The sequence below is a fragment of the Delphinapterus leucas genome, chromosome 14, assembly GCF_059928025.1.
Source record: "Delphinapterus leucas isolate spDelLeu-1000000601 "Yukka" chromosome 14, BTC_Dleu_Yukka2, whole genome shotgun sequence".
Taxonomy (NCBI): Eukaryota; Metazoa; Chordata; class Mammalia; order Artiodactyla; family Monodontidae; genus Delphinapterus; species Delphinapterus leucas.
This window is the reverse complement of record NC_143142.1, coordinates 48,735-170,630: the sequence shown is the minus strand read 5'-3', so window position 1 is coordinate 170,630 and position 121,896 is coordinate 48,735. Positions and strand designations below refer to the sequence as shown.

General features: G+C 46.4%; 3 protein-coding genes and 1 pseudogene across 7 annotated transcripts; 3 read left to right on the top strand and 1 right to left on the bottom strand.

Annotated features, from left to right (window-relative positions):
• Positions 1-2,129: 2,129 nt before the first annotated feature.
• On the top strand, positions 2,130-49,595 carry ZNF268 (zinc finger protein 268). Of its 5 annotated transcripts, XM_089894288.1 has the most exons (7): positions 2,360-2,464; positions 2,619-2,700; positions 16,554-16,754; positions 28,841-28,967; positions 29,262-29,348; positions 35,761-35,823; positions 48,911-49,595. In XM_089894288.1, the coding sequence occupies exons 2-7, from the start codon at positions 2,668-2,670 to the stop codon at positions 49,003-49,005; spliced, it is 606 nt and encodes a 201-aa protein (XP_089750414.1). In that variant the 5' UTR covers positions 2,360-2,464; positions 2,619-2,667; the 3' UTR covers positions 49,006-49,595. The 5 variants fall into 5 exon arrangements, with proteins under 5 accessions (XP_022453920.2, XP_022453918.2, XP_022453919.2 ...); XM_022598212.2 differs by lacking the exon at positions 48,911-49,595 and having other exon boundaries at positions 2,130-2,464; positions 35,761-40,042; XM_022598210.2 differs by lacking the exons at positions 2,360-2,464; positions 48,911-49,595 and adding an exon at positions 2,221-2,317 and having other exon boundaries at positions 35,761-40,042.
• Positions 49,596-53,655: 4,060 nt separating this feature from the next.
• ANHX (anomalous homeobox) lies at positions 53,656-67,898 on the top strand. Its single transcript, XM_022598244.2, has 9 exons — positions 53,656-53,943; positions 56,107-56,234; positions 58,812-58,935; positions 59,721-59,934; positions 60,355-60,475; positions 61,629-61,921; positions 65,472-65,619; positions 67,262-67,346; positions 67,607-67,898. The coding sequence occupies exons 1-9, from the start codon at positions 53,695-53,697 to the stop codon at positions 67,691-67,693; spliced, it is 1,449 nt and encodes a 482-aa protein (XP_022453952.2). The 5' UTR covers positions 53,656-53,694; the 3' UTR covers positions 67,694-67,898.
• An 8,702-nt stretch (positions 67,899-76,600) lies between these two features.
• Positions 76,601-78,018, top strand: LOC115804093 (uncharacterized; annotated as a pseudogene).
• Positions 78,019-88,059: 10,041 nt separating this feature from the next.
• LOC149747530 (uncharacterized) lies at positions 88,060-90,609 on the bottom strand. The gene is given in 1 exon segment (XM_089894270.1): positions 88,060-90,609. A coding segment is annotated over 1 exon segment (1,107 nt). The 5' UTR covers positions 89,697-90,609; the 3' UTR covers positions 88,060-88,589.
• Between the last annotated feature and the right edge of the window lie 31,287 nt (positions 90,610-121,896).

The window sequence follows — 121,896 nt, the reverse complement described above, 5'->3', positions numbered from 1 at the left end:
TGTGTGTGGTTTTAAGCCACCAAGTTTGTTTTGTTACAGCAGCACAGAAAACTAACACGACATGAGAACTTAGCCGATAACACGGATTGGTTAACAAATCAGTGGGCAAAGGGTGCTAACTCTACATTTCAACCTAAAACCTGTAGAGCCTTCCTTTCCACGTTTAATATTTAAACTATTTTTTAAAAATAAATTTATTTTTATTTTTGGCTGCGTTGGGTCTTTGTTGGTGTATGCGGGCTTTCTGTAGCTGCGGGGAGCTGGGGCTATTCTCTGTTGTGGTGTGCAGACTTCTCATTGCGGTGGCTTCTCTTGTGGAGCATGGGCTCTAGGTGCTCAGGCTTCAGTAGTTGTGGCACACGGGTTCAGTAGTTGTGGCTCACGGGCTTAGTTGCTCCACCGTGTGTGGGATCTTCCTAGACCAGGGCTCGAACCCATGTCCCCTGCATTGGCAGGAGGATTCTTAACCACTGCGCCACCAGGGAAGTCCCATATTTAATCTATTTAGAATTTATTTTAAATATATTGTGAGACAGCAGTTTTTTTTCTATTCTTGTATAGCTATCTCATTGTTCCTGCACAATTTTTATTTATTTATTTATTTATTTTTGGCTTGCACAATTTATTGAAAAGTTTGTCTCTTCCACAATATTTTCCTCCAATATTTTATTATGAAAATTTTCAAACATACAGAAAAGTTGAAAGAGTTTTACAGCGAGTACCGATATTCCAAACTCAAGATGTTGCCTACTGTGTTGAACTTGCTCTGATGGTGCAAAAGCCATAGGGGTACCACTATGGGCACTCCCCATGCATCCAGGAATTGGCATCAAAGACATTTATTAGTCGTCATTATGTTCTTCATCATCACATGCACAGTTAAAAAAAGAAGAGAAAAGGACCAATTTTGCTTCTGGATGTCCTTGATGGAGCAGTGAAAACTAATTTTATTAAATCTTAACTCTTGAGTCCATATCTTTTTAGTATGTATGCAACAAATATTCTGTGCTGCATCCTGAAGTTCCATATCTGTCTCCAGAAAATGCACTTCTGTGATTATGTGAGTTGGGAGCTGAACTTTGTGTGAAAGTAGGACTGAAATGTGAGGCAGACGTGGGTGAGGCAGACACATTCTCAACTGCCAACCAAGTAAGCTGTCACACAAGGGGAACTAGTGCCAGCCAGCATTGTCTGCCAATACAAAGCTAGAGTTTTCAAGTGCAAACAGAATTCTGGAAATCTTGTATCTGCCACTGTGAACTTCACAGATTCCCAGTACTTAAGATCAATAATGATATTGATGAATACGAGCTTTCATGTTGTATAAGGAGAGGTGTCAGTGTTTGGAAGATCTGCATTAGTCCGTGAACCAATATTTTCCAAATGACCAATGCATGTTGTTACAAAATCATGCTTGATAAAACTATGCATTCAAAGTGCAAGACAGACCAATGGGTTTTAATATAATAGAGTAGAAAAAGCTCACCTCTCTGGTTTCAGATCATACACTGAAACTGACCTATTCCTTGTTCAGCTTTTACTACAAAGAATATGCAGTTATCTAAGTATATTAAAATACCCTGTCCTTTTCCAACTATTGATACATACCTATGTGAGGCCAGATTTTTTTATATATTGATACTTACGCATAAGAAACACATGCAACAGAGTGAATGCAGAAGCACATATGAGACTGCAGCCGTTTTATATTAAGCCAGACATTTAAAGGATTCCCCCACCCCCATCCCCAAAGGAAGACAATGCCACTCCTAATTTTCCTGGAAAATAAATGTCACTTATACAACGGAACGAATCTTTGCGTTATTAAGGTATAAATTATGACTTTTACCATTTGGAACAGCAGGAACCTTAGAACACTTTTAACTGAATTTATACGCCTCCAGCCTTTGCGCTATTGCTGTCAATTATTTTAATCCTCTGTATCACTGAAAGTCTGCGCGCCCGCGCCCAGAGGTGGGGCGGGAAGGGCCTGCGCTTCGCGGCCGCAGCGCCCCCTCCCGGCGGCCCTCGGCTGGAGCCGCCCCGAGCAGGAGGAACGCCCGCAGAGGCTTCCGGGAGTTGTAGTTCGTCCTGCCCTCGGGCTGCCCTGACGCATTTCCTGTGCGTCCCTAGCGGCCGCCGTCGGCTCGGCACCAGCCGGGAGAGTCGTGGTGGGTGGTTTATGCCCTACCCGTCGTGGGGACCTGAGCTGGAGCGTGCCGACCTCGTCTGCCCGAGGGCCGTCGCCGAAGCACCCGGAGCGGGCGCCGCACAGTCGAGAGCGAGGACCAAGCGGCTCTGGCTGCGGATCCGGGAGGTCGGCTGCGGAGCCGGTCTCCCCCGCATCTCCCGCAGGGCTTGGGGGAGCCGCGCGCGCCGAGTCCCTCCCGTGTCAGGGCGGCGGGACCGTGCGGACTAGTCTGGCCTCCCCCGCGCCTGCCCTGAGCCGATCGCGTGTGTGTAGGTGGGGGCGGAGCTGGGGAACCCCGCCGCTGCGTGAGGGAAGGAGGCCTGGCCGTGGGAAGGGAGGGGCGGGTCCTCGGGGGGGGCAGGAGGGTCCCGCGTGGGCGTGGGAGTGGCGGGGAGACTGGTTCCCTCACGGTTCTCTTCTCGCGCAGCCGTCGGGTCCTGCCACCCCCCGCAGGGCGCACAAAACTGGCCGTGAGGATGGCCACCAGGGTCCGGACGGCTGCCGTCTGGGTGAGTCGGGGGGGTTTTCTCTCGTTTATGAAAAGCCCTGAACACCGACGTGTTCTCATCCATCTTTTCCAGGGTCGGAGCTTGCGTGGGGCTTCCAAGCCACTGCGCCTCCTTTAAGATGACGTTGAGCCGTCCAGAAGTGCTTCTTGTCGTCAGACTGTTACTTTACTCCTTCTTTCAGTCTCTTTTCTGCCAATTCTGTACCTTGAGCCTTGAGTTAAACGAGGGGTCATCGTGCATTTTCCAATTTCTTCGACACATTTTCTTAGTTTTTTCTTTCCGTGTCTAAGATTTTGGGGCCTCACTTGGGAAGTTATACATTTGTCCCTTCGGTTATTCAACAGTTTTGTTTATTGTCTTTTGTTGAGCACCCTGGGGCAGGTGCTAAAAGTGCGAAGGTAGGTCGTTCCTGCTTTGGAAGAGCCATGGTCTGGTGGGAATTGTGGGCAAGAAAATGTATGAGCACAATGGCACGTTAGGGGTCCTCCGAGAGTCGGCCGTGGAAGTGTATGGAGACACACAGCACAGGGCCAGTTTTGGAAGTAAGGACACCCCAAGAAATGCTTCAGGGATTAATAAGGGAGTCTTAAACTGAGATTTGAGAGGTGAATGAGGTGAACAAGGGACTGAAGGTCAGCCTAGGAAAAGGAAGCAACGTGCAAATTTGAGAGGCTTAAAGTGATGTAGTATATTGGTGACCTTGGAACACTTTACAGTTGCTGAAATGTAGAGTTTATGGTTTTGTAGGTGACGGTGGTGGTGGAGTGTGTATTAAGAAATGAGGCCAGAGCCATAGGCAGAGATTGGATCGTAGAGGGCTTTAAGGATCACATGAAAAACTTGGATTTGGGGACTTCCCTGGTGGTCCAGTGGTTAGGACTCGGTGCTTTCACTGCCATGGCCCCGGGTTCAATCCCTGGTCGGGGAACTAAAATCCCGCAAGCTGCACGGCACGGCCAAAAAAAAAAAAACACTTGGATTTTATCCTCTAGGGAGAATAAAGGGTCAGAAGCAACTGGACTTGGTAACTAGTTGGGTGCTGGTGGTGAGCAAGCCAGCAGAGCCAGGCATAAGTGCTGGAGGTCTGCCCTGTGGGCCTGGGTTGGGAGTGGTACCATTCCCTGAGTTAGGGAAGACCGTCAGAGTTGTTACGGAGGGCTGGGTGGACATTTCCTTTAGATACGGTGGGACCCTGCGGGTGCTGGTGGGCACGTGGGTAGGCATCTGTCTCGAGAGAATGGTCTGGACAGGTATCACTGAGTGGGTATAGCCAGATTAGCTCAAGGAGCACATGTGCCCTGGGAAGAGCACCGAGGGCAGTGCTCGGGGGTGGGCAAGGGAAGGTGGCAGAGGAGGGGCTGGAGGTTGGGCAGCCCCATAGGAATGAGAGAAATGGAGAGACTTGTGTGTCAGAGTCAAAGAGAAAGGAACCTCAAAAATGGTTGCCATGTGAGATGCCCCAGGGAGGTCAAGTACTGTTGCGTCACAGAAGTCCAAATCAGGCTTGGTGGTGATGGTAGTGGTGGGTTTCGCTGTGATGTTTCCAGAGCAGAGTGTGAGTGGGTGTTTGCTGGGCAGGAGAGGAAGGAGTGGGGTGGAGGTAGCAGCAGTCCGTCGGAGAGATGGGAGTGAGGCAGGAAGACAGCCATGTGGGCTGAGTCAGTGTGCCCTGTGGTTGCGGGAAGAGAGTGGTAGCCTGAGGAGAATCCAGGAAGATTCCTTGGTACAAAATCAGTCTAAAAGTCAGTGTGTTTCCTGTTTATAAATTGTATCTGTTTAGAAGTTATAATGAGGGAAATTAGCCTATTTACAAATGGCAGTAAAACAGGTGAAAGTACTAAAAACCTGGGTAATGCAGAGGACTTGTATAAGGAAAACTTTACACCTTCAGTAATACTAGTTAACATTTCTACAGTGTCTCCTCTTCCTAGCCATGGGTCTCAGCACTTTACAGATACAAACTGATCCTCACAGCAGCCTCATAGGAAGGTAGGACTCTTAGCCCTATTTAAAGACAAGGAAAGGTGACAAAGAGAGGCAGGCAGTCTGCCAGGATCATTCAGCAGAAGACAGAATTCAAACCCAGGGGCTCACGCTCCCTGCTCTGCGTTCTTTTATTTATTTATTTATAATTTATTTTTGGCTGCGTTGGGTCTTTGTTGCTGCACATGGGCTTTCTCTAGTTGTGGTGGGGGGGGCTACTCTTCGTGGCGGTGCACGGGCTCTAGGCGTGTGGGCTTCAATAGTTGTGGCACGTGGGCTCAGTACTTGTGGCACACGGGCTCAGTAGTTGTGGATTGAGGGCTCTAGAGCGCAGGCTCAGTAGTTGTGGCACACGGGCTTAGTTGCTCCGCGGCACGTGGGATCTTCCTGGCCCAGGGCTGGAACCCGTGTCCCCTGCATTGGGAGGCAGATTCTTAACCACTGCGCCACCAGGGAAGCCCTCCCTGCTCTGAGTTCTTAACAGGACAACATGTACCGTCCCGGGCGGAAGAGTGAACTGATAGATACAAATCCCAGGCTTTGGTCTTTGAAGTGTTCATCATGTTTCCAGTCTCCAGGTATTTATTGAGCACCCACTCTGTGCCAGGCCCCCTTCCAGGTCCAGGCATGTGGTGGTGAATGAGACTGACAGGATCCATGCTTTGGGGAGTTTGCGCTCTGGTGGAGGAAGGCAGATGCCATGTAAATGATGGAGAAACTACTTACAAGTGAACAGGAAACGTCGTTGTCGTGTTGTACATGGAATTAACATTGGTTGATGTGAAAGGTTGGGTGTTTGGGGAAGGTCCCATGGAGGAGGTGACACTTGCAGGTGTGAGTTACCAGAGTAGCCAGCCTTGGGAAGAGCAGGTGCATGAACATGCAGGGTGGGAACAGCCATCGCCAAGGCCCCGAGGTGGGGGAGGGTCCGTGCCTTTGTAGCAGGGAAGGAAGGCCTGTGTGGCCCGGGTTGGCGGGGAGGGGAGGGGAGCAGACAGACATGGAGGGGGCCAGAGGCCCGATCAGGCTGGGAAGCTGTTGTGTTAGGAAAGGACGTTGGGCTTTTCAGAGTCCCTCTGGCTGCTCAGTGGAGAATGGTCGACTGCAGGGGTGCAGACGAGAGGCGGAGGAGGTGTTGCCTGGAGCAGTGGAAATGGAGAGACTAGACAGAATTGGGGGTGTTTGAAACGTGAGTCCTCTTTTCTGACAACAAGCTTATGCTTTTCACCTAGTCCATTGTCACTTTTTAGAGTGGTTTATCTTGTGTAAGTAGTCCTGTATTTCTTACCATTCCAGCCCAGTGTGAATGCTCAGCGCTCACTGTGCATGGGGTTCTGTGCTGCATCTGGTGCAGGCATTCATCAGTACCTCTTCTTGGGACCAGGTTACACTGCTGGTTTGTGTAGAGCCAGGATTTGAACCTGGGTGGGATGGCCCTACACCCATTTCCCTGGCCAGTGTACTCTACTGCCTCAGGGTATAGCCTGAGAATTTCTCAAGAGACAGAGATTCTAGCCTCCTGCGCCCTAAGAGTAGTTATTGTTTACCCACAACGGGTCACTGAACAGCTGCTCCTTGGACTCAGGAGTAGTTAAGTCCCTTGCCGTGCCCTGGTCGCAGTGGGTGTGTGTAGCCCAGTCCCTGGGGAATGAGAGATGTGGATGACCCCACTCAGGAATGCGCTGAAAGCGGAAAGGATATCATATGCAAGACATTTTAAAACTGTGCAACACAGGGGTCTCTTTCCTGTGGCCGGTGACATCCTCGACCCATGTTCTGGGTGTCCCCTCCTGGGTATCCAGGGAGATACCTAGTAATTAGAAGGCTGTAGACGAGTGTGAATTCAGAGCAGAGGGAGGTGGTCCTCGGCGGTGACGTACGTTGCACTGAGGCCTGTGAGCCCCTAAGTCTCTGTTTCTTTCCTCGGAGGATGCTGGGCACTTACTGGCAGGTTTTCTTTTTTCAGTTTGGCTACTTTCTGCTGTTGACACTTCCCTACCTTAAATGTGTCATTACAAATTCACTTCAGGGAGTCTCCATTCCTAGGGGCTTGGAAAGATTTTCTGTGTCCTCCTCTCCTGTAGGAGTTGACTTGTTTTATTTATTTATTTATAATTAATTAATTTATTTATGGCTGTGTTGGGTCTTCGTTTCTGTGTGTGGGCTTTCTAGTTGTGGCAAGCGGGGGCCACTCTTCATCGCGGTGCGCGGGCCTCTCACTGTCGCGGCCTCTCTTGTTGCGGAGCACAGATGCGCAGGCTCAGTAGTTGTGGCTCACGGGCCCAGTTGCTCCGCAGCATGTGGGATCTTCCCAGACCAGGGCTCGAACCCGTGTCCCCTGCATTGGCAGGCAGATTCTCAACCACTGCGCCACCAGGGAAGCCCTAGTTGACTTATTTTAAACCAGGGAACCTTGTTTCCCTTTTTCTCCAGCGTTGGGCAGGGCCTCTGCTCCCATGGACCACTGCCAAACACCGTCACCACGGTCACCACCACGACATGCTAATAACATAGTTTGCAGTGCAGTGAGTTGGGGCTTCAAGACTGATGCAAGGGGGTGTGGGAGAGAGAAGGGAATTCTGCCTGACGGGGCCTTTCTGAGGAAGGTTGGCCCCTGCTCACGTGCATACCAGGCTGGGTGTCTTCAGCTGCGCCCAGACTGACCCTCTTGGCGAATTAAAGGTTAAAATGATAATTCCCGGTTTTTTTTTAAATATAAATTTTTATTTATTTTATTTATTTATTTTTGGCTGTGTTGGGTCTTCGTTGCTGTGCGCGGGCTTTCTCTAGTTGTGGCGAGCGGGGGCTACTCTTCGTTGAGGTGGGCGGGCTTCTCACTGCGGTGGCTTCTCGTTGCAGAGCATGGGCTCTAGGCATGCGGGCTTCAGTAGTTGTGGCTCGTGGGCTCAGTAGTTGTGGCGCACGGGCTTAGTTGCTCCGCGGCATGTGGGATACTCCCAGACCAGGGATTGAACCCGTGTCCCCTGCACTGGCAGGCAGATTCTTAACCACGGCACTACCAAGGAAGCCTCGATAATTTCCTGTTAAAATGTGGCAGTGTTCATGAATTAGTCTTTCAAAACTAACAACCCTCACGCACCCTTGTTTATATATTCCAGGTACCGGTTAGGCACGGAGGATACACGGGTCAAAGGCAGCCCTGGGAATTGAGAGAGGGGACAGAGGGCAGGCCAGGTGGCCACGGGATTCGCGCTGGGGCAGAGGGAAGCCCAGGAAGTGACCTTGGCAGCTGCTCTCAAAGGACCTGTGGAATTAGCCGTGTGAAGGCGAGGGAGAAGGAGGCTGCGGGCAGAGGGAGCCCCTGTGTGCTGCCAGCAGTGGGCCGGGAGTGGCCGGCCGCCATCAGGCCTCTGGAGCTGGCTCAGCACTCAGCTGTAGGGTCTGGGTGGGGGGGGGGGTGTCAGGTAACGTGGCGGCCTGTCACCCGCTTGGCTGACTTGGAGCAGGCTGCTCACCCCTTCCAGACAAGCTGAAAACTACATTGTCCTTGTGACTCGAGCCTTTGATGATTGTGGAGTCACCTTATGTCCAGGAATCCTTTTTTTGTCTTAAAGTCTGTTTTGTATTCTTATAGCTGTAGGAGCCTCCTTTTGGTTAATTGCTTGTCGTATATTTTTCTTTAGCTTTTGACTTTTTTGTATCTTTATCTTTTAGATGTGTCTTTTTTAAATAGCATCATTTTTTTAAATCAGTCTGTCAATCTTTGTACTTAACTCAGACACTTGGTCTGTTATGACTGACGTAATTACTGTTATATTTGAGTTTAAATCTACCATCTTACTGTGTTTTTCTATACTGTGTTTGCTGTACCTGATCTGTTTTTTTTCTCCTCTCTTGGCTTTTTTTGGACTGATAATTTTTATTCTTTTTCTTTCTGTAAAAGATGTTTGGGCATTATACACATTATTTATGCTGTAAAGTTTTTTTAATTTCACTTATTTTGACATAATTTTAGATCTTAAAAAAGTTGCAGGAATAATACAAAAGTTCTTCTATACCTTCATCCAGATTCCTCAAATAGTAATATTTTGCTGCACTTGCTTTATCATTTTCTCTCTCACTCTCTGTTCCCAGCTCCTCTCCTCTTTCTCTCTCCTCGTACATACACATTTTTTTTTCTTAACTGAAACCAATTTGCAGACATGATGTTCCTTTACCCCTAAATACTGCAGTACATCTCACAAACAAGAACAGTTTTTTACATAACCACTGAATCAGGAAATTGACATCAATACAATGCTGTTATTTCATTTACAGGTCTTATTGTGATTTTGCCAATTGTTCGTTTATAGAAAGTTTGGAAATACCGTCCTTTATGGGAGAAGAGTAACTTGAATCATGTGTTGCGATGGGCTGTGCTGGCTCTTTCATCTAACCCGGAACAGTTCCTCAGTCTTCTTTGTCATGACGTGGTGTTTTTGGAGCCCAGGGCGTTCTGTGGAATATTCCTCAGTTTCGGGTTGTTTGCTCCTCCTCCTGATTCATTTCAGAAGTGCTGCATTCTTCCCTGCGTCACATCCGGGGCACTCGTGACTGCTGATGTGAACTTGCCTCACTTGGTGAAGGTGGTATCTGTGTTCTCTCCCCTGTAGTCACTCTCTCTTCCCTTTGTAAGTCAGTATCTGTTGGGAGATACTGAGATGAAATAAATACCTTTTAGTCCTCAAACTTTCACCCACTCATTTAGCCTGCATGGGTGATTCTTGTGTGCGTTTTTATTATGCTAGTTGACAAATGAGTTTTATCTAATTTCATTATTCTTTCTACGTTCATTAGATACCTGCCTGCTGTTGGAAAGCTGTGCCCCACCCCCATTTTTAAATGCGCTCTGTTGTTTCCTTTTAGACTCTAGTGCAGCTTATGATAGACCTTCTCACTCTGTGTGTCACTGCTCTCCTCTCTTGCCCATCTGTCTCTCCATACTACTTTCTAGATAATTTCTTCCGGTTTGTCCTTTCGTTTACTAATTCTTCCTAACCTGCTGTTAAAGAGACTTCAGTTGATGTGTTTTTATCATTCCTATAAATTCTTTCTAGTTCTTTTTCAAATATGCTTGCTAAGTTATTTGTCCAACTCCTTGCCAAGTCATAAGGCTTGTCTTTCTCTCCTTGAATATAATATTTGATTTATAATGAGTGTCCATCAATTGCACTGTCTGTTGGCTACAAGGTTTTCTTTCTGTTGTTTGTTGATTTTCATTGGTTCTTATTCATGTTGTCTTGTTTTCTGAAAGCTTTATTTTCTTGTGTGGTGGTCACTGTTCTTGAAAAATTCTTCAAAGGAAAAATTTAAGACGTAGGATAAAGGTAACTTACTCCAAAATACTCTGAAGTATTTTGAAGCAGATTCAGTTCTCATGTTATTTCATCCGTACTTCACTAGGCATTAAAAACATACATTTTCTAATATAATTATAATACCACTATTACACCTAACAGAATAATTCCTTGGTATCATGGAATTATTCCATGTTCAGATTTCATTTTCCTTTTTAACATTGGCAAGTTAAAATCAAAATCCAAACAAGGTACACACTTCTTACTGTTACATACTTTAAGTCTCTTTTAATCCAGAGTAACCCATCCTTCTTTCTTTTTTTCCCCCATTGACTTTTTAAAGATGTGGAGCCATTTGTCCTTTAGAATGTCCTTCATTTTAGATTTATCTCTGTTTCCTTGTGATCACATTTAACATGTTACCTGTCACCAGTATTTCTGGTAAACTGAAATTTATCTTTAGAGACTTTAGATTCATTTATTAATGTTTTTGGCAAGAATACTTGATAGTGCTTTGTCTTGTCACCTCAGGAGGCACGTATGTCTCATTGACTCACTCTAGGTGATGCAAAGATCGATTGGTGGGGTCAGGGGTGGCAGTGTGGTATTGTTGTGAAGTTTCCCATGAGTCCTTCTAATGGTTTCATCAGTTATGACCTTCCCCTCGGCCAGTTATTTCACAGCATCTACAAAGTGGTGACTTTCTAACTCTATCATTCTTTCCATTTTTGTAGCAGGAATTCTCTGAAAGAATTTACAGAATCCTTCTCTAAAAAAGAACATTTCTTCATCAACAGAACCATTTGGTTACCCAGAGACACAGTTTGTTTAGGGATGGCAGGTCCATGCTTAACTCTTTCCCTTTAATTGCCAGTTTTCACTAAGGAGATGATGCCCTAGTTACATCCATTGGTGACAGCAGTGAGTTTTTCATTTGATTTTTTTTCTTTTTGCTAATTTGAGTATGATTAAAAAACTCGTAAATCTTAATACTGTTTACAGTTAGTTTCAATCAGTTGCAGTCAGTATTCTTTTAGAGGGTTTCATTGTCTCAGCCTTAGCCAAAGGGAGTCTTTCAGCTTGGCTCTGAGGCTTTTTGGAAAGACTCTGTTAGTCTTAGCTGGTTTCCTGGCTTCCTTGCTTTGGGGTCCAAGAAGATAGTCTCTGCTCATTTGAGTATTTCCCATCCCAGATCTGGAATCAACCTTTTCTCCAGGAGCCTGTATCTTTTCGTAGGGAGTGTGCTCAGGGACCACAGTTGATACTGGAATGTCATTACTTCTGGGCTGTTTCAGCAGGCAGACCTAGGGATCTTTGGAAAGGAAAAAAATTATGATTCATGTTGATATTTCCAATTCAAATTACAGAGTTTAAAAGATTTATTTTTTTGAAATTACTCTTTTTTGGGTGGAAGTAACCCAGTTGTTCACTAAGAGATGAATGGATAAACAAAATGGGGTGTGGGTGTGTATGTGTATATTCAGTCTTAAAAAGAAATGAATTCTGACACATGCTACAACATGGGTGAACCTTGAGGACATTATTTTCAGTGAAATAAGCCAGTCACAAAAGGACAAATACTGTAAGATTCTACTTACGTGAGGTTCTGTTACTGAACCAGGTTTGTTCACCCAACACGCAGCAAGCCAAATGCTGAGACGCTGCAGTTTGTAGCAGAGAAAGAGTTTATTCACGAGACAGCCAAGTGAGGAGATGGGAGAACAAATGTCAGATCTGTCTCCTCGCAGGTGAGTGACTTGAGATATTCATGGGATAAAGAAGCAGGGAGGTCTTAGGTGTGGGGAAGTGATTGGAAGTAGGGAAAAGGTGAGGTAATCAGTGTTCTGTGCAGGTGTATCGGGGTACATGCTTTTTCGTGGGATATGTGTTCAAAAATGGAGACACTTAGCCTGATCCGAGGGTGGAGGTTTTGGCCCTCTGACATCAGGCGGTCATTCATCAGACGTGTGCAGGCCCGGTTTTTGGGGTCAGCGGTCCCAACCGGCCTTGGCTGCCTTGAACTGGACAAGAGCTGACTCTAGGTTTCTGGAAAACAGCTTAAGTGCCCATTGATATAGTGACCCATACGTCCGAGGTGTAACCTATAGGGGACAATTAGTAACTCAGGCAAAGCTTGGTCACTGAGGGCGGTTTCAGGCGGGGGTTTACCAGGCTGTCCCTGGGCTGCTGCTCTGTAAGACGAGCTCGAGAATTCCTGTTAGTCACCACTGTCTGCTAACCCTGTGGAACATGGTTTCTGTTCCTAAAGTAGTCAAGATCATAGAAAGTGTGGTCCATGCTGGTTGTCAGGGAGCCGTGGTAGGAGGAGAATGGGAAGTTACTGCTCAGAGGATATAGAGTTTTGGTTTTGCAAGATGAAGAGTTCTGGAGATGAATGTGACTGCTGGGAATGGTTACACAGCACTGCGAAGGTACTGAATTCCAATGAACTGTACACTTTAAAATGGTTAAGATACTAAGTTTATGTTACGTATTTTATGTTATCACAAGGAAAAATTTTCTAAGAAGATGAGCTGTGACTCTTACCTCACCCAATACCAAAAGATTACCTCAAAATGGAACATAGACTTTAAGAGCAAAAGCCATAAAATTTCTGGAAGAAATCATAGAGGAAAATATTCATGACCTTCTCTTAGGCTAAAGTTCTTAGAAAGCTCTTTCATAGGTTGTGCTTTTTGAGATAGAAATTGGGCCACATCAAGATTAAAACTTTTGAACTTCAAAGTCACCATTCAGAAAATGAAAACACAAGTCCCAGACCGGGACTTCAAGTATTTAAAGTCCGGGAGATAGTATTTGCAAATCATGTACCTGATAACAGGGATATATCCAGAATATATGAAGAATGCTTACAACTCAGTAAGAAGACAGACAACCCAATTTAAAACATGGGCAAAGGATTTGAACAGACACTTCACCAAAGAAGATGTATAGATGACAAGTAAGCACCGGAAAAGATGTTTAACATCATGAGTCACTAGGGAAATAAAATTCATATCATAATGAAGTCCCACTTTATGCCCAATGGCTACAACCAAAAAGGCAGACAGTAAGTGTTGACAAGGATGTAGAGAAATTGGAACCACTGTAGACTGCTGGTGGGAATATAAAGCACAGTCGCTTTGTAAAGGTTTTGGCAGTTTCTTTAAAAGGTTAAATGTAAACTTACTGTACAGAGCAGCAGTTTTACTTCTAGGAATTTACCCAAGATAAAGGAAGACATGTTCACACAAAGACTTGTATAGTAGCTCAAAACTAAAAAGAATCTAAATGTGGATTAAGTGGTGAACGTATAGACGAAATGGAGCACTATTCAGCAATTAAGGGGCAAACCGCTGGTGTGTGCTGTAACAAGAATAAACCTCCAAAGTGTGCTGAGCGGAAGAAGCCGACGCAGTACCTAGTGTGGTCCCAGTCGTGTGAAATGTCTGGAACAGGCAGATCTGTGCACAGGAGCAGAGCAGTGGTTGTCTGGGGGTCGGGGGTGAGCGTGGGCCTCGGCTCCAGAGGAATCTCTCTGAGGCAGTAGGAACGCTGTAAACCTGGATGTGTGGACTGTTGCAGAACTTTCAATTTATTAAAAATCATTGAAGTTAAAAAAAATTACTCTATATAGAAGCATTATTGAGGTATAATTTATATACCATAAAATTTACCCTTTTAAGGTGTACCTTCAGTCATTTTTAGTATTCACAGAGTTGCCTAAATATCACCGTATCCAATTTCGGAACATTATCATTACTTCCAGAAGAAACCCTGTCCCCATTCACAAGCCACTCTCCATCCCCTCCTTCCGCTCTCCCCTGACAGCCATTTAATCTACTTGGTGTGTTCAAGAATTTCCCTATCCTAGACATTTATATAAACAGAATCATGTCAGAGGTGGCCCTGTGTATCTGGCTTCTTTCATTTAGCGTAGTGTCTTCAAGGTAGATTTGTGTTGGTCTCAGCCTGGCAGGAATGATGCTGTGACGCAGAGCGCCCGGGGTCGGGCTCGCGGGGACCCGTGCTGCTTGTGGCAGCCCCACAGACATTTCCCTGACTGGAGCCAGCGTCATGGCTGGACCAGCCCTTGTGGTTCTTACTGTGCCTGCAACGCGCCTCTCATCAGCAACCATCGGGGAACTCTGAAAACATAAGGTTTACTACTCACAGACCCTGCGGGGTACGTGGCACACCGGGGGCCACACAGCAGAGAGGACGAGAGGACGAGAATGCGGAACTGGGGTTCTGCCTTTACTGGGGTCAAGGGGGGGTGAGGTTCTGCCTTTATTATTGGGGTCAAGGGGGGATTGCAGGTTCATTATTTATTGGTGAATTTAAAATAAGGCTGAGAATTCAGGCACTGGAAGGGAAGAGCGGGGTCACTTAAGTGAGCAGTTATCTAGGTCACCCAGGGCTTTCTGGGAGGAGAACGTCAGGTGGGGCGGCCTGTCTCCTTATCTAGCTGTGTGGCTGGCCGTGCGTTTATCTAAGATGGATGTCTTTGAAGTGGTGCCTCGGAAATCAGAAGCTTTCAGTACGATCAGGCACTTGCATTACAGTCAACAGAAGCTAATTGTCAGGTACCTATAGTACAAAAGTTCATCATGTAGCATTTTTCGGTGCTTCATTCTTTCTTATGGCTAAATAACGTGCCTTTGTATATATAGATCACATATGATTTATCCCTTCATCCATTGATGGGTATTTGGCTATTAGGAATCAGGCTGTTGGAGCCATTTGTGTGCAAGCGTTTCTGTGGATGTAGGCTTTTAATTCTGTTGAGCAGATAAGAATGGGATCGCCGGCTAATACAGTAATTCTGGGTTTAACACTGAGGAGCTGCCAAGCTGGGTCCAAGGTGGCTGCTCCATTTTACATTCCCACCAGCTCTGCGTGAGGGTTAAAAGCTTTACTCTTGCAACTTTTTTCATGTGTTAGATATCTTGGTTCTTAAAAAGAGTGATATAAGTGTCATGTCCTATAACATACATAAGACTGTTTTAAAATAACAATTTGTTACCATTAACAAGGGTGCTAAATGAGGTTCAGTCTGTCTTTGTAGCCCATTTTATCCAAAGAATGCACAGTTAAATACCGCATGTTAAGTCAGTTGGTAAAATGATTGTCTGTTGTAGTTTTGTTTCCAATTGTATAAATAAATGTATCTGTTGACATTTATTTTCGATGTTAGGGATTGCCCTCCCTCCTCTTTTAGATCATGTGAAATATTTACGTGATTCAAAGTAGAAAGTATGTAGCGTCATTCAGACAAGCGTCCATCCCTCCTGCTCTGTCCCTTCCCGCCCCCGGAGGGAACCTTTTTACAGTTCCTAGTTCATCCTCTCAGTGATTCTTTTGGAAATACAAGCAAACACACACACACACATACCTGACCCGACTCAACGCTAAGCCTTGTCAGGAAGCCTTTCTTCTGCCTCTAGCCCTGTGTTTCCTAGAGTTCAGCATGCCTTGTATCCTAACATGTTTCTCTCAGTTTTACCCCTTGTATTTTGTTGTTATAATAGCTTCTGGAATGAGCATCCTCTGGACCCTTCCCCCTGACTGCCGAGTGCCTTTCTCTCTTCCCTTTTCTCTCCTTCCCCTCTCATTCTCAGAATCTCTTTTCTCTCGTCCCTCTCTTTGCCTGAATCTTTGTTTTCTCACTTCTTGGGCTGATCAATTTGGGCTCCATTTCCAGCAGCTTCCCCTCGCAGTGAAGACCCGTCCTTGTAGAAGGGGTGGTTTGCCCATTATTTCTCAGACCCTCGTGTTCCTAGGTGACCACAGTGCTGTTAGGTCACTTAGCGACTTTGGGAATGTCTTTTTTAGTCACCTGCAACTCTGAGCCTGAGAGGCTCAGATTCCCCTCGGGAGGTGCTCTCCTGTTGGGGGTGACTTTGGAGATCGGCAGCATGTGGCCCCCGGTCCCCCGTCCCAGTTCTGCAGTTAGGTCACATCTGCCTGGATCCTAGGTTTGTGAGGAACCCAGTCACCTGGGTCCATTTGTCTGTCTGTGGACATCTCTGGGCTTCTTCTTTTGCTATTCTGGTAGGCCTCTTCTGTTTTTATTGGGAGATTAAAAGACTACACTGTTCCCCTGAACTCATCCTACTCTCAATGTTTAACAACAAAAGTAAGACTCAGCGAGAGAGATGAAGTGAATTGTTCACAGACATCCAGATATTGAGAGAAGCTCTACTGAGACAGACTGTTTTGTCCACAGCCCATCTCTCGTGTACGTCGCCTCCAGCAGGGTCGTTCCCTCCTTACCATCTGGCGTCATGTTCTTCTTGAGTGTCTGCCCGGAGTTGTTTAAATCTCTGGGTGGTTACCGCACTTTCGGGGATCCTGGGGGCCTGTGCAGAGTCTGGGCGGGGCGGGGGGCTGTGGTTGTGTGCTGGGTTCCCCACTTCCGTTTCCTCTCACTTGTGCCCCCCAAGCCGCACTGACCACAGTCCGCAGAGCCCCCAGTCCAGCCTGGGTGAGTGCGTTCACCAGCAAAGGAGACCGAGGTCGGGGCCCAGAGGAAAAGTGCTCGCAAAAGTGAGCTTGCTCTTGGGTCTGCAGGTCCCACCTCTCCAGGAGCAAGAGAGCACATGTGATGGCATCAGAAAGCTCCAGGGGGAGGAATCCATCCTGGGTCAAGAGACCCCTGACCAGAGGCCTCTCCCTGGAGGACCCCGGCAGAGGCACAAGAGTCCCGGGACAGAGCAGGTCCTAGAGTGGCTGTTTATTTCCCAGGAGCAGCCGAAAGCGAAGAAGACCTGGGTGAGTTACTGGTTTGTTCATTTCCACTTCTTTTCTTTATTTCTTTTTCATTTTTTTGGTGGGGAGAGGGATGGAGGTCCTCAGGTGGGAGGTCGTGTAAGGTCCCTGAGGTCCCTGTTTCCTGGTTTCCCCAGACTCAATTTTCAGCTCCTTTTCCACGCCCCTCCCCAATTTTTTTTAATGGATATTGTTCTGTTTAAATGTGTTTACAAACTGTGTATTGTTTCTGGTGTGAATGCATTTTTAATTTATGTTGGTGGCGTGTACGCATGTGTATCCTGCTGTATTGCTTATATTTTTCGTTAAGCACCGTCCTCTTGTATGGCCGTCAGCAGTGTCTTGGTGTCCACTTGCCTCACGTTCTCTGCCAGCTCTTAATTACTGTTGTTCTTTTTATTTGAGCCATTCAGGTATGGTGGTGTCTCTGTATGGGCTTACTTTGCATTTCCTGCTAGCATGCTTTTTGGACATTTTGTTACCTTTTGTGGGTGTTTTCTGTCTGTTTCTTATTGACTGAAAGGAGTTATTTATTTTCTGGAAGCTTACCAGAAATGCTGTTTCAGGCCGCACCTCAGTCCTGTTATATCAAGACTTTTCATCTTAACAAGATTCAGTGATTCATGCACATTGAAGTTTAAAGCAACCTTGATACCAAATCCATATTTACCTGGGGTGCTTCTCTCACCTCCAATATTTTGTTATGACAGTTTTCAAACGCAGGGCAAAATCGAAAGGATTTTGCAGTGAACATCTGTATACTCATCACCTTGAATTTACCTTTAACATTTTACTGTACTTGCTTTATCACATTATCCATCTTTCCATCCCTCTGCATCTCTTACCCCATCTTATTTTTGCTGTATTTCTTAATATATTTTAGACATCAGCATGCGTCTCTCTAAATACTTCAGTATGCACAGCATTAACTGTTGTTCAGTGTTTGTTTACAAGCTGGGTTTTTTCCCCCTGTCTTGCCTTTTCATTCTGTTAATTAATGCTGCCTTTTGATGAACAGCTACTTCTAATTTTTACTTAATTTAGTTTCTAAATTTTTTCTTTTATTATTGGTGTTTTTTGTGTCCAATCTAAGAACTTTTTTTGTTATCCAGAGCTCATGAAGACAGTTTTCTTTGTTCACATTTACCTTTCACATGTAGATTCACAATACATCTAGAATTAATATTTATGTTTAGTGTTAGTAGGAGTCAAGCTTTATTTTTTTCATCAAGTTGCCTAATTGCCCCAGTGCCACTGAAGTGATTGACCTCTACCTATGGCTCTGCGGTGCCACCTTGTCATATATCAGGCGTCCATAAATATAGTTTGGTTTCACAACTCTTTATTCTGTTCCATTGGCCTACTTTTCCATCCTTATGCCAGTTTCACACTGTCTTGATTTATAATAAGTCTTGATATCTGGATGCTTCCAGTTTTTGGTGATTATGAATGCTGTCAACACTCACATGTGGGTTTTTGTGTGGACATGAGTTTTCATATCAGTTGGGTAAATACCTAGGAGCATGATTGCTGGATTGTGTGGCGATTCTATGTTTAGCTTTGTAAGAGACTGTCTTCCAGAGTGCCTTGCAGTTTTGCATTCCCACTTGCAGTGAATGAGCGTCCCTGTTCCTCATCCTGACCAGTTGTTGGTATTGTCAAGTTATTAAAAATTTTGCCATTCTAATAGATGTGAGGTGATATTTCACTGTAGTTTTAAGTTGCATTTCCCTAATGGCTAGCTAGTGGTATTGAGTATATTTCTATATGTGTTTTATTCTTTCTATATCTTTGGTGAAGTATCTGTTTTCTTGTCATTGATTTTTTTTAAATTTAATATTAAACAAAAATTTTATTGGCGTATAGTTGATTTACAATGTTGTGTTAGTTTCAGGTGTACAGCAAAGTGAATCAGTTATACACATATCTGCTCTTTTTAATTTAATTTTTTTTTAAGATTTTTTTTTTTGATGTGGACCATTTTTTTTTTTAAGTCTGTTGAATTTGTTACAATATTGCTTCTGTTTTATGTTTTGGTTTTTTTTTTTTTTTTGGCCCTAGGCATGTGGGATCTTAGCTCCCCAACCGGGGATTGAATCCGCACCCCCTGCATTAGAAGGTGAAGTCTTAACCACTGGACCCCCAGGGAAGTCCCTCCATTCTTTTTTAGATTCTTTTCACATATGGGCCACTACAGAGTATTAAGTAGAGTTCCCTGTGCAGTAGGTTCTTATTAGTTATCTATTTTATATATACTAGTGTGTATATGTCAATCCCAATCTCCCAGTTTATCCTTCCTCCCATCCCCTGGTACCATAACTTTGTTTTCTACATCTGTGACTCTGTCTCTGTTTTGTAGGTAAGTTCATTAGTACCATTTTTTTAGATTCCACATATAAGCAATATCATATGATATTTGTCTTTCTTACTTAACTGAGTATGACAACCTCTGGGTCCATCCATGTTGCTTCAAATGGCATTATTTTGTTCTTCTTTATGGCTGAGTAATATTCCATTGTATATATGTACCGTATCATTAAAAAAATTTTTTTTTTAATTCTTTATCTTATTTATTTTGTCTTGAGAGGGCAGAAGCCAAACTTACTGAGTTTGATGGGCATGACATTAAGATATTACATATGGCTCTTCAGGATTTGGGGCTACAAAATCATGCTTTCTTATTCTTTTTTTTAAAAATATCATTATTGAAGTATAATTGCTTTACAATGTGGTGTTAGTTTCTGCTGTATAACAAAGTGAATCAGCTATATGTTTACATATATCCCCATATCCCCTCCCTCTTGAGCCTCCCTCCCACCCTCCCTATCCCACCCATCTAGGTCGTCACAAAACATAGAGCTGATCTCCTTGTGCTATGTAGCAGCTTCCCACTAGCCATCCATTTTACATTTGGTAGTGTATATATATCAGTGCTACTCTCTCACTTCATCCGAGCTTCCCCTTACCCCCGCTGTGTCCTCAAGTCCATTCTCTGTCTGCGTCTTTATTCCTGCCCTGCCACTAGGTTCATCGATACCATTTTTTGAGATTCCATATATGTGCGTTAGCATGCGGTGTTTGTTTTTCTCTTTCTGACTTACTTCACTCTGTATAACAGTCTCTAGGTCCATCCACCTCACTGCAAATAACTCAATTTGTTCCTTTTTATGGCCAAGTAATAGTCCATTGTATATATGTGCCACATCTTCTTTATCCATTCATCTGTCAGTAGACATTTAGGTTGCTTCCATGTCCTGGCTCTTGTAAGTAGTGCTGTAGTGAACATTGTGGTACATATATCTTTTTGAATTATGGTTTTCTCAGGGTATATGCCCAGGAGTGGGATTGCTGGGTCATATGGTAGTTCTGTTTTCAGTTTTTTAAGGAACCTCCATACTGTTCTCCATAGTGGCTGTATCAATTTACATTCCCACCAACAGTGCAGGAGGGTTCCCTTTTCTCCACACCCTCTCGAGAATTTATTGTTTGTAGATTTTTTGATGATGGCCATTCTGACCAGTGTGAGGTGATACATCATTGTGGTTTTGATTTGCATTTCTCTAATGATTAGTGATGTTGAGAATCTTTTCATGTGTTTGATGGCAATCTGTATGTCTTCTTTGGAGAGATGTCTATTTAGGTCTTCTGCCCATTTTTGGATTGGGTTGTTTGTTTTTTTGATATTGAGCTGCATGAGCTGCTTGTATATTTTGGAGATTAATCCTTTGTCAGTTGCTTTGTTTGCAGATATTTTCTCCCACTCTGAGGGTTGTCTTTTCGTCTTGTTTATGGTTTCCTTTGCTGTGCAAAAGCTTTTAAGTTTCATTAGGTCCCATTTGTTTATTTTCGTTCTTATTTCCATTACTCTAGGAGGTGGGTCAAAAAGGATATTGCTGTGATTTATGTCATAGAGATACCACATCTTCTTTATCCATTCCTCTGTTGATGGACACATAGGTTGCTTCCACGTCCTGGCTATTGTAAATAGTGCTGCAGTGAACATTAGGGTGCATGTATCTTTTCAAATTGTGGTTTTCTGTGGGTATATGCCTAGGAGTGGGATTGCTGGGTCATATGGTAGTTCTAATTTTAGTTTTTTAAGGAATCTCCATACTGTTCTCCATAGTGGTTGTACCAACTTCCATTCCCACCAACAGTGTAGGAGGGTTGCCTTTTCTCCACATCTTCAGCATTTATTGTTTATAGATTTTTTGATGATGGCCATTCTGTGACTGGTGGGAGGTGATACCTCATTGCAGTTTTGATTTGTATTCTCTAGTAATTAGTGATGTTGAGCATCTTTTCATGTGCTTTTTGGCCATCTGTTGTCATGGATTTTTAAGAATTCTTTGTTATTCTAGATTTAAATCCTTTATAAGAAAAGTGATTTGAAAATATTTTCTCCCAGTCTCTGGTTTGTGTTTTCATTTCCATGACACCAACTTTCACAGAGCAAAATGTTTTAATTTTGATAAAGTTTATTTTCTGAATTTTAATTTTTTAAAATGGGTTTTGCTTTTGGTGTCATATCTAAAATTTCATTGCCCAAACAAAGGTGCACAAATTAAAAAATTTTTTTCTCTGGAATTTGTAAAGTTTTAGCTTTCACATTTAAGTCTGTGATCCATTTTTAGTTAATTTTTGTATAGAGTGTGGGGTATGTGTTGAGGTTCATTTTTTATGTGTATGGATGTGCAAGGGTTCCAGCACCCTTTGTTGAAAAAGGTGATCCTTTCTCCATTGAATTGCTTTTGTGTCTTTATGAAAAAAAAAATTTTTTTTTTCAAGAGACAGTGTTTATATGGGTCTATTTCTAGGCTCTCTTTTCTGTTCCATTGATTTTTATGTCTAATCTTTTACCAGTATCATGCTTTCTTGCTTTTATAGGAAGTCTTAAAGTGGGCTAGTGGGAGTGCTGCACCTTTGTTCTTCAGAATTGTTTTGGCTGTTCTGGTTTTTTGCCTTTCTGTATTAATTATAGAAGAGCTTGTGGATAGCTACAACAAAGCTTGTTAGGACTTTGATTGGAATTACAGTGAATCTATGAGTCAAATTAGGGAAAACTTACATCTTAACAATACTGAGTTTTCCAATCCATGAACACACTATAGCTTTCCATGTTTTAGATCTTTGATTTTTTAAACCACTGTTGGTATTTTGGAGCATACGTATTTCTGCACACATATTTTCTTTTATCATCTTAACCATTTTAAGTGACAATTCAGTGGTATTAAATACATTCATAACATTGGCAGTCATAACCACCATATCCGTCTCCACAGCACTCTTCCTCTTGAAAAACTGAAGCTCTATACCATTAAACAATAACTCCCAATTCCCCCCTCCCCATAACCCCCGGCAAGTGCCACTCTACTTTCTGTCTCTGATTTTGGCTACGCTAGTTACCTCATATAAGTGGAATCATACAGTAATTGTCTTTTTGTGACTGGCTTATCTCCCTTGACATAATGTTCACAAGGTTCATCCTTGTTATAGCATACTGCAGAACTTTCTTCCTTTTTAAAGCTGAATAATAATTTGTTGTACGTATATACCTCATTTTGCTTATCCATTCATCCATCCATGGACACTTGGATTGCTTTCATGTTTTAGCTACTGTGAATATTAACGTTGCTATGAACATGGATGTAGAAATATCTCTTTAAGACCCTGCTTTCACTTCCTTTGGGGATATACCCAGAGATGAAATTGCTGGACCATATGGTAATAATAATTTTTAATTTTTTGAGGAGCCACCAAACTGTTTTCCACAGCAGCTACACCATGTTGTATCCCCAACCAGCAGTGTTCCCATTTTTCCACATCCTCGCCAACCTTTGTTATTTTTATGTTTTTTTGATAGCCATCCTAATGAGTGTGAGCAGAAACTCATTATAGTTTTTTTTTTAATTAATTAATTTATTTGGCTGTGTTGGGTCTTCGCTGCTGCATGGGCTTTCTCTAGTTGTGATGAGCGGGGCCACTCCTCGTTGCCGTGCACGGGCTTCTCACTGCAGTGGCCTCTCTCGTTCAGAGCGTGGGCTCTAGGTGCGCGGGCTTCAGTAATTGTGGCACATGGGCTCAGTAGTTGTGGTTCCTGGGCTCTAGAGCACAGGCTCAGTAGTTGTGGTGCACAGACTTAGTTGCTCCGTGCCATGTGGGATCTTCCTGGCCCAGGGCTTGAACCTGTGTCCCCTGCATTGGCAGGCAGATTCTTAACCACTGCGCTGCCAGGGAAGTCCCTCGTTGTAGTTTTGATTTGCATTTTTGTTATGATTAGTGATGTTCAGCATCTTCATGTGCTTATTGGCCATTTGTATATCTTCTTTGGGGAAATGTCTATTCAAGTCCTTTGATTACTTTTGAATAGGTTGTTTTTTGTTGAGTTTTATTTCTTTATATATTCTAGATATTAATCCCTTATAAGATATATGACTTGCAGATATTTTCTCCCATTTTGGGAGTTGCCTTTTTACTATGTTGATGTTGTGTTTCGATGCAAAAAATTTTTTAATTTTCATGAAGTTCAATTGGTTGGCTTTTCTTTTGTTGCTTGTACCTTTTGTGTCATTTTCAAGAAATCATTGCCAAATCTAACATTGTGAAGCTTTTGCCTTATGTTTTCTTCTTATATAGTTTTAGGTCTTACATTTAGGTCTTTGATCCATTCTGAGTTAATTTTTATATAGTGTTAGATGAGGGTCCAACTTCATTTTTTTTTCATGTGGATATCCAGTTTTCCCAGTAGTATTTGTCGGAAAGACTTTCCCCATAAATGGTCTTGGAACCATTGCCAAAAATCATTTGACCATATATGCAGGGGGTTATTTCTGGGCTCTGTTCTATTCCATTGTCACCTTTATGTCAGTACCACATTGTTTTGATTACTGTAGCTTTGTAGTAAGTTTTAAAAAAATGTTTATTTATTTATTTGGCTGCATTGGATCTTAGTTGCAGCATGCAAGATCTTCATTGTGACTTGCAGGATCTTTTTGTTGTGGCATGCAGTCTTCTCCAGTTGCGGTGTACAGGCTTCTCTCTAGTTGTGGTGCACAGGCTCCAGAGTGTGCGGGCTCAGTAGTTGTGGTGTGCTGGCCTTGTTGCCCCACAGCATGTTGGATCTTAGTTCCCTGACCAGGGATCGAACCCTCATCCCCTGCATTGGAAGAAGGATTCTTAACCACTGCACCACCAGGGAAGTCCTGTGTAGTAAGTTTTAAAATCAGGAAGTATGAGTCCTCCAGCTTTGTTCTTTTTTAAGATTGTTTTGGCTATTCAGGGTCCCTTGAGCTTCCATATGCATTTTAGGGTGGGTTTTTCTATTTTTGCAAAAAACATCGTCGGAATTTTATTAGGGATTGCATTGAATATGTAGATCACTTTGGGTAGTGTTAACATTTTAATATTAAGGAACATAGGGTATGTTTCTGTTTATTTATGTGTTCTTTAATTTCTTTCAGTAAGGTTTTCAGTTTTCATTCTGCAAGTCATTTACCTCCTAGGTTCAGTTATTACTTTTTGATGATGCTATAAATGGAATAATTTTCATAATTTGCTTTTCAGATTGGTCATTGTTAGTGTATAGAAATGCACCTGATTTTGGTGTGTGACTTTGTATCCTGTTATTTGCTGAATTCATTTGTTCTAACTAGGTTGTGGGTGTGTGTGTTTGTGTAATCTTTAAGATTTTCTATATATAGGAAGACATTGTCCATGAACAGAGATAATTTTACTCCTTTTCTAATTTAGATGCCTTTTATTTCTTTTTCTTGCCCAATGGCTCTGGCAAGAACTTGAAGCACTATGTTGAATAGAAGTGGAGAAAGAAGGCATTCCTTTTTAAAAAAAAAATTATTTATTTATTTGGCTGCATCGGGTCTTAGTTGCAGCGTGCGGGATCTTTCATTGTGGCGTGCAGCCTTCTCTCTAGTTGTGGTGCGTGGACTCTAGAGTGTGTGGGCTTAGTTACCCTGCGGCATGCAGGATCTTAGTTCCCTGAACAGGGATTGAACCCACGTCCCCTTCATTGGAAGGCAGATTCTTAACCACTGGACCATGAGGGAAGTCTTGAAAGCAGGCATTCTTGCCTCATTCCTGATCTTAGAAGAAAAGCTTTTAATCTTTCATCATTGAGTATGATGTTCACTGTGTGTTTTTAAGATGTGGGTTTTATTATGTTGAAGTACTTTCCTTCTATTTCTACTTTGTTGAGTGTTTTTATCATGAAAGAGTGTTGAATTTTGTCAGATCCTTCAATTGAGGTAATCTGCATTGAGATAATCATTTTTTTAACTTCATTCTGTTAGTGTGATGTATTGCATTGAGCAATTTTCAAATGTTGAACCATCCTTGCATTCCGAAAATAAATCCCATTGGTCATGGTGTACGATCTTTTTAATAAGCTGTTGAATTTGATTTGCTATTATTTTGAAGATTTTTGCATCTATGTTCATGAGGAATATTAGTTTGTAGTTTTCTTACAGTGGCTTTGTCTGGATTTGGTATCAGAGCCTTAGGAAGTGTTCCCTCCTCTAGGTTTTTGGAAAAGCTTGAGAAAGATTGATGTTACTACTTCTTTAAATATTTGTTAAAATTCACCAGTGAAGCCTGGGCTTTTCTTCTTTGGGGGAAGATTTTTGATTACAGACCCAATTTCCTTACTAGTTATAGATCTGTTCAGATTTCCTATTTCTTTGTGATTTGATCTTGATAGAAACACAAATGGAATTCATTCCTTTCAACTAAGTTATCCAATTTGTTGGCATACAGTTGTTCATAGTACTTTCCAATAATCATTTTTATTTTTGTAGAATCAGTACTAATTTCCCCACTTTCATTCTTGATTTTAGTAATTCTAATCTTCTCTCTTTTTTCTTTTTCCTCAGTCTAGCTACCTGAAGGTTTATCAAAATTTGTTTATCTTTTCAAAGAACTAAGCTCTGGTTTCATTGATTTTTTTTCCTATTGTTTTTCTAGTTTCTATTTTGTTTGTATTCTAATCTTATTTCCTTCTTTTTGCTACCTTTGTGTTTAATTTGTTCTTTTTCTGTTTCCTTAAGTTGTAAAGTTAGATTATTGATTTGAGATGTTTCTTGTTTTAAATGTGTTTGGTTTTTTTTTTTTTTTGAAGATGTTGGGGGTAGGAGTTTATTAATTAATTTATTTTTGCTGTGTTGGGTCTTCATTTCTGTGCGAGGGCTTTCTCTAGTTGTGGCAAGCAGGGGCCACTCTTCATCGCAGTGCACGGGCCTCTCACTATCGCGGTCTCTCTTGTTGCAGAGCACAGGCTCCAGACGCGCAGGCTCAGTAGTTGTGGCTCACAGGCCTAGTTGCTCCACGGCATGTGGGATCCTCCTAGATCAGGGCTCGAGCCCGTGTTCCCTGCATTAGCAGGCAGATTCTCAACCACTGCACCACCAGGGAAGCCCCTAAATATGTGTTTTTAACTGTAAAATTTTCCCTTAACACTGCTTTTGCTGCATCCCAACAACTTTATGTTGTGTTTTGTTTTCATTCATGTCTAAGTATTTACTAATTTCCCTTTTGATTTGTTTGATCCATTGGTTGTTTAAGACCATGTTGTTTAATTCCCACAAATTTGTGAATTTTCCCTTTTTTTCTGCTGCTTTTAGTGATTTTCAACTTCATCCTATGTGGTCAGAGAAGATACTTTGTATGATATTTATCTTTTAAATCTATTGAGATTTAATTTGTGGCCTAACATATGGTCTGTCCTGGAAAATGTCTCATGTGTACTTGAGAAGAATGTATATTTTGTTCTTGGGTAGAATATTCTGTATATGTCTGTTAGAGGTAGTTTATTTAAATTCTGTTTCCTTACTTATTTTCTTTCTGTTTGTTCTATGCATTATTGGGAGTGGGATATTGAAGTTTCCAATTATTATTATAAAACTATTTCTCCCTTCAATTATGTCAGTTTTTGTTTCATGTATTTTGATGATTTGTTATTAGGTGTAACTCTTTATAATTGTCTATCTTCTAGCTGTACTGAAACTTTAATAATATGTAATTTCCTTCTTTGTCTCTTACAACCTTTTTGATTTGTCTGATGTTAGTATAGCCACCCCTGCTCTACTTCGGTTACTACTTGCATGGAATATCTTTATCCATCTTTTCACTTTTGATCTGTTTGTGTCTTTGGATCTAAACTGAGTTTCTTATAGACAGCATATTTGAGTCATGTTTCTTAATCCATTTTGCCAAACTCTGTCTTTTCACTGGAGAGTTTTATTGATTTACACTTATAGTAATTACTCATAAGGAGGGATTTATTTCTGTCATTTTGCTGTTTTCTTTATACCTTATAGCTTTTTGGTCCTTCAGTTCCTGCAATCACTGTCTTTTGTGATTAGTTGAATTTTTATAGTGAAATGTCTAAATTCCTTTCTCATTTGCTTTTTGTGTAAGTTTTATAACTATTTTCTTTGTGGTTGCCATGGGATTACATTTAACTTCCTAAAGTTATAGCATTCTGATTTGAATTTATACCAGCTTAACTTCAATAACATACAAACACTATGCTCTTTTACAGCTCTGTCCCACCCCTTTTGATTGCTGATGTCTCAGAGTTACATCTTTATACATTGTGTGCCCCGAAATGTAAACTAATAATTATTTCAAGTGCATTTGTCTCTTATAATTATGTAGAGCATGAAATGTAGAGGCACAAATATACTACCATTATAATTACCCAGATATTTACCTTTATTCAGATCTTTATTTCTTTAAACAGCTTCAAAATATTGTCTAGTGTTCTTTTATTTCACATACATGACTCCCTTGAGCATCTCTTGACAAGCAGGTCTAGTGGTAGCAAACTACCTTTTGTTCTTCTGGGAATGTCTTCATTTCTACCTCACTTTTTACTTACTTAATTTATTTTTGGCTGCGTTGGATCTTCATTGATACATGTGGTCTTTCTCTAGTTCTGGCGAGTGGGGTCTACTCTTCATTGCAGTGCACATGCTTCTCATTACTGTGGCTTCTCTTGTTGCAGAGCATGGGTTCTAGAGTGCAGGCTCAGTAGTTGGGGCCCACGGGCTTAGTTGCTCCATGGCATGTGGGATTGTGGGATCTTCCTGGGCCAGGGCTCGATCCCGTGCCCCCTGCATTGGCAGGTGGATTCTTAACCACTGTGCCACCAGGGAAGCCCTCTACCTCACTTTTGAAGCACAGTTTTGTCAGATACAGGATTCTTGGCTGGTAGTTTATTTTTCTTTTAGCTCTTTGAATATATGGGTTTATTGCCTTTTGGTCTCCAAAGGTTCTGATGAGAAATCTGTTTATAATCTTACTGAGGAGTCCTTGTAGGAAACAAGTCATTGCTTTCTTGATGCTTTCAGGGTTCTCTCTTTGTCTATTGAAAATTTGAGCATATGCGTTTCTTTGAGTTCATTGTTTTTGGAGTTTGTTTAGATTCTTGGATGTTTATATTCATGTCTTCATCAAATTTGGAATTTCATTTTCAAATTTGGTGTCCATTTTTGAAAATCTTAGCCATTCTAGATGTGTAATGGTGTCTCACTGTTTTAATTTGCAATTCCCTAATGATATATGATGTTGAGCATCTTCTCATATGCTGATTTACCATTGGTGTATCTTCATGTTCAGATCTGTCGCCCCACACCGTGGTTGCTACTTACAGCTGTTGCCTTTTTTATTTCACGAAATTTTAACGTCTTCTCTTTAGTGGTAGCTCCTGGTGCATTCAAGCAGCATTGCTTGCTTCCCCCTTTGTGCCCATGTTCTCTGCATGTTCTTTTGTCATAGCATCTTTGACTGCCTGTTACATTTTTATGGGTTTAATCTTTGCTGTTCTCTGCGATGCTGAACACTTCTGTCTTTCATCCATTTTATATTACCTGCTCCTAGTTGAATACCTGGCACATGGTATTCTTATATGCTGAAAGACAGGTTAACTGATTTAATGCATATTGATGGGATATTTTCAGTAAACGTTTGCTTTTCTCCCAAAGTAGAATGTAAATAATGGACACCCTTAGCAGCCTTTTGTTTACTACAAACTAAGTAAAATGATTTGCAATTGAATGGGGATATTGTTGTTTCAGGGACCATTGTCATTCATGGATGTGTTTGTGGACTTCACCTGGGAGGAGTGGCAGCTGCTGGACCCAGCTCAGAAGCACCTGTACAGGAGTGTGATGTTGGAGAACTATAGCAACCTGGTGTCCCTGGGTAAGTACCACTTCCCTGAAAGGAGTGTGTGTCATCTCCAGGCTTCCCCTTCTTGGATGCTGAAAGCTGGGGCACTTTCGTAAAATGCTTGGTGATTTGGGGCTTATATTTAGAGGCCACATTTTCTTATTCCCCCTTTGCCATCAGAATGTGCTGGTTGAATGATGTTCACTTTGCCAAAGTGCAAAAGGGCAGCTTGATCACGCCGCCTCTAAACCGAGTCTTCCCCATTCTGCTGAATCCCATGGTCCTAGGCAGTTTTGGGCCAGGTTGTCTGTAATTTTCTATTCACAGGGTATCAACACACCAAACCGAATATCATTTTCCAGTTGGAACAAGAAGAGCTGTGGATGATGCAAATCCCAACTCAGGGCCATCTGGGTGAGTCGTCAGGACATTTAGCTCTTTTCCTCCTTAGAATTGGTGTGAGTTCTGACGTGATGTTCCCTTTGTGTTTGTACTTTTGGGTCATTTGTAACCATTGCCTCTTAGTTAATCTCCTCTGTGGCATTCTCAGCTTCCTTCTTACTTTCCCGTGGTGATAGATGCATTTCATTACGCATTTAAGCAAGCTTTTCCTCTTTACCTCTTTTCATGTGACTTTCACACCCCTTCTGCTTTTTTTCTATTTTTCTAAAATTACTTACATTCATATTCAACACAGTTCCAATTTCCTTCCCCTTGAAACCTATGTGTTAGGAGATTCTACCCTTTCTGCTTCTCCTTCCTAATGGCTTTGTCATCATTGTTCTTTCTGAGTGTATTCCTGCATCATTTGATAATATCATTTCTCTTGCCTGAAGCCTTTCCCCCACGCCTTACTCAAGTGAACCCCGTGGAACCCACTCTCACACTGCACGACACAGTGCTTATTCTCCTCATGCTTTACTGCCCTCGCATGCTCTTTCCTGAGTCCAAAGGGGTCTTTCTTATATTCCCCACTTTCCTCGTATATTGTAAATTTTAAAAGACTTCCACTCTGAAGATTTACGCTTTTTCTTTCTGTATTGGTGACTGACAGCTCCATCCCTCTTTCATCTGCCCTTTGGTACTGGGTTTGATTGTTCCACAGGGCATCTTCCCTGCATGGGCCACTCCCTTGTCTCATTTTTCAGAAACTGGAATTGGAATGTCCCTTCTGCTGCCCCATAGCTGTATGATAACTTCTTCTCACCTTCCTGTTTGTTAGTTCTGCTATGCTCCTGGTTCTTCTTCCTGGCACTGGGGCGTGAGCCTAAATATCCTTTTTATGCAGTTCTCTTCACTAGTCTTGCTATAATCTGTTAGTATCTTGGTCCTTCAAAAGTAAGTCTTTTAAGGCCTCCATCTTCTCAATTCCCACCTCCTTCTCATTGGGAATGAGATAATTCCCAATATTATCTTTTTCTTTTCTTTTTTTTTGGCTACACCACACGGCTTATGGAATCTTAGTTCCTGACCAGAGATTGAACCCGGGCCCTTGGCAGTAAAAGCATGGAGTCCTAACTACTGAACCGCCAGGGAATTCCATTATTTCATTTCTTGCTTATTCTACTTATTAGCCAAATTTATACCTTTTACTCTTTTTATATTGTGAGTTCATCCTGATGTTACTGTCAGATATATTTCCCTAAGCAACTACATATTCTGTCATAAGTGTGTCAGGATAAATCAACAGTTAATCTTTGTATTATTAGGATTGTTTCAGCTGCAATTTTTGATTAGTCCTAAATCAAACTATTTAGGCAGAAGTGATTTATTACCACACATCACAAAATGTCCTGATGTGGGACTGCTTGACTTACTAAATCCCCAAACGTCTATCTCTGCCTCGCCATTCTAACTATGTCAGTATTTCTCAGATTTCCTCCCCTCATGGTCACCAGATGCCTCTTACAGTTCCAGCCAACACCTGCAGATATACCAGTGGGCGGTGGAATAAGAAAGACTGTTTCTTCCCACATGGCCCTTTTAATCAGGCATTAAAATCTATTTCAGGAAGCCCCAGCAGACTTACCATGTTGAGCAGGCTAGATTTTTTATCACATATCCGTGTGTAAAGAAGACTCTGGTGAGGAAAACGGGGCCATCACTGTCGGCTCAGCTATATCATGCTTCACTCTTGGCAGGGGTATGGAAGTGGGTCCCATTTTCCTAACTGCAGCACATGGCCTTACAAATGAAAGTAGGAAATAAGATCAGGTTTCTGCCAGCCAGGAAAAGGGCAGCAGAACGGCTGGGTAGGCAGCACTGTCCACCTCCATCTACCTCTCTGGTTAGGCATCATCCAGTCACACCCTCCTTTCCATCCATTCATCTTCAAAAATATTCTATCACCCCTCTTGTCATTCTTCTAGTATATTAATGCAAGTCTAGGATCCTTGTTTCTAATCAGACGTGGTGGTTCTTCATGGTCTGGTGATCTATAATTAAAGATAAGTTATCCACGTACAACCAGCCAGACAGGTAGAGTGGCAGAGAGAAGTACAGGGTGGGTACAACAGGAACCTCGTTCTGGGAGAGCAGCAGGAGTGGCACAACAGAGAAGCATTGGAACCCGGGCTGGGCAGGCTGTGCCGGGGCTTCCTGCTGTGGCCGTGGCCTGGTGAGCCCGGGTTCTGCTGCCTTAGCATGATTTCCTCTTCCATTGTCTTCTGTGGCTAAACTCAAGATGGGCCACAGCCAGTAATCATGTTTAATACAGTCTTAAATCATGTTTAAATAATCTTTAATCTTGTGAATTCCTGTCTTCTACTCACTGGCTCTGGTATTCTGTCCTTATTTCTTGAATTCTTTGTGCTCTTCCTTGAGATACCATCAATGATTAATTTCCCGCAATTATTGTTGTAAAGAAAATGCTCAACAGCAAATACATTAGATTTCCTGGGAAATCAAATGAAGGAAGCCAGAGATGTGGGAACCAAGGGAAAATAAGCAGGAGTGTGGTGCCAGCAACAGAAGGATTGGAAGGGTGAAGTACAGAAACTGACAGATTCAGTATCCATGAACTTTCAGAGTCTACAGGGACAACACTGACAGCCAAACATGAGCAAATATGATTTGAGGGCAAAGGTTAATTACTCACTGGCCTGTTTTCTTCTTGATGGAAACACTTCTGACTTTAAGACCATGTATTGGGTTGGCCAAAAGGTTCATTCGGTTTTTTCCATAAGATGGCTCTAGTAGCACTTAGTTGTCTTTAACTTCATTCAAAACAGTTTTGTTAGATTGTATTGTGACAGCTGTTGTATCGGTGTGCATTAAAAAAAAAAATTATCAAAATTGGTGAATATTTGTGTAGCCATTTTAATATTGAAGATGGAAGAAAACAACATTTTTGGCCTATTATACTGTATTATTTCAGGAAAGGCAAAACTGCAACTGAAATGCAGAAAGGGATTTGTGCAGTATATGGAGAAGGGACTGTGACTGATCTAACATGTCAAAAGTGGTTTGTGAAGTTTCATGCTGAAGATTTCTCTCTGGATGATGCTCCACAGTCAGGTAGACCAGTTGAAATTGATAGCAATCGAATTGAGACCTTAATTGAGGACAATTAACGTTATATCACAAGGGAGATAGCCGATATATGCAAAATCCAGATCCAAATCAAGGGTTGAAAATCATTTGCACAAGCTTGGTTATGTTAATTGCTTTGATGTTTGGGTTCCATGTAAGTTAAGCGAAGAAAACCTTCTTGATCACATTTTCAAATGCGATTCTCTACTTAAATGTAATGAAAACGTTCAGTTTTTAAGACGAATTGTGATGGGCGAATGAAAAGTGGATACTGTACAATAATGTGGAACGGAAGAGATCGTGGGGCAAGTGAAATGAACCACCACCAACCACACCAAAGGCTGGTCTTCATCCAAAGAAGATGATGTTGTATATAAGGTGGGATTGGAAGGGAGTCCTCTATTACGAGCTTCTTCTGGAAAACCAAATGATTACTTCCAACAAGTACTGCTCCCAATTAGACCAACTCTAAGCAGCACTCGAGAAAAAACATCCAGAATTACTCAACGGAAAACACATAATCTTCCATCAGGATAATGCAAGACCGCATGTTTTTTTGATGACCAGGCAAAAACCGTTACAGCTTGGCTGGGAAGTTCTGATTCATCTGCCATATTCACGAGACAATGCACCTTTGGCTTTCCATTTATTTCAGTCTTTACAAAATTCTCTTAATGGAAAAAATTTTAATTCCCTGGAAGACTGTAAAAGGCACCTGGAACAGTTCTTTGCTCAAAAAGATAAAGCCTTTTGGTAAGATGGAATTATGAAGTTGCCTGAAATATGACAGAGGGTAGTGGAACAAAATGGCGAGGGCTTCCCTGGTGTTGCAGTGGTTGCGAGTTCGCCTGCTGATGCAGGGGACATGGGTTCGTGCCCCGGTCCGGGAGGGTCCCACATGCCACGGAGTGGCTGGGCCCATGAGCCATGGCTGCTGGGCCTGCACATCTGAGCCTGTGCTCCATAACGGGAGAGGCCACAACAATGAGAGGCCCGCGTACTGCAAACAAAAAAGCCCAAAATGGCTAATATGTTGTTCAGTAAAGTTCTTGGTGAAAATGGAAAATGTATCTTTTATGTTTACTTAGAAACCAAAGGAACTTTTTGGCCAACCCAGTAATAGCCAGTAATGTTCCCTCCAAAGCCACTGTAATAGTCAAACATGCTCCTGTTCATTTCTCACTGCATGGGGGTGGGTACTGTCCCAGTTGGGAATTGATGATTGGGAAAATATAATTTGGAGGTTGTGTACAAAATGAATAAGAGGGTTCAGATTTAAGATGTAGGGAAACCTGAAATGGGGTGTTAAGATCCTGTGATATTGCTGTCTTCAAACCTGACCTGCTTCTGTGTTCTCTTAATACACTTTTTTGTCCATTGCCTTGGTCAGCAATAACTTGGGGACATCTAGGTCAACTCTACCCATTCTCTCTTCTGTTCAACCTCCAGATATTTCTGATTATGACTGAGGCCTTAGTCTTGTGTCTAGTTCCCTATCCACTTTGTAGTTTTGGAATTTGGTTGGGGGGTGGGAGTTGGGTTGGGTTTATGTTTAAAAGCATTCTGGCCACCCTGCCCCGTCTGTTTTGCATTCCCCTCAGAGAAAACCAATTTCATCTCTTTAGCTCTTTCTTATGGTATTTACGTCCATGTTTTTCTAAATAACCAACTTATTCTCTTGCACCTTGATTTCCTCCTAATTACTTAGTGTGAAGGGTAAAGATTTAATTCTCTTTCATCCTCCTTCCCTCATACTCCCCATGATATGCACACTGTCTCTTTCCATACCTCCATCATCCTAATCAAGGTGTTTCATACTTAGATCAGTCTTCAGTTTTTATATCTTTACGACCATGTAATTTCTGTTCACAGGTAAATCATGTAAGTGTACAATGGCTAGTTTTCGTTCATAAATCATTTTTTCTCTTGAGTTGTTTTACTTCCGTGCCCAGTTTTCTGTGTTATCATTAATGTATTTATAATTAATTTAACCCCAGACTCTTCTTCACATGTCTAAATATTCTTTTGGTACATTCAGCTAAATTAGTGATTCTGTCAATTTCATCTTCCTGGTGACATCACTCCCATGTCTTTTGACTTGCTCCAGTGTAAGCTGATATATCTCAAGACCTGGTTGTACAGTTTTTAACCTGGAATCTCCTTTCAGATTTTCTTTTCTATTTTTTTGTGTCATCTTTTTTCTTGGTTTGTTTTCATAGTAGTTTCCTGTGAAAGGAACACCTTTCATAGTAGCTTCCTGTGAAAGGGTGCATTTGATATAAAATTTGAGACATGTGCCACTGAAAATGTTTATACTTTACTCCTGAATGCTCTGTTTTTTCTCTCCTAGCGATGCTAATGAGTAGTCAGATCCATTCTAAATTTTGACCCATTATATGAAACTTTTTTGGTTTTTTTGGAAGCTTTATTAGCTGCTGCTTGTCAGCGTTCTGAAACATCTTGATGATGTTTCTTGTGAGTTTATTTTCATCTATTTGGGTATTCAGTGGAACTTTATTCCCAAGAAGACTGTAAACCAATCTGCAGTGGTTCTGCTCTTTCTCCTGAGCTTGGCACAGTGTTTGGCACATAATAGATATTTAACGATTATTCGTCGAATGAAGCTAATGCTCAGAGATCCTTTCCCACCTCTTTATATATATATTTTTTAAATAAATAAATAAATTTATTTATTTTTGGCTGCATTGCATCTTCATTTCTGCACACAGGCTTTCTCTAGTTGTGGCGAGCGGGGGCTACTCTTCCTTATGGTGCGCAGGCTTCTCATTGCAGTAGCTTCTCCTTTTGTGGAGCATGGGCTCTAGGTGCACAGGCTTCAGTGGTTGTGGCTCGCGGGCTCTAGAGCGCAGGCTCAGTAGTTGTGGCACGTGGGCTTAGTTGCTCTGCAGCATGTGGGATCTTCTTGGACCAGGGCTTGAACCCATGTCCCCTGCATTGGCAGGCGGATTCTTATCCACTGTGCCACCAGGGAAGGCCCCACCTCTTTCTGTTTTGCTCATTTCTCTTTTGTTTCTAAAGAAGGCATTTTGCAAAATTTTGTAACTCAAGACTACCTTTATTTATTGTCAGTTCCCTTTGCCTCATACATGTTTTGATTTGCTTTGTTTTCCTGAGTGCCCAGGAGTTTGGGTACATTTACACTTGAGATTTTATTTACATTCAGAACTGATATCTGAAACTAAGAAAAACCTCATGATATGGCATTTTTAAGGCAATTTTATGCTATACTAGGATCATGTTACTATTTATAACATATGAGTATTTTCATTTCTAGACGAAGTCTGGGAAATTGATGGTCATATGGAATGGCATAAGGAAAATCAAGGCAAGCTAAGAAGTATGTCAAAAGGCTATCAGTGTACTGCATTTGGAAAACTATGTCTTCTTAGTACAGATTATGTTTCTTCAAGACAAAAACTTCATAAATGTGTCACAAATGGAAAGAGTTTGAAATATAGTACAGATTTCGGTAATAATTATTCCAGAAAGAATCCTAATGGGTTTCATGCACATAGGGAATCGTCCTTCCATTCTAAACATGAGCAAGCTGTTACTGGGATAAAATACTGTGAAAGTAATAAATCTGGAAAAACTGCCAACAGAAAGTCACAGCTCATATGCAAGCAAATACGTATGGGAGGAAAGCCCTTTGAATGCAGTTACTGTGGGAAGGCCTTCAGCAGCAAGTCATACCTTGTGGTGCATCAGCAAACTCATGCAAAAGAAAAACCCTACAAATGTAATGGATGTGGGAAAGACTTCAGCAGCAAGTCCTACCTCATTGTTCATCAGAGAACTCACACAGGAGAGAAACTACATGAATGCAGTGTTTGTCAGAAAACTTTCAGTTTCAATTCACAACTTGTTATACATCAGAGAATTCACACGCGGGAGAATCCCTATGAATGCTGTGAATGTGGGAAAGTCTTCAGTAGGAAAGACCAGCTTGTTTCACACCAGAGAACTCATTCAGGACAGAAACCCTATGGGTGTCATGACTGTGGGAAAGCTTTTGGTTTGAAATCACAACTCATTATACATCAAAGAATTCACACAGGGGAGAAACCCTATGAATGCAGTGATTGTCGGAAAGCTTTTAATACAAAGTCTAACCTCATGGTACATCAGAGAACCCACACAGGGGAGAAACCCTATGGTTGTAGTGAATGTGGGAAAGCCTTTACTTTCAAGTCACAGCTCATTGTACATCAGGGAGCACACACTGGGGTAAAACCCTATGCATGTAATCAGTGTGGAAAAGCGTTCAGTTTGAAGTCACAACTCATTGTACATCAGAGAAGTCACACAGGAGTGAAACCCTATGGATGCATTGAATGTGGGAAAGCTTTTAGGAGCAAGTCCTACCTCATCATACATATGAGGACTCACACAGGAGAGAAACCACATGAGTGCAGTGAATGCGGGAAATCCTTCAGTTTCAATTCGCAACTTATTGTACATCAGAGAATTCACACAGGGGAGAATCCGTATGAATGCAGTGAATGTGGGAAAGCCTTCAGTCGGAAATACCAGCTCATTTCACACCAGAGAACTCATGCAGGGGAGAAGCCCTATGAATGCAGTGACTGTGGGAAAACTTTTGGTTTGAAGTCACAGCTCGTGATACATCAGAGAACTCATACAGGAGAGAAACCCTTTGAATGCAGTGAATGTCAGAAAGCCTTTAACACAAAGTCGAATCTTATTGTTCATCAGAGAACCCACACAGGAGAGAAACCCTATGGTTGTAGTGAATGTGGGAAATCCTTTACTTTCAAGTCACAGCTTATTGTACATCAGGGAGCACACACTGGGGTGAAACCCTATGGGTGTAATCAGTGTGGAAAAGCCTTCAGTTTGAAGTCACAGCTCATTGTACATCAGAGAAGTCACACAGGGTTGAAACCCTATGGATGCATTGAATGTGGGAAAGCTTTTAGGAGCAAGTCCTACCTCATCATACATATGAGGACTCACACAGGAGAGAAACCACATGAATGCAGTGAATGCGGGAAATCCTTCAGTTTCAATTCACAACTTATTGTACATCAGAGAATTCACACAGGGGAGAATCCGTATGAATGCAGTGAATGTGGGAAAGCCTTTAATAGAAAAGATCAGCTCATCTCACATCAGCGAACTCATGCTGGGGAAAAACCTTATGGGTGCAGTGAGTGTGGGAAAGCCTTTAGTAGCAAGTCATACCTCATTATACACATGAGAACTCATTCTGGAGAGAAACCATATGAATGCCACAAATGCGGGAAAGCCTTCATTTGGAAGTCACTACTCATTGTACACGAGCGCACTCATGCAGGGGAAAACCCTTATAAATGCAGTCAATGTGAGAAGTCCTTCAGTGGAAAATTACGGCTCATTGTACATCAGAGAATGCACACAAGAGAGAAGCCCTATGAATGCAACGAATGTGAAAAAGCTTTCATTAGGAAGTCTCAGCTCATTGTACATCAGAGGACTCATTCAGGGGAGAAACCCTATGGATGCAGTGAATGTGGAAAAACCTTCTCTCAGAAATCAATTCTCAGTGCACATCAGAGGACTCATACAGGAGAGAAACCCTGTAAGTGCAGTGAATGTGGGAAGGCCTTTTGTTGGAAGTCACAGCTCATTATGCATCAGAGAACTCACACAGATGAGAAACATATTGGTGAAGTAAATGTAAGAAACTTTCTCTCTAAAGTCAAGTCACAGGAATTCCCAGAAAATTTGTACAGAAGAGAAACTCTGTAAATGAAATCATCTCATTGTACACCATGTATATGTGGCATGTGGAACGCTGTTTTTTATACACACAAAAAATATCAGTACATGTGCACAAGGGACTCTATGAATTCAGTGAACCCTATGAAAGTTCTTAGCAGGAAGTCTTGTAAGTTTGTGCAGGTGAGGAACATTATGAATGAAATGAATGTCAGAAAGCCATTTTTTGATATGCTAACATCCACAAAGAGGAAATTCCATAATGCAAATGAATACAGAATACAGTCCTTTAAAATTCATAGTTTATTAAGAATTAGGATTTTAATGAGAGAAAACATAAATGAATGAATTGCAGGTATCATAAGCTCATACCTTGGAGAAACCATGCTATAAGGGAAATTCTTCATCTAGAAGGACAAACTTCTAGTAAAAAAAAAAAAAGAAAAAAAATTTGAATGAATGAAGATCTATGAATATTTCAGATGGGGTAAAGCCTCAGCAGGAAGGTTTATTTACTATTATTTTGATTCATTTGGAAAAAAATAATTTCCTTTACAAATTAAGGGAAATTATGTTCCAAATGTTCCAAACTTTTAGGAAACGATTGAAGAAAGTATTCAACTATCAATGAAAGGTATGTTCATAGTAGAACATAAAGATTTTTTAATCTGTGTAAATAAATGTAACAATCAGGATAACAATAAGGATGACATCATAAGACCTGCAGGGATATTTAGGTGTTATCTTCGTTTCTGTACTATAAAATATGTTTTGTGTAGTTTTGCATATTCTTGTGAATGCCACATTTGATAGATAAATTAGCTAGATAACAATACCATTTTCCAGGGGTTTCTATTCTGCATAGAGACATTCTTATTTAAAAATACAACTTCTTACTAGAATAATATGGCATTAAAATGCATTTCCATACTTTAAACCTTTTATTTTGTACCCTTTGTAAATGGTCCTGAAAGCTACCTCTTTAGTTATATAATCAATATAGTGCAATATAGTTTCATGTGATTGTGTATCTGCAATCTGTTCTACCTTCTCTGGTTAGAACACCTTGATTTCCTTTAAGAGAATTCACAGTGTATGCAGTCATGATGGGATCATCATTCAAGGTGCCCTGCCAGGATTTGGCTGAGATAGTTCAGAATGTAAATTTTTAATGGACTCCTTAGTACAGAAAATCAAACTTAGCTTTTGTTCTCAGGTAGCATCTTACTGCTAGTATTAATTAGTTCCTTCTATATAGATTACACAGAATAGCTTTAGTTATTGTCCCTTTTTAATCCTAGTTCACTTCTCTGTTAATTTGAACTATCTTGTATCCTCTCAGTACATTTAAGTGATACCTTTAAGTGATGCTGCTGAAATGTGTATGTATAGCTATAGATTCAGGATGGTGAAAAGTCATTCTACCAGTTGCTTACTTACAAAGTCAGTTTTTTTCACAGCCTCACCAATTACCTTATGTGAATGAGCATTAATCTGAAAATTAGGTTAGGCTATCTTGGAGGAATATGAGGATTCAAAACTGCAAATATTTCTGAAACACCCACTACTTTGTGCTCTTTACTTCAGTGGGGAATCCCATCTCTTACCCAAAGAAACTGCATCTTCCTTGAAGGACGTAGTCAATGATTTCTGAATCCCAAGTCCTTATGTGTTCAGCTCATTATTATTATCCAATGTCAATAGACCTGGGGTGAAGAATGATGATTTACAGAAGGGAAGAGAAGGCTTGCATAAGGAAAGAATTTCAGATATCTGCTACAGTCTGTCCCTTAAACCTGGAAAATATGAATATGTATTTTGTCATTGATGTTCCAAGGAAGATATATGCACAAAATAAAGAATAAACACATATTCTGTTTCCTACTATCCAGGGTCAATTAGATTTTAAAGGTTCTGTATTGTGTGATGCAAATCCACATTCAGCCTCTCCCAGTAGAAGCCAGAGATGTCAGCATAATGTTGAAGGCATAAATCAAATACTGTGTGAAAGGATAATGATGGATTGGGTCTGATTTTAAATGAAATGGAAAATTTTCCAGATAAATGGAACTTAACAAAAATCAGTAGATCAGCAACCAGTAAAAAAACAATAGGAAAGTTAAAAATTGAATTTCTGGCTTGAAAATCTACCTAGTTCCTCTAACTCTGCCCCAGCCCCAGAAAAGAAAGAGGTTCCAGAGACTTTCAGTAATAGTTGATAATTTTCAGGAAAGTTAAAGGAAAGATAATTCTAACATTTTACAATATTTCACAGGAAGTAGACTTTTGGGGGGAAATGACAAAGTCATTTGTGAACATAGATTTAAAAATTCTAAATGGAATTATAGCAAAAATGCATCTAGTAATGTAGTTTTTATTTTTTTAAGTCATGACATTATTAAGTGTAGCAGACTGTTAGTAGTGAATCCAATATTTCTTCATTACCAGCAGTATCATTGTATTTTTCATAATGGTGATGTGCTCAGCTAAAAAGCTGCATTTCTCCATTCTTTTTGTAGCTAAGTGTGATCCTGCTGCTAATTCTGAGTAATGAAATGGACATAGAAGTTACCAAGAGGGATAATGGGAAGGTTTTTCAAAAGGAAAACAAGTGGGGAAAGCCCCCTAGTGTGCTTTCATCTTTTCTTTTTAATATGCAACATGCTGGATGTTTGGAGACTCAGCAGCCATCTTAGAACCTGAATTCCTCTTGAGGGTGGAAGCTGTCTGCTTGAGTGCAGTAGAGAGATAAGAGTGATGTGGCTCTCTGGTAATGATGGAGCTGCTGTGCCAGCCCTTAGACCACCAAGTCTGGGCATATTTTTACACAAAAGAGAGATGAACTGTCTTGTTCATGGCATCTTTTCTTTTTTCGTTGGGAGGAGAGTTGGTTCTGTTATGTGCACCTGAACCTGATCCTAATTAAAACTCATTAGGGTGTTTGGAAGATTTAATATTAGAAATTCTTTTTGTAAAATTAACCACACTACCAGAAAGAAGCCATATGAGTATCTCAGTATGTGTAGATAAATCATTTGATGGGCTATAATACCCATAGATTATTTTAAAATGTTATTAAATTAGAGATAGAAATTAACTCCTTTAACTTTGCAAGGAGTATGTTCCAAAAACTGACAAATGTCATATTTAATGATAAAACAGTAAATGTATACCTTTAAATTAAGAAAAAGAATGCCCATCAATTTTATTGAGCAATATAATGACAGTTTTAGCCAATATGTGAGAACAGAAAGTTGTAAGGAATTGGGGTTTGGGGCAGAAACAAAAATCGTATTGTTTGCACATGTGATTGTCTATTTAGAAAAACCAAAATAAACTACAGGCAAATATTTAAACTACAGGCTGTAAGACAAGGAGATGTTTTGCACAGCTCTGAGAGCTGGCAGCTTGGCTGTGAGCACAAGCAAATCTCTACAATGTCTCCATGCTCAGATTCCAGGCCCTGCTGAGGGAAACATTCTGATTTGCCCTCAAAATATCTGAAGGCAGTTTTGCACTAACTCAACCAAAAGCTTCAACCAAACTCAGTCAGTTGAAATACAGATCAGATTGATTCAGCCCCGCCTTATCTCCCAGCCTAAGAGCTGTCATTAACAAATATGTACCCTTTTCTGGAAGTAAATATATATTCAAAGAGCAAACAAAATTATCAGGAATATATAGGTACCTTATATAATGAAAAGCATCATTTTGCCAAAAAGACAATCCTAAATGTGCATGCGCTTAACAAGAAAGCTTCAAAATCATGCAAAAACAGAGGTGAAATGAGAAATATACTCTACCATTTTAGTTGGACACTTCAACAGTTATTTCTCAGTAACATAAGTTGGAGACCAAGGCTATAGAAGCACTGAATAATGCCATCAATAAACTAGACCTGGTAGACATGTCTAGAATATCCAACAGCAGAGTATGTATTCTTTTCAATTACATGTGAAGCATTCATCAATACAGGTCATGTCCTAAGTCATTAATCTTAACATTTTTAAAATAATTGAAACCTTTCAAAATGTCTTCCATCTATAGTACAGTTTAACAAGAAACCAATTGCAACAAGAACAGAAAAATCGACAAACACTTGGAAATTAAGCAGCACAATTCTAAGTAATTCATGGCTCCAAGAAATTTCAAGAAAAATATGGGAAATATTTTGAATTATTATATACAACATGTACAAATTAAAATACAACATATCAAATTTTTTGAGATGCAGAAAAAGCAGTGTGTAGAGGGAAATTAATGGCACTAAATACCTACATTAGAAAAGAATAAAGGTCTCACATCAATAATCTAAAGTCCTACCTTAAGGAACTAGGAAAAGAAGAGTAAAGCCCAGTGTAAATAGGAATGAAATAGTAAGGATAAGACCAGAAACCAGTGAAACTAAAACAGTGGAAGGGGTAAGCAACACAAAACAAATTTGACAACTTTGATGGACTAAATTCTTGAAAGGCACAAACCACCAAAGCTCAATATGAAATGGGTAACCTGAATAGTGCTACATTTATTAAAGAAATTAAATTCATAGTTAAAATTCTCCGAAGAAAGAAAAATCCAGGCTCAGATCATTTCACTGGTGATTTCTATCAAACATTTAAGAAAAAAGTAATAGCCATTCTATACTAACTCTTCAAGAAAATAGATGACAAATACTTCTTAACCGATTTTATGAAATCAGTGTCACACTGATTAAAAGAAAAAACTACAATTTCTTAAAAAAACTACAAATGTTCTTCATGAACATAGATGTAAAAAGCCTCAATATTAGTTAATTAAATCCAGTAATATATAAAAGGATAATACATGAAGGCAAATTTGAGTTTATCTTGGGAATACAAAGCTGAGGCTGACTCAGTATTCAAAATCCAATCACTAATTCATACCTGACCAACTAAAAAATAAAAATCATATGGTCACATCAACAGGTGTAGTAAAAGCATTTGTTCAAATTCCACAGCACTCATGATAAAAAAAACCTGAGAAAACTGGGAATAGGAAGTAGCTTCCTCAAACTAATAAAGCACATCTGAAACGTGTCTACAGCAGGGATCCCCAACCCCCAGGGGGCACCACAGTACTAGTACTGGTCTGCGGCATGTTAGGAACTGGGCCACACAACAAGAGGTGAGTAGCAGGCGAGTGAGCGTGGCTTCATCTGCTGCTCCCCATCACTCCCCATCAATCGCATTACCTCCTGAAGCATCCCCCTCGCCCCCTGGTCCATGGAAAAATTGTCATCCGTGGAACTGGTCCCTGTTGCCAAAAAGGTTGGGGACCGCTGGTCTACAATTAATGTCATAATGGTGAAAGAGTGAATAGCTTCCCTTAAGATTGAGGACAAGTCAGTTATATCCACTCTCACCACTCTATTTCAGCATTGTACTGGAAGACTTAGCTGACTGCATAAGGCAAGAAAAAGAAATTTAAAAGATACAGATTGGAAAGGAAGAACGACAACTATTCAGAGACAGCATGACTGCCTTCACTCAAACTCCATTTAAAACTTTACACACACACTAAAAAAGCCACCATAACAAGTCAATTTAGCAAGACAGCAAAATGTAAAACCAATATTCAAAAATCAGTTCTATTTTTACATACTTGCAATATAAAATGGAAAATTAGGGTTAAAATGCACAGCTATTTATGATAGCACCAAAAACCATGGAATAGTTAAATGTGAGTGACATGAAATGTATGCTGAGGACAACAATGAAGAAGGGAATAATAATGACCTGGACAATGGGAGGAGGTGCCCTGTTAATGGATTGGAAGATTCAATGTCGTTAAAGTGTCAGTGTTCTCCACACGGATTTTTAGACTCAATCCCATTCCAATAAAATTCCCAGGAAGATTTTCTGTTAAAACTGACAAACTGATTCTAAAATTTATGTGGAATAGCAAAGGAACTAGAATACTCACAATTTTGAAAAGGAAAAACAAAGTTGCAAGACATATACTCTTTGATTTCCAGGCCTGTCATTAAGCTACAACAGCTATGACAGTGTGGTATTGTGAAAGGACAGACATACAGATTAGTGAAACAGAAGAGACTCCTGAATAAAACTACACACTACATAGTGAACCGATTTTTGTCAAAATTACAAAATCAATTCATTGGAAAGAGAATAGTCTTTACAAAGAAAATGGTGCTGAAACACTTGCACATCTGTTTGAGAAAAATATGTGTATTGGTCTATACTTACACCATATACAAAAATTAATTTTTTGAGGAATATACTAGAGGTTGAGCTTCCAGCTAAAGGGCTGATGGTGAGCATTTAATATATTTAATTTTACATCTAAGACTAAAATGAGGGTTGAGCAAAGATGGAAGAATACTATATAAAGATATTTTCTGGTAAAGTAAGAATATGAAGTGAGCATAAGAAGAAAGAGGGTTGGGGGAAGTAAGATACTGCCATTGATATTAGGAGGAAAGCAAAGGATACCACTTTAACTCTTAGGCTGATAATAACAGATGGACAAAAGTGGGATTCAGGGCACTATAAGAAGATATAAAAGTAACAACTGGAACAATATGAAGCCTAAATTACAAAAGAAATTATTTGAAAGAACAAAGAACCACACAGAAGAAAAAAGTAAATATAAATAGGTTACACTGAAATGACGGAGGGGGCCAGAGAAAAACCATTTATGGTGGGTGAGTTCCAACTGATAAATGTAGAAGAAATGATGAAATTAGAAAATTGTCATTAGGCAGCCACTATAGTAAAGATTGTTTCAGGCAGGAATTAATACTAAAACTTGTAAGCAAAAGTATTATGAGGAACGAATATTAGTCTCAAAGTATTTTCCTCTCAGATACTTCTTAATTACAAAAATAGTAATGTTAGATTGAGAAATTTCAGAAATTAGGAAATATTTTTACATAAATGATGGTAAAATACAATGGTAAAAAGTGAAGGAAAATGTATAGCTTTAATGTAATAAGAAAAAGGTTGAAAACCAATTATCTAGTCTTCTATTTCAGGAAGCCACAAAAGAAAAGCAAATTAAACTCAGAGAAAGTAGCAGGAAGGCAATAATGAAGAGCAGAAATTGATTAAATAGGAACCAAATGTACAAAAGAGAAATTCCCACTGAAAGTTGATTCTTTGATTAATAAAATTCACTTCTGATCAAGACAAAGCAAGACAGGGAAGCAGCCGCATAGCACAGGGAGATCAGCTCGGTGCTTTGTGACCACCTAGAGGGATGGGGTAGGGAGGATGGGAGGGAGATGCAAGAGGGCGATATGGGGATATATGTATATGTATAGCTGATGCACTTTGATATAAAGCAGAAACTAACACACCATTGTAAAGCAATTTTCCTCCAATAAAGATGTTAAAATAAAATACTGGAAAGAAAAAGCAAGAAAGAGGAAAAAAAATACATTGCCAGTATCCAATATGAAATGGGATATCACAACAGATTTTACATGAAAGTAAATAAAGTAAACGTAAAAGAAGGTTATGCAATAGGCAAACACATTTGACAGTTTAGATAGTAAGGACAAATTCCTTAGAAATCACAACTTAAATTCGATATAAGAAGAAATAAAAAACAAATCAGTCCTGAATCTATTGAAGAAATTGAATCCAAAATTAAAAACCTTTCCACAAAGAAAGCTTGAAGTCTAGATGCCTTCCCTAGTGAATTCTTCCGAAATTTACAGAAGAAATAATTCCAATTCTATAAAATTTTCCAGGGAATAGAAAAAGTGAGAGAATGCTTCCCAATACTTTTTTTGAGACCTGCATAACTTTGGTGCCAAAATTCAACAAACACACTAGAAAAAAAGAAAATGTAGACATTTATTTCTCATGAACAGAGATGCAAAAATCCTAAACAATGAATTAACAGATGGAATCTAGTGATATATAAAAATTATATCATGATCAAGTATGGTTTATTGTATCCATGCAAGGATGGTTTAATGTTACAAAAACAAACAAACCCAAAAAACAGGGGATTTCCCTGGTGGTCCAGTGGTTAAGACTCCACGCTTCCAGCGCAGGGGGCACGGGTTTGATCCCTGGTCAGGGAACTAAGATCCCACATGCCGCGTGGTGCAGCTAAAACAAACAAACAAACAACCCCCACACACTGAGATCCATCACAGTTACAGAATAAGGGAGAACAACCAACCCGAGACGCAGAATAAAAGTAAGTGATGAAATTAAACAGGTATTTATAGCAAAAGCTCTTAAATCTAGTAATAGAGAGGAACTTCCTTAATCTGATAAAGCATATTTACAAAAGAAATCTATCACAGACACTTCATGTTGCAGACACATCATGATTTTATTTCAGGTGAAATAATGCTCTCTCCTTGCATATAAGAATAGAAAAAATTACACTATTACCTCTTTAATTCACCATTGGAAAGAAAGAAAGAAAACTTATCCATTCCTATACAATATGTTTATGTACTTAGAAAACCAAAAAAAAAACCCCTGAAGATAAACTGTTAGAGTTTAGCAGAGTTGCTAGGTAGAATGTCAGTATACAAAACTCAACTGTATTTCTGTATATTACAAAACAATTAGATAATTGAACTAAAAGTACCATTGACAATAGCATCAAAAATATTGAATGATTAGAAAGAAGTCTAAAGAAAGGTGTGAAAAGCCTCTATACAGAAAACTGCAAAATAGTGCTTGAAATTTCATAAATGAGATCTATTTTGTATTTGTGGATTGGGAGACTCAATATTGTTCTCAAACATTTCCCAGGGACTTCCCAGTGCAGTGGTTGAGAATCTGCCTGCCAATGCAGGGGACACGGGTTCGAGCCCTGATCTGGGGAGATCCCACATGCTGCAGAGCAACTAAGCCCATGCACCACAATTACTGAGCCTGTGCTCTACAGCCCACGAGCCACAACTACTGAGCACGTGTGCCACAACTACTGAAGCCCACGTGCCTAGAACCCATGCTCCACAAGAGAAACACCACAATGAGAAGCCTGCAGAGCACAATGAAGAGTAGCTCACACTCGCTGCAACTAGAGAAAGCCCGCGCACAACAACGAAGAACCAAGGCAGCCAAAACTAACTAACTAAATTTATATTTAAAAAAAATCCCAAATTGATCTATAAATTCAGTGCAATCTCAAAGTCCTAGTATATGCATTTTTGTCAAAATTAATGAGCCAATTCTGAAATTCCTGTGAAGATGCAAAGGGTGAAGCATAGCAAAGACAAAGAGGAGGAAAATTGAAGGATACACACTGAATATCGACTTATCCCATGATTAAAATAGTATGGTTTTATGTAAAGCTAGACAAACAGAACAATGGAACAACAGATCAGAGAGCCCAGAAGCAGACCCACACATGTACCATCATCTGATTTAAGACAAAAAGTGCCACTGCAATGCAATGGTGAAGATTCTTCAATAAATCAGGTGAATTGGATGTCCTACAGGGTGTGTGGGGGGTTGACACACCCATACCTCGTACCATAAGTTAAAATTATTTCCAGATTAATTGTACACCTAAATGTAAAGGAAAAAATAGACCTTCTAAAAGGTTACATGGGGGAAATTTGGTAGCATTTGAGAAGGCAGATCAAGTGCAAAAAAGGCAAAGCTAACATTTGGTGACTTAAGTCCAGGGTGGTCACCGTGGGGGGAGAGTGACTGGAAACCAGCATGAGAGAGCCTTGAAGCATGCTGGAAATGGTGAGGACACAGTATCTGCATGTATGGGAAAATCAGAGGTAAACCCTAAAGATCTGTGCACTTTATGTAACTTACAAGGACAGAAAATCAAATTCATCAAGAACTTACACAACATGCTTTCATTTTCTTGGACTTGTATGTTTGTTCAAGTTTTCACATGTAATATTATGTTAATTTAAAATGCTTTTGGTTAAGTATCTATTTAGGCTTGTTTCAACGACAAAATAGATTGATTTTTTCCAGCTCTTCACTGAGTAGGCAATCAACAGGTCCTGAGAGGATGGATTCCTCAAACGGAGGGACACTCACTCATCTGTGATGTCAGTGTGCAGCCTGGGCCTGGAGTGTAAAAAGCATGGTTACTGAGTAACGATAATGTAGTGCGCAGGGAGACCTCCCTCCTCTCCCACCCTCCGAGTCAGTGTGCTGCTGGGTGATGTGAAAACCAACACTTGGGGGCCAGATGGGAGCGGGCTAACCTCAAACCCACCCTCTACCAGTTCTGTGACTAGACCAGTGACTTAACCTCTCTGATGGGCATCTTGTCATATGGGAATGATGGCAAAATACCCACCTCACAGAGTGCCGCATGCTCAGTAAATAGACCCTGGACTCTGAGTCCCTGTCCCCCTCCCTGCACCTGACCTACTACCAGAGGGAACGAAGGTTTGTAGCAGGTGAAGTGGGTCTTGTTTGGGCACAGCACCACTGCCCAGCCACCTCTGAGCCTGAAGCAGAAGGAAAAATCGGTAATACTCATCTTTAAAAAAATTTTTTTTAATATTTTCTCTAGAAAAAAAAAAAAAAAGCATTCCTAGTGCCTCTGGGTCAGTATGTTGGGAGGGTTTTCCTGTTCCCTGCCCCACCTGCATCTGCCATCTTCCAAGAAAGGAAGGACAGCTGAGTCACTCTTTCAAGCTCTTGTTTACGTTCCCTCTGTCCTTCTCACCACTCTACCCAAGACGTCACACATCCCCTCTCTTTTTCTGTCAGGCATCGGTTTCCCAAGGGTGTGCCCCAGACGGCCTGCTCCCCGTAGTTCTGTGAACCCACGAACGGCCCAAAGGACTGGTCTCCCATGGCTATAAGCACCCCAATATACAGACAGATTGGGCTTCGAGAAGGCTTCCTGGGGCAGTGCAGGTGAGCGAGCAACTCCCCCAGGGGGACCTCTGGGAACGAAGGTAATTCCCTGGAGGGAAGAGGGGTTCAGGGTGAAGTAGAGGTTCTTAGGAGGCTGTATCTAGATGGGCTTGCAGCCTTCCGTGGATCAGGGATTTTTAAAAATGTGTTCAGCTACTCATTATGGGGGAAAGTACATGAGTGGCCAGGACATTTCTGAAAAGGAGAAGTCCTAAGGGGGAAGTTCCCTTAGGACTAAGGGGGAAGTTCCCAGATTTTCAATGTGTTAAAAGTGAACAACGCCGGTAAGAAACAAAATGGTAAAGAAGATAGCGCGTGCAGAGTACTGACTCATTTAATGGTCTCAAACCAAAGAGGAAAGAGGGCCTGTTATTATTACAAATCATAAACTTTACCAAGAGGAGAGAAGGTACAGGATCAGTACCTTGTCCAAAGTCACACAGCTATTAAGCAATTAAACTGGGAGTCCGCCCCAGGTAGCCTGGGTCCAGAGAGAATAGAAAATCCGGAAGCAGCAGGTAGGTATGCCTTAGGGTGCTTTATGTGGTAATGACTGCACTTCAGACCAGTGAGCACGGACGAGAGAGGCAGCCTCTATTTACAGTGGGTGCTGGATAATCACCTTTTGTTGGAAGATCAGACCTCTATTAAAAATGAAGCTTATGGGGCTTACCTGGTGGCGCAGTGGTTGAGAGTCTGCCTGCCGATTCAGGGGACACGAGTTCGTGCCCAGGTCTGGGAAGATCCCACATGCCGCGGAGCTTCTGGGCCCGTGGGCCATGGCTGCTGGGCCTGCGTGTTCGGAGCCTGTGCTCCACAACGGGAGGGGCTGTGGCGGTGAGAGGCCCGCATACTGCAAAAAAAAAAAAAAAGAAATGAAGCTTATGAAGAGTTTCCCCTGATTTAGAATATTTGGAATTATTATGTGCTTACGTTAAGAATGTATGCTTTTGAGTCTGACAGTTAAAGGAGGCCACTTATTGGTTGGAAGTGTTTTAAATGCACTTGGACCTATTTCCTTTTTAGTAACAAGGGAACATAACTCGCTCAGAGGTGGCTTGGGAGGCTCAAGTAAGACAATGTGTGTAAACAGTAACTTCTCACCTGGCAGCCAAAAAAAGTAACTGATTTTATAACAATGCACTAGAATCATAAAATTTGTTGAATTACATTTAAATTTAATAACGTAGGTGCTTGGACATTTTGGTTTCCATTGAGGTTTTAACTTCATTGATGCTTCATGGGTGGAGTGCAACCAGGAATATTCTCACTGAGCACCAGCCGGTCCCGGAGAAAGGGCCTGTGATCACATTCCCACAACAGGAGGGTTTCCTGCAGCAAATCTCCAATTTCCTCTCTGTTCACCCATATCCGCCTTAGTATACTTGGACGGTGGGGATTGCTTCCCCCAACCCTGTTGTCAATGTTTTTTCTCTCACTTCTTGAAAAGAACCTTAAAACGAGAAAAACAGAAGATTATCTTTTTATAAAAATTGGGAAACATGGATAAGCAAACGAAGAAAATCTAAAAGCCAAATAAAAGTAATAAAACAATAATTTTGTCACCCGGTGGCAACCAGGGTTTAACGATGTGGCATACATCATTTTGTGTCTGTACTTTTCAAATGGGCTCGTCTCACCCACATTGCTTTGTAACAGCCGTTTTTATTGTACAATGTATCACTAGTCCGGTCAGGAAGCATTCTTTCTCCCGGCAACTACTAATTACCCTCCAGGAGCCCATCCTGTTTCTGAAGTGTGATGTGTTTAGCAATATTCCACCAGACTCTTGGGTCGTTTCCAGAATTTCAAGTGAACAAACGCTGAAATGTTTCTCTTTCTGCCTAAGTCTTTTGCATACGTTCAGGCATGAGCTTTGACGTCAGAGAATTTTTGCCCTGACCACCCTTCCAAAAGCAACTCGAAACCCTCCTGGTCTCCTCTCTAGAGCGCCTTCCGGCTCGCTGTGTGCAACATCTCTCCAAACTAAACTGCACAGGGGAGAGGCCAGACCGTGTCCGAGCCAGGACGGCGGCACTTCAGAGGCTTCCCCTGCGTGGCTGACCAGGGTCACCGAGAACTCGGGTCCCCAGGCCTCCACCGTCGCGAAGGCCTCTCCGCCGCGCGCAGCTGCGCCCCAGGGTCAGGCGGGGGTGGGATCACCGGGGGCCTCCGGCTGGAGCTGCGGGGGCACGGGAAGGGCGGGGGTGTCTGCCCCCTGGGCTACGACCCCAGCCGGGCTTTGTCTCCGCAGAGCTCCAGGGCGGTGGCGTGGGGTTAATCCAGGGTCACAGCTTCCTCCTGCTTCAGGGGCGGGGGTCGTGGCGCCCTCTCCTCCACCCCAGCCCAGGACCCCCAGGACCCCGGCTCTGCTCCTTCTGGGGCCTGAGGACGCGCAGAACCAGGCTGGATGGCGCCTCCGACGCCCCGCCCTCGCCCCCCAACCTGTCGGCTCCCGTGCAGCCCCCCGAATGCCATGGACCCCCGAGAACCTCTCGGCTCCCCAAGAACCACCGGAATGCCCCGAACCCAGGTGGGCGGAACCGCAGGCCCCGGGACTTAGGGGGCGCAGGGCACGGGCGGGGGTCATCGGGCGGAGCCCTTGCAGGGATTGGCGGAGGCCTGGATACTCTGTATCAACCGCGCCTTCCCGCCGCCTCCCCGGACGTGCGGGCGGAGCACGTGCGCGCCGAACGTGGAAGCGGCCCCGGGCGCCTGGCTGGGGTGTGTTGGTGGCGTGCGGATGAAGGTGAGTGAACGAGGGGCTCGTCCGGGCGACGGTGACTGAGTCCGGCGTCCGGGGCCGGCCGCCGGGGAGGCTTCTCGGGCCCCGCGGGGAGAAGGGCGCCGGGAGAGGTCCGGCGGCGCAGGGCCACGGCCAGACGGAGGTGTACGGGCAGGACGCAGGGCATAGCCGCCTGCCCCCCGCCCCCTCTGTCCCCGCCGGGCCGGGTCCCCTCAGTGTTCGGGGTGCCCCCCGAACCCACTTCCTTCCCGAACTCCGGGACCCTCTCCATGAGCTCGGCCCTTGGCCTCCTTCCCGCCCTTCCTGGAGCAGCGTGGGGCGGGGCTGTCGGCGCTGGGGACACCCGGGTCGCTCGAAGGGTGCGGGGTCGCGGGCCTCCTGCCAGTCGCGACGGGAAGAAACGTGGGGCCCCGAGGCAGGAGCCCGTGACAAGGCGCTGAGGCTCGGAAGCGGCGGCGAGAGCGCGTCCCCTGGTGGGCGCCCTGGAAGCCCTGCCGGGAGGAAAGAGCTAGAAGCAGGCCAGACCCTCCGCCGGGAGCGTGGCAGTTCTCCGCAGGTTGTCTCAACCTTTGCGGACAGCGGTTTGGCAGCATCGACTGAAAACGCGCCCTTACCCTCGCCTCCAGGAGCCTGTTCCACAGAAGTGAGGTAGTTGTGGACACAGGTCTGCACGTGCTGTTTGAAAAAGCGATCGCCAGCCGCCTCAGCGGCCGCGGCTGGCAAGCTGCCGGCGCCCGTTATGGCCGCGCCTCGCACGGGTGCTTTGCAGGACCCGGCGCAGACCGGGAGTCATGCCTGCGGTGCTGGCCCGACTGAGTATCGCCATAAAAAAGACTCCCTCTGCTGTTAAAACTTGGTGTCTGTTTGCATAGTTAGACGGTAATTTTCTAGAACACTGCAAAGCCTTCGGTCCAGCTTGCCGTGGCTCACCTGTTTGTGTCGGGGTGGGAGGGCGGCAGAGCGGGCTTTTGGGGTGCAACGGGCCGCACGGAAGCCAGTCTGGCCAGGCCCCCGCCCTCGGGCCTTTGCAGGTTACCTCAGCTCTCAGCCTGTGCCCTCACCGGGCAGAGCGGGAAGCTTGGTGCCCGAGGCGATGTGAGGGCAGGGAGCCCAAACTCCAGCAGGACTGTGCCGGCGGCACGTGTTCATTTCTTTGTCTCGGTGCCTTCCCTCCCTCCCTCCTTTTCTCTTTCTCTGTTTCCTTGTCTTCGTCCCTCCTTCTTTCCTTCTTCCCTTCCCTTTCTAATTTTATTAATTTTTCGGACTAGAGCAACCCTTAAATGTTTGTGGTTATCAAATATAAGGGTTTTTTTCCCCCAAAATTAAAATAGTTAAAAGCAAATTTTGCTGGTCCCGCCTCAGCGGGCCTCTGACTCCCCTCCGAAGGAGCGCCTAGGGCGCCTGCGCAACCCCTGGCCCGCGGCTCTGCCCACCCGCTCCGAGAGGCCTTGCTCTCTGTCTGGCAGATGCTGGGGGGATCTGATGACCCCAGCGCAGGTGGGCCTGTCCCCCATAGACCCCGGAGAAGGAAGGAGGAAATGCAGTGACAAGCGGTGTGAGAAGTGGGGGAAACAGAGAGGTGGCGCGGCGGGTGAGGGGCACGAGGGCACCAGATAGAGGTTCCAGGCGTGCAGAGTGAGAAGTCTGGCAGCGAGAGCAGCGAGCTGGGCCTTGGTGCACCGCCAGGGTCTACGCTGTTGTGGCGACTACAAGGAAAGTCTGGCGGGCCCTGACGCGCCGCCCTCTCTCACTGCTGCCGCGATACAAGTACCTGTGGCGGGAGAGGCCTCGCATTGTTGGTCTGAGGATTGACGTGCAGTCAGCCCATCAGTGCTGGTGGTGGTCCTGACTTTCGTCTTGTTTGCAGAGGAGTCCAACCCGACTCGGGATGCAGAGCTTCCTGCAGCTGCTGAGGGGAAGCGGAGGTGCTGGCCTGCCCTTGGCGGACCTGGTGACCCTCGCAGGCAGGCTGTGCCGGGAGGTCCAGGACGACCCCGCCCAGGTGCAGACCTTGGTCACGGCCGTGCTGGACAGCCAGCTCCGCCTGTACCTCTTGGACAACGCGGACGTGGCCCTGGTGTGCGCCAGCGTGCTGGCCCAGCAGGAGCAGAACCGGGCTGCCTGCCAGCTGCTAGAGGTAGGACCGGGGTGGGGCGGGGAGAGGGGCAGCAGCCCACAGCAGCCTGAAGACGACAGAAGTGCCCAGGAGTCAGCAGGAGCCTGGGGAGAGCTGCTAGAAGCCGAGCCAGGGCCGTCCACTCTCACTGTACTAGGTTCTAACTTGCCTGCTAACCCGAGACAGAACTGACCATCTGTCGGATCCCTCTGGTCCTGGACCAGTGGTCCTGGCTTGGAAAGTTGGCGCTCCGGTTAGTGAGGCAAGCAAACAGACCCAGGACCGCAGTCCCTTAGCTGCGGGTCTGCATCCGGGAACTCTGAGACCACAAGTATCTTTGTCACTCCTCCGGTGGTACTTTGAACCTCAACTCAGTTGGCATCAAACCTGAGCTGCATTGATGGGAAACTATTTTTGTCTTTATTTATCCACTTAATGTTACTGCCGTACGTTTTGCTACCCAAATCCTGGTGTGTTTGCTTGCAGGATGCTTCCTGCCCTAGATGGTACTGGGATAGTGCAAATTATGTAGTATATACCTGTGTTACTTCCTAAAGTGTGAGGAATTCTGAATTCCAAAATACATCTGGATCAAAAAGTTTTAATAAGAGATTTGGGGGCCTGTGTTTCCCTTTTTCACTCCATAATACGGTCCATGCATAACTCATGCTGAGTTTACCTTCAAGATACTAAACTCTGCCCCGTTCTTTGTTTTTGCTCCCTCTCCCCCAAGCCCTGCGGCACCCTCCTGGCGCTCACGCCCCACCACCGTGTCCTCCCCTGCCCCCTCTATTAGTCTTCACGTAGCAGCCAGAGGCAGTTTTAAAACTGCAGATGGGACCACGGTACGCACCGAGGCGCGGGTCCAGAGCCTGCCATCCCGTCCTGGCTCCTGCACGGTGGCGGTGCTGGCTGCTTGCCGTTCTCCTGGAACTCCCGAGATCTTTGTCTTTTGACCTTTGTGCGTGCCGTTCCCTCTGCCAGAGGCTGGACACCACTCTGTGTGGCTGGTGCCTTCCTACCTGTCTGGTTTCTGCTTTAAACGTCACCCCGTCGAGCTAGGACTTAAGGGAGCCCTCATCCCCCTCTGTGGCTCCTTCCTCAGCTCACGGTTAGAAACCTGTCTATTTCTCGATCTGTGATCCGCCTCCCCTCCTGCACTGCAGGCCCCAGGAGCAGGGGCGTGTTAGTTCTGCCCATTAAAGTATCCCCAACACCCAGCATAACACCTGGAACATAAGAGGGCTCAGCCTTCCAAATGTCAGAATAAATGGGTGAACACACAGAGTTGAAGTAGCTGCCGTGAAGGCAATCAGTGATGGAATGTGAGCGTGACATCAGTGATGGAAGACTCCCAGGATGGGAATAACTCAGGATGGTCCAGAAATGTCTCTGAGGAAGTGATGTGTTCTGAGACCTGAGAGAAAGGATGGGGCTACCACATCAAGAAAGGGCATTTCCTGCCAAGGGCCACTCCTGCAGGTGGGGAGGCTCCAAGTGGGTTCCCTGTCTGACAGTTGTGCTGACGTCTGCATCCTAGCAGGAGACTGCAGGCCTCAGCCCAGCAAAATGCGCTTTTTCTGATGCTGTTGAGAGGAAGCTAAATGATTCTCAGCACCTCCCTCACCAAGATGGGCCTGAGAACACTGGGGTTAGAGGCAAGAACCACATACTGACCACAGGGGCTGTGTCCAGGGTAGGCCCACACTCAGCGTCCTTGGCCATCTCTAAAGTCTGGTTACATGACCAAGCCACACTGGGTTGGGGAGCTGTCACTGGCACAGACCGGGACCCCTTCGTCCCCCTCAGCTCAGATTGAACTCACTGAGCCCTAGGGACCTGCCCTGCTGGTGGGAGATAAAGGCCTTTCACGCAGGACGGGGATCAAGCCTCAGGCCCCTCAGACCTGACCATGTGGTTCTCAGCACGGCTCGGCCTCTTGGGTGCTATGGCCACAGCCCGGAGTTGGCCTTCCCCTTGCCTGGCCCTCACCTGGGGGGCGAGGGAGAGCTGTGCCCGCCTCCCATTCGTGGGAGGGCCTGCTGGGGACAGGAGCCCGGCCATGGAGCTCATGCCCTCGCCGCGGGGCACCAGCAAGCGGATGTTCTTAGCGGTCAGTCTGGGTCTACGGCGGGGCTCCGGGGCAGGCAAGCGTGCCGGGTCTCAGCAGGCTCTTGTCCACAGGGATGCCGGGTGCCGGGTGGCAGCCTGAAGCTGGTGCAGCTCTGGAATGACATCCACTACCGTCTGGTCATGAAGAGGCTCGGCGTGGCCACGCTGACCCCGGTGCAGAAGTTCCGGTGCAGGAAGAGGTATGCACCAGCCTTCATTGGCGCTTATTCCCCGGGGCTCCCAAGGGATTTGCCCTCCAAGACCACAGAAGGACTTAGGTGAAGTAGAGGCAGGGAGATAAGAGGAAGCAGTGATAGACAGAGGGTAATAAGCTCCACAGCAGCAGTTGCCCTCCTCTCCACTGCTCGGCTGGCTGTGGGGACGCTTTCCGACCTGTGCCCGCAGGGCGAGGACGGTGAACTGTTCCCAGGACCCAGGCCGAAAGTTGTAGCTGCAGCAGGAGCCACTGCCTGTCAGTGAGGGCCCTGCAGTGAGGGAGGCGGCAGGTGGGCACCCTGACCTCGCTCGCTTCCTGCAGGATGGGTGCCCCTCAGCTCAGCTAATGCCCGTGGTCAGGCTCTGCAGGTGCCTGGCCCGGATCCCAGCACGGCCCCTCAGGGCTGCAGGACCTTTAAGAGAGAGAGAAAGGTGAGGGTCTGCAAGCACCACATGAGATACACGTAGTGCTTAGAAGGCCGTCTGGTACACGGTGGCTGCTGGATGGATGTTGATAATAATTACCACCATGACCATTATCAGCACTAAGTACACGTTATGACTACTAGTTATCGTCATTACCATCATCACCGTTCGTGGATGAGGACACCAAAGCACAGAAAAGTTAGTCACTTGCCTGGTTACACACTACAGAGATGCAAAGGCAGGATTCCAGCCTAGACATCGAGACTGGAGAGCCTTTGTTCTTGACCTTGGGTGTCCCCCACTGGCCAGGAGGAGCTGCAGGTCTTGCTCTGAGCTCCTGAAAGCCCAAGTGACAGGAGTTTCTGAGCCATGGGCCTGGTTGATGGAAGAAGAGATGGATTCCTTTTGGATCAGACGGAATTTTTCTCATGGTGCGCACCAGATATGCCCTCAAAGCCCAGCAGTTAGTCAGCCTTGAGGTCTTCAGGGATGCAGTCAGGTCCCTCCATATAGGCTCTGACAGCCTGCCAGAGGGTGGCTCAGCAAAGTAAATGCCTTGGGGACCAGCATGCAGTGTTTGTGAAGAGGCCCCTGGTTGCTGCGCGTTACTAGAGGTGCTGGGGCCCTGCTGTCCTGGAGCTGCCTGCGGGTGTGGATGATGGACAGTAGACCAGGAAACAAAGCAGATCCCATAATTTAGAGCAAGGAATGCTGGACGGAGCTCGTTCAGTAGAGGGCTGTGACTCGCTGGCCCTCTGCTTGTGCTCGGGCTGCAGCACGGGGCTGAGCCTGGGGGAGGCCTGAGCACGGGGCAGCCATGCTCTGGGCGTAGGGAGGGGGAGGCCTGAGCACGGGGCAGGCGTGCTCTGGGCGTAGGGAGGGGGAGGCCTGAGCACGGGGCAGGCGTGCTCTGGGCGTAGGGAGGGGTGACACTGGAGCACGGGGAAGGCGTGCTCTGGGCGTAGGGAGGGGTGACACTGGAGCACGGGGAAGGCGTGCTCTGGGCGTAGGGAGGGGTGACACTGGAGCACGGGGAAGGCGTGCTCTGGGCGTAGGGAGGGGGAGGCCTGAGCACGGGGCAGGCGTGCTCTGGGCGTAGGGAGGGGTGACACTGGAGCACGGGACAGGCGTGCTCTGGGCGTAGGGAGGGGTGACACTGGAGCACGGGGAAGGCGTGCTCTGGGCGTAAGGAGGGGTGACACTGGAGCACGGGGAAGGCGTGCTCTGGGCGTAGGGAGGGGGAGGCCTGAGCACGGAGAAGGCGTGCTCTGGGCGTAGGGAGGGGGAGGCCTGAGCACGGGGCAGGCGTGCTCTGGGCGTAGGGAGGGGGAGGCCTGAGCACGGGGCAGGCGTGCTCTGGGCGTAGGGAGGGGTGATGCTGGAGCACGGGGAAGGCGTGCTCTGGGCGTAGGGAGGGGTGACGCTGGAGCACGGGGCAGGCGTGCTCTGGGCGTAGGGAGGGGTGGCGCTGGCGCCACAGCAGACGGTTAGTGCAGGGGCAGAGGCGGGAGGTTCTTGGAGTGTCTGGGAGTGGCCATGGCTGGGGAAAGGGTTGTGTCAGGATTGACTCTAGAGGATTTAACGATAGGTTGAATGTACTGGAGAAGGTAAAGAGAATAAACCTGGCTGCAGGGCTCTTGGCCTGATTGGCAGGGACGTGGTGCTCTCTCACTGGGATGCGCAGGATGGGCTGGGGGACGGTGTGGGGAGCGGGAGATTGAGCTCCACTGGGATGTGTGGGGTGTGTTTTCGATGTTCATGGGGGTTTGTTCAATTGGCATTTGGCTAGCAAATCTTGTATAGACCGGTGCTGTTTGCTTATATGTCACTTTTTTTCTTTTGGAAAAATTCCAGTATAGACTCAGTAAAGAGGGTAGCATAACCAATCTCACTACCCTCATCCCCCAGCTTTAACAGTCATGGCCACTGGTCAGTGAGTGGTACTGGAAACCCTGGTGAAAGTGTGGGGTGTGGGCCCAGGCAACACGAGACCCCACCCTTGTTCAGGGGGTGGACCCGGGGACTGCAGCACACAGTCCTGCAGGGGAGGGGGGTGGCCAGTGAAAGGACAGGAAGTCCAGGGGAGCACAGCAGGTACAACAGAAGAAGCCGGGGGTCTCACTGTTCTCATCCAGGAACCCACCGCCTGCCTCCCTCTGCCCTGATGGCCTCAAGAGCCGGAACTTCCCCAGAGAAGTTCGCCAGAAGCTGCAGGAGTTTGCTTCGGGTGTGAGCACCAACCCCAGCAAGGCCGAGCGGGTAAGAGCAGATGAGAGCGAGGCCCGGCAACCCTCCCCTTAGCCTACCCTCCCCGGTCCTTAGGGGACTCCCACCCTTAGGTGACATCACCACCCTTAGGGGATTGACCCGCATCCTCAGCCGCACCTCCCCGCCTCCCCAGTGGCATATCTGCCAGGGCGCTGGCGCTCTCCGCCTGCCCTGAACTGCCCTGGGGACGGCACTCTTTGGCTGGCAGCCGCCTGCACACGTGGCGGGGTTAGTTTCATCACGGGAGTCTTAATACCCCGTCATCCAGTGTGGCTTCAGCAGGTGCTCACTGAGCACTCACCGCGGCCGGGACTCCAGCAGGAGGGATGCATGGGTGAGCTCTCGGGAGCAGGTAGTGGGGGCAGCAGTAAGAGCCTTGCCGCTCATAAAGCTGGCGTGCTCCCTTCTCTCCGGGTCCAATCAGCGGGGCCCTCCTGGAGCTCCGTGCTGTGGCCCGTGGTGGTTCGGATCTGGCTCCTGAGGAAGGACAGGTGCTTGATCACAGGGTCGGTCGAGGCCGACGCGCTCTCGCACCGGCCCGGCGGGCGGGCGGTCAGTGGTTTGGTGGCGCCTCGGGAGGGTCCGGTTTGCAAGCCCTGCCGAGCCCTCCCGGCTGCGAGTGGCCGTCGGCCGGGCGGCGGCTTGAGGAGGAACAAGGCCAGAGGCCACAGCGCCGGCCTGCATGATGCCCCGGCCGCCCTGTGTCCCGGCCCGCTGGTGTCCCGGCCCCACGTCTCAGGAGCGGGCTGGGCAAGCGGCGTGTTGTTTCGGCGCAGGAGGACCTGGCCTCGGAGACGCGCTTGACCACGGAGCAGATCTACAACTGGTTCGCCAATTACCGGCGGCGCCAGAGGGCCCTTGTGCAGCGCGCGGCGCCAGCCCGCGACTCGGCGGAGGACCACACCGCGAGGGAGGCCGGCCCGATCCCCCCGCAGCCCATAGGCCAGCCCCGCCTTGGCTCTGGGTGCGTGGACAGGCCTCAGTGGTTGGGTGAGTGGCCCCTCTCCCAAAACCTGTGTCTAGGGCCAGGCCGAGGTAGGGTCACTGGTTACAGGACAGGGTCCTCTCCGCCAGCCCCCGCCTGCACGTTCGGTACTTCACCCTGTGGGAAGCAAGATCGCTGAAGCTGAGGGTCAGGTTGGACTCAGGATGGGCCCAGGTGGGGCTGCAGCAGCGTTTTGCGTTGAGAGGTTACTTTGCGGCCAGGGCCAGGAGTCAGTGGGAAGGGAGCCAAGCACTAGAATTTAGGGTGTTCCGGGTTCCTAATTATGGGTGTTGGTTCAGACCAAAGACAGATCAGGGGACAAACAAAGAATACTGGGCAGCCAGCATGGCTGTTCTTAACCTGCTGGGAAGGAAGCTGGGACCCTGAGCATCACCCAGCTTCCCCTCTGTCTGATCGGCTTTTAGCAGGACCTGAGGAAAGTGGGTCTGTACAGACCCAGGAGACCACCCAAGGGCCGTGGGAGCCACTGGTCCTGGCCCCAGACTTCTCTGGAGACGAGACCATGCCAAAGTCACTGGCTCCCAGGTACTGCCATCCACGTGGGCCATGGGACCGTTCCCTGTTCAATTCCCCATCTTCAGTGGGAGACCAGGCCTGGAGTGGGCGTAGGAATGCCTGCCGGGCACTGGGACCAGCTCAGTGATGGCGGAGGGCAGATTCAGCTGAGACCCCAGGTACAGGGGAGCCACTGGCAAGGAGCCCACGTCATGGACTCCAAACCTGTTCCCTGGAGCCGGACTCACAGCCTGACTTCCCGTACATTTTGGTGAATGGGGAAAACAGAAAGAAAAACATGCAGACCTATCTCCTAAAGGCAAACCGGCTGTCCTCGTGGTCTGTTTCTCTCTAGCATTTGGTATGGTTGGTATATCATTAGGTTAGTAACAGCCAACATTTCTTGAGTTCCTGCTACAGACCAGGCTCTGCCTAACCGCTTTCCCTCACCCTGTTGCCCCTGTGGTGCCACACAAGCTGCTGTGAGGAAAGTGCCGGCCGCAGCGGGACCGAGTCTGAGTGTGGGACCAGGTCCACGTCTGCGTAAACATCACGCTGTGCCCACTTTTTCCATTTACGCTTGTGTTTTAAGCATCTCTCATGACACTGCCTGGGCTGGCACCTCACGTCCAGGCTGGCACTACCCAGGTGTGTGGCCTTAGGCAGGTTCCCGTGACCTCTCAGTGCCTGCTTTTTCTCACCTGTGAAATGGGGATAGTGATGGACCCTGCCACGCATGTCATTACACAGATTACAGGGGCGGGGGGTTGTTAACAGAAGCCCAGGAGCACCATCTGAGACACAGGGAGCATTTGGGGAATATTTTCATTCTTTAAATTGTTAACTGCTGCCTAGCACTCCTTTAAGATCCACCTTCATTTAATCTTTCACCTATTAGGTTCTTGCTAATCATTTTCAGTCCTCAATATTGTGGAGCAATGTTTCATTGAAGGCCCTTGTAAATAAACTGCTAACGTATCTTAGGTTTCCAGGGCTAGTATTTTTTGTGTCTCTGGAACCCTTGCAGCCCCAGGGAGAACTGTGGAGGCAGCGTGATTGGGGTGGACCCCACAGCCATCTGTGGCTGCGTTGAGTCCGCCGCCCAGATTCCCAAACTGGGCTGGAATCTCCTCCCAGGCCCCACTACCCCAGCCTGAGGGATGGTGTTCACTTTGCTCCCCAGGTCTCTGCAGGGTGGTGAGATGTACCAGGAGGGGCCTAGCCACGATCCTGCCACTCTTCCTCCCGTCTTCCCTGGCTCTGGTTTCTGCCCTCTGGCTGCTGGCAGCGACATGCTGGATCCCTCTCTGGGTGCCCCCGAGTCGTGGCTGACGTCTCTTGCACTGGAATCCTCCAAGGAAGTTTCCTTCCAGACTAGGCCACTGATCCACAGTCACGGGCTGGACCTCACGATGCGCCCTGCAGATGCTCCTCTGGCTGTGTCCATCACCGCCCTTGGTGAGGCCAGCCCCACAGGTGGGTCTACGCTAGACAGACCATGTGTTTCTACATCAGATGCTTCAACTGCTTGTATGTTATTTGACGGGGAAGAATTTTGAGGGGCCAGGACTTTCTGCTTGAATCTCTTATACTTGATTAGACCCCAAACCAGTGCAGTTGGAACAGGCTCTTCCCACCAACAGCCTGGATAGTTTTCATTTTATTTTTGTTTTCAAAATAAAATGTGCATGTGACTAAAAAAATAAGCTGGTGAGGAAAGAGTTAAAATGAAATGAAATGACTGCCGGCCCGGGCTCCAGTCCCTGTGCCTAACCAGTCAGCATCTGCTACGGCGGGGCTGAGCTGCTCAGACCTCCAGCTCCCTCCTGGCTTCTTCCTTAGTCGTAGCTGTCGCTATAGATACCTTTAAAGGATACGTATTCAGGTATACATTTCGTGCACCAAACGATAGCATCTTGTGACATCCCAGCTTCTAAGGAGGATGTTGGCACTGAACTCAGCCTGTCACCTGAATTTCTTAGTCTTCTGTGGTTCCATACAGGTCGTCTTGTAGTTTGTCATTGCCTCCCTTTTTTCTTACATTGTCTGCTCTATCACATCCCTAACTTCTTGCAGTGTCTTAAGCATCCCCTTTGAAGACTTGTTGCCAGGGCCTCCTTCCTGCTCCCAGTCTGGTGTGGAGCCGTCATCCCAGGAGCACCTTTAACTGCTTCCCTGGGTTTGCTTCAGCGTTTCCTTAATTGCAAGTCTTGTTCTTTCTTTCTTGACTCTTGTTATGTTAGAGAATGTCTTTAATTAACTCTATAAGAAAGGGTGCCTTCAAGGTAGTGTCTGTTTCCTTGCATCTTCTGAAATTGTCTTTAATCCGCCCTCAAGTTTGATTAACGACTTGTCAGGGACAGAATTCTGAGTTTAAAATACTTTTTTTTTTTTTTTTTTGCTTTACGCGGGCCTCTCACTGTTGTGGCCTCTCCCGTTGCAGAGCACAGGCTCCGGACGCGCAGGCTCAGCGGCCATGGCTCACGGGCCCAGCCGCTCCGCGGCATGTAGGATCTTCCCGGACCGGGGCACGAACACGTGTCCCCTGTATCGGCAGGCGGACTCTCAACCACTGCGCCACCGGGGAAGCCCTAAAATACTTTTTACCTTAGAAATTTGAAAGCAACATAGCATCCAATTATAGTATCCAATGTTGTCATTTTAAGTTAGATGTCATTCTGATGTTCACGTATTTTTCCTTTATTGGAGCTTTTTATTTTTGAAGTCTTGGTGTTCTGAAATTTCACAGTGATGGTCCCAGGTGTGAGTCTTTTGAATTCACTTTGTTGTTCAATTTAAAGAACCAGAGAACAAGGTATTCTTTAAGCTCTGGGCACTTTTTGTGATTTTCTTTGATAGTTTCCTCCTTCCAGTTCTCTCTTTAGAGCACAAATGTTATTTGGATGTTGGAAATCCTGGACCAATCTCCCAAAATGCTTACCTTTTTTAAAAAATTTCTTTTTTATTGTATGTGCTTTTGTCTTAAACTTTGTCTTCTGATATTTTGACAATTATACATTTTAAGAGAACTCCAACCTCTCTTTTCTTTTTTTTAAAATTTTATTTATTTATTTATTTGGCTGTGCCGTGTCTTAGTTGCGGCACGTGGGGTCTCTAGTTGTCGCGTACAGGCTCTTAGTTGAGGCATGAGGGATCTAGTTCCCTGACCAGGGATTGAACCTGGGCCCCCTGTATTGGGAGCATGGAGTCTTAATCACTGGACCACCAGGGAAATTCCCCAAGCTCTCTTTTCTTATTTCTGATTTTCCTTTCTTCATAGATCATGTTACTTGTTTTTGTTTTTTAATAAGTTTTTAAAAATAAATTTATTTATTTAGTTTTGGCTGTGTTGGGTCTTCGTTGCTGCACACGGGCTTTATCTAGTTGTGGCAAGCGGGGGCTACTCTTCGTTGTGGTGTGCAGGCTTCTCATTGAGGTTGCAGAGCATCGGCTCTCGGTGCATGGGCTTCAGTAGTTGTGGCTCGCAGGCTCTAGAGCACAGGCTCAGTAGTTGTGGCACACGGGCTTAGTTGCTCTGCGGCATGTGGGATCTTCCGGGACCAGGGCTCGAACCTGTGTCCCCTGCATTGGCAGGTGGATTCTTAACCACTGCACCACCAGGGAAGCCCCGATTGTATTACTTTTTATAGATGCAGTATCTTATATTTCTCTGAGTATCCTAGTTAGTAGTTTCAGAAAATGTGCTTTCTTGCCTGAAGGGGGGAATGTTGGGGTTGTGGATTCAGGCCCTTCCTTGAACAGAGGAGGAAGAGGTGCCCCAAAGAGGAAGAGCCTGGAGACTCATTTCTCCGAGGCAGCTTTTCCATCTGATCGAATTGGTCTTTGATTTCAGAGACCTTTTCCTGTCCATGTTTACTAACAAGGCTGGAGTTGGAATGGGCAGTGGCCAGCCTCATACTGGGAGGAGGGAAGCTGGTCTTTACACCGTGTCCAGCCTATGTGAGGGGTGTGTTCTCTGGGAATTGGAGAGCTCCCTGCCGGTTGCCTGAGCACCTTGCTTTCCCTCCCTCCCTGCAAACCTCTCAGGGTCCTTGGCCCCTGCTTATGCCCCAGCTTCCCTTCAGACAGCCCCCACCATGGGATCAGACCTGTGCCCTGCATCTGCAGAACATGGACATCTCCCACCTGCCAATTACCCTTCCCATGACACTCCCTTTGTTCTAGGCTTCGGGCTTTTTATTTCTGTTTTTCTTGGAGGAAGAAGATAAAACCCACTGATCTATTCTGTGTAAACTGGAAATGTTCAAATTAGCAGTTAACCATATTTCCTGGACCTCAGACTATCTGTAAAGTTCTGCAGGAAAGGGGAAACAGCAGAAGGCGGAGGTAGAGTCATGCACCAAATGGTTAGGAAGGTCTCGGCTCTGGCAGACAGGAGGGAGGACTGTTGTTTGGGGTCTGAGATCGGGGATGCATGCTAGTTTTACCACCTGGATAGACTTAGGGCAGCAATGGACCTTCCTTCTTAGCTCACTTTGCTCCTAAACGTCTGTCGACCCAGAATTGATCACGTCCACAGGGGCTTGCCTTTTAGGGTGAAAGACAGACACGCTGAGAGATTTTCTACAATATTTTAAGTAGAGAGAAAAGGCAAGGTAAGGTAGTAACACCTGGCACTGCAGTGAAATCATGGTGAAACCCAAGGTGAAAGGGGAGGGCAATGGCCGTGGGCTGGGCCAGCCTGTGGTGAACGGGGGACACCGCGGGGTCTCTCCTCAGACAGCCGTGGTGGGTGTAGGGCGGACTGGGGTGCTGAGTCTTTGTTTGGCACTGGGGCTGGCATGAGATCTAGAATGACAAAGAGAAATTTGAGGTCAGCAAAACTTGACCTTGTTTTGGTCTTTGGGAGCCTGCAGAGGCCACTGAGATCAGCAGTGGTGGCTGTTCTTCCCTCAGCGCGGGAGCCGAGGCTGGGGGCTGCCTCTCCACGGAGGCCTGTGTTGTGCTGCACGTAGACTGTGCTCCCTTCCCCCAGCACTGGGTTGTGGGATTGCTTCCCGTGCAGGATTCGCTGACCCTCCCAGCAGCAACGCCCGGAGCACATACCTGGAGGAGGGTCCAGGTACCAGCGGTGGCCAAGCGGAGCCACAGGCGAGCGGCTTCCTGGTGCCCCGGCTTCCACTGCAGGCTCCTGAGTTCACCCTCACCCAGAGGTAAGCTGCAGAGCCACAGGGCTCAGGTGACACTTCCTATGGGCCGTGGGCAGGGTGCCTCGTGCACAGACTCACCATCTCCAACGGTGCAGAGTGCGTCCTTTCCTTGTGGATTTCTGGAAACCTCAACAGTCCCCCATCCTACATCTACCGAAAGAAGGCGGTAGTCTCTCCCTCAGACAAGCATTGGAGCAGATACGGGCGTCCGTTCTGTGGGTGGTGCTTAGGCCTTCACGCGTCCCAGAGCTCTCCCTGGGCCCCAGCAGCCTCTTTCAGGCATTTTCTTTTCCCCAAAGACTTTTAGCTTCTGGACAGCATCAAGATCCTGATTGTATATTCCAAATTGGAGTTTTAAAGGGGCTTGGGACAGCCGTGGCAGCGTCCAGAGGCTTCACAGGAGGCGATGTCGGGCCAGGGGTCCTCCGGTGGAGAGGGAATCTACGATGGGGACCGCAGGACAGGGTCCCCAGGGTTCGGGGTCTCCCAAGTCTGGGAGCAGAAGGCCAGGTGCCCAGTGAGGGAAGAATTACTGGGGGACATGGGAGAGAAGGGGAGGAGCCTCCCAAGTCAGAGGCTCTGCTTGTGGAAACAGCCAGATGGTGGGAAAATCCAGACCATGCTGATGGACTCACTTTTCCATTTATGACCGGGAGCCACACAGAGCAGCCACAGGGCCCCTCATGGCCTGCTGGGCCTCTCCACTGGCTGTATCACCCTTGGACTCCAGTGCCCCAGCTCATCCTTGCTCTGATCTGGTGACCTTGATTCCTTGTTTAAAAACTGCTTCATTGGAGTAAACCAACATGTTTAGACGGTGCACAGGACAGTTTTCCGAGCGTGACTTACGTATCTCCTACAAACCATAGCTGTGCTGCTAGTCATGGGTCACAGGGCTGTTCCCACCCCTGCCACCCCAGGACCGAGGGCCTGCTTTTAGCTGCGTTTTCTAGAGTTCCATATAAGTGAACTCATACAGCGTAGACTCTTTTTTGGGGTATGGCTTCTTCCACTCAGCCTGACTCCTTTGAGACCTGCCCCTGCTGCCGTGTGTGTCCGCACCCCTTCCTCTTCATGGCTGAGGCCGAGCCCTTGGTGTGGATTGTCGTCATCTGTTGGCGGGCATCTGGGAGCTCCTGGTTTGGGGCTGCTGTGCACATTCCCGACGCGTGGTGGCCTGCGTGTTTGCCCTCGTGTCTCTGGGGGGGTGTGCACGTGGCGGTGGGATGAGTAGATCACAGGGTGAGTGTGGTCTGACTTTGAGGGACCGCATGATATTGTCCCGAGCGGCTGCATCTGCGTCCCCTGCCGCCACCCTGGATTTGGTCCTAAGGACCTCTGGGCTCCGTCACACCTCAGGCCTGTTCCTTTTCTTCACATCTCTGCTTACCATCCCGTCCTCTGTGAGCCTGTGCTGATGTGCTCTCTGACTACCTGGCCACCTGCTCAAGGTGTCACACAGGCCCCTCCAGCACCCTGCACACCTGAGGGCCCTGCAGGAGGAGGCCGTTCCCAAAAGAGAGTCCGGCACCAGGAAGGGCTTCTGATGGGCAGAAAGCTCTCAGGGTGTGGCGCTCACAGTAAACAGCGTGAGCCTCAAACAGGGCCTGGAAAAGGGCCTGTCCTGATACTGTCCCTTTTCCAGCCCCCCGGAGCTGGCCCCGGCCCCGCCTGCCTTCCCTGGCCCCGTGCCGGCCATGGACCTGGGCCAGCCTATGCCCTCCAGCCAGGTGAGGCCTTCCTATGAGGTACCGTGGGTTTCCCTCCTAACTCCTGGGTCCTCAGCTTGGGACTTTGGAGTGAATAAAATGGACAGAGTTGAACATGGGGCAGGGATTCCTCGAGGCTGGACTTCGGTGGAATGAGAACTGGAGGCAGGTGTCATGGGGTGGAGTCCAGAGGGGGCGGGTCCCAGGGTCAGGGTGACCCGGATGGGAAGGCAGAGCCCACAGAGGGCACCTCCATGTGTGATGCTGTGTTGGCATTCCAGGTGCAGTGGCCCGATGGCCAGACCTCCAGCGACGCCTTCTGGGGAGCCAGGATGCTCCTTGAGCTTTCAGGGGGCAGCCTGGGCTGAGCTGCCCCTCGGGAGCCTGGCCAGCGCTCCAGGGGAGCAAGTGTGGACAGCTGGTAACACAAGTTGCAGAGCTCTGTCCCTACAGAAGAAGGAGGTCCCCAGAGTTCCCTGGGGGTTCTGCTGAGAAGCACTGAGGGCTGCCATGTTTGAATAGTTTGGTTGGCAACTCCCTATACTGCAAGAAGCATCTGAGAAACATTTGTGAAGTCAGAAGTCCAAGGTGGGTCTGTTCTACTCAGGCAGCAGCAGCTTGCAGTCAAGCTCCTGGGCAGGCAGGCCCCTCTCCAGAGAGGAGGGTGTGGCACTGCAGCCACCCTCCCGCCCAGCCCCGTGGTGAGTGCGGCCCACAGGCAGGAGAGTGCTGGCTGGGGCGCGGCGCCTTCCCCTTGCGTTGTGATCCGTTGTGTTTGCCGACCAAGTGTTCTGTTCAATTAAAGTTTAATGTTCTGATGCGCCCCTCCCCCATTCACTTAACTGTCCCGGACACCTGCCCCTGCCAGGCCTGGCCCCCATTGCACAGCGCGAGGGCACTACTCCACGCATCAGGACCTGGTGAGGGATATTCGGATCCTTTCCACCAGCTCCGTGTTATAAGCAGCGTCCCGTGGGCATCTCTGCGCTCTGCCCCTTGCCTGGTCATTTTGCCCCGGGAACGAGGAATTGCCCCCAAGGTGGAAGCAGTGTGCTGAGCGCGCAGGCCAGGGGCTGAGCTTTGGCACCCGGGACTGTCCTCCCCGGGGATGGGCCCTTGACCCTCACCTCCCCATCCTGTTGGTCAACAGAAGTGGTACAGTGGGGAGCAAAGTCAGGTTTGTGCCCTCGGGGCTCACAGGAGAGTGGGGAGGGCAGAGGACCACGGGGGCACTTCCAGGTGCTTGCTGGGGGGTGGGATGAAGTGGGAGCAGCTGAGAGCCTGGGACGCCTGAGCGGACACTGGGAGCTCCCGGGAGCGGTGTCTCAGCTGAGAGCACCAGCACTCCTGCATCCGTCACGTCCCACCTTCCTTGCTGGAACCACAAGCAGGGCCGAGCATCACGAGCGACAGGGGTGCCACGTGGACGGCCACTCACATTCCAGGTTCCCGGAAACTCGGGCCTTTCAGTTTGAGAACATTTTCTTATTTTGAAACAATTGAAAACTGGCCAAAAGTTGAAAATGGGGTACAAAGATCTTTTTTCCCTTGAGCCATTTGAGAACAAGTTACTGACCTGCTGCCCCATCATATTCCCCTAATACTTTTATGTGTTTCCTTCAGATAAGGAATTCTACACGTGCACAGCACCTCCATGGAAATCAGGGAATCAGTCCTGGTACTTTACTGCCACCTAATTTGCCAGACCCCGTGAGAGTTCAGGTCGTCGTCCCAGTAATGCCCTGGATGTGAGAGAATCCAAATCTGCCCCATAGCGCTGGCTGCCTCTACTCAACAGGGCTTTCAGTGCCCTTCAGCCTGGCACAGCCCCTGGGTTTTCCTGGCCTTCCATGACCTCGGCTTGAGTATTGCAAGCTGGTTACTCTGCAGAACGTCCCCCAAAGTGGCCATGTCTGACGTTTCCTTGTGATTTGGGGTTGCATTTGGACGGAAGATCCCAGAAGTGACGCTTGGTCCTTACTGCGTCTTCTGGGCGGCGTGTGTCCTTGTCACTCACCCCACCGCTGATGGTGCACATCTCCATCACCTGGTTAGGGTGTTGCCGACCAAGCTTCTCCACTGTAAAGTTCCTCTTTTTCTCTTTGTGTAAGTATTTTAGGGGGTGGTTCTTTGAAGCTATGTAAATAGCCTGTTTCTCATCAAATTTTCTATTAACTAATTCATTAGTTTCCCTAATGTGCTTACCTAATTCTCAGAATTCGTGAACACTTTACTCTCCCTTTGACCCCAGGTCTGGGATCTCAGACGTCACCGACGTTCCCCGCACATGCACACAGTGTACACCTCGCCACCAAGAGTCACTCTTCAACTTTATGACTTACCCTTCACCCAAACGGTGATTGATGTAAATAACTGAGTTCCACAATGCATTTTACCCACACAACCTGTCCCCGCATGAAGCACGCTCTTCAAACTCACTCACCCTCATTCAAATTCTGCACATGTCAGCATATTAGTGAACGTGCTTTAGGGTTAGGGGTTAGGGGTTATAACGCCCTGGGCTGCTATAGGGTGTGCCACCCCTCGACCTTCCCAGGAAACATGTAGAGCTCTGGGCCTGTCCTGATGTCCTGTGGCCAGCAGACCCTGGTTTCCCTGGGTGGGGACTGGTCACAGTCAGAGGCGGGACTCTGGTGAACGGGTCTCATGAGGACCCCCAGGGCATTTTCCTCCCTCCTACCCTTGGCAGACAGTGGGCTCCATCCTGAAAGTCCCAGAGCCCTGACTCAGCCAGCTGCATCAGGTCTGCTTTGGAGGAAATGGACTAAAGTCTCTGGAGCTGACCCTTGACAGAGCGGACCTCCTGCGGAGGGCCACCCATGCCGCATCAGATGTAGGGAAGGAGGCAAGAGGCTCGCCCCTCCTCCACAGAGCACCTGGAGGGAGGGGGCTCTGCCCTCCGCATCCTGCCAATCAGGCCTCCTGCCCACCGCTTCCCTCCCTGCTTCCTGGCTTGACCCCAGGCCCTTCTGAGAAGAGGGTGTTGGCCCAGTCTGTCCTGCTTGCCCTTACTGAAAGGGCCAGCCTAAGCCAGGGGACATTGGTGAGATGCAGTGACCAGGCAAGAGTGCCTCTTTCTGTGTCTCCCCTACTGAGATGAAGACGCAGATAGCGGCCATTCCAACCTGCTGATGGCTGGGGGAAGGGCCCAGAGGACGGTGAGGGGTGGGGTCTGGCTACTCCTGGGCTTTCTGGGCTCCAGGAACGGGGTGGGGGGGCGCGACCAGCTCCAGGGAGCCCCCTTATCCTCCCATGGCCCCCGGAGGCCGAGAGCTGTGTCCGGAGCTCCCAGACAGGGCAAGCGTGACCAGCCAGCGGTGGCCTTGGTCTGTCTGTGAAGGGCCCTGCCTCTACCCTCACCCACCATGGTCTGGAGAGAAGGGGACAGAGCAGAGGGTGCCTGTATCCGTCCCTTAGGGCTGCTGTAACAAAGTACCACAAGGGACTTCCTCACGGTCCAGTGCTTAGGACTCCACACTCTGACTGCTAAGGGTGCGTGTTCAATCCCTGGTCGGGGAACTAAGATCCCACAAGCCGTGCGGTGCAGCCACAAAACAAAACAATGAGGTGCCACAAACCAGGTGGCTCAGAACAACAGAAATCTGTTGTCTCATGGTCCTGGAGACTGGAAGTGTGACATCTAGGTGTTGGCGAGGCCTTGAGGGCACCAGGGGAAGGATCTGATTCAGGGCTCCCTCCAGCTTCTGGTAGCTCTTGTCTTGGGACAGCATAGCTGCAGTCCTCACTCACAGGGCATTTTCTGTGTGTGTGTGTTTGTGTGCGTGAGTGTAGTGTGGATACGCTTCTGGAGCCGACCCCTGGGGAGCCCGGGCCTGTGTGTCTGTAACAGCATCCGCGGGGCTCGTGCGGCTTGACCTGGGCCCCTGCGGGATTACACACCTGGGAGCCCTTCTGTGTGGCCGGACCGTGTTCATCTGAGTCACGCACTTGGTGCTGGCGGCGCCTGAGCGCCACGCCACTCCAAGGCTGTGTCGTTGTGGGTAAGCTATGCCTGCCCTCACTCGTGGTCCCGACGACACCGCAGTGTCCTTCCCCTGAGCAAGATGCCACCCTCTGGTGACCTGCGGAGCCCGTGCTGTCCCCAGCCGGGACTCGGGGGACAGGGGGCGGGAATGCAGAGTGCGGGCGTTGGTCTTGGACACGGGCACGGAATCTCGTCCTCGGGGTTTTGCCCCAGGGTTTCTCTTTATTTTCTCACTAGAATTTCATCAGGGCTCCAGTCGACCCTTGAGCCAGCGGGGCTGGGGTGCCGACCCTCTGCCGTCAGAATGGAGTATGACTGACGGTCGCCCTCCATCACCCTGGTTTCGCGTTGGTGGATCCGGTCTGCAGCATTTTCTATTTAAAAAAATCCACACGTGAGTAGATCCGAGTGGTTCAAACCCGAGTTGTTCAAGGTTCAACGGTATTTTACGAAAGCATCCCCGCATTAAGGCACTGTCACTCAGGGCACACAGCATTTTTCGTACAGAAGAGGGTCATAGTGGTACTTCCGAAGGGCGGCGCGTGCTCCAGGGACCGGCCGGCCCCACCAGCCACCCTAGGGCCAGCGCCCCTGTGTTCTTGCCCTCGTGAGTGTTCTGATGGCCCTTTCTTGTTACAGTGTTGATGCCGTTGAACACGTTAATCGACACGTTGAAAAGGAGGTGTGTTAAAACTCACAACATTAAGTTTAAATACAGTCTTTACACCAAAACGAGAATATATGAAAATTTTTCCTTTCTGGCTTTAATGGAAGTAAGCTCATTGACAACTTTTTCCTTTTGTTGAGAAAGTCAGTTTAATCGGCAGCATATTTGTGATATTACATAAAGTATGTCTGTTCTGTAAACAGTGACATCATACACTAAATGAAATACGTAAGCATATCAGACTTTGTTATTAAAATCAGAATTTGTTAAAGGTCACTTAACACTCAGCTATTAACTGTGAACCCAAATGGTCCAGCGTCTTTTCTAGTGGGAGATTTCTAAGCACCATTCCTAGCTTTTCTATGCTAATTGGTCTGTTTACATTGTTCTTATTTTTGGGTCCATTTTGTTACTGTGTATTTTTACTAGGAAATCACCAATTTCTTTTAGGTTTCCAATCTGAAGCAACATTTCTTTTATTTGACTTTAATTTTCCCTCTCTTTCTAGTTTTCTACAGAATTGTCACAATTAATGAGCACTACTGAAACATTATTATTAACTGCAATCCATATTTTATTCTATTCAAGTTCCCTTCCTTCTACCTTTTTCTGTTCCAGAATCCCATCCAGGCACCACATGACATGTGATCATCATGTCTGTTTAGGCTCTTCTGGGCTTGCACAGGTTCTGAGACCCTCCTTGTTTCGATGACTATGACAGGGTGGAGGAGGGCTGGGCAGGTACTCTGTAGGCTGTCCCGCACTGGGATTTACTTAGTGTTTTTTTCATGGTTAGACAGGGGTTATGGGTTTTGTGGAAGCAGATCACAGAGGTCAGGGGCTTTCCCATCACTTTATATCAAGGCAGTAGGCTCTCGAGACACTTATCACTGTTACTGTTAACCTTGGTCACCTGGCTGAGGTAGTTTGTCAGGTTCCCGCTGCGTTTTGGAGCCTTTCCTGACAGCTCCAGCCAATCCTGACCACTCCCCTCTCTGAGTTTCTGTAGCTCTGATCTTCAAGTCACATGTTGCTGGTCTGCTTCCTTCCTGTAGTATCTGTTCTCTAGGAATCCCATGGCTGGGAGTCTCCAGAAAGTTGACAGTTTTCAGGAGGAGAGAATGTTCTGCTGTACCCTCCTGTCCCTAGCTCGGTACTGGACTCATGGTAGGAAGGTGATGTATTTAAATCAAGCTTCTGATACCAAGTTCCCCTGCTGAGTTTATGATTAACCTTTCTTTACAAAAGTGTATCCCTTTTCTTGTCCTGCCCCTGTTCCCCTCAGGATTGAGGAGTATCAAAGAAAAGGGGCGGGGGGCGGGAACTGGTCAGGACCCTGCAGAGCCCTTCTGGGTTCAAAAGACCCTCCATGTCCCCCGTTTCTTGTTTGCAGAGAAAGGCTTTAGTCTCCTAGGCCTTTCCTGAGTTCTGAAGAGCGGACACATGTAGTTACTAATTAGGGAAGATAGGGAATGCAGAAACGAAGGAAAAGCAGGCCCAGATGGTGTCAGAGGAAACACCAGGGGCCAACCAGGAATTAAAATTGTTAACCCATCACATAGGCTCTAAGTAAATAATAAAATGCCTCAACCGTGGCCTTTATTCTCTCCTAGAAACAGGTTAAAGGATGACAAGACCATGATTTTCTAGTTTGCTTTTCAGGGACATGAAGATCAATCACAATCACCAATGACACATCGAGTCATAGGATGGCGCCGGGAAGCCTGCAACTGAGGTCTCATCAGGAAGCTGAAATCACCAAGACCCCCTCTCATTTACCCTTTTTGCCTTTAAAGACCTTGCACCTGGCTAGCCAGCAAGATGGACCTGAGACAAACCTGCATCCCCCATCTTCTGGACTGGTGCACAGCCCAGGTCTGGCAGCTTGTCAATATTCCAGAGGCAAGTGCTGGTCGGAACAGAAAAGTTGCTTTAATAAGAAAGCCGGCAGTCTAGGGAGAAGGCAAACTCACATCCAAAACCAACTCCAAAGAGTTTGCTCAGCCACAAAAAAGGTGAAGTGATCTCAGTTAATCACTGAGGTAGGGGGTCCGAGTCATCCCACGCCCCACTGTGTGCAGGCGTGTGGACTCCTTGTGACCTTTCTTTAGATGCTATCCTGCTCAGTTTGCTCGTGAGGTTACTGAAGGCCAAGCTGGGGAAAAGGTCCAGTCATCTGTTAATTATTTATTTATATTTCTTTAATCTAAGGAAAGAACCAACAGGTTAGGCAAAGTATTATGTGATCAAAACATTTGGAAGATGTGCTTGGCTTCATTGAAATATAGCTTTGCTGTGGTGGTAGGACAGGGGGGCCGCTGTAGAGAGCTCTTTCCTGACAGAAGCTGCTTAAGGTTAATAGAACTCTCTCTGCTCCAAACGCGGGTGTTTCCGTTTGTTTGGCCTCATTGTGCGTCAGGCACACGAAGTTGGGTTCAACACTTCTGGGTCAGTGGCTTTTGACTAGGAGATGGCACGCTTTTCTCATGTCATAATCCGAGGGCATGGAGCACGTCTGATAGGCCAGAGACCAAGAGGACAGACTGGGCAGTTCCCTTTGGCAGATGTCGTGCTTTGCTTTCTTTTAAGCAGAGTCTCTTCCTGACCCTTAGCACCTTTACCCCACTTCGCTCACTCTGCCCGCAAAGGATCTGCCCGGTGAAATCTTTGATCAATTGTTTGGGGACAGAAGGGCGAGAACCTTCTCTTGGTGCACACGACCCCCCAAACGCTGATAATCCCAGAGCAGCTGTCTTTGAAGCAAGGGCATGAGGAAGGCCAGCCACAGAGGGCTTTGTTTTGTTGAGTGGAGTTGACGTGACCCAGCAGTGGGCTCGTATGTCTGTGGCACAGAAAGCCCAACTCCTGCAGCGGGAGTTTGCAGCAAAGTAAGGGCTTATGGCACCAAGCAAGAGAGTGGGCGACAAGCCTCGGATCCACTCCAACTTGACCGTTTTTAAAGGGGAAGAACAAAGATGTTGGGGTTAATTATCATCTTGTGACACATTTTTTAAAAAATATTTTTTATTTAGCTGCACTGGATCTTAGTTGCAGCACACGGGATCTTCGTTGCGGCCTGTGGGATCCTTAGTTGCGGCCTGCGGGCTCTAGTTCCCTAACCAAGGATCGAACCTGAGCCCCCTGCACTGGGAGTGTGGAGTCTTAACCACTGGACTACCAAGGAAATCCCCTTGTGACAGTTCTTAGTCGTAGCTTCGGGGCTCAGGATGTCTCTGGTTTGCCATTCTCTGGAGATCCATGGCTTAGCCGTCCGTGAGCTCATCTTGCCCTGGAGAAAAACAACCACGACTTTGTATGTTGATGATGAGACCTCATCTGACTCTGGGGGGTGAGTGCTCAGTGAGCAAAGGATTAGGTCAGAGGGAACAAGAAAGGGAGTAAAGTTTTGGACAGAGAGGCTTGTCATCAACATGGCAGGGGAGCTCGGTTTTAGGGGGACTTGGTTTCACGGAGAGCTGCTTGTGAGAAAAGAGATGAAGGGGAACTGCAGGGGAAGACAGAGGGAGACCCAGGGTTCTGGTAGTGGGAGAAGAACTTTTGCAGGTAAGACCTTGGAGAACTAAGGAGGAGAATCTGAAAGCTTCGCTGATGTTGTGGAGGGAGGAATTTCCCTCTATGCCTCTAGGTTCTTCTGGCTGGTCTAAGATTTAAACTGACATGAGACAGATTAACAGGAGAAAGTCACACAAAAGTTTAATAAAACGTATGCTTGGGAGAGACCCAAGAAAACTGAGTAACTCTCCAAAATGCTGGAAACCATCACCTTTTTTTCTCCCCAGAAATAATGTATTTATAAACACAGAAATGGTTACAACAAAGATGGCCGTGACGAGTGGGTATGTACATATTTATATATATTTATATATAAATCCTTGTCCAGCAACTGACTGTGGCACCTAAGGAGGTAAGTCCAGTCCTTGCATTTGCCCCGAACCCTCCCTTCTCTGCAGCCCCCCCGGTTGTGGGGTTTCACAAAGAACCCGCAGCTCCTCAGGCTGGGGACGGGGACACTTAGCACAGGGCCTCGGCTGCCAGAGAAGGGGAGGAGCTCCAAGGAGAACCGTCACCCACACTTCTAAGCCACCTTTGACCAATTTGGGGATCTCCAGCCCTTGGGGACCACATCTCAGCCCTTGCCCCTTTAAGAATAAAGGAGGTCTAACTGCCCCCATGTCCTTCCAGCATTAGGTAGGAAGTGACTGGAGATCATGAGGGGAAGAAAGCGGCTCCCAGGGACGGGCACAGCAAGAACAGAACAGGAGGCTGCTTGCATTTAGGGCTCCCTCCTCTCTGACGTCTGGGAGTGCCAGCCTCTAGTCCTCCATCAGCCCGAGCTTGGAGGATTACGAGGGTGAGGAGGGAGAAAATGCCCACGCTGGAAAAGTCTCTATGAGGTCACAGCAAACCCCTCCCCTGAGCACCAACCCCAATGTTAAAAGCTATGCTTGGGCGGGGAGGCTGCCGGATTTCCCTACCAGCTCAGTACTCCACAGCCATTCAGGAGGGCTGACGTTCCTTCTGAGAGAGGCTGAGAATAAGGATGGATTCCTGTGGGGGAAGGCCGTGCCTGAGGCCAAGGAGATGGAGCCGTGGCCTGTCAAGGAAGAAGAGGACTTTTCCCACCGAGAGGAGCTGCAGAAAGAGGGGACCAGAACGGCTTTCCCCTCTACCTGGCGGACGCAGCACAGGTCTCCACGAGCTGGCCAGGTGCTCCAGCTGGACGGTGCTGCTGGTGACAGTGAGGCAGAGGTCCTCGTGATGCTCCGCCGTCTTCAGGGGGTTGGGTCAAAGGAACACTGGGGGGAGGGCTGGGGGGCTGCCCCCGGGGACCGGAAGTGTGGTGGCTGCGGCCCTGCGAAGCCTGGGGGGCCTGGGCCTCAGAGCAGGGCGAGAACGCATGTGCATCAACAAGGGCGGGGTCAGCTGTCCCCGGAAAAGGTTATGAGGGCTGGCTCCGCCCCCTGCCCCACCTCGCTGGCTGTGCGGCCTCGGCGCGCCTGACCTCGCGCATCAGCGTGGACAGAGTCCAAGTCAGAGCAGCTGACCCCACAGAGCCAGGCGTCCGTTACCCAGAATATCACGGTGGTACCCGTGCCGTGGACAGGACTGCGGACTGCTGGAGTCTTCTGTTCTCAGAGGTGGAGGAGAGAAGGGGGTCAATCAAGGGCTCCCGGTTTGGTCATCACGTCCCTCTCAGGATCCCTGCGACAAAAGCCTCGTCAGCTCAGACCTCCCGAGCTTCAGCTCCTGTGAGTGTCTCAGCTCTTGCCCCGCTCACAAGCCCTGCAGGTGGTCCCTGACCTCTCTGAGAAGACAGCATTGACCCTCACAGAGGAAGGAGGTGGTGGTGGGTATTGAGGTGGCACCGTGGCCACTAAGAACCCCTGGGGCCGAGAAAAGAAGCGGATGCTGGAACCAGGGCTCCCTCTGTTCTCTCCCCTGACGATGACGACGACCGTCAGAGACAGCCGGATGTGCTCCCCGACGTTCTACTCGAAGGCAGAGATGCGGGTGCACTCCAAGTCACACACCGAGACCAAGCCCCACAAGTGCCCATGCTGTTGCAGCCCTTCGTCAGGAGCTGCTACCTGGCCCAGCACACGTGTATCCACTCAGGGACCAAGCCCAGGGGTGTAAATTCCGTGAGAAGTCCTTCCCGCAGCCCTCTCACTCCAGCCGCACGCCTGCATCCACACCGGGACACCCAGGTGTGCACTGTCAGGATGTGAGAACACCTCCACACAGCTCGAACCTGCAGTCCCACGGGCCGTGGCGCAACAAAGGTAAACCCTGCCAGGGCCGCAGCTGTCACCGGGCGCGCTCGGACACAGCCTCGCTGGAGACGCCCCCGTCCACGCACACCGTGAAGCAAGGTGTACACCTGCGCAGTCTGCAGCCGGGCCTACACGCTGGAACCACACCTGACGCAACACATGATGCGCAAACACATCCCTCCTGATTTCCTCCAGCGGTGGCCCAGGCCCAGGCCCTCACCCTAAATACCATCCTCGTCTAAAGACCAGAGAGCCCGTGGGAGAGGGTAATTCGCGACCTCAAAAGGGAGGAAGGCAATTCACACGGAGATAGAAAAGCAAACGCTTTGTAAACAAACCGCTGGGCTGCACTCCGCAGGCCTGCAAGCCCTGGGCCTGCCCAGCCTCAAGACCAAAGAGCGAGCCTGGAGTCAGCGACCGCCGCGGAGACCTCAGTGGTTTACTGGCTGGGGGATCTCACACGTGCAAAGCGAAGTCCGGGAGCGACACCCCTCCGTGTGCAGCAGGCGGCGGGCGGGACAGGCACCAAGCTTCCCGCTCTTCCCGGTGAGGGCACAGGCTGAGAGCTGAGGTAACCTGCAAAGGCCCGAGGGCGGGGGCCTGGCCAGACTGGCTTCCGTGCGGCCCGTTGCACCCCAAAAGCCCGCTCTGCCGCCCTCCCACCCCGACACAAACAGGTGAGCCACGGCAAGCTGGACCGAAGGCTTTGCAGTGTTCTAGAAAATTACCGTCTAACTATGCAAACAGACACCAAGTTTTAACAGCAGAGGGAGTCTTTTTTATGGCGATACTCAGTCGGGCCAGCACCGCAGGCATGACTCCCGGTCTGCGCCGGGTCCTGCAAAGCACCCGTGCGAGGCGCGGCCATAACGGGCGCCGGCAGCTTGCCAGCCGCGGCCGCTGAGGCGGCTGGCGATCGCTTTTTCAAACAGCACGTGCAGACCTGTGTCCACAACTACCTCACTTCTGTGGAACAGGCTCCTGGAGGCGAGGGTAAGGGCGCGTTTTCAGTCGATGCTGCCAAACCGCTGTCCGCAAAGGTTGAGACAACCTGCGGAGAACTGCCACGCTCCCGGCGGAGGGTCTGGCCTGCTTCTAGCTCTTTCCTCCCGGCAGGGCTTCCAGGGCGCCCACCAGGGGACGCGCTCTCGCCGCCGCTTCCGAGCCTCAGCGCCTTGTCACGGGCTCCTGCCTCGGGGCCCCACGTTTCTTCCCGTCGCGACTGGCAGGAGGCCCGCGACCCCGCACCCTTCGAGCGACCCGGGTGTCCCCAGCGCCGACAGCCCCGCCCCACGCTGCTCCAGGAAGGGCGGGAAGGAGGCCAAGGGCCGAGCTCATGGAGAGGGTCCCGGAGTTCGGGAAGGAAGTGGGTTCGGGGGGCACCCCGAACACTGAGGGGACCCGGCCCGGCGGGGACAGAGGGGGCGGGGGGCAGGCGGCTATGCCCTGCGTCCTGCCCGTACACCTCCGTCTGGCCGTGGCCCTGCGCCGCCGGACCTCTCCCGGCGCCCTTCTCCCCGCGGGGCCCGAGAAGCCTCCCCGGCGGCCGGCCCCGGACGCCGGACTCAGTCACCGTCGCCCGGACGAGCCCCTCGTTCACTCACCTTCATCCGCACGCCACCAACACACCCCAGCCAGGCGCCCGGGGCCGCTTCCACGTTCGGCGCGCACGTGCTCCGCCCGCACGTCCGGGGAGGCGGCGGGAAGGCGCGGTTGATACAGAGTATCCAGGCCTCCGCCAATCCCTGCAAGGGCTCCGCCCGATGACCCCCGCCCGTGCCCTGCGCCCCCTAAGTCCCGGGGCCTGCGGTTCCGCCCACCTGGGTTCGGGGCATTCCGGTGGTTCTTGGGGAGCCGAGAGGTTCTCGGGGGTCCATGGCATTCGGGGGGCTGCACGGGAGCCGACAGGTTGGGGGGCGAGGGCGGGGCGTCGGAGGCGCCATCCAGCCTGGTTCTGCGCGTCCTCAGGCCCCAGAAGGAGCAGAGCCGGGGTCCTGGGGGTCCTGGGCTGGGGTGGAGGAGAGGGCGCCACGACCCCCGCCCCTGAAGCAGGAGGAAGCTGTGACCCTGGATTAACCCCACGCCACCGCCCTGGAGCTCTGCGGAGACAAAGCCCGGCTGGGGTCGTAGCCCAGGGGGCAGACACCCCCGCCCTTCCCGTGCCCCCGCAGCTCCAGCCGGAGGCCCCCGGTGATCCCACCCCCGCCTGACCCTGGGGCGCAGCTGCGCGCGGCGGAGAGGCCTTCGCGACGGTGGAGGCCTGGGGACCCGAGTTCTCGGTGACCCTGGTCAGCCACGCAGGGGAAGCCTCTGAAGTGCCGCCGTCCTGGCTCGGACACGGTCTGGCCTCTCCCCTGTGCAGTTTAGTTTGGAGAGATGTTGCACACAGCGAGCCGGAAGGCGCTCTAGAGAGGAGACCAGGAGGGTTTCGAGTTGCTTTTGGAAGGGTGGTCAGGGCAAAAATTCTCTGACGTCAAAGCTCATGCCTGAACGTATGCAAAAGACTTAGGCAGAAAGAGAAACATTTCAGCGTTTGTTCACTTGAAATTCTGGAAACGACCCAAGAGTCTGGTGGAATATTGCTAAACACATCACACTTCAGAAACAGGATGGGCTCCTGGAGGGTAATTAGTAGTTGCCGGGAGAAAGAATGCTTCCTGACCGGACTAGTGATACATTGTACAATAAAAACGGCTGTTACAAAGCAATGTGGGTGAGACGAGCCCATTTGAAAAGTACAGACACAAAATGATGTATGCCACATCGTTAAACCCTGGTTGCCACCGGGTGACAAAATTATTGTTTTATTACTTTTATTTGGCTTTTAGATTTTCTTCGTTTGCTTATCCATGTTTCCCAATTTTTATAAAAAGATAATCTTCTGTTTTTCTCGTTTTAAGGTTCTTTTCAAGAAGTGAGAGAAAAAACATTGACAACAGGGTTGGGGGAAGCAATCCCCACCGTCCAAGTATACTAAGGCGGATATGGGTGAACAGAGAGGAAATTGGAGATTTGCTGCAGGAAACCCTCCTGTTGTGGGAATGTGATCACAGGCCCTTTCTCCGGGACCGGCTGGTGCTCAGTGAGAATATTCCTGGTTGCACTCCACCCATGAAGCATCAATGAAGTTAAAACCTCAATGGAAACCAAAATGTCCAAGCACCTACGTTATTAAATTTAAATGTAATTCAACAAATTTTATGATTCTAGTGCATTGTTATAAAATCAGTTACTTTTTTTGGCTGCCAGGTGAGAAGTTACTGTTTACACACATTGTCTTATTTGAGCCTCCCAAGCCACCTCTGAGCGAGTTATGTTCCCTTGTTACTAAAAAGGAAATAGGTCCAAGTGCATTTAAAACACTTCCAACCAATAAGTGGCCTCCTTTAACTGTCAGACTCAAAAGCATACATTCTTAACGTAAGCACATAATAATTCCAAATATTCTAAATCAGGGGAAACTCTTCATAAGCTTCATTTTTTTTTTTTTTTTGCAGTATGCGGGCCTCTCACCGCCACAGCCCCTCCCGTTGTGGAGCACAGGCTCCGAACACGCAGGCCCAGCAGCCATGGCCCACGGGCCCAGAAGCTCCGCGGCATGTGGGATCTTCCCAGACCTGGGCACGAACTCGTGTCCCCTGAATCGGCAGGCAGACTCTCAACCACTGCGCCACCAGGTAAGCCCCATAAGCTTCATTTTTAATAGAGGTCTGATCTTCCAACAAAAGGTGATTATCCAGCACCCACTGTAAATAGAGGCTGCCTCTCTCGTCCGTGCTCACTGGTCTGAAATGCAGTCATTACCACATAAAGCACCCTAAGGCATACCTACCTGCTGCTTCCGGATTTTCTATTCTCTCTGGACCCAGGCTACCTGGGGCGGACTCCCAGTTTAATTGCTTAATAGCTGTGTGACTTTGGACAAGGTACTGATCCTGTACCTTCTCTCCTCTTGGTAAAGTTTATGATTTGTAATAATAACAGGCCCTCTTTCCTCTTTGGTTTGAGACCATTAAATGAGTCAGTACTCTGCACGCGCTATCTTCTTTACCATTTTGTTTCTTACCGGCGTTGTTCACTTTTAACACATTGAAAATCTGGGAACTTCCCCCTTAGTCCTAAGGGAACTTCCCCCTTAGGACTTCTCCTTTTCAGAAATGTCCTGGCCACTCATGTACTTTCCCCCATAATGAGTAGCTGAACACATTTTTAAAAATCCCTGATCCACGGAAGGCTGCAAGCCCATCTAGATACAGCCTCCTAAGAACCTCTACTTCACCCTGAACCCCTCTTCCCTCCAGGGAATTACCTTCGTTCCCAGAGGTCCCCCTGGGGGAGTTGCTCGCTCACCTGCACTGCCCCAGGAAGCCTTCTCGAAGCCCAATCTGTCTGTATATTGGGGTGCTTGTAGCCATGGGAGACCAGTCCTTTGGGCCGTTCGTGGGTTCACAGAACTACGGGGAGCAGGCCGTCTGGGGAACACCCTTGGGAAACCGATGCCTGACAGAAAAAGAGAGGGGATGTGTGACGTCTTGGGTAGAGTGATGAGAAGGACAGAGGGAATGTAAACAAGAGCTTGAAAGAGTGACTCAGCTGTCCTTCCTTTCTTGGAAGATGGCAGATGCAGGTGGGGCAGGGAACAGGAAAACCCTCCCAACATACTGACCCAGAGGCACTAGGAATGCTTCTTTTTTTTTTTTTTCTAGAGAAAAATATTAAAAAAAATTTTTTTAAAGATGAGATGAGTATTACCGATTTTTCCTTCTGCTTCAGGCTCAAAGGTGGCTGGGCAGTGGTGCTGTGCCCAAACAAGACCCACTTCACCTGCTACAAACCTTCGTTCCCTCTGGTAGTAGGTCAGGTGCAGGGAGGGGGACAGGGACTCAGAGTCCAGGGTCTATTTACTGAGCATGCGGCACTCTGTGAGGTGGGTATTTTGCCATCATTCCCATATGACAAGATGCCCATCAGAGAGGTTAAGTCACTGGTCTAGTCACAGAACTGGTAGAGGGTGGGTTTGAGGTTAGCCCGCTCCCATCTGGCCCCCAAGTGTTGGTTTTCACGTCACCCAGCAGCACACTGACTCGGAGGGTGGGAGAGAAGGAGGGAGGTCTCGCTGCGCACTACATTATCGTTACTCAGTAACCATGCTTGTTACACTCCAGGCCCAGGCTGGACGCTGACATCACAGATGAGTGAGTGTCCCTCCGTTTGAGGGATCCATCCTCTCAGGACCTGTTGATTGCCTACTCTGTGCAGAGCAGGAAAAAACTCAATCTATTTATCTATTTTTGTCTTTGAAAAAAACCTAAATAGATATTTAACCAAAAGCATTTTAAATTAACATAATATTACATGTGAAAACTTGAACAGACATACAAGTCCAAGAAAATGAAAGCACATTGTGAAAGTTCTTGATGAATTTGATTTTCTATCCTTGTAAGTTACATAAAGTGCACAGATCTTTAGGGTTTACCTCTTATTTTCCCATACATGCATACTGTGTCCTCACCATTTCCAGCACGCTTCAAGGCTCTCTCATGCTGGTTTCCAGTCACTATCCCCCCACGGTGACCACCCTGGACTTGTCACCAAATGTTAGCTTTGCCTGTTTTGGCACTTGATCTGCCTTCTCAAATGCTACAGAATTTCCCCCATGTAACCCTAGAAGGTCTATTTTTTCCCCCTTTACATTTAGGTGTACAATTAATCTGGAAATAATTTTAACTTATGGTACGAGGTATGGGCGTGTCAAACCCCGCCCCCCGTAGGACATCCAATTTACCTGATTTATTGAAGAATCTTCAGCATTGCATTGCAGTGGCACTTTTTGTCTTAAATCAGATGATGGTACATGTGTGGGTCTGCTTCTGGGCTCTCTGATCCGTTGTTCCATTGGTCTGTTTGTCCAACTTTACACAAAACCATACTATTTTAATCATGGGATAAGTTGATATTCAGTGTGTATCCTTCAGTTTTCCTCCTCTTTGTCTTTGGTATGCTTCACGCTTTGCACTTTTATATGAATTTCAGAATCAGCTGGTTAATTTTGACAAAAGTGCATCTACTAGGACTCTGAGATGGCACTGAATTTATACATCAACTTGGGAAACGTTTGAGAACAATATTGAGTCTCCCAATTCTCAAATATAAAATAGATCTCATTTATTTAATATCAAGCAGTATTTTGTAGTTTTCTGTATAGAGACTTTTCTTTAGTCTTATTTCTGATGCTATTGTCAATAATACTTTAATTCCATTATCTAATTTTTTTGTAATATATGGAAATACCATTGACTTTTGTATATTGACATTTTATCAATATCTAGCAACTCTGCTAAATTCACATAATTCTAACAGGTTCTGTAGATTTTTTTGGGTTTTCTAGGTACATAAACATATTGTGTAGGAATGACAAGTTTTCTTTCATTCTTTCTAATCTTCACACTTTAAAAAAAACTTATTGCACTGGTTAGGACCACCAATATTCAGTGTTGAATTAAAGAGGTAATAGTTGGGACTTCCCTGGTGGTCCAGTGGTTAAGACTCCACGCTCCCAATGCAAGGGGCCCAGGTTTGATCCCTGGTCAGGGAACTAGATCCTGTATGCTGCAACTAAGACCTAGTGCAGCCAAATAAATAAATTTTTTAAAAAAAGTAACACTATTAGTTAAAAATTGTATTTTGCTATCTTGCTAAATTGACTTGTTAAGTGGCTTTAAAAATTCTTTTTATTGGAGCACAGTTGATTTACAGTGTTGTGTTAGTTTCTGCTGTATAGCAAAGTGAATCAGTTATACATATATCCACTCTTTTTTAGAGTCTTTTGCCATATAGGTCATTACACAGTATTGAGTAGAGTTCCCTGTGCTATACAGTAGGTCCTTATTAGTTACCTATTTTATACATAGTATGGTATATATGTCAATCCCAATCTCCCAATTTTTCCTCCACCCGCCCTCCCCAAGGGCCTTTTTTTGGGGTAAAGTTTTAAAAGGAGTTTCAGTGAAGGCAATCATGCTGTCTCTGAATAAAGTTGTCATTCTTCCTTTCCAATCTGTATCCTTTTTTATTTTGGTCATGCCACGTGGCTTGCAGGATCTTAGCTCCCCAACCAGGGACTGAACCCTCGCCCTCAGCAGTGACAGCACGGAGTCCTAACCACTGGACTGCCACGGAATTCCCACCAATCTGTATCTTTTTAATTTCTTTGTCTTGCCTTATGCAGTCAGCTAAATCTTCCAGTACAGTGTTGAAAGAGAGTGGTGAGAGTGGATATATTTCACTTGTTCTCAATCTTAGGGGAATCTATTCACTCTTTGACCGTTACGACATTAACTGTAGACATTTTTCAGATGTGCTTTATTAGTTTGAGGAAGATACTTCCTATTCCTAGTTTGCTGAGGTTTTTAATCATGAATGTTATGGAATTTGAACAAATGCTTTTACTATGCCTGTTGATGTGACCATATGATTTTTATTTTTTAGTTGGTCAGGTATGAATTAGTGATTGGATTTTGAATATCGAATCAGCCTCAGCTTTGTATTCCCAAGATAAACTCCAATTTGCCTTCATGTATTACCCTTTTATATATTGCTGGATTAAATTAACTAGTTTTGAGGACTTGTACATCTATGTTCATGAGGAACACTTGTAGTTTTTTAAACAATTTGTAATCCTTTTTTTAAAAAAAAATCAGGGTAATACTGACTTCATGAGTTAAGAATTTGTCGTCTATTTTCTGGAAGAGTTTGTATAGAATCGGTATTAATTCTTTCTTAAATATTTGCTAGAAATCATCAGTGAAATTATCTGAGCCTGGATTTTTCTTTGTTGGGAGATTTTTAACTGAATTTAATTTCTTTAAGAAATGTAATAGGTTACTGTTTCTTGAGTAAGCTTTGGTAGTTTGTGTCTTTCAAGAATTTAGTCCATCAAAATTGTCAAATCTGTGTTGCTTACCCCTTCCACTGTTTTTGTTTCACTGGTTTCTGGTCTTATCCTTACTATTTCATTCCTATTTACATTGGGCTTTACTCTTCTTTTCCTAGTTCCTTAAGGTAGGACTTTATATTATTGATGTGAGACCCTTATTCTTTTCTAACATAAGCATTTCGTGCTATTAATTTCCCTCTACACACTGCTTTTTCTGCATCTCAAAAATTTTGATATATGTTGTATTTTAATTTGTACACATCATATATAATAATAATTCAAAATATTTTCCATATTATGCTTGAAATTTCTTGGACCCATGAGTTATTTAGAATTGTGTTGCTTAATTTCCAAGTGTTTGGAGACTTCTCTGTTCTTGCTGCAATTGGTTTCTTGTTAAACTGTACTATAGATGGGAGAAATTTTGCATGGTTTCAATTATTTAAAATATTTTAGGATTAATGACTTAGGACATGATCTGTAATGGTGAATGCTTCACATGTAATTGAAAAGAATGTGTATTCTGCTGTTGGATGTTCTAGACATGTCTACTAGGTCCAGCTTATTGATGGCATTATTCAGTGCTTCTATAGCCTTGCTGATTTTTGGTCTCCAACTTATGTTACTGAGAAATAACTGTTGAAGTGTCCAACTAAAATGGTAGAGTATATTTCTCATTTCATCTCTGTTTTTGCATGATTTTGAAGCTTTCTTGTTAAGTGCATGTACATTTAGAATTGTCTTTTTGGTAAAATGATGGTTTTCATTATATAAGGTACCTATACATTCCTGATAATTTTCTTTGCTCTGAATATATATTTTCTTCCATAAAAGGGCACATATTTTCTAATGTCAGCTCTCAGCCTGGGAGATAGGGTGGGGCTGAATCAATCTGATCTGTATTTCAGCTGTCTGAGCTTTGTTGAAGCTTTTGGTTGATTTAGTGCAAAACTGCCTTCAGATATTTTGAGGGCAAATCAGAATGTTTCCCTCGGCAGGGCCTGGAATCTGAGTGTGGAGACGTTGTAAAGATTTGCCCATGCTAACAGCCAAGCTGCCAGCTCTCAGAGCTGTGCAAAACATCTCCTTGTCTTACAGCCTGTAGCTTATTTTGGTTTTTCTAAATAGACAATCACATCTCCAAACAAAACGATTTTTGTTTCAGCCCCAACCCCCAAGTCCTTACAACTTTTTCTTCTCACACATTGGCTAGGATTGCCATTACACTGCTATAATTAAAATGATGAGAATTCTGTAATTTGATAATTTGATTAAAAAGTGGCAATAACTAAAGCTATTCTGGGTAATCTATTTAGAAGGAACTAATTAATAATGGCAGCAGACTACACAAAGCATATTTTACAGTACAGAGAAAGATAACACCTAAACATCCTAGGTCTTATGATGTAATCCTTATTGTTTTCCTGGTTATTACATTTACTTACACACTTTAAAAAATCTTTATGTTCTATTATGAACATGCATATCATTGACATTTAAACATTTTCTCCATCTTTTCCTAAAAGTTTGGAACATCTTTACAACTTTAAAGTAATTTGTAAAGGAAATTATTTTTTCTAAGTGAACCAAAATAATAGTGAAGTAAACTTTTCTGCTGAGGCTTATCCCATTTGAAACATTCATAAAATCTTCTTTTCTTGTATTTTTTTTTTTCTAGCTTGGTTTCTCCAAGGTATGAGCTTCCAATACGTGCAATTCATTCGTTTTATATTTTCTCTCATTAAAATCCTAATTCTTATTAAATTATGAATTTCAAAGGATTGTATTCTATATTCATTTGCATTATGGGATTCGTCTTTGTGGATGTTAGCATGTTAGAAAATGACTTCCTGACATTCATTTCATTCATATTGTTCCTCACCTGCACAAACTTAAAGAAATGGCATGACTTCTTGCTGAGAACTTTCATAGGGTTCACTGAATTGATAGGGTTCCTGTGTACATTTACTGATATTTTTTGGTGTACATAAAAAACAGTGTTCTTTGGATGCCCCTCCACATGCTATACATACACGGTGTACCATGAGATTATTCCATTTATAGAGTTTCTCTCCTGTACGAATTTTCTGGGAATTCCTGTGAATTGACTTTTTAAAGAAAAATTATTTATTTATTTATTTTTGGCTGCATTGGGTCTTCATTGCTATGCGCGGGCTTTCTCTAGTTGCATCAAGTGGGGGCTGCTCTTCATTGTGGTGCGTGGACTTCTCATTGCGGTGGCTTCTCATGTTGCAGAGCATGGGCTCTAAGCACGTGGACTTCAGTAGTCGTGGCACATGAGCTCAATAGTTGTGGCTCACTGGCTCTAAAGCACAGGCTCAGTAGTTGTGGTGCACGGGCTTAGTTGCTCCACAGCATGTGTGATCTTCCTGGACCAGGGATCGAACCCGTATCCCCTGCATTGGCAGACGGATTCTTAACTACTGTGCCACCAGGAAAGCCTTGAATTGACTTTTGAGAGAAAGTTTCTTACATTTACTTCACCAATATGTTTCTCATCTGTATGAGTTCTCTGATGCATAATGAGCTGTGACTTGCAACAAAAGGCTTTCCCACATTTGCTGCACTTACAGGGTTTTTCTCCTGTATGAGTCCTCTGATGTGCACTGAGAATTGATTTCGGAGAGGTTTTTCCACATTCACTGCACCCATAGGGTTTCTCCCCTAATGAGTCCTCTGATGTACAATGAGCTGAGATTTCCTAATGAAGGCTTTTTCATACTCATTGCATTGAGAGGGCTTCTCTCTTGTGTTCATTCTGATGTATAATGAGCCGTAATTTTTCACTGAAGGATTTCTGACATTGACTGCATTTATAAGGGTTTTCCCCTGCATGAGTTCACTCATGTACAATGAGAAGTGACTTCCAAATGAAGGCTTTCCCGCATTTGTGACATTCATATGGTTTGTCTGCTGAGTGAGTTCTCATGTGTATAATGAGGTATGACTTGCTACTAAAGACTTTCCTACACTCACTGCACCTATAAGGTTTTTCCCCAACATGAGTTCGCTGATGTGAGATGAGCTGATCTTTTCTGTTAAAGGCTTTCTCACATTCACTGCATTCATAGGGATTCTCTCCTGTGTGGGTTCTCTGATGTACAATAAGGTTTGACTTTGTATTAAAAGTTTTCCGACATTCACTGCATTCAAAGGGTTTCTCTCCTGTATGAGTTTTCTGATGTATCACGAACTGTGACTTCAAGCCAAAAGTTTTCCCACAGTCATTGCATTCATAGGGCTTCTCCCCTGCATGAGTTCTCTGGTGTGAGATGAGATGATATTTCCGACTGAAGGCCTTCCCACATTAACTACAACCACAGAGTTTCTCTCCTGTGTGGGTTCTCTGATGTACAATAAGGCTTGACTTTGTATTAAACGCTTTCCAACATTCACTACATTCAAAGTGTTTCTCTCCTGTATGAGTTTTCTGATGTATCACGAACTGTGACTTCAAGCCAAAAGTTTTCCCACAGTCACTGTATTCATAGGGCTTCTCCCCTACGTGAGTTCTCTGCTGTGAAATGAGCTGGTATTTCCGACTGAAGGCTTTCTCACATTCACTGCATTCATAAGGATTCTCCCCTGTGTGAACTCTCTGATGTATAACAAGTTGTGAATTAAAACTGAAGGCTCTCCGACATTCACTGCATTCATGGAGTTTCTCTCCTGTGTGAGTCCTCTGATGTATAATGAGGTAGGACTTTATCCTAAAAGCTTTCCCACATTCATTGCATCCATAGGGTTTCCCTCCTATGTGACTTATCTGATGTACAATGAGCTGTAACTTCATATTGAACGCTTTTACACACTGATTACAGCCATAGGGTTTTACCCCAGTGTGTGCTCCCTGATGTACAATGAGCTGTGACTTGAAAGTAAAGGCTTTCCCACATTCACTATAACCATAAGGTTTCTCTCCCATGTAGGTTCTCTGATGTACCATGAGGTTTGAGTTTGTATTAAAGGCTTTTTGACAATCACTGCATTCATAGATTTCTCTCCTGTTTGAATTCTTTGATGTATAATGAGTTGTGGTGATTTCAAACCAAAAGCTTTCCCACGTTCATGACACCAATAGGGTTTCTGACCTGAATGAGTTCTCTGGTGTGAAACAAGCTGGTCTTTCATACTGAAGACTTTCCCACATTCACAGCATTCACAGGGATTCTCCCGCATGTGAATTCTCTGATGTGTAACAAGTTGTGAATTGAAACTGAACGTTTTCTGGCAAACACTGCATTCATGTAGTTTCTCTCCTGTGTGAGCTCTTTGATGAACAATGAGGTAGGACTTTCTGCTGAAGTCTTTCCCACATCCACTACCTTTGTAGCGTTTTTCTTCTGAATGAGTTTGCTGATGCACCACAGGGTATGACTTGCTGAAGGCCTTCCCACAGTAACTGCATTCAAAGGGTTTTCCTCCCATACGTATTTGTTGGCATATGAGCTGTGACTTTCTGTTGGCAGTTTTTCCAGATTCATTACTTTCACAGTATTTTATTCCAGTAAGAGCTTGCTCATGTTTAGAATGGAAGGATGATTCCCTATGTGCATGAAACCCATTAGGATTCTTTCCAGCATTATTATTACTAAAATCTATATTATATTTCAAACTCTTTCCACTTGTGACACATTTATGAAGTTTTTGTCTTTAAAAAATTTCTTTTTTTGGTTGTGTTTGATCTTCACTGCTGTGCATGGACTTTCTCTAGTTGTGGTGCGCGGGCTTCTCATTGTTGTGGCTTCTCTTGTTGCAGAGCACGGGCTCTAGGCACGCAGGCTTCAGAAGTTGTGGCACGTGCGCTCAGTAGTTGTGGCTTGCAGGCTCTAGAGCTCAGGCTCAGTAGTTGTGGTGCACAGGCCTAGTTGCTCCGCGACATGTGGGATCTTCCCAGGCCAGGGCTCAAACCCATGTCCCCTGCATTGGCAGGCAGACTCTTAACCACTGCACCACCAGGGAAGCCTTGAAGTTTTTGTCTTGAAGAAACATCTGTACGAAGAAGACATAGTTTTCCAAATGCAGTACACTGATAGGATTTTGACATACTTCTCAGCTTGCCTTGATTTTCCTGATGCCATTCCATACAACCATCAATTTCCCAGACTTCATCTAGAAATGAAAATACTCACGATATAAATAGTAACATGATCCTAGTACAGCATAAAATTGCCTTATAAATGTCATGTCCTGAGGTTTTTCTTAGTTTCTGAAATCAATTCTGAATGTAAATAAAATCTCAAGTGTAAATATACCCAGACTCCTGGGCTCTGGGGAAAACAAAGGAAGACAAAACATGAAAATAGGCAAAGGGAACTGGCAATAAATAAAGGTAGTCTTGAGTTTCAAAATTTTGCATAATGTTTTCTTTAGAAAGCACAAGGAAAAATGAGCAAAACCTAAAGAAGTGGGAAGGGATCTCTGAGCATAGGCTTCATTCGACAAATAATTGTTAAATACCTATTATGTGCCAAACACTGTCTAAGCTCAGGAGAAAGAGCAGAACCATTGCAGATTCGTTTACAGTCCTCCTGGGAATAAAGTTCCACTGAATACTCAAATAGATGAAAATAAATTCACAAGAAACATCATTGAGATGTTTCAGTACACTGACAGCAGCAGCTAATAAAGCTTCCAGAGAAACCAAAAAAGTTTCACATAATGGATCAAAATTTAGAATGGATCTGACTTCTTATTAGCATCACTAGAAGAGAAAAAACAGAGGATTCAGGAGTAAAGTAGAGGCACAGGTCGCAAAATCTATATCAAATGCACCCTTTCAAAGGAAGCTACCATGAGAGGTGTTCCAACAAAAGAAACCAAGAAAAAAGGTGATACAATAAAAATAGAAAAGAAAATCTAAAAGGAGATTCCAGGTTAAAAACTGTACAACCAGGTCTTGAGAAAAATCAGGTTACACTGGAGCAAGTCAAATGACGTGGGAGTGATGTCACTAGGAAGATGAAATTGACAGAATCACTAATTGAACTGAATGTACCAAAAGAATATTTAGACATGTGAAGACGAGTCTGGGGTTAAATTAATTATAAATACATTAATGATAACATAGAAAACTTTGTAGGACAATAAAACAACTCGAGAAAAAACGAGTAATGAACAAAACTAACCATTGTACACTCGCACGATTTGCCCAGGAAAAGAAATTACATGGTCGTAAAGATATAAAAACTGAAGACTGATCTAAGTATGAAATAGCTTGATTAGGATGATGGAGGTATGGGAAGGGAGTGTGTGTATATTGGAGAAGAGGAAATCTTTACCCTTCATACTAAATAATTAGAGGAGAAAATCAAGGTGTAAGAGAATAAGTCGTTTATTTAGAAAACATGGAGGTAAATACCATAAGAAAGAGCTAAAAGAGATGACATTGTTTTTCTCGGGGTGGGGAGAAATGAAAAACAGAAGGGGCAGGGTGGACAGAATGCTGTTTAAACATAAAAAATCTCCAAAATCCAAAAATACAAAGTGGATAGGGAACTAGACAGAGGACTAAGTCCTCAGTCATAATCACAAATATTTGGAGGTTGAATAGAATAGAGAATGGGTAGAGTTGACCTAGGTGTCCCAAAGTAATATGCTGACCAAGGCAATGGACAGAAAAGGGTATTAAAAGAACACAGAAGCAGGTCAGGTTTGAAGATAGCAACATCACAGGATCTTAATACCTCATTTCAGGTTTCCCTATATCCTAAATCTGAACCGTCTTATTCATTTTGTACACAACCTCCAAATTATATTTTCCCAAACATCAATTCCCAACTGGGACAGTACCCACACCCATGCAGTGAGAAATGAACATGAGCATGTCTGACCATTACAATGGTTTTGGAGGGAGTATTACTGGCTATTACTGGATTGGCCAAAAAGTTCCTTCGGTTTTAAAGTAAATATAGAAGATACATTTTTCATTTTCACCAAGAACTTTACTGAACAACATATTCACCATTTTGTTGCACTACCTTCTGCCATTTTTCAGGCAACTTCATAATTCCATCTTCCCAAAACTTTTTATCTTTTTGAGCGAAGAACTGTTCCAGGTGCCTTTTACAGTCTTCCAGGTAATTGAATTTTTTTCCATTAAGAGAATCTTGTAAAGACCGAAATAAATGGAAATCCAAAGGTGCAATGTCTGGTGAATATGGCAGATGAATCAGAACTTCCCAGCCAAGATGTAACAGTTTTTGCCTGGTCATCAAAAAAAAAATATGGTCTTGCATTATCCTGATGGAAGATTATGTGTTTTCTGTTGACTAATTCTGGATGCTTTTTGTCGAGTGCTGCTTTCAGTTGGTCTAATTGGGAGGAGTACTTGTTGGAAGTAATCATTTGGTTTGAAGAAGAAGAAGCTCATAATAGAGGCCTCCCTTCCAATCCCACCATATACACAACATTACCTTCTTTGGGTGAAGACCAGCCTTTGGTGTGGTTGGTGGTGGTTCATTTCGCTTGCTCCACGATCTCTTCCTTTCCACATTATTGTACAGTATCCACTTTTCATTCGCCCGTCACAATTCGTTTTAAAACTGGAACGTTTTCATTACATTTAAGTAGAGAATCGCATTTGGAAATATAGTCAAGAAGGTTTTTTTCCCTTAACTTATATGGAACACAAACATCAAAGCAATTAACATAATCAAGCTGGTGCAAATGGTTTTCAATGTTTGATTTGGATGTTTTGAGTATTTCGGCTATCTCCCTTGTGATATAACATTAATTTTCTCAATTAATGTCTCAATTTGATTGCTATCAATTTCAACTGGTCTACCTCGTAGTGGAGCATCGTCCAGAGAGAAATTTTCAGCATGAAACTTCACAAACCACTTTTGACATGTTAGATCAGTCACAGCCCCTTCTCCATATGCTGCACAAATCCCTTTCTGCATTTCAGTTGCAGTTTTGCCTTCCTTGAAATAATACAGTATAATAGGCCAAAAATGTTGCTTTCTTCCATCTTCAATATTAAAATGGCTACACAAAAATTCACCAATTTTGATGTTTTTTTTAATGCATGCTGATACGACAGCTGTCACAATACAATCTAACAAAACTGTTTTGAATGAAGTTAAAGACAACTAAGTGCTACTAGGGCCATCTTATGGAAGAAACTGAATGAACCTTTGGCCAACCCAATACATGGTCTTAAAGTCAGAAGTGTTTCCATCAAGAAGAAAACAGGCCAGTGAGTAATTAACCTTTGCCCTCAAATCATATTTGCTCATGTTTGGCTGTCAGTGTTGTCCCTGTAGACTCTGAAAGTTCGTGGATACTGAATCTGTCAGTTTCTGTACTTCACCCTTCCAATCCTTCTGTTGCTGGCACCACACTCCTGCTTATTTTCCCTTGGTTCCCACATCTCTGGCTTCCTTCATTTGATTTCCCAGGAAATCTAATGAATTTGCTGTTGAGAATTTTCTTTGCAAAAATAATTGCGAAAAATTAGATCATTGCTGGTATCTCAAGGAAGAGCACAAAGAATTCAAGAAATAAGGACAGAATACCAGAGCCAGTGAGTAGAAGACAGGAATTCACAAGATTAAAGATTATTTAAACATGATTTAAGACTGTATTAAACATGATTACTGGCTGTGGCCCATCTTGAGTTTAGCCACAGAAGACAATGGAAGAGGAAATCATGCTAAGCCAGCAGAACCCGGGCTCACCAGGCCACGGCCACAGCAGGAAGCCCCGGCACAGCCTGCCCAGCCCGGGTTCCAATGCTTCTCTGTTGTGCCACTCCTGCTGCTCTCCCAGAACGAGGTTCCTGTTGTACCCACCCTGTACTTCTCTCTGCCACTCTACCTGTCTGGCTGGTTGTACGTGGATAACTTATCTTTAATTATAGATCACCAGACCATGAAGAACCACCACGTCTGATTAGAAACAAGGATCCTAGACTTGCATTAATATACTAGAAGAATGACAAGAGGGGTGATAGAATATTTTTGAAGATGAATGGATGGAAAGAAGGGTGTGATTGGATGATGCCTAACCAGAGAGGTAGATGGAGGTGGACAGTGCTGCCTACCCAGCCGTTCTGCTGCCCTTTTCCTGGCTGGCAGAAACCTGATCTTATTTCCTACTTTCATTTGTAAGGCCATGTGCTGCAGTTAGGAAAATGGGACCCACTTCCATACCCCTGCCGAGAGTGAAGCATGATATAGCTGAGCCGACAGTGATGGCCCCGTTTTCCTCACCAGAGTCTTCTTTACACACGGATATGTGATAAAAAATCTAGCCTGCTCAACATGGTAAGTCTGCTGGGGCTTCCTGAAATAGATTTTAATGCCTGATTAAAAGGGCCATGTGGGAAGAAACAGTCTTTCTTATTCCACTGCCCACTGGTATATCTGCAGGTGTTGGCTGGAACTGTAAGAGGCATCTGGTGACCATGAGGGGAGGAAATCTGAGAAATACTGACATAGTTAGAATGGCGAGGCAGAGATAGACGTTTGGGGATTTAGTAAGTCAAGCAGTCCCACATCAGGACATTTTGTGATGTGTGGTAATAAATCACTTCTGCCTAAATAGTTTGATTTAGGACTAATCAAAAATTGCAGCTGAAACAATCCTAATACAAAGATTAACTGTTGATTGATCCTGCCACACTTATGACAGAATATGTAGTTGCTTAGGGAAATATATCTGACAGTAACATCAGGATGAACTCACAGTATAAAAAGAGTAAAAGGTATAAATTTGGCTAATAAGTAGAATAAGCAAGAAATGAAATAATGGAATTCCCTGGCGGTTCAGTAGTTAGGACTCCATGCTTTTACTGCCAAGGGCCCGGGTTCAATCTCTGGTCAGGAACTAAGATTCCATAAGCCGTGTGGTGTAGCCAAAAAAAAAGAAAAGAAAAAGATAATATTGGGAATTATCTCATTCCCAATGAGAAGGAGGTGGGAATTGAGAAGATGGAGGCCTTAAAAGACTTACTTTTGAAGGACCAAGATACTAACAGATTATAGCAAGACTAGTAAAGAGAACTGCATAAAAAGGATATTTAGGCTCACGCCCCAGTGCCAGGAAGAAGAACCAGGAGCATAGCAGAACTAACAAACAGGAAGGTGAGAAGAAGTTATCATACAGCTATGGGGCAGCAGAAGGGACATTCCAATTCCAGTTTCTGAAAAATGAGACAAGGGAGTGGCCCATGCAGGGAAGATGCCCTGTGGAACAATCAAACCCAGTACCAAAGGGCAGATGAAAGAGGGATGGAGCTGTCAGTCACCAATACAGAAAGAAAAAGCGTAAATCTTCAGAGTGGAAGTCTTTTAAAACTTACAATATACGAGGAAAGTGGGGAATATAAGAAAGACCCCTTTGGACTCAGAGGAAAGAGCATGCGAGGGCAGTAAAGCATGAGGAGGATAAGCACTGTGTCGTGCAGTGTGAGAGTGGGTTCCACGGGGTTCACTTGAGTAAGGCGTGGGGGAAAGGCTTCAGGCAAGAGAACTGATATTATCAAATGATGCAGGAATACACTCAGAAAGAACAGTGATGACAAAGCCATCAGGAAGGAGAAGCAGAAAGGGTAGAATCTCCTAACACATAGGTTTCAAGGGGAAGGAAATTGGAACTGTGTTGAATATGAATGTAAGTAATTTTAGAAAAAAAGAAAAAAAGTAGAAGGGGTGTGAAAGTCACATGAAAAGAGGTAAAGAGGAAAAGCTTGCTTAAATGCGTAATGAAATGAATCTATCACCACGGAAAAGTAAGAAGGAAGCTGAGAATGCCACAGAGGAGATTAACTAAGAGACAATTGTTACAAGTGACCCAAAAGTACAAACACAAAGGGAACATCACATCAGAACTCACACCAATTCTGAGTAAGGAGGAAAAGATCTAAATGTCCTGACGACTCACCCAGATGGCCCTGAGTTGGGATTTGCATCATCCACAGCTCTTCTTGTTCCAACTGGAAAATGATATTTAGTTTGGTGAGTTGATACCCTGTGAATGGAAAATCACAGACAACCTGGCCCAAAACTGCCTAGGACCCAGGGATTCAGCAGAATGGGGAAGACTCTGTTTAGAGGCAGCGTGATGAAGCTGCCCTTTTGCACTTTGGCAAAGTAAACACCATTCAACCAGCAGATTCTGATGCCAAAGGGAGAATAAGAAAATCTGGCCTCTAAATATAAGCCGCAAATCACCAAGTATTGTACAAAAGTGCCCCAGCTTTCAGCACCGCAGAAGGGGAAGCCTGGAGATGACACACACTCCTTTCAGGGAGGTGGTACTTACCCAGGGACACCAGGTTGCTATAGTTCTCCAACATCACACTCCTGTACAGGTGCTTCTGAGCTGGGTCCAGCAGCTGCCACTCCTCCCAGGTAAAGTCCACAAACACATCCATGAATGACAATGGTCCCTGAAACAACAATATCCCCATTCAATTGCAAATCATTTTACTGAGTTTGTAGTAAACAAAAGGCTGCTAAGGGTGTCCATTATTTACATTCTACTTTGGGAGAAAAGCAAACGTTTACTGAAAATACCCCATCAATATGCATTAAATCAGTTAACCTGTCTTTCAGCATATAAGAATACCATGTGCCAGGTATTCAACTAGGAGCAGGTAATATAAAATGGATGAAAGACAGAAGTGTTCAGCATCGCAGAGAACAGCAAAGATTAAACCCATAAAAATGTAACAGGCAGTCAAAGATGCTATGACAAAAGAACATGCAGAGAACATGGGCACAAAGGGGGAAGCAAGCAATGCTGCTTGAATGCACCAGGAGGTACCACTGAGGAGAAGACATTAACATTCGGTGAAATAAAAAAGGCAACAGCTCTAAGTAGTAGCGACTTTGTGGGGTGATGGATCTGACCATGAAGATACACAGGTGGTAAATCAGCATATGAAAAGATGCTCAACATCATGTATCATTAGTGAATTGCAAATTAAAATAGTGAGATACCATTACACATCTAGAATGGCTACAATTTTCAAAAATGGACACCAAACTTGAAAATGAAATTTCAAATTTATTTTTTTTTAATTTACTTATTTCTATTTTTAAAATTTGGAGTATAATTTCTTCACAATGTTGTGTTAGTTTCCGCTGTACAACAAAGTGAATCAACCATATGTATACATATACCCCCTCCCTCTTGGACCTCCCTCCAACTGCCACCCCCTTCCACCCAGCTAGGTCACCACAGAGCACTGAGCTGAGCTCCTGTTCTTTATAGCATGTCCCCACGAGCTATCTGTTTTACACACGGTAGTGTATTTATGTCAAACCTGATCTCCCAATTCATCCTACCCTCCCTTTTCTCCCATGTGCACACATCCATTCTCTATGTTTACATCTCTGTTCCTGCCCTGGGACTAGGTTCATGTGTACCATTTTTCTAGATTCCACATATCAATACATGCGTTAATATACGATATTTGTTTTTCTGTTTCTGACTTACTTCACTCTGTATGACAGACTCTAGGTCCATCCACATCTCTACAAATGACCCAATTTCGTTCTTTTTCATGGCTGAGTAATATTCCATTGTATATATGTGCCACATCTTCCTTATCCATTTATCTGTCGATGGACACTTAGGTTGCTTCCATGTCCTGGCTATTGTAACTAGTGCTGCAATGAACACTGTGGTATGTGTCTCTTTTTGAATTATGGTTTTCTCAGGGTATATGCCCAGTAGTGGGATTGCTGGGTCATATGGTAGTTCTATTTCTAGTTTTTTAAGGGACCTCCATACTGTTCTTCTCCATAGTGGCTGTATCAACTTACATTCCCACCAACAGTTCAAGAGGGTTCTCTTTTCTCCACACTCTCTCCAGCATTTATTGTTTGTAGATTTTTTGATGATGGCATTCTGACTTGTGTGAGGTGATACGCTATTGTAGTCCTGATTTGCATTTCTCTAATAATTAGTGATGTTAAGCATCTTTTCATGTGTCTCTTGGCCATGTGTATGTCTTTTTTGGAGAAATGTCTATTTAAGTCTCCTACCCATTTTTTGACTGCGTTGTTTGTTTTTTCGATATTGAGCTCATGAGCTGTTCGTATATTTTAGAGATTAATCCTTTGTACCTTGCTTCATTTGCAAATATTTTCTCTCATTCTGAGGTTTGTCTTTTCGTTTTGTTTATGGTTTCCTTTGGTGTGCAAAAACTTTTAAGTTTAATCAGGTCCCACTTGTTTACTTTTGTTTTTATTTTCTTTACTCTAGGAGGTGGGTCAAAAAAGATCTTGCTGTGATTGATGTCAAAGAGTGTTCTTCCTGTTTTACTCTAAGAGTTTTATAGCGTCTGGTCTTACATTTAGGTCTTTAATCCATTTTGAGTTTATTTTTGTGTATGGTGTTAGATAGTGTTCTAATTACATTCTTTTAGCTGTCCAGTTTTCCCAGCACCACTTATTGAAGAGACTCTCTTTTTCTCCACTGTATGTTCTTGCTTCCTTTGTCATAGATTAAGGTGACCACAGGTGTGTGGGTTTAGATGTGGGCTTTCTCTCCTGTTCCATTGATCTATATTTCTGTTTTTGTGCGAGTACCATACTGTCTTGTTGGCTGTAGCTTTGTAGTGTAGTCAGAAGTTGGGGAGCCTGATTCCCCCTACTCCATTTTTCTTTCTCAAGATTGCTTCAAGATATTACCTAGTGTTCTTTTATTTCACCTGCATGACTCCCTTGAACATCTCTTGCCAAGCAAGGTGTAGTGGTAGCAAACTCCCTTTTGTTTTCTGTGAATGTCTTCATTTCTACCTCACTTTTGAAGCACAGTTTTGTCAGATATAGGATTCTTGGCTGGTAGTTTGTTTTTTTTATTTTAGCTCTTTGAATATATGGGTTCATTGCCTTTTGGTCTCCAAAGGTTCTGATGAGAAATCTGCTTATCATCTTACTGAGGAGCCCTTGTATGAAACAAATCATTTCTTTCTTGATGCTCTCAAGGTTCTCTCTTTGTCTCTGTCTATTGAAAATTTGAGTGTGTGTGTTTCTTTGAGTTCATCGTTTTTGGAGTCTGTTGAGCTTCTTTGATGTTTATATTCATGTCTTTCATCAAATTATCTATGTATAGTATCATGATATCTGTAAAGAGTGACAGTTTTACTTTTTCTTTTCCAATTTGTATTCTTTTTAGTGTATAGGAATGCAAGAGATTTCTGTGCATTTTTTATCCTGCAACTTTACCATTCTTCTCAAGTACACATGAGACATTTCCAGGGCAATCCACAAATTAAGTCTCAATAGATTCAAAAGACAAATATCATTCAAAATATCTTCTCTGACTACACAGGATGAAGCTAAAAATCACTATAAAAGGGGAAAAAATGGAAAATGCACAAATTTGTGGGAATTAAAACAACACAGTCCAAACAACCAATGGATCAAAGAAATCAAAAGGGAAATTAGTAAATACTTAGACTTGAATGGAAACAAAACACATCATAAAACTGATGGGATGCAGCAAAAGCAGTGTTGAGGGTAAAATTGACAATTATAAACACTTATATTTAAAACAAGAAACATCGGGCTTCCCTGGTGGCGCAGTGGTTGAGAGTCTGCCTGCTGATGCAGGGGACACGGGTTCATGCCCCGGTCCAGGAAGATCCCACATGCTGCGGAGCAGCTGGGCCTGTGAGCCATGACCGCTGAGCCTGCGCGTCCAGAGCCTGTGCTCCGCAACGGGAGAGGCCACAATAGTGAGAGGCCTACATACCACAAAACAAAACAAAACAAACACAAGAAACATCAACAATCTAACTTTACAACTTAAGGGAATAGAAAAAGAAGAACAAACTAAACACAAAGATAGCAAAAAGAAGGAAATAAAAAGATTAGAACACAGATAAACAAAATAGAGACTAGTAAAACAATAGAAAAAAAATCAATGAAACCAAAGCTTGGTTCTTTGAAAAGATCAACAAAATGGATAAAGCTTTAGGTAGATGGACTAAGAAAAAACAGAAGACTTGAATTACCAAACTCAGAAATGAAAGTGGGGAAATTAGTACTGATTCTACAGAGACAAAAATGATTATTGGAAAATACTATGAACAACTGTATGCCAACAAATTGGATGACCTAGTTGAAATGGATACAATTCCATCTTCATTTCTATCAAGATTAAATCACAAAGAAATAGAAAATTTGAAAAGATCTATAACTAATAAGGAGATTAAGTCTGTAATCAAAAGTCTCCCCAAAAAAGAAAAGCCCAGGCTTCACTGGTGAATTTTACCAAATATTTAAAGGAGTTATAACATCAATCTTTCTCAAGTTTTCCCAAAAACCTGAAGAGGAGGGAACACTTCCTAACTCATTCTATAAGGCCAGCATTACTCTGATACCAAACCAATACAAAAACACTATAAGAAAACTACAGACTAGTATCCCTTATAAACAGAGATACAAAAATTCTCAATAAACTAATAGGAAGTCAAATTCAGCAGCTTATTACAAAGATTATACACCATGACCAATGGGATTTATTCTTGGAATGCAAGGATGGTTCCACATTTGAAAACTGCTCAATGTAATGCATCACGTTAACAGAATGACGTTTAAAAATGAATATCTCAATTGATGCAGAAAAAGCATTTGATAAAATTCAACACCCTTTCATGATAAAAACACTCAACAAAGTAGGAATAGTAGGAAAGTATCTCAACATAAACCCACGGTGAACATCATTGTCAATGGTCAAAGACTGAAACTTTTCCTCTAAGATGAGGAACAAGGCAAGGATGTTGGCTTTCACCACTTCTATTCAACATAGCACTGGAAGTTCTAGCCAGAGCAGTAGGAGTAAATTTATCTCTATTCACGGCCAATATGATCCTATATGTAGAAAACCTTAAAGATTCAAAAAACAAAGCAATCCAACAAAAACAGATGAGTTCAGCAAATAGCAGGATACAAAGTCAAAGCATGAAAATCATCTGCCTGCCTTCCTTCCCTCCCTCCCTCCTTCCCTCCCTCCCTTCCTTTCTGGCTGCATTGGGTCTTTGGTGCTGCACGTAGGCTTTCTCTAGTTGCGGCGAGTGGGGGCTACTCTTCGTTGTGGTGCACGGGCTTCTCATTGCAGTGGCTTCTCTTGTTGCAGAGCTCGGCCTTTAGGTGTGTGGACTTCAGTAGTTGTGGCACACGGGCTCAGTAGTGGTGGCGCGTGGGCTCTAGAGCCCAGGCTCAGTAGTTGTGGCACACGGGATTAGTTGCTCTGTGGCATGTGGGATCTTCCCAGACCATGGATAGAACCTGTGTCCCCTGCATTGGCAGGTGGATTCTTAGCCACTGAGCAACCAGGGAAGTCCCCAGTTGCATTTCTATACAGTAACAATGATCAATCTGAAAAGCAAATTATGAAAAAGATTCCACTTATAATAGCATCAAAAAGAAGTAATAACTTAACCAAGGAGGTAAATGACTTGTAGAATGAAAACTAAAAACCTTGCTGAAAGAAATTGAAGAGGACATAAATAAATAGAAACATACCCTATGTTCCTTAATATTAAGATGTTAATACTACCCAAAGTGATCTACATATTCAAAGCAATCCCTAATAAAATCCCAATGACGTTTTTTGCAGAAATAGAAAAACCCATCCTAAAATTCATATGGAAGCTCAAGGGACCCTGAATAGCCAAAATAATCTTGAAAAAGAACAAAGCTGGAAGACTCATACTTCCTGATTTCAAAACGTACTACAAAACTACAGTAACCAAAACAATGTGGTACTGACATGCAACAATGTGGTACTGGCATAAAAGTGACAACAAAATAGAACAGAGTCCAGAAATAAACCCTTGCGTATATGGTCAAATGATTGTTGACAATCGTTCCAAGGCCATTTATGGGGAAAGAAAACTCTTTCTAACAAACGCTGCTGCAAAAACTGGATATCCACATGAAAAAGAATTAAGTTGGCCCTGTACCTAACACCATATATAAAATTTAACTCAAAATGGATCAAAGACCTTAATGTAAAACCTTAAACTACATAAAGCTCTTAGAAGAAAACATAGGGCAAAAGCTTTACGATGTTAGATTCGGCAGTGATTTCTTGAATATGACACAAAAGAAAAAAGTCAACCTATTGGACTTCATGAAAATTAAAAAAAAATTTTGCATCAGGGACTTCCCTGGTGGCACAATGGTGAAGACTCTGGGCTCCCAATGCAGGGGGCCAGGGTTTGATCCCTGGTCAGGGAACTAGATCCCACACGCATGCCGCAACTAAGGAGCCTGCCTACCGCAACCAAAAAAATTTTTTTTGCATCAAAACACAAGATTAACAGGGTAAAAAGGCAACTCACAGAATGGGAGAAAATATCTGAAAGGCATATATCTTAAAAGGGATGAATATCCAGAATATATAGAGAACTAAAACTCAACAACAACAAAACAACCTATTCAAAAGTGGTCAAAGGACTTGAATAGACATTTCTCCAAAGAAGATACAAATGGCCAATAGCACATGAAGGTGGTGAACATCACTAATCATAAGGAAAATGCAAATCAAAACTATGAGATTCCACCTCACACTCACTAGGATGGCTATCAAAAAAGCATGAAAATAACAAGGGTTGGTGAGGATGTGAATAAGTGGAACACGTACAATGCTGGTGGGGATATAACGTGGTGTAGCTGCTATGGAAAACAGTTCGGTGGCTCCTCAAAAAATTAAAAATTAGAATTACCATACGGTCCAGCAATTCCACTTCTGAATATATACCCAAAGGAAGTGAAAGCAGGGTCTAAAAGAGATATTTCTACATCCATGTTCACAGCAGCATTATTATTCACAGTAGCCAAAACGTGAAAGCAATCCAAGTGTCCATGGATGGATGAATGGAGAAGCAAAATGTGATACATACATACAAATTATTATTCAGCCTTAAAAGGAAGAGAGTTCTGCAGTATGCTATAACAAGGATGAACCTTATGTCAAGGGAGATAAGCTAGTCACAAAAAGACAATTACTGTATGATTCCACTTATATGAGGTAACTAGCATAGTCAAAATCATAGAGACAGAAAGTAGAATGGTGCTTGCCAGGGGTTATGGGGAGGGGGGAATTGGGCGTTAATGTTTAATGGTATAGAGCTTCAGTTTTTCAAGAAGAAGAGTGTTGTGGAGACGGATGGTGGTTATGATTGCCAATGTTATGAACGTATTTAATACCACTGAATTGTCACTTAAAATGGTTAAGATGATAAAAGAAAATATGTGTGCAGAAATAAGTATGCTTCGAAATAAAAACGGTGCTTTAAAAAATCAAGGATCTAAAAAAATGGAAAGATACAGGGTGTTCATGGATTGGAAAACTCAGTATTGTTAAGATGTAAATTCTCCCTAGTTTGATTCATAGATTCACTGTAATTCCAACTGAAGTCCTAACAAGCTTTTTTGTAGCTATTCACAAGCTCTTCCATAATTAATATGGAAAAGCAAAAAACTAGAACAGCCAAAGCAATTCTGAAGAACAAAGGTTAAGCACTCCCACTAGCCCACTTTAAGACTTCCTATAAAATCAAGATAGCATGATACTGGCGAAAGGTAAGACACAAAAATCAATGGAACAGAAAAGACAGCCTAGAAATGAACCCACATAAACACTGTCTCAAATTTTTCTTTCTTTCTTTCTTTTTTTTAACAAAGACACAGAAGCAGTTCAATGGAGAAAGGATAATCTTTTCAACAAATGGTGCTGGAACACCTGCACATCCATAGAGATAAAAAATGAACCTCAACACATACCCCATACCCTATACAAAAATTAACTAAAAATGGATCATTAACTTAACTGTGAAAGCTAAAATTACACAAGTTCCAGAGAAAAATTTTAAAATATTTGTGCACTTTAGTTTGGGCAATGAGACTTTAAACATGACACCAAAAGCAAAACCCACTTTAAAAAATTAAAATTGAGAAATGGACTTTATCAAAATTAAAATATTTTGCTCTGTGAAAGCTGGTGTCATGGAAATGGAAAGAAAAACCAGAGACTGGGAGAAAATATTTGCAAATCATTTTTCTTACAAGGGACTTTAATATAGAACAAAAAAGAACCCTTAAAAAATCAATGAAGGCGGAGTCAAGATGGAGGACAAGGAGGACGCGGAATTCGCGTCTCCGCACACGTAGGGCACATGCCAGGCCCCGGTGGGGGACCACGGACACCTAAGGGGACGGAGGAACCCCCAGCGACCGGGTAGGACGTGGGGCATGGGGGGAGTGAGGGGGGAGGAGAAGTGGAGGTGGGACGGGACTGGTGCCCCTGAGGGGCGGCTGGGGGAGGGGAAGGGATCCCACGCCCGAAGGGGGAAATTGGGGGACCTTTGGAAGGGCAGAGGATCAAAAGAGAGTATGGCCAGGTTTCCCCTGCCCACTTGGGCCCCCAGGAGCCTGCTGAGATCCCAGGCCTGATCCTCTGCCCACCAGGTCCCCCCAGCAGGGCGGATCCTGAGGGAGTGGGAGGGAGGGACGGGGGAGCAAAAGTAAAGGCCAGACTCAGGCACCGGCACACATGAGGGGCGGCTGGGGGAGGGGAGGAGTTCCTAAACTGAGCAGGACCCACCCGTGGTTAGGGGTCCAGTAGCGATGGGGGAGACCCGGGGGCGCAGTTAGGGTTAGGGTTAGCATTTTAGGGTTAGGGTTAGCGTTTTAGGGTTAGGGTTAAAGTTAGGGGTTAGGGTTAGGGGTTAGGGGTTAGGGTTAGGGTTTAAGGTTAGGGTTTAGGGTTAGTGGTTAGGGGTTAGGGTTAGGGGTTAGGTTTAGGGTTAGGGTTGGGTTAGGTTTAGGGTTGAGGGTTTAGGGTTAGGGTGTCCAACCTTACGTCCCATCCAGCTGCGGGTCTAGATGTGGTCAGTCTGTTGCATCACAGCCCCTGATCGAATTTTGTAAGAATTCCTCTCTCAAAAAAAAAAAAAAAAAAGAATTCCTCTCTCTCACTGTCTTTTTTTTTTTTGTAATTTATTTTTATAATGGAGTGTAGCTGATTTTCAATGCTGTGTTTCTTGCTGCTGTACAACCACTTGATTCACTTACAGAGAGACATCAATAAATTCTTTTCCAGTTTCTAGTAGTCAGATATATTTTTTTTCTGTGAATAGAGTGTGCTGAGTTCAGTTCCTTGAGCAGTGAGTAGGTCTTGGCGATTACATTATTGGTTTATGGAATGGTATCTGTGCCAATTTCAACCTCCTGGTTTATGCATCACCACACCACACCTTTCCCCTTAAGCAGCCATAAGTGTGTTTTGTAAATGTGTGACCGTGTTCTGTTTGTAATTCAGTTCATGTGTGGCGATTTTTAGATTCCCCCTATAAGTGATATCTTATGATAAGTTTCTTTTGCTGTCTAAATTATTTCACTCTCAATGACTGTACATAAGTCCTCCCGAGTTGCTGCAACTGGCCTTATTTCATTGATTTCAGGGCTGAGTAATATTCCGTTGTGCATAAGTACCAAATCTTTATCCATTTTTTCCTTCCAAGGACTTTTAAGTTGTACCCAAGTCGAGGCTTTTGTAAACATAGCAGCAGTAAACGTTGGGGTGCCTGCGTCCTGTGGATTTTTGGTTTTTCCAAGATATACGCCCACGAGTGGAAGTCCCGTATGCTTTGTAGCTCTATTTTTTAGTTGTTTTAGGAAACACAATACACTTCTCCAGAGTGGCTGTTGGCAATTTACATTGCCTCCATCAGCGTAACAGGGCTCCTTTTTCTCCAACACCCTGTCCTGCATATCTGGTTTTTACCCTTTGTGAAGATGGCCCTTTTTTCTGATTCGAAGTGATACCTCTTTGTAGTGTTGATTTGCATCGCCTGCTTGTTTGGTTGGCCTAAAAGGGCGTATGCGTTTTTCCTGAATATATTCAGGAAAAACGCATACGCCCTTTTAGGCCAACTGCATCCTTGGCGAGTTTCAGCCGATTTTCATGTGCTTTAAGGGCAAGTCCAATCTACCTGTTGAAATCCCTTTCCTGCAGTTCTGCCTTGCTTTCAAATCCTTTTCGTTGACTTACCTCAAGATATTTTTCAACGATCGGTATCATTTACAACCCTGCTGGTTTGTGAATTACAGTGCCCCTGAGCTCCATTTTTCAACTTGCTTTCTTGGGAACTGGCCACAAAACAGCAGGATTGCTTCAAACCCTATTCTGGTTCCGGGGGCAAGCTGAGCCTTTGGGCAATTCGTCCTCCTGATTAGAAATTAGAGTGACACGTGCCTGTACAAACACCTAGGGCTGGTCTCTCATTGGTTCCCCCCCCTTCCTCTTCATCCACTGGACAAATTTGAACTGTTCAAAACAGGATATTGAAAGTGCTGATTCCCCAAGTGGGGAGATTGTTAGGAAAGAGGCTGGAGGTGGGAACCCGAGGACCAGGAGATGAGGAGATGAGGTGCCTTTTCCAAACTCTTCCCGAACCGATGGCGTGCCATCCTCTGCGTGTCCCATGCATGTTTTAGCTGTACGAAGGGTCCCCTGCACCTGGTGATTTGGGACCCATGGAATCAGGACCAGGCAGTATTACTCTAAAGGGGCTGCATTTGCTGACTTATCCTCACCAAGCCTCTCAGCCCAATGAGTGTCCAGCCTTAGGTCTCATCCGGCTGTGGGTCTAGATGTGGTCAATCCAGGTTGCATCACAGCCCCTGAACAAATTTTGTAATAATTTCTCTCTCTCTCTCTGTTTTTGGTTTTGGAATTTATCTTTATAATGAGGTGTAGGTGATTTTCAGTGCTGTATTTCTTGCTGCTGTACATTCACTTGATTCACTTACAGAGAGACATCCATAAATTCTTTTCCGGATTCTTACCGGTTGTATATATTTTTTCCGGTGTCTAGAGTGTGCTGAGTCCAGTTCTTTGAGCTTTAGAGCATGTATTGTTGATTCCCTATTTGGTCTATGGAACAGTACCTGTGCTCATTTCAACCTCCTGTTTTATGCCTCACCTCACCCGACCTTTCCACTTTAGCAGTCATAAGTGTGCTTTCTAAATGTGTGACTCTGCTTCTGTTTTGTCATTTAGTTCATGTGTAGTCATTTTTAGATTTCACCTATAAGTGATATGGTCAGTCTCTTTTTCTGTCTGACTTATGTCACTTAGAATGATCGTACATATGTCCACCCGAGTTCCTGCAACTGACCTTATTTCATTGATTTCATGGCTAATATTCCATTGTACAGAAGTACCACATCTTCTTTATCCATTTTTTCCTTTTAAGGACATTTAGGTTGTATCCAAGTTGAGGCTCTTGTAAACAGAGCAGCATTAAACGTTGGGTTGCCTGTGTCTTGTCGAATTTTGGTTTTCCCAAATATATGCCTATGAGTGGAAGTACCTTATGCTCTGTAGCTCTGTTTCTTAGATTTTTTAGGAAACACAATACACTTCTCCACAGTGCCCTTGGCAATTTACATTCCCACAATCAGCGTAACAGGTCTCCCTTTTCTCCACGTCCTATCCTGCATTTCTTGGTTTTACACTGTGAGGACGGCCCTTCTGATACCTCTTTGGATTGTTGATTTTCACTGCGCACCTGTTTGGTTGGCCAAAAAGGGCGTATGCGTTTTTCCTGAATATATTCTGGAAAAAACGCATAAACGCATACACCCTATTTGGCCAACTGCATCGTTGGCGAAGTTCAGCCCATTTTCATGAGCTTTAATGGCGAGTCCAATCTACCTCTTTAAATCCCTTTCCTGCAATTCTGCCTTGCTTTCAAGTCCCGTTTCATGACTTACCTCAAGGCATTTTTCGAGGTTAGGAATCTTTTACAACCCTGCAGGATTGTGAATTGCAGTGCCCCTGAGCTCCATTTTTCAACTTGTTTCTTTGGGATCTGTCCACAAAACAGCAGGATTGCTTCAAGCCCTATTCTGGTTCCGGGGGCAAGGTGGGCCTTTGGTCAATTCCTCTTCCTAATTGGAAATTAGAGTGACATGTGCCTGTCCAAACACCTAGGGCTTGTCTCTCATTGTTTTCCCCCCCTTCCGCTTCATCCTCTGGACAAATTCCAAACTGTGCGAAACAGGATGTTGAAGGTGCTGACTTCCCCAAGTGGGGAGATTGTTAGGAAAGAGGCTGGAGGTGGGAACCCGAGCAGCAGGAGATGAGGAGATGAGATGCCTTTCCCAAACTCTTCCTGATCCGATGCTGTACCATCTTCTGTGTGTCCCATGCATGTTTTAGCTGTACGAAGGGTTGCCTGCATCTGGAGATTTGCGACCCATGGAATCAGGACCAGACAGTATTACTCTAAAGGGGCTGCATTTGCTGACTCATCCTCACCCAGCCTCTCAGCCCCACGAGTGTCCAGCCTTAGGGCCCATCCAGCTGTGGGTCTAGATGTGGTCAATCCAGGGTGCATCACAGCCCCTGAACGAATTTTGTAAGTTTCTGTTTTTTTTTTTTTTTTTGTAATTTATTTTTATAATGGGGTATATCTGATTTTCAATGCTGTCTTTCTTGCTTTTGCACATCCACTTGATTCACTTACAGAGAGACATCCATAAATTCTTTTCCGGATTCTTACCAGTCGTACATATTCTTTTCTGGTGACTAGAGTGTGCCCAGTCCAGTTCCTTGAGCTATAGAGTAGGTCTTGTCGATTACCTATTTGGTCTTTGGAACGGTATCTGTGCTAATTTCAACCCTCTGGTTTATGCTTCGCCCCACCCCACCTTTCCCCTTTAGCAGCCATAAATACGTTTTCTAAATGTGTGACTCTGTTTCTGTTTTGTAACTTAGTTCATGTGTAGCCATTTTTAGATTCCACTTATAAGTGATATCTTATGCTAAGTGTCTTTTTGTGTCTGACTTATGTCACTTAGAATGATCGTACCTAAGTCCACCTGAGTTGCTGCAACTGGCCTTATTTCATTGATTTCATGGCTGAGTAATGTTCCATTGTACATAAGTACCACATCTTCTTTATCCATTTTTTCCTTCCAAGGACATGTATATTGTTTCCAAGTCGAGGCTCCTGCAAAAGGGCTGCACTAATAGTTGAAGTGCCTGTGTCCTATGGATTTATGGTTATCCCGAGATATACACCCAGGCGTGGAAGTGCCGTATGCTCTGTAGCTCTATTTTTTTTTAATTAATTAATTTTTTTGCCTGTGTTGGGTCTGTTATTGCATGTGTGGGGTTTCTCTAGTTGCAGCAAGTTGGGGCTACTCTTCGTTGAAGTGCATGGGCTTCTTATTGCAGTGGCTTCTCTTCTTGCAGAGCATGGGCTCTAGGCGTCAGGCTTCAGTAGTTGTGGCACACGGGCTCAGTAGTTGTGGCTCATGGGCTCTAGAGCACAGGCTCAGTAGTCGTGGTGCACGGGCTTAGTTGCTCCGCGGCATGTGTTATCTTTCCTCACCAGGGCTCGAACCTGTGTCCTCTGCATTAGCAGTTGGATTCTTAACCACTGCGCCACAGGGAAGTCCCTATAGCTCTGTGTTTTAGAATTTTTAGGAAACATCATACCCTTCTCCAGCATGGCTGTTAGCAGTTGACATTCCCACCATCAGCGCAGCAGGGTTCGCTTTTCTCCACGTCCTCTCCTCCATTTCTGGTTTTTACACTTTGTGAGGGTGGCCATTCTGACTGGGGCAAAGCGATGCATCTTTGTAGTGTTGATTTGTTTTTCCCGCATGTTTGGTTGGCACAAGGGCGTATGGATTTACACCTTTACGCCCTTTTTGGCCAACTGAATCGTAGGCAACGTTGAGCAGCTTTCATGTACTTTAACGGCGAGTCCAATCTACCTCTTGCAATCCGGTTCCTGCAATTCTGCTTTGTTTTCAAGTCATTTTCAGTTACTTACCCCAAGACATTTTTCTACCACAGTTGTCATTTACAACACTGCAGGCGTTGTGGATTGCAGTGCCCCTGAGAAACTGTCTTCAACTTGTTTCTGGAACCGGCCACAAAGTGGCAGAATTGCTTCAAGCCCCATTCTGGTTACAGGGACAGCCTGAGCCTTTGGGAAATTCCTCTTCCTGATTGGAAATTAGAGTGGCATGTGCTGTCCAAACACATAGAGCTTGTTTCTCATTCCTTCCCCCGCTTCCCCTTCATCCCCCGGACAAATTGCAAGCCATGCACGACCGGCTGTTGAGTGTGCTGACTCCCCAGGTGGGGAGACTCTAAGGAACGAGGCTGGAGCAGGGACCCCTCCCCCAGGACATGTGGAGATAAGGTGACTTTTCCAAACTCTTCCCGCCCATCCGGGCCCCCATCCTCTGGGGTTCTGTCTGGACACTGCGTGGTTTCCAGCGGTGCGGGGCTCTGGCGCCGCCCTGTACCCGCGCCTACAGTGCCGCCTGCTGGTCTCTCCGTCCTCCCATCAGGCACAGTCTTCCACCTTACCCGCTGCCTCGGATGCTCTGTCTCCTCGCTGTCCTGTGATCAGCCCCTTGTCCCCACCGCCATCACCCCCAGCTCCACACCCCTCCTCCAGCCTCAGGGATGACCCAGGACTGGGCTCCCCGCCTTCCCACCCTCGGTCTGTGTCCTCAGTCCACCTGTGCAGACAGGTGAGGATCCCCTCCAGAGGCTCCCAAACGCTTCACCCCTACCTCCTCCCCGGGGTCGACCCATGTCCTGTCGGGATGTTCCACCCTCACCAAACCGCCAAGTACATGGCAAGGGCAGGCATCAGGCCTGCTGCGTGCATTGCTGTGCATCCTGCTATATACACAGGCATGACCCTGCCCCAGGGTGCAGGAAAGGCAGCCTTACCTCGGGACGTGGGGAGAGGGGCTGCCTACAGGGTGGACGTCAGCTCTCGGCTCACCAGGCAAGGGTAGCCAGGTTCTCGCTCCTTGGACCCTTTCTTACCCAGCCGGACCCGGCTTTGTTCCCACCCCCGTTGTCTCTCCATTGGCCTCGCTCTTGTGAGCAGAGCGGGACAGTGTGGTCTGTGGTCACAGGCTGAGACACACAGACACTGGCTGACCCGTGTGCACCCATGCTGACCACGCGGAACGGGCACTGCACCAGGGCCCATGCGGTGTGGGTTCACCTGCCCACAGAGAGGCCAGGCTTCTGTCCTGGCTCCAGAGGTCACCTTGAGTCTGATGGGAGTGTCCGTGCACCGTGGGTCTCGCTCCAGGCTGGTCTGTGCTGACGGCGTGATGCACGGTGGGGCTTCCTGGGTCTCCCGGGGGCTGGAGGCCAAGGTCAGGCACATGGCGGTCCCCACATTGATGTGACAGACCCTAATAAACCCAGCACTTCAGGACTCAGGTGGGATTCCCTGGGCTGCCACAGCTGAGGAAGCTGGACCCTGCTCATCCCCCTGTCCTCGCTGATTTTAACTTGCATCCTTCACCATAATAAACCCTGAGTATAACAGCTTCAGGGAATTCTGGGAGCCTCCAAGGAAAAAGAAGCCGGGGAGGGGGTCTCTGGGTCCCCAACTCTGCAGTTGGGGTCAGAAGTTGGTGGGGAGGATCTTGGGGCCCTGGAATCTGAAGGGCCCCCCTACCAGGGGAGGGGTAGGAGACCCGGGTGATAGTTAAGCTGAATCCAAGGCCCTCCTGCATAGGAGGCTTCCTAGCCCCGGGGATCCTGAAGAGGCCGGCTCCCTCCTCCCCTCCGCCTGCAGGCCTGGTCGCTGCTCTTGAGATTCCCTAGGGTGGGGTCCTGGTGCTGGAGGTGCCCCGATGCTGTGGCCTCCTGAGTCTCCAGTAAGGATAAAGGGAGTGGGGGAAGACCTGTTCACAGAAAGGGAGCTTCTGCTGGAACAGAGCCTGGGTCTGCTGCCCCCGACCCCAGGTGCACTGGGGCAGGAATGTGAGAGCGAGGCTCCCTCCCCTCCCAAGACACACAGGACACATGGGCGCTGGTCACTGGACTCCCACACGATATTAAAATCTCCCCCGCAGTCCTGTTGGGTGAGAGACACTATTTAAAGACTATTAGTGGGTCCAGGGGTGCCCAGAGGGTGAAGCTGGGGGTGGGGAGAGTTGGAAAATCACCCAAGTACATGCTTTACCTGCAGCGACCCCCCAGGTGAGCTCAGGCGGAGGTGGACCCATCAAGTCAGAGCCCACATTCGGGGTCTTTTGGGGACAAATAGCCAAGCACCCCCAGTCCTTGCCTTCACCTGCTGCAGTTAGGGCCTGCCCTGTCTTCTTCATGGTCAAATTCTCACCCCTTCCAGAAGCCGTCTTGGGGGTTAATGCGATGGGGATGTCCATGGCAGGACTGGAGGGTCTGTGGTGGGCTGGAGGCCATGTGGCAGGCAGGAGGGCTCCCACCGATCCTGCCGGTCAACACCTCCTGGTCATAGGCCCGTACAGAGTCCACCAGGCTGTGGATGTGGTAGAAGGTGCCAGGGACCCGTCCAGCCCATGCAAGTGTCTGACCGCGGAGCGGTCTGTGTGGAGTATTCCCAGGGAGCCCTGGCCATGCTCGCACCCTCCCGGGAAGGACACGTCAGCATGGTCCCTGGAATGACCGGGAGGTCAGCCGGCAGCACCACCCACCCAACCTCACTGTTACCACAAGAAACAAGAGACAACTCCATGCAGAAAGACAGAACATCACCAGCCTGATGCTGTCCTGAGGAAGGTCGGCTGGCATCTGGGAACTGGGTGCTATGGTGGGTTGAATGGGGAGGTCCCCCCAAAAGTCATGTCCATGTCATGCCCCCCAGAATATGAGAATGGAACCTTATTTGGAAGTAGGGTCTCCGCAGGTATAATTAGTTACGGATCTGGAGATGAGGTCATCCTGGATGCGGGTGGCCCTGAATCAGTGACAGCGTCCTTCTAAGAGACTAGAGGAGAGACACAGACACACAGGAGACACCATGTGAAGACAGAGGCAGAGACGGGAGGGATGAGGCCACAAGCCCAGGGACGCCTGGAGCCCCCAGAAGCTGGAAGAGGTGGGAAGGACCCTCCCCTGGAGCCTCCGGAGGGAGAGCGGCCCTGGGACACCTTGACCTCAGACGTCTGGTCTCCGGGACTGAGAGAGGACAGGTTTCTGTTGCTCTGAGCCTCCGTTTGTGGTCGTTTGTCACAGCTGCCCTGGGAAGCTAATGCAGCTGGTGAGCAGCTCCCTGGCCTGATCTAAACCCTCCCGCCTCCCATTAGGGGCAGCCCCCTGCGCCTGTGCTGTGTGCACAAACCATGTGGCTCATGCTGAACCCCGGCTGCCCTTCTGGGCACCGGCATTTTGGAGGGTGAGGGCAGAGCACACCACGTGACCAGCCCCCAGCCGGGTACCAAGCCTCTAATGAGCTTCCCTGGGGGGACGGGGGTGGGGGTAACTGTAATGGTTCTGCCCTTGTTGCTGGGGGAAGAGACACCCTAGAGACCCTCGAGGGAAGGAGGGGGCATGAAGGGTCACGAGGTGACCGGAGCAGGGGCCCTCCCTCCCGTGTATCCCTACTGCGTGCTGTGACCCATCTCAGCTGTGAGGACACAAGCCACGAGCATGTGCCGGGTCCTGTGAGCCTCCCAGCCAGTCCCTGAAGGTGAGGGTGGCCCTGCAGAACCCAGCCCTCTCCTGCACATCTAGTAGGTGGAAGACCCACTTCTCCTTGCCATTCCAGAAGCGGTTCTGGAGCCGTCCTGGGAGGGCTTCTGGGGTTACACAGGCTCAGCCCCTGTTGCTGTGCCCCCACTTCCCCACAAGAGCCTCCAGAGCAAGCAGTTTGCCCTGTTGCCTGAATGACCACCCACCAGTTTTCTGAGGAAAGAATCAGGGGTTTCTGTAGCAGCATCTGCAGGCAGCTGTGCATCTGGGCCCAAGTTCACGTCTTCTGTGTAAACACCGAGAACCTTCTCTGACACGTGCCCCCGGCTGACCCCCTCTACATGTCGACCACAGGCCCCAGTGTGGGCGTCAGACTGCCCGCCCATCTCAGCCTCCGCCTCTTGTTGTCAGAGCTGCTGCGGGCCCTGCTCAAACCCGTGCACCCAGCTTTCACAGGGCTGTCCTGCACCCCCACCTTCAGCAGGAGTTCCCCTAAGTATTTAAGTGAAGGGATCCAGAGATAAGAAAGGACGCTACAAACAAACAAACAGATGGACCCAGCTGGGACCAAGATGGCAACGAGTGTGACCTCCAACCGACCCTGAGTCTCATCACATGTTGAGTTTACTATATCAGCATATTAAGTGACACACCTACCGGCGGCCATGGCTGGACATGAAGGACCAGAAACGGGTAAAAGGAGGTGGTACCCCAGCCCCTTGGAAGAAGCCCCGCCCCTTCCCCGGAAGGCCTCTTCATCCCATCACTAACTTCACTCCTCCTCCCTTTGTCTTTACTCTAAAATTAAACCACTCTCTCCAGGAGGGCGAGAAGGTGATCTGTGAGCTCAGTTCCCGCTTCTCCACTCTTTGGCCACTGAGTAGAACCTGTGCTGTGTTGGTCTCGGCTTTGGTTCTGTTATTTGCCTACTGGAACCCACGTGGAAAAAGGAAACCTTCCCCGCTGGGGCAGAGCGCCTCGCAGGCTGGGGCCTGAGCAGGGTGCACATGACTTCACTTGGTAACAGTCTGTAAGGGGACGGTGGTCTCTGCCCGTGGGGTGGGGAGGGAACACCTACAGCCACAGCACCGGCTCCGTGGATGGCACGGCCCCTCGTGGGCCTGGACTGTGTGCTCTCGTCCCCCCACGCCTGACACCCCCCTGACAGTCGTGACGCGGTGACACTGGCTGCTGGGCGTCCAGTCAGGCGGGACCAGAGGCAGCACCTGGTGCCAGGTGAGACGTGCCTTTTCACGGGCAGGGGACATAGGAGATATTAGGACTTTGTGTCTAGAAAACAAACCAAGTGGCTAGAAGGTGATTTGAGCCGTGGACTTGAAACCCACGTGCGAGGTGAGGGCTCCCACTGGACACTGGCTCGGGAGCTTCCGCACAGGCGAGACCACACCCGTGCTTCCCGCCCGACCCCTCCAGGCCTCCCTGCGAGCACAGCTGGGCCTGCGCCCCGCAGGCTCCCCGACCCAGAACCTGGAGGGCTGATGCTGCCAGGGTCTGAGGACGCGAGGGGTCCCTCCACCAACGCTGCTCGGCCCCTCCTGCCCAGTGAACAGGGGAGGGAAGCCCCGTGGAGTGTGAGGCCCGGCACAGGCGAAGCTCGCACCCCCTCCCAGGACCCCCGGCCCCGCCCTGCTTCCTCAGGCCCACCGCCTGCCCCTCCCTGTGCCCGCGTCCCACTGACCCCCATTCCCGGTGTGGACGTCCACGTGCACAAGCTGTCCCGTGTCCTGTTCTCACATAGGACACCCCCATCCCTGCTGTTCCCTAATGACGGCCCGGACCCCGAATGTTCTGGGTAGGAAGAGGGCCGAGGAGGACGGCGGCCTGTTCCGCCTGCCTCCCGGGGGCCCAGACACAGGGCTCGAGGCTGCTGGGCCTTGAGGTCTGGATGCTTCCAGGTGTGGGATGAACCTGCCACTGCCCGCTGGAGCTGCCCCTTCCGAGACTCAGGAAACCGGGGGACCCACCAAACGGAGCCCGTCCCCAGGCTCTGCTGCAAGTCTGGTCGGATTTGCTCTCCCGATCCTGAAGACAGACCTGCGGGAAACAGGGCCTGCGATTCCCACACTGACGGTGTTCCGTGAAATTTCCACTAGACCCCTTCCTACCCTGTTCTGAGCGAATTACTAGTCAGTCCATGCAACCATCACCCCATGAGCAGACTGGGATGCTGAGGCTCCAAGAAGCCAAGTAATCCAGCTGGAAGCACAGCTGTGGGACCACGGAGTGGGGTCTGCACCCACCGCCCGCCCAGGGGGACTGCCCGCTCCCCGCAGGTTCCACGCCTGTTCCCTTCACCTCCCTCCCAGGACGAGTTCGCAGAGCCTCCTCTTGGGGAGGATTCACTTACCTTCTTCTAACAGGATCCGTCTCACTATCCTGTTCTGGGATCACCCGGAAGCTTGTCACTGAAGCACGATCAGCCTCACGTCACCAGGGCAGCTTTCCTGGATCACACGCACCACCTGCACGCCCACTCCCAGCTCAGACCCAGAAAGGCCCCCTCGGCCCCGAGCCCCATGGCTCTGCCTGGGCTCCCACCCCCTCCTGCCTGGTCCGTCCCTCTCATGTCCCCTGCAGGGTCACCAGGAGCTCCCACCTGCCCCAGGCAGGCTGTCCGCTCTGTCCTGGGGAGGCCTCCGTGGTGTCAGGTGGACGACACAAGAGGTACCCGTGGGGCCTCCCTCACGCAGCATAGTGGCCAGCACCCGCGTACTCACCTCATCACTCTAGATGGACGGGGGTTCAGGGGGCCCGTGGCATCTCCCGGTTCTCATTTCATCCCAGCACTGCCCACAGGGAAGTTGCTAAGCAACTCTGTGCCGGCTGCAGAGAGATGACGCTCATACACACGCCCCCCTCCCAGCACACGGGGCTCTCGTGGCCAGGTCCCTCCCAGGATATGGAGCTCACCTGAGCAGGTACCCAGCAGCCCCGGGGCCCTCGTGGTCAGGCCCCTCCCAGAATATGGAGCTCACCTGGGCAGGCACCCAGCAAGGCTGGGCGCACAGGAACCGTGCATGTAGCCCTCATTGCAGAGCACCCCCAGCTCACCTGTTGGTCAGAGCTGACCCTGAGCACCTCAGAGCAGGACCTGAACTAACAAACAGCAGCTCCGGGACACGTCTGTGACCCTGGGCTTCACTCTGTGTGGCCTCCTTCCACCGAGTCTTCCAGAGGCTTCCACTGCAGCTGGGGCACCAGGCCTCTGTCTCCACCCACCACCCCTCCTCTCCCTGACTCCTGGGTTCCTCTCATTAGTAGAGGGTCTTGAAGTTCTCTCCCGCTCATGGACCAGAGAAAAAGATTAGAAAACAAGCAGAGCTGCAGCCCCATGTCTATCCTGACCCTGAGGACCCCACACCTGTTCCTTGGACCTGGCCGGTGCAGCAAGGCCCATTTTCTGCAGCTATCAGCCCCTGAGGGGCGAGGATTGGCTGACCTGGGCAGCCTGACCCGGCCGGCCAGCCCTCCCCAGGTGTGCCTGGGTTGAGATCAATATAAACACCGCTCCAGGCAGCAAGAGCCCCTGCAGCTGTGCCTGATGCCATATTCTCTGCCCTGTCAGTAGTCTCGGGCCTGGGCTGGTGGGAGGGAGTAGGGTCCACGGCTCTGTGGGTGGCCCGGTGTGAGTGGGACTCTGCTGGACTTTCCACAGGAGTTGCCGGGCTGCCACCTGCTAAAGAAGAGGATGTGTCACCCATACCTGCCACTGGAATTTCTCCCCGGGGAGAGGTGAGGAAGGAAAAAAGCAGTGGGGGCCGGGACAGGAGGGGTATCTCAGGCAGGGAAATGGAAAGCTTCCAGAAGAGCGCCCGGGGCCAGGACAATCCTGGCTGGCCTGCAGGCACCAACTCGGCCGGCATGCTGTCCCTCGAGTGGCTCCACGGCCCTTCCTGTAGGCTTTCAAGTCCTTGCACACGTTCAGGTGTTTTACCTGGGAAGGGTGGGAATAGTTCAGCAGCAGCTGGCCTGGGGCTCAGCTCACGTTTACTCAGAGACTCCTCAGCACGGTCCCCCAGCTTTGCAATGAGGACACTCCTTGCAGGGGGCGGGGGGGGGTGGCTGCTGGCCTCATGGGAGACGATTCCCCACCTCTGACCAACTTCAGAATTGTTTACTGGAGCAAGTGTCCTGATAGGGTTTTCATCTGTGTAACTAGTGTGTTCTTTTTTTTTTTTTTTTGCGGTACGTGGGCCTCTCACTGTTGTGGCCTCTCCCGTTGCGGAGCACAGGCTCCGGACGCGCAGCCCCAGCGGCCATGGCTCACGGGCCCAGCCGCTCCGTGGCATGTGGGATCCTCCTGGACCGGGGCACGAACCCGTGTCCCCTGCATCGGCAGGTGGACTCTCAACCACTGCGCCACCAGGGAAGCCCCAACTAGTGGGTTCTTAATTAGCAACGTGAACGGTGACATCAGAAGTCCTGAATCAGGATGGAAATACTTATCCCCAACAGGTACAGGTGTAAAAACCTGGGGAGGCCGTGTGCAGCTGGCACCCTTAGGGATGGGCTTCCGACTGACCCTTCAACATTCTGGTGTATAGCCACTGCTTTAGGATTTCTGGGGCCCAATGCTGACTCTAAGGGTTCTGCAATCCGGCCTCTGTTGGCCTTTAATGAGACCCGCACTTCCAGGATCCTACAGAGTAGGGTCTGTGTGACCGTTCTGTTGCTTCTATAAAAAATGACCACAAGCTGGGTGGTTTAGAACAACAGGAATTCATCCTCCCCCAGTCCTGGAGACCAGACATCTGAGATCAAGGTGTTTCAGGACGGAAGTCCCTCCAGAGGCTCCGGGATAGGGTTCTTCCTGCCTTTTCCAGCTTCTGGGGGCTCCAGGCATTCCCAGGCTTGCGGCTGCATCCCTCCCGTCTCTGCCTCTGTCTTCACGTGGCTTCTCCTCTGTGTCTGTGTTTCTCCTCTTTTGTCTCTCATAAGGACTCTCTCAATTGGATTGAGGGCCACCCTAACCCAAGATGACCTCACCTCTAGATCCTTAACTACATATACAAAGAAACTTTTCCCAGATATGGTCCTGTTCATGTGTTCTGGGGGGGGGGCACATCTTTTGGGGCCAGCATTCAACCCATTGCCTGTGTATAAAATAACCCTCATTTTAGTAGATTACCAAGGTCCCGTATGGACTGGCACAGACAGCAGCCATGTGGGTGGGGTCTGGGCAGAGTGAGGACCCTGGAATCACCTGGAAGGGATGAAGTCCTGGCTGCATTAGGTGAGCTCTTCCACCACGGGGCACGTGGAAACAGCCACTCCACTCTGTCCATGGAAAGGGACCGAGTGCCGAGTCCAGAAATGGTTATATTGCAAAGCTGGCTCTCCTGGGGTCTCATCATCAATAGCATCATGTAACCAGTAACTATGGGCTTGGGGGAATCGGTTTCTGGCACGTGATGTCAGCACTGTCTCTTTAGGCTCATCCAGCCTAGAATAGGAATGTTTGAAGGAGAAGAGTTTGGGAGATTGTGAAGCTTGGTTGTCAAGGAAACTTCTCCCTTAAACTGAAGGCAGGGCTGGGAGAGCTGAACTCCAGGGATCTTTTAAAGGGGCTTCTCTGAAGCACCATCACCTGAGAGGTGGTCTCACCGTGAGCTGGGGTTTGAGAAAAGTGTGATGAGATGAAGCCTGACTTTCTGTGACAGCTGGGGAGGGGTTTGCAAAGCACCTTGGCTTTTAAGGCAAAGTTTGTTGCTGGAACAAAGTGTCTTCCAAAACTGGGCTGGAGCTCAAGATGTCTCTGTCCCCTTCTTGTGAGAGTCCAGGGCAGGTGGGTGTCAGGGCCCAGGCTCTGTCCCCCTTGTTTCTCCTCCCTGCTTCCAGGTGAGTTCTCCAACCAGCAGGGTGGGGTGACCAGCTGGGCTTCATGCCCTCCGTCCTAGGATGCAGGCTGGCCAAGGCCCTCAACACCTCCACCCGTTTCCCTTGGTAACAGGAGACACTACGCCCCAGCTGGAAGGGGTGGGAATGCTGGGAGGTGCAGTGTAGCTGTGAACAGGAAAAAGGGAAATGGTTTCTCATGGGCAGCTGCACGGCTCTCCTGTGAGGGTCACCTGGACGGTAGCACACAGACTCTGGGTCCTTTGAAGCTTTGATGCTTTGTGGTTCTGGAAATCCTATAGGAGACGGTCCACAGCAGGTGAAGCTAATGCTCTCAGTGCAGGTGGTGAAGCCAAAGATCTGCAGTTCAGACTGAAGGTGCCGATGTACATATAGGACAAAACCATCTCGTGTGATTGGACTTCAGGCACGTTTAACATGAATGCAGCCATGTTAATGCCTAGCATCTTCTATCTTGTGCCTCCCCTCAGGGACCCCCTCCTCAGTTCCTGGGGTTCCTGTAACCCACGTACAGGGGGATGGAGAGTGGGCTGTGTCCAGTCTGAGCCCTGGGTTAACCCTGCGTGTGAGTCTGCTCAGGACCGCTGTAATAAATAGCACAGACAGGGCAGCTTGGGTAACAGACCTATCTCCCAGTCCTGGATGCTGTCGGAGATCAAGGAGTGTGCACGTTGGCTTCTCCTGAGGCCTCTCTCCTTGGTGCTTAGACAGCCATCTTCTCCCGAGGTCCTCACATGGTCTCCCCCTGTGCCTATCTCTTCTTGTAGGACATCAATCTTATTGGATTAGGGTCCACCCTACTGACCTCATTTTTACCTTGATCACCTCTTTAAAAATCCCATCTCCAAATACAGCCATATCCTGGGGTCCTGGGGGTTAGGGATTCAGCGTGTGAATTTTGGGGGGATGTGACTGAGCCTATACCATCCTCCTTAGGAACCAAGTGTGCTTCGGTCCTTCCTTCCCTCAAGTCACATGAGGTGATGTAATGGCTCAAGGAGAGGCCACTCATGCAGAGTTTGTGTCCCAGCTGGGGACCCTCCTCTGCTCTCTTTGATCAGGCCGTGGCAGTGGCTGCCCCGTCCTGAGGTGAGCAGTTCTGGGGTTTCCTGCCGTGTCTCCCAGCCTGCTGACGTGCTCATTGTCAGGGAACCTAGGAGCCAGCAGCCTAGTGGGGATGCTGGGGACTCTCAGGGCCTTGGCAGGTGTCTCTCCTGGCAGATACCCTAGCGAAAGTGGGGAAACATTTGGGGGATTACAGGTGGGCGAGAGTCCGTCTCGTTTATGCTTCAGAAAGACCATGTTGGGGTGGGATGTGAGACGCACCGTGCGGGCAGGGAGTTTTGTCAGGCCTGATGGAGGAACCAGGCACCAGATCGGGCTTGGGCCAGGGCTGTGGGCGTAGAGGGGAATTAGTGTGGGAACTGGCCACAGACTGTTGTCGAAATCTCGGCTTCCCTGTGCACCGAGGCCGAAAAGAAATACGGAGACGGGTTTTGGAGGAAGAGAGAGATGGCTTTATTTTTCTGCCAGGCAGAAGGGAAGACACAGCCGGCTAGTGCCTCAAGAACTGGGCACTCCCTCCTTGAGAATCAGGGAAGATTTTATATGTGGGGCTCTCGCAGTCCGGGGTATAGGATAAGGATCAAAGTAGTGAAGGTCTTGCATTCCTCCTTTCCTTTGCATTATTTCAAAACAGACATAGTTGGCGTCAGGCCACCCGGTAATTGGGGTCCAGCAGTCTGGTAATTGCGTCCATTTGCCTCTGGTTTATCGGCCGGTGA

Coding starts and splice junctions, on each gene's coding strand:
- ZNF268 (XM_022598212.2), top strand. CDS start 2,668: ATGGCCACCAGGGTCCGGACGGCTGCCGTCTGG. Junction 16,755..28,840: donor CGAAAGCGAAGAAGACCTGG/GTGAGTTACTGG, acceptor TTGTTGTTTCAG/GGACCATTGTCATTCATGGA. Junction 28,968..29,261: donor TAGCAACCTGGTGTCCCTGG/GTAAGTACCACT, acceptor TTCTATTCACAG/GGTATCAACACACCAAACCG.
- ANHX (XM_022598244.2), top strand. CDS start 53,695: ATGCAGAGCTTCCTGCAGCTGCTGAGGGGAAGCGGAGGTGCTGGCCTG. Junction 53,944..56,106: donor CTGCCTGCCAGCTGCTAGAG/GTAGGACCGGGG, acceptor TCTTGTCCACAG/GGATGCCGGGTGCCGGGTGG. Junction 61,922..65,471: donor TGGTGAGGCCAGCCCCACAG/GTGGGTCTACGC, acceptor CTTCCCGTGCAG/GATTCGCTGACCCTCCCAGC.